The sequence below is a fragment of the Phascolarctos cinereus genome, unplaced genomic scaffold, assembly GCF_003287225.1.
Source record: "Phascolarctos cinereus isolate Bilbo 61053 unplaced genomic scaffold, phaCin_HiC Scaffold_9;HRSCAF=440, whole genome shotgun sequence".
NCBI lineage: Eukaryota > Metazoa > Chordata > Mammalia > Diprotodontia > Phascolarctidae > Phascolarctos > Phascolarctos cinereus.
In genome coordinates, this window is record NW_027556402.1 from 255,817,594 (window position 1) to 255,938,739 (window position 121,146).

General features: G+C 54.3%; 14 protein-coding genes and 2 long non-coding RNA genes across 24 annotated transcripts; 7 read left to right on the forward strand and 9 right to left on the reverse strand.

Annotated features, from left to right (window-relative positions):
* The first annotated feature begins 3,845 nt into the window (after window positions 1–3,845).
* ARL2 (ARF like GTPase 2) lies at window positions 3,846–6,750 on the forward strand. 2 transcript variants are annotated; one of them, XM_020968042.2, is made up of 5 exons: window positions 3,846–3,973; window positions 4,823–4,933; window positions 5,039–5,201; window positions 6,060–6,140; window positions 6,229–6,750. In XM_020968042.2, exons 1-5 carry the CDS (start codon window positions 3,909–3,911, stop codon window positions 6,361–6,363), a joined length of 555 nt encoding a protein of 184 aa, XP_020823701.1. In that variant the 5' UTR covers window positions 3,846–3,908; the 3' UTR covers window positions 6,364–6,750. The 2 variants fall into 2 exon arrangements, with proteins under 2 accessions (XP_020823701.1, XP_020823702.1); XM_020968043.2 differs by lacking the exon at window positions 3,846–3,973 and adding an exon at window positions 4,253–4,472.
* Window positions 6,751–8,260: 1,510 nt separating this feature from the next.
* SNX15 (sorting nexin 15) lies at window positions 8,261–14,040 on the forward strand. Its single transcript, XM_020968027.2, is given in 9 exon segments — window positions 8,261–8,468; window positions 9,615–9,650; window positions 9,892–9,966; window positions 9,968–10,013; window positions 10,551–10,666; window positions 10,869–11,025; window positions 11,483–11,626; window positions 12,287–12,559; window positions 13,383–14,040. Coding segments are annotated over 9 exon segments (1,044 nt in total). The 5' UTR covers window positions 8,261–8,369; the 3' UTR covers window positions 13,481–14,040.
* A 406-nt stretch (window positions 14,041–14,446) lies between these two features.
* On the forward strand, window positions 14,447–16,173 carry SAC3D1 (SAC3 domain containing 1). Its single transcript, XM_020968026.2, has 2 exons — window positions 14,447–15,404; window positions 15,597–16,173. The coding sequence occupies exons 1-2, from the start codon at window positions 14,849–14,851 to the stop codon at window positions 16,097–16,099; spliced, it is 1,059 nt and encodes a 352-aa protein (XP_020823685.1). The 5' UTR covers window positions 14,447–14,848; the 3' UTR covers window positions 16,100–16,173.
* A 479-nt stretch (window positions 16,174–16,652) lies between these two features.
* NAALADL1 (N-acetylated alpha-linked acidic dipeptidase like 1) lies at window positions 16,653–24,542 on the reverse strand. The gene is given in 18 exon segments (XM_020968010.2): window positions 16,653–16,860; window positions 17,111–17,203; window positions 19,177–19,264; window positions 19,348–19,521; window positions 19,599–19,680; window positions 20,020–20,110; window positions 20,315–20,406; window positions 20,517–20,584; window positions 20,720–20,783; window positions 20,862–20,947; window positions 21,282–21,401; window positions 21,516–21,601; window positions 21,874–21,978; window positions 22,239–22,522; window positions 23,083–23,205; window positions 23,661–23,782; window positions 23,999–24,171; window positions 24,337–24,542. Coding segments are annotated over 18 exon segments (2,244 nt in total). The 3' UTR covers window positions 16,653–16,673.
* A 2,890-nt stretch (window positions 24,543–27,432) lies between these two features.
* Window positions 27,433–29,704, reverse strand: LOC110195331 (uncharacterized). The gene is made up of 5 exons (XM_020968035.2): window positions 29,370–29,704; window positions 29,225–29,295; window positions 28,695–28,802; window positions 27,786–27,852; window positions 27,433–27,683 (listed from the first exon to the last, which is right to left on the reverse strand). The coding sequence occupies exons 1-5, from the start codon at window positions 29,697–29,699 to the stop codon at window positions 27,561–27,563; spliced, it is 699 nt and encodes a 232-aa protein (XP_020823694.1). The 5' UTR covers window positions 29,700–29,704; the 3' UTR covers window positions 27,433–27,560.
* Window positions 29,705–32,005: 2,301 nt separating this feature from the next.
* CDCA5 (cell division cycle associated 5) lies at window positions 32,006–38,719 on the reverse strand. Of its 3 annotated transcripts, XM_020968024.2 has the most exons (8): window positions 38,582–38,719; window positions 38,394–38,476; window positions 38,215–38,277; window positions 38,080–38,142; window positions 37,931–37,993; window positions 37,314–37,481; window positions 35,259–35,708; window positions 32,006–33,083 (listed from the first exon to the last, which is right to left on the reverse strand). In XM_020968024.2, exons 1-8 carry the CDS (start codon window positions 38,631–38,633, stop codon window positions 33,003–33,005), a joined length of 1,023 nt encoding a protein of 340 aa, XP_020823683.1. In that variant the 5' UTR covers window positions 38,634–38,719; the 3' UTR covers window positions 32,006–33,002. The 3 variants fall into 3 exon arrangements, with proteins under 3 accessions (XP_020823683.1, XP_020823681.1, XP_020823682.1); XM_020968022.2 differs by lacking the exon at window positions 32,006–33,083 and having other exon boundaries at window positions 34,354–35,708; XM_020968023.2 differs by lacking the exons at window positions 32,006–33,083; window positions 38,215–38,277 and having other exon boundaries at window positions 34,354–35,708.
* A 103-nt stretch (window positions 38,720–38,822) lies between these two features.
* ZFPL1 (zinc finger protein like 1) lies at window positions 38,823–41,994 on the forward strand. The gene is made up of 8 exons (XM_020968028.2): window positions 38,823–38,930; window positions 39,153–39,272; window positions 39,384–39,495; window positions 40,336–40,529; window positions 40,618–40,687; window positions 40,772–40,915; window positions 41,205–41,328; window positions 41,488–41,994. The coding sequence occupies exons 2-8, from the start codon at window positions 39,171–39,173 to the stop codon at window positions 41,672–41,674; spliced, it is 933 nt and encodes a 310-aa protein (XP_020823687.1). The 5' UTR covers window positions 38,823–38,930; window positions 39,153–39,170; the 3' UTR covers window positions 41,675–41,994.
* A 43-nt stretch (window positions 41,995–42,037) lies between these two features.
* Window positions 42,038–43,768, reverse strand: CATSPERH (catsper channel auxiliary subunit eta). 2 transcript variants are annotated; one of them, XM_020968045.2, is made up of 3 exons: window positions 42,489–43,229; window positions 42,305–42,404; window positions 42,038–42,126 (listed from the first exon to the last, which is right to left on the reverse strand). In XM_020968045.2, exons 1-3 carry the CDS (start codon window positions 42,660–42,662, stop codon window positions 42,050–42,052), a joined length of 351 nt encoding a protein of 116 aa, XP_020823704.1. In that variant the 5' UTR covers window positions 42,663–43,229; the 3' UTR covers window positions 42,038–42,049. The 2 variants fall into 2 exon arrangements, with proteins under 2 accessions (XP_020823704.1, XP_078004571.1); XM_078148445.1 differs by having other exon boundaries at window positions 42,305–43,768.
* A 2,067-nt stretch (window positions 43,769–45,835) lies between these two features.
* Window positions 45,836–50,934, forward strand: VPS51 (VPS51 subunit of GARP complex). The gene is made up of 10 exons (XM_020968009.2): window positions 45,836–46,110; window positions 46,228–46,357; window positions 46,559–46,705; window positions 46,841–47,060; window positions 47,188–47,905; window positions 48,248–48,463; window positions 49,564–49,782; window positions 49,978–50,099; window positions 50,184–50,271; window positions 50,530–50,934. The coding sequence occupies exons 1-10, from the start codon at window positions 45,901–45,903 to the stop codon at window positions 50,788–50,790; spliced, it is 2,331 nt and encodes a 776-aa protein (XP_020823668.1). The 5' UTR covers window positions 45,836–45,900; the 3' UTR covers window positions 50,791–50,934.
* Window positions 50,935–54,052: 3,118 nt separating this feature from the next.
* TM7SF2 (transmembrane 7 superfamily member 2) lies at window positions 54,053–59,387 on the forward strand. 4 transcript variants are annotated; one of them, XM_020968021.2, is made up of 12 exons: window positions 54,053–54,204; window positions 54,289–54,421; window positions 55,061–55,134; window positions 55,520–55,716; window positions 55,805–55,859; window positions 56,318–56,512; window positions 56,620–56,723; window positions 57,537–57,659; window positions 57,906–58,074; window positions 58,377–58,457; window positions 58,544–58,666; window positions 58,908–59,387. In XM_020968021.2, the coding sequence occupies exons 3-12, from the start codon at window positions 55,077–55,079 to the stop codon at window positions 59,066–59,068; spliced, it is 1,266 nt and encodes a 421-aa protein (XP_020823680.1). In that variant the 5' UTR covers window positions 54,053–54,204; window positions 54,289–54,421; window positions 55,061–55,076; the 3' UTR covers window positions 59,069–59,387. The 4 variants fall into 4 exon arrangements, with proteins under 4 accessions (XP_020823680.1, XP_020823679.1, XP_078004553.1 ...); XM_020968020.2 differs by having other exon boundaries at window positions 54,054–54,204; window positions 55,035–55,134; XM_078148427.1 differs by lacking the exon at window positions 54,053–54,204 and having other exon boundaries at window positions 54,283–54,421.
* An 87-nt stretch (window positions 59,388–59,474) lies between these two features.
* Window positions 59,475–60,674, reverse strand: ZNHIT2 (zinc finger HIT-type containing 2). Its single transcript, XM_020968025.2, has one exon. It carries the CDS (start codon window positions 60,672–60,674, stop codon window positions 59,526–59,528), a length of 1,149 nt encoding a protein of 382 aa, XP_020823684.1. The 3' UTR covers window positions 59,475–59,525.
* MRPL49 (mitochondrial ribosomal protein L49) lies at window positions 60,673–69,082 on the forward strand. 2 transcript variants are annotated; one of them, XM_020968038.2, is made up of 4 exons: window positions 60,673–60,825; window positions 67,069–67,219; window positions 68,214–68,338; window positions 68,442–69,082. In XM_020968038.2, the coding sequence occupies exons 1-4, from the start codon at window positions 60,673–60,675 to the stop codon at window positions 68,586–68,588; spliced, it is 576 nt and encodes a 191-aa protein (XP_020823697.1). In that variant the 3' UTR covers window positions 68,589–69,082. The 2 variants fall into 2 exon arrangements, with proteins under 2 accessions (XP_020823697.1, XP_020823698.1); XM_020968039.2 differs by lacking the exon at window positions 60,673–60,825 and adding an exon at window positions 65,528–65,668.
* On the reverse strand, window positions 62,456–65,350 carry FAU (FAU ubiquitin like and ribosomal protein S30 fusion). Its single transcript, XM_020968044.2, has 5 exons — window positions 65,239–65,350; window positions 64,955–65,037; window positions 64,690–64,834; window positions 63,063–63,118; window positions 62,456–62,628 (listed from the first exon to the last, which is right to left on the reverse strand). The coding sequence occupies exons 2-5, from the start codon at window positions 65,027–65,029 to the stop codon at window positions 62,503–62,505; spliced, it is 402 nt and encodes a 133-aa protein (XP_020823703.1). The 5' UTR covers window positions 65,030–65,037; window positions 65,239–65,350; the 3' UTR covers window positions 62,456–62,502.
* SYVN1 (synoviolin 1) lies at window positions 68,954–74,858 on the reverse strand. Its single transcript, XM_020968011.2, is given in 17 exon segments — window positions 68,954–70,253; window positions 70,359–70,516; window positions 70,619–70,805; window positions 70,900–71,001; window positions 71,217–71,342; window positions 71,500–71,548; window positions 71,550–71,664; window positions 71,759–71,875; window positions 71,962–72,027; window positions 72,366–72,465; window positions 72,556–72,682; window positions 72,790–72,893; window positions 73,381–73,429; window positions 73,576–73,728; window positions 73,956–74,048; window positions 74,152–74,300; window positions 74,467–74,858. Coding segments are annotated over 16 exon segments (1,785 nt in total). The 5' UTR covers window positions 74,284–74,300; window positions 74,467–74,858; the 3' UTR covers window positions 68,954–70,146.
* Window positions 74,859–101,636: 26,778 nt separating this feature from the next.
* On the reverse strand, window positions 101,637–112,185 carry LOC144455283 (uncharacterized). Its single transcript, XR_013484012.1, has 4 exons — window positions 111,984–112,185; window positions 105,444–105,526; window positions 103,034–103,170; window positions 101,637–102,807 (listed from the first exon to the last, which is right to left on the reverse strand). It is a non-coding gene; the product is annotated as an uncharacterized LOC144455283 (long non-coding RNA).
* Window positions 108,197–111,977, reverse strand: LOC144455286 (uncharacterized). The gene is made up of 2 exons (XR_013484014.1): window positions 111,331–111,977; window positions 108,197–109,181 (listed from the first exon to the last, which is right to left on the reverse strand). It is a non-coding gene; the product is annotated as an uncharacterized LOC144455286 (long non-coding RNA).
* Window positions 112,186–121,146: the final 8,961 nt, after the last annotated feature.

The following is a 121,146-nucleotide window of genomic DNA, read 5'->3' on the forward strand; positions in this document are numbered from 1 at the left end:
TTCCCATCATGTAATTTAACCTTGTCTGTCTCCTCCTTTCCTTTTCTCTCAGTACATTTTCTTATTTAGATCAGATTAATCCACTTACTTGGATCCATTTAACCCACTTAGATTTTTTTCCTCATTACATCAAAGTCAATTTATACTCACCCCCTTTATGTATACCCTTTTTAACATGGTATAATAACAATACAGCTCTCAAGAGTTATAAGTATCATCTTCCCTTGCAGGGATGTAAACAGTTTGCCCTTATTTTTTTTGGGGGGGGGCAACAGGGGTTAAGTGACTTGCCCAGGGTTACACAGGTAGTAAGTGTTATGTGTCTGGGGCCAGATTTAAACTCAGGTCCTCCTGAATCCAGGGCCAGTGCTCTATCCACTGTCCCACCTCGCTGCCCTCTCAGTTTGTCCTTATTAATAACATGTTGTTTCTTTCTGACCCATTTACCTTTTTATGTCTTTCTTGAGTCTTGTACTTGAAGATCAAATTTTTGGTTGAGCTCTGGTCTTTTTATCAGGAAGTTTTGGAAGTCCCCTATTTCGTTGAATATCCATCTCCTCGCCTGAAAGATCATGCTCATTTTCACTGGGTAGTTGATCCTTGGTTGTAATCCAAGCTCCTTTGCCTTACGGAATAACATATTCCATGACCTATGGTCTTTTAATGTAGAAGCTGCAAGGTCCTGTAATCCTAACTGTGGTTCCATGATATTTAAATTGTTTCTTTCTGGCTGCTTGCAGTAATTTCTCTGACTCGGTAATTTTGAAATTTGGCTACTACATTCCTTGGTGTTTTCAATTTGGGATTTCTTTTAGGAGGTGATTGGCGGATTCTTTCTATGGCTATTTTACCCTCTGGTTCTAGGACCTCAGGGCAGTTTTCCTTGATAATTTCCTGAAGGATACTGTTCAGGCTCTTTTTTTCATCATGATTTTCAGGTAAACCAATAATTTTTAATTGTCTCTCCTGGATTGATTTTCCAGGTCAGTTGTTTTACTAATGAGAGATTTTACATTTTCATCTATTTTTTCATTCTTTTGTTTTTTGTTTGACTGATTCTTGCTCTTTCATAGAGTCATTAACTTCCATTTGCCCAATTCTAATTTTTAACAAATTGTTTTCTTCTATTAGATTTTGTACCTCCTTCCCCATTTGCCCAATTGTATTTTTTAGGGATTTGTTTTCTTCAGTGTACTGTTTTCCCAGTTGGCCAACTGTATTTTTTAAGGACTTGTTTTCCACAGTTAATTTTTGTCCTTCCTTTTCCAAGCTACTGACTCTCTCTTGCATACCTCTCATTTCTTTTCTCATTTTTCTTCTACTTCTCTCATTTGACTTAAAATCCTTCTTGAACTCTTCTAAGAAGGCTTTTTAGGCTTCAGACCAGTTCATATTCCCTTTTGAGGTTCCAGATGTGGGTTTGTTTACAGTGTTGTCCTCTTCAGAATTCCTGCCTTGATCTTCACTCTTCCCATAATAAAAATCTATCAAACGTTTCTTTTTGCTCATGGTGTTGCTTATTTCCTGGCCTTTAAGGAGACTGAGCTCTCCTGCTGGGGAGCAGAGGGCACCGACCCAAGCTTCTTGTGTTGAGAGACTAGGACCTGGTCACTGGCTTTGTGTGTTGGGGCCTCTGATGCTGGCAGTTGGATGCCTTAGGGTTCTGGCAGCTTACCTGGTGTTGGGCTGGAATGAGCAACACTGGAACTCTAGGGGTAGGATTGGATAGGGTAGAGATTTCCTGCTCACTTGGGCCTTTCCTTTCTTTCCCTTTCTTCAGCTCCTTTCAGACGGATGTTGCAGGGTGTTTATCTGCCTGGGGCCCCTTGGAGTGCTGCTTCCCTTAGTTTTGCTAAGCCACTGGGAGACCCAGTGGCTGCAGAAGGCCAAGGCACCTGGTAGTTTTCTAAGCTGGTTTCCACCGGTTCCCCTGCCCTCACGCAGGCACTTGGAGATCCAGGTGTTGGTGTTTGCCTGCTCCACCACCTGGGTTTCAGGATCTCCTGCTGGCATGCTGAGGTGGGCCTTTCCGCTACCTTGCTGGGATGCCTCCCATTCTGTACTACTCCCCTTTCCTCAGGGCAAGAGGGGCCTTTCCCATTAATCTCTCAAGCTACCTGGGCTACAGGACTGCTGCACCTCATCTTTCTTCTGGTTCAGCTGTTCTAGGGTTTTTCCTGGGGTGACATTCTCTGGGCTTTCAGAAGTTAATAAGGGAGAGTAAGCATATTTGATGACTTTTTTTAAATCAACATAAATAATGAGATCAAGCCCTTAAACCACTAGCTATGTCTCCTCCTTCCTCTCAGCTCCACCCAATGTACAATAAGAAGGCTTACAGGCTCACTAGTGAGATGCCAGCTAGCAGATCTGAATTTAGAAAGGCCAAGGTCATCCACTGCATCCTGGGCCATGCCAGCTGTCTCTGTCTTTATCCTGCCACTAGACTCTGACGACTGTGGAGAAGACAGTGAGGCTGGTGACTTTGTGCCAGTAAGGAGCTCCTCACCATTGCCTGAAGGAGCACTATATCCAAGGAAGGGCTATAGGAGCTGAGACAGACTGTAGGAAGCAAGGAGCAGCAATGGGACAGCGGAAATGGTGATGGAGAGGGCAGTGCTGATTGTGACCACCACGGGTTGAGATCAGAGCCTTTAGGCATGACAGCCTGACAAATGGGTTGGCACCACCAGACTGCGGTAACCATGCAGGAGTTTTCATTTTGTGGGTCCTCCTTCCTGCCCCCCACTCCAAGGAAAAAGTTAACACTGAATCCAGGAGATCGTATCTCATTAGCAGAAAGTGGCTTTCTCAGTATAACCACCTGGCTCTGGGAGCCTGGTATTCCTAACACCTGTTGTTCTGGTTCTCCTATGATGGAATGGTCCTAGGTAAGCCGCTCAGGTTACCCACCCCACCCCCACCTGCATTTGTATTGGGATGAGCGTCTAAGAGGGGTTAGCCTTCCAGCACCGTCGCTACCCCCCTCCCCCCAGTTTTCTTACACTTGACGCCCCCTGAGGACCCTGTTAAGGTTCTCCATCTCCTAACTCTGGGAATCCTCTGTGGCCGTCCCCACACCTGGATTGCTCTCCCTGCAGCCCGGCTTCCTTCTAGTCCTACGGGGGACCTTCCCCAGACCCTCTGGACCTGGTGCCTTCCCTGTTAATTGCTTCCTATCTGTCCCGTACAGAGCTCGCCTTGCACGTTGTCTTCCATGTTAGACTGTAAGCTCCTTGAGGGCAGGAACCGTCTTCTGCCTATCTGTACGCCCAGAGCTCAGTTCTCGGCACACACGTGCCAGATGGCCGCCACCCCGTGACCTGACACGCAGCCTTCTGGGAAATGTAGTCCAAACTCTTTGCATGTTTCCCTCTCCCGAGTCCGGGACCCCGCGGTAGGAAAGCTCGCAGCCGTCTGAGGCCAGAGGGGAAGCCCACGCGCCGGGCCTCGAGCACTAGGCCGATCCCCGCCCAGGACAGGTTAGCCCCGCGATGCCCGTCTTCCAAACCAGGGAAGTGCCGGTCTGGGCCCGCCCTTGAACCCCGTTCTGCCCCGACCCCCTTCCACGGCCCCACCGCTGTGTAAATGTGCACAGTGTGAATCTGGGGGGCCGACCACTCCGGGGCTCCCTCCCGTCCCGAGGCTCGGCTTCGGCGCGGGCCGGTACACGAGGGGTTAAACGGCGGAGGCAGGCTAACTTGGGCCCAGCCGCCCTCTGTAGCTCCGACCCCGCCCGCTCCGGCAGGGCGGTGCCTTCCCCAGCCGCCGGCTCCCGGCGACAAGGGGCGGGCCCAAACAAGGGCCGGGCCAATCGGGTTGCTGCTGGACGGCGCGCTAGCCAATGAGAGCAGGGAGCGGGGTCCCGGACTAGAAAGGCGCAGCGGCGGGGAGGGGAGGCTGGGACCATGGGGCTCCTGACCATCCTGAAGAAGATGAAGCAGAAGGAGCGGGAGCTGCGGCTCCTCATGCTGTATCCTCGAGCTCACAGAGCCCTCGGGGTCCGGGGGCGAGGGAGAGGCGCGGGCGGGTGCTACCATGCGCTCCTACTGGGTGGGGGGAGGGAGGACGCGCCGCTCTGGGCCGGGCCGGGACGTACCAACTGCCCTGCGTGGGTTACGTAGCCGGGAGCAACCAATAGCCTTTGGAGGGGGTGGGGTGGGGATTGGTCCGTACTATCCAGGCCCAAAACGGGGGAGGGCTGCCTGTAGGGACTTAAACCAAATGTCCCCAAGCAGAGGGGGGTGCAGGGAGAAAAGTGGAATGGACCACCTGCTCGGGGGGCACGGGAGGGAGCGCGTGGAGGTGGGAGATGGCAGGTGGAGGACTCAGAACAGGGAGTGAGTGGAGCAGTCCGGCCGAATCCTAGCGTGGCTGTCGCCTGGGAGGGTCTCGGGAGCCCTGCCGGGCCGGATTGTCCGCATGTGGGCTCTCGCTAGACTGGCAGCTCCCGGAGGACAGCCTGGCACACAGTAGGCACTTCATGAATGCATGTTGCCTTCCCTCCCAGAGCCCTTTCTTGTAACCCTTCCCTCAAGCTTAACTTTGTGCCAGTCTAGTTCTGTCAGTAGACTAGAAACTGCCTGAGGGCAGGGCCTGCGTGCCTTTTAAAAATTATTTATCTTGGCACCCTAGTGCTGAGCACACAGTACGTGCTCAACTTATGTTTGTAGAATTGATGGGATCCTTTCATTTCTGCACTAGACGCTCTAGTCCTGTTTCTGTATGACCTTGGGTAAGTCACTTCCCTCCTTTGGGAGGATTGGAAGGCTTCCTTCCCAGAGGTTGAATGGGTCACTGTCTCCTTAACCCCACCCCCCAGCGGTCTGGACAATGCGGGGAAGACCACCATCCTGAAGAAGTTCAACGGGGAAGACATCGACACCATCTCACCCACCCTGGGCTTCAACATCAAGACCCTGGAACACCGAGGGTGAGGGAGACCCCGAGGCCCACTCGCTCACGCCCCCGCGTTCACGATCCGCGGCACGGCCTGACCCATCCATCTCTCTGTGCTTTCCCCCTCTTCCTCCACCAGGTTCAAGCTGAACATCTGGGATGTGGGTGGCCAGAAGTCCCTCCGCTCCTATTGGCGGAACTACTTCGAGAGCACGGATGGCCTCATCTGGGTGGTGGACAGTGCTGACCAGCAGCGCATGCAGGACTGCCGGCGGGAGCTGGAGAGCCTGCTCGTGGAGGAGGTAGGCGACGCCTGGGGCTGGGGGGCCAGGAAGAACGGGGGCACAGCCTGTCCCTGTCCGAGTGGGGAAGGAAGACCACTCTAGGGCAGAGCACACTGAGCCCTGCCTTCTTGGGACACTGAGGCACAGAAAAATAAGCTCCTTGAGGGCAGGGACTCTTGCTTTTGTCTTTGCATGCCCAGCACCTAGCAGAATGCCGAGCACATAGTGGGTACTTAATGAATGCTTGCTTGGTTGAAAAAAAGATCACAGATCAATGTTAATTTGAATCAACACACATTCATTTCCTGCTGTGTGCTAGGTACCGTGCTAGGCACTGGGGAGTAACAAAGATATAAGCACACAATCAGAGAGTGTACCGGAGGACGTGACAATTACACAGGCAGGACACAAAGCAAAGATTCTGACACGAGGTTACGGAGGGAAGAGGCCAGATGGCCAGCAGAAGAAAGTGGATTGGGGAACCCAGGAAGGGAGTCACATGACAAAGCTGGAGAAGGAGACGGGAACTGGGATGCCAGGCAGCCAGTGAGGAGCCATGGCAGCGAGGTGCCCTCCCCCCCACAGATGCTGAGTCCAGCTCTTCACCCAGAGACCAGGCAGCTGCTTCCTGTGGAGTGTTTTTGGTCATCACGTCTCACTGTTTGCTACACAGATGCACACGTTGTGCACATACACGTACACGTTATGCATACACGTAGAGCATACAAGTGTCCACTGATTCCATTCGTGTCCCTTTCCCCCACCTCCCTCATGCTGCCCTGGCAGCTGTGCCTAGAGTGGCTCACAGTGGGCTGACCAGCTCAGAGCTCCCTGGGTCCCTTCTTGGCCCTACCGCCACCTTTCTTTCCCTCTTAGCGCCTGGCAGGAGCCACTCTCCTGATCTTTGCCAACAAGCAGGACCTCCCTGGGGCTCTGTCCTCTAATGCCATTCGAGAGGTGAGTTGAGGCCTCAAGGGCCCTCGAGGGGCTGGCTGGGATGGAGGGTTGGGGGGCTGCTTTCTGAGGGTTGCTGTCCCTCCTTCAGATCCTGGAGCTAGACGCCATCCGCAGTCACCACTGGTGCATCCAGGGCTGCAGTGCAGTGACGGGAGAAAACCTGCTTCTGGGGGTTGACTGGCTACTGGACGACATCTCCAGCCGCATCTTCACTTCAGAGTGACCCCCCCCCCCAGCTCCTGGACTGACCCTGAAGGGCGGCCCCTCGACGCATCCCTGGCTCCTGCAGACCATCCCTCTGTCCTGATCCTGTCTGGCCCAGGGCCCCGCAGGGAGCCAGGACTGGAGGGGGACAGAAGCCCACAGGACCCCCACTAATGCCTCCTTCCCCATGTCATAACCAGATGCTGCTCGCGCTGTTTAACAGGAGAGACCCTGCTGCTCTGTGGGAGCACCTTCCTCCCTGGGGAGGAGCGGCCCCCATCCCCTAACCCTTGTCCCTCCTGCAGCGCTTTGTCTGTGGATTGGTGGAGGAACGGGAAGAGCTGCCCTGCCTCTCCAGGGCCCTTCCTCAGCTCGGCTGTCAGAATAAAAGCCCTCTGTGCCCCTGGCTCCTGTGGTCTCCTTCCTCCCCGGGTCCCCTGCTGCCAAGGGCTGAGGCTTCCACACACTGTCTCCCCTTTGTGCCCAGAGAGAGGCGTGGCCACGAACAGAGCACCCCCAAAGGCTGGAGGAATCAGCGACATTCTTCCAGAGAAGGACGTGGCCACCCCCTGCCAGCAGTTGGGGGATAGCAGGAAAGGCCACCTCCAGAAGGCAGCTCTAGAACTGTCTGGGAGGATGCTGGAAACTCGTAAGAGGACGAGCGTTTCACACGTGGGCCTCTGTGGCCAGCGGAGGGTGTGGGTGAGGAACAGGAAGAGGCTGTTGGCCAGGGCTGACCAGGCTTCCCTAGATGACTGCTGAGCTCCTGGGATACTGCCCTCTGGGCCCTGACCTGCCCCTCCAGCTTTTACACTAATTTTTCTGGAAAATGATCTGGTTTTCACTTAGACGTGAAATATTGGAGATGGGAGTAAACTTGGAACCTAGGATGTCAGAGATGGGGTGGGGAGGTGATGAGACTTTAGAACAGGGAATGTCAGGTGGGGAAGGCATGAGAGCCTCTTTTCCGTCAGGAAAGGGTCATCTTCACACTGACCAGGGCAGAAGAAATGGGCTTAGGAGAGAATTGAAGCTGAAGAGAGATGAGGAGATGGCAAAGGCATCTGGGAGCTTGCAGCAGCGGGAGCCCCCGGGCCTGAGTAATTATGTCCAAAGCTGCAGGCTGTGCTAGAGCCGAGGCCGACGCCTCGATGATTCAGTTAGGTAAGAAGGCGCCAATCCCCTGCTCCAGGCACAAGGTATGGGTGCCGCCCAGAGCAGCACTCGGACTCCTCTACAAGGAGAAGAAAGGATGCTCCCAAGTGTAGCTCCCGAGAAGGTCATCTGTTGGTCCGGCCGCAGCAAAGGTCGGTTCGTGAGCCTCCGACACTAACAGCGAGCGCTTAACCGGCGGTCATTTTGTCCTCGTGACAACCCTGGGCCTGCTATGGTCTCCGTTTTACAGAGGGGGACACTGAGGCACAGCCAGGCGCAGGAAGCACCTGGGGCGGCACTTGAATTCCGGGCTTGCATTTAGGAGCTGTCCAGCCCTAACCTAGGACTGTGCCTAGATCACTGCCTTTGAGCAGTTTACATGGGTTGGGAGCCCTCGGCACTAGCAGAAGAAGGGAGGCTCATCACCGGGACCCGCCCACTTGGGCTACCTGGGGGCCGGGCTGAGCTGCTTGCTGTCTGACGGACAGACCTTCCTTGGACTGATCGTTTCAGCTCGGAGTCCTGTGAATTGCTTGGCTCAGTGCCTGGCACGTAGTAGGTGCTTCATAAACGTTTGTTGCCTGGAGTCCGAGGCACTGATGGCCTTCCCCAGGCTCCAGGGCCACTATCGAGTGGCTCATTCTAAGCCTTTCCGAAGAACACAGAGTTTTAGGACCGTCCCTACATTCAGCATCTCCTGGAGGGTGGGGTGGGGTGGGGTTCAGCGGGAGAAGCCTAGCAGAGTCTTGCGCACGCGCAGAAGAGGCGGTGCCTGTCGGAGGCTGGACGGGAGGGGAGGGGACGGCTTGGAGGAGGAGGCCCGCGGCCAGGCCGAGGCGCCGGGGTCCGCTGGGCTCCGGCTCCTCAAGGATGTCCCTCAAAGCAAAGGACGACTTCCGGCGGCTGTATACAGTGTCGGACACGCGGACCCATCCCAAGGGCTACACCGAGTACAAAGTGACCGCCCAGGTGAATGAGGCACAAGGCTCCTTTAAGAGGAGGGGGCCTTTTAAGTGGGCGGATCCGGAGTGTCAGGTGGGGGTGGAGCCTCTGCGGGAATTTAGGACTACACTAATTTACGGGAAAGGGAGGGAAACGTCGTCTGGGTTCCTTTAACGGTGACGCGAGGGGGCGGGGCCAGGGTGGGCGGGGCCCCAGCTCCAGAGTTGTTTGGGGTTGCCCTTACTTTATGTAATCCGCCTTATAAAAAGCTAGGCGCTGCTGCCTCTCTTTGCGAAATGACTCTCCTTGCAGCCCCCAGAGCACGGCGGGTGGCTGGGGGGGGGGAGCCGCTGGGAAAGCCTCAGTTTCCTCGTCTGTGAAATGGGCTCCTCCCTCACAGCGGGATTGAGTTGAGACAGCAGAGGTCGCGGACAGTGAAAGCTCCCCCAGAGTTACGCGCCCCGGTTAGCGTCCCTGGCACATAGTAAAACTTCACCTCGCTGGTTCCTGGCCAGTGTTACTCCTTCTTTCTACGTAATTAATGGCGCAGGCGGGGGTCGTTTGCTGGGTTTTCTCCCCCAAACCGGACGTTCAAGGGTGGAAGAGGCTCCGTCTCCCGCCCCCCAAATCTACCCACTGCTCTGGGGGTGACTGCTGCGCCCCCTTCCTCCTCCCTTCCGTCTTGGGAGGGGCTGTTACAGCATTTTACAGATGTGGAAACTGAGGCTTGGAAAGGTTTAAGCCACTTGCCCAAGGTCACACAGCTGGAACCCTTGTCTTCCTGACTGCAAGTCTATTAAGCACCTCTATTAATAGTAATAACTATAACCACATTGCCATCATTGCGCTTTAAGATTTGCCTCGGTTTACCTGCTTTCTCATTTGATACTCATAACATCTTGGGGTGGGGGAAATGTTGTTGTCCCCATTTTACAGTGGAGGAAACTGAGGCAGCCAGAGGTTAAATGACTTGCCCAAGGTCTCAGGCTAGAGTTGAATTCAGGTCTTCCCAAATCTAGGATCCAACTCTCCCCTGACTGCAGTGTTCTCTTCTCCCCAGTTACCGCAGAGACGAGGGAAGCTTTGTCCTTCCAAGTGGGTGGGCTGGGGGGGGCCGGGCAGGGGACCAGGCCTGGATAGCCCCTTACCTTCCCTGGCTTTCTTCTCTCTCAGTTCATCTCCAAGACTAACCAAGAGGATGTCAAGGAGGTAACTCTTGAGAAGGGCCCCTCCCATTGTGACTGGATACTCCCCGTGGGGGAAGCTGTTTCCTGAAGGCAGCCCCCTTGTCTAAGTCCCGGGTGGTAGGAGGGGGCTGCCTGGGCCCAGCCCTGAGGGTGGAAGGACCACCTCTTAGACAAGTCCTGTCCCCTCTCGGGGCCTCAACGGGTCTGAGGCCCCTGCGGCTCTCGGTGCCAGGCCGTGACTTTTGGTCCCCTCTCTGGCCCAGGTGGTCATCTGGAAACGCTATAGTGACTTCCGCCGCCTGCACGGGGATCTGGCCTACACCCACCGAAACCTTTTCCCGCCGCCTGGAGGAATTCCCGGCCTTTCCCCGGGCACAGGTCTTTGGTGAGTGTCCTCTGCAGGGGGCCGGAGGTGGGGAGCCCAGAAGTCCCAGACTCCCCTGGACTGTGGGCCCCCCACAGGGGCAGGCAGTGGGGAGCCCTGGGCCACCCCAGGAGGTTCCCTGACCCTCAGCCAGAACCGCCTCTCCCTGCCTCCCCCTGCTCCTGCTTTTGTCTTTGGGGGCCCAGCAGGACACCAAATCCCCTCCTGCATGACAGCTACCGCTGAGCCCACACATCCATTACAAGCAGGAGGGATGAAAGGCTACAAGGGGTGATTAAGAAAAACAAGTTTTAATTGAGAACAGGACGTTGGTGGGTAGGTTCGTTTGAGATGGGGGCGTGCTGATGGCACACCTGTGCAGGCCCCACGGAGGCCCCCTCCTCCCGTCCGTCTGGCTCAGAGACCTCAGATCTTCGGCCGGCTGCCAGACCTTGTCCCAGTGACGCTGGGTGTTTTCTCCGCGGCCACTTAAGAGGGCCGTCGGGGCACTCTGTAGGGGAGGGATGCCTCAAGGCTCTCTCGGATCCTTGGTCACAGGCCGTTTCGAAGCCTCCGTGATTGAGGAGCGGAGGAAGGCAGCGGAGGCCATGCTGCGCTTCACCGTCAACATTCCTGCCCTCAACAACAGCCCCCAGCTCAAGGAATTCTTCCGCGTACGTGTCTCCCCCGATCCCGGGCCCCCAGGGGCACCCCCACCCATGGCAGGAGCATCGCCCTGTCCAGACTCATAAGACCCCTTGGGAGCGGCCTTGTGCCTGTCTCTTCTGCCTCAGGCTCCCCCTCGGGTGGGATTCAGGGATCGCTAAGCTCCGGCTCCTGGATCTGATGACCCCTCCAAACTTTCTCCTCATGTAGGGTGGGGACGTGACCCGGCCCTTAGAGCCCAGTGACCTGCACATCCTGCCGCCGCCCCTGGTGCCCACCCCACCCCCGGAAGAGGCCCGCCTCCCCCAGCCTCTGCCAGCAGAGCGGCTGGGCCGGGAGGAGCTTGGGGATGAGAATGAGAAGCCAGGTACTGGAGCAGGCCCGTGGGCTGCTTCGCCCTGAGCGTGCCCCCCGAGGGCCAGCCCCTTCCTCACCCCCCCACTCCTGATGAGTGCTGTCCCGGCTCTCAGTTGTTACCCTCTTCCTCAGTGGCCTTTACGTTTATTTTTGGGGGCACGTACCTCTTGGAGAGGCAGTGTGGCACAGTGACTGGAGCACTGGGCTTGGACTCAGGAGGACCTGAGTTCAAATCCTCCCTCTGACACTTAGCTATGTGACACTGGGACGGTGGAGCTGGGCCTCTGTTTCCTCTGTAAAAGGAGGGTTGGGCAGAGGGCCCAAGGTCCTTCCCAGCTCCCTGGCATACAGCAGGCATCCAGTAAATGCTCAGTGACTTGCTGCCTTGGTCCTACCGTGAGGGGAGAAAAGGCAGCTCCTGGGGCAGCTCTACACAGGTGCAGACCCCTTGTGGCTTCTTTCCACAGGGGACCAGCCTCCCTCCAGCCCTGCCCAGGAGGCCCTCGATCTTCTGTTTGACTGTGGGGCTCCCGAGGAAGAGACAGGCCCCGTGGCCCGAGGGCCACTCACCGAGGCTGAGCTGGCGCTCTTTGACCCGTTCTCCAAAGAAGGTTGCGTAGTGGGGGGCCAGCAGGAAGAAGTGGGGTGTGGGGGACTCCCCTGGGAGGTGATGAGTATTTGAATGAAAGCCAGGTCATTCCTTGGGGAGCATATACTGGGAGGGCCCTCCCCGCCCAGATAATGGCCGGCAGTCACCACTGGCCAGCATGGGGGATGGGGGACGGGGGAGTCCTTGCCCAGCCTTGTGGCTTTCCACCCAGGGAGCGAAAACTTATTTTAGCCAGAGGAGACCTGGCTTTGACCCTTAGTAGGGGTAACGCAGCCTGAGGCTCTTCACCCATGACAGCGAAGGCCGAGGGTCCTGGTGGAGCCAACTCGAAGCTGGCAGCGGTCCAAGGAGGAGGCAGAAGGATTTCCATCTTCATTGTATAGAAAGGGAAACTGAGGCTCCATGGGGGAACACACTGAGTAAGCCTGAGATGGGATTTGAACCCAGGGCTTCCTGCTGCCTGTCCCCCGACCTTGTGGTCAGTGGAGCGGGGCTCAGCCTCATCTGTTTGAAGCTCTCCCCTGCTAGGCCTACCGACAGGATCAGCCATGGGGACGTGTCCGGTCACCGGTGGCCCCAAACTTGGGAGATTCTGAAGAGTGGTGGGTGGGGCGGGGAGGCGAGGGCTGGTGGCCCTGAGCCCCTCTTCTCTGGGCTGCAGAAGGGGCCGGACCCAGACCCAGCCCCACTCACGTAGCTGACCTGGCAGCCTTGGGGGCAGAGCCCCAGACCCTCGGCCAGTCGCCCTGGGAGCCGGGAGGGGGCGAAGAGGAGGAGGAGGAGGAAGAGGAGGAGGAGGGCCCACGCCCAGCCTACCTGACCCGCGCTACAGAGCTCATCACCCAGGCCCTGAAGGACGAGCGAGCAGGGGCCTACGCTGCGGCCCTGCAGGGGTACCGGGACGGAGTGGACCTCCTCCTCCAGGGGGTGCCGGGTGAGCTGGGACCCTCAGGGTTCTCTAGGAGGGGCTGGTGGGGACACCCTGAGGCTCCTTCGTGGCGGCCCTTGGGGTCAGAGCCCCAGCAGGACACGCTCAGGTCAGGCTGAGCCCGCCCGCTAACAGTGCAGAAGAGCCCCACCAGACCCTGTCCTCGAGGGGCACATATTGTAGCAGGGAAGGAGGCAGAGACATGCCCCAGTGACTGGGAAACGCAGGAGGAGGAGAGAAGACACCCGGGGTGGGGGGTGGAGGCAGAAACAAGGCGGCCTAGACTCTGGTTTTTGGAAGGCCCTGATAATAATCACTACTGGCATTTATAGAACGCCAACTGTGTGCCAGTTATCCCCTTCCTATTGATGAGGAAACTGAAGCGGACGTGAAGGTCCCAGGACCCCACAGCTATCAAATGTCAAAGGCTGGATTTGAATTCAGGGCTTCCTGACTCCAAGCCCAGCCTAGCAACTGAGCCCTGGTGGAACAGAGATGTGAGGTAGGGCCTGATCTCAGGGGGCTGAGCGAGCCTACCAGGAGCCCCTTGAGAGCAGGCACACATGGTTTGAAGGAAGGGACCCTGGCTTTGGAGTCAGAGGCTCTGAGTTCAGATTCAAGCTCTCTGCTCCTGTCTTCCTGAGTGATGGTGGACAAGTCTATTTTCTTTTTTGGCCCTCAGTTTCCCTCTCTGTAAGAAGAAAGGGTGGGATTGTTCCTTCTTTCTGAATTATCTGTGCCCAGGTATTAGGGGTGGGGGAGATGAGCTCAGAGGGGCCCCTGAGGCCAGCCAGACCAGAAGCCTGAGGCCCTGGACTGCTCCCCACAGGTGACCCCAACTGTGCCCGCCAAGAAGGGGTGAAGAGGAAGGTGGCAGAGTACTTGCAGCGGGCTGAAGAGATCCTGCGTCTCCACCTGCAGCCATGAGCCTGCCTTCCTACCCAGATGCTGCTGGCCGGCCCATCCGAGAGACCTTGGAGACCTGGCCTCAGTTTCCCCATCTGTCAGATGGGGGTCAGCATACTTGCACTGCCCCCCCAAAGGGATGTCATGAGGACAGTGCTTGGGGGTCTCACAGAGGTGCTGAAAAAGTGGGGGTCTCAGAGGAGGAGTCTTTCCCTCTTCTCCAATGTCCAGCGATCTGGGGTAACTGACCAGCCCCTCCCCCAAGCTGGGGTCCACACAACTGCCAATTCGACATTCCCTAAGTGCCCTTCAGACCACTGCACTGCCCGGCCCCAATGACCCCGCCCTCCCTCACCACTCTGACCACACACTGGCAATCTCCCACCTTCATGCCTTTGCCCGGGCCATTCCCCATGCCAGGAATGCCTTCCCTCCTCACTGTCTGGCCTGGAGTGAATGAATGAATGGCTAATCTGTGTACACGTGGTTCCCCGAGGAAGGCAGGGGCTTCTGTCTCTCTATTCCGGTGCCCAGCGCATCTCGGGCACTTAATAAATGCTTGCTGAATGCATTGGAAAGAACGGAAGCCTCTTCTGGCAGCCTGGACTACAACGCGAAGCATTCTGGGAAAGCTAGACCTAGGCTTACGGCGAGGGGCACTAGGGGAGGAGACCTGGTGGTCCATTGCCACTTTACGGGCTCACGCGTCATCAACGGGCACCACGCGGTGCATTATGGAACTGGGCCAAGCCTCTATCACTGCTCAGGTGTGTCCTGGCAGGCGGAAGCCGGAAGTAGCGAGTAGGAGGGCAGGGCCATGATTGGGTGGGTGGGGCCAAGTAAGGCAGCCTGTTGAGGCTTGTTCCTCAGCATAGAGGGAGGCCGGTAGGGGCGTGGCTAGGAAAATGGTAGCTGTGATTGGGGGAGAGGCGGGGCTAAGCAAAGCAGACAATGCTGTGATTGGACAGCATCGTGAAGGCGGTCGCTTCAGCCCTGGGGGGCGTGGCCGGGGTACGGGGCCCACTGACGGGGGCGTAGCCGACAAGTCGGATAAGACGTGAAGGATTCGGTCTGGCGGCTGCTCAGGAAACTGGTGGGGTGAGACGTTGGGATCCTGGAGATGGCGCCAAGTCCCACGGCTGTGAAAGGCTGAACAGCGGGGCCGAGACAGGGCCGAGGCCAGCGTCACGTGGGGAGGGCTTGGGGGCCCCGCCCAAAAGCGGGAAGTGCGGCGGGGGGGGAAGGGAAGGAAGGGGGGTAGAGCTGAAGAGGAGCGAGGGCTGAGGAGGAGGTGTTGGGGGCCGGGCCTGGACGAGCCAGCCCTGAGCCTCCTCCCCTCTTTCCCTTCCTCCGCCGGCGCACGCGTTCTCGCGCGCTCCGAGACCCAGGATGCCTCAGGGCGGCGCGCTCCCGCTGGGCACGTGCCCGGACCTGTGCCCCGAGGCGGAGCGCGCGGCGCGTGAACGGCAGCGGCGGCTGCACCGGCTGGAGGCGGCCCCTGCGCGCGCCGTCAAGGAGTACGCGCGGCCGGCGGCGGGCAAGGCGCGCCCGCTCCCGAGCCAGCTGCGGCCGCCGCGCGTGCTGCTCGCCACCGTGCGCTACCTGGCGGCCGAGGTGGCCGGCCGCGCCGACGTGCCCCCGCCCGACGTGGCCGCCTTCGTGTGGGACCGGCTGCGCGCCGTGCGCCTCGACCTGCTCCTGCAGCCCTCGGCGCCCCCGCGGGACGCCGCCGCCGTGCTCGAGGCCGCACTCGCCTGCCAGCTCTGCGTGCCCGGACCGCCTGGCGGCCACCCCGGCAAGGGCTCTGGCGCGGGGCTGGACCCGCAGCTGCTGCACACGCAGATGCAGGAGGCCTTCGGCTCCCTGCGCCGCTGCTACGCCGACAGCGCCGAGGTGCACCCGCGCCAGGGCTTCTTCCAGAGTCTCTTTCTGCTTTACAACCTGGGTGAGTGCCCGGGGGCAGGCCCCTTGTGCAGATGGGGAGACTGAGGCCCAGAGGGCCGAAGAGCTCGGGCGCCAAGGCCTGGCTTGTGACCCCACGCACCAGGCACCCCCCCTAGTCCGGCCCCGGGGCGGGGAGGGGAGAGGAGGCCGGGCGCTGTCCGCGGTGCTGATCCCTGGCTCCTTGCTCCGCCAGGCTCCGTGGAAGCCCTGCACCAGGTCCTGCTGCTGCCCCCCGGCCTGCGCTCCTGCCCGGCCCTGCGCCGAGCCCTAGCCGTGGACGCTGCCTTCCGAGAGGACAACGCCGTCCGCCTCTTCCGCCTGCTCGGCGCCCTGCCCTACCTGCCCAGCCGGGCCGCCCAGCGTCACGTGGGACCGGCCCGCCGCAGGGCACTGGCCGCCCTGGCCCGGGCGCTGGGCACCCCCCGAGGTCAGGCCTACCCGCTGCGCCTCCTGGCCCGCCTCCTGGCCATGGACAGCCTGGCCGAGACCGGGGCCCTGTGCCGGGCACACGGGCTGGCCGTGGAGGGGGAGGCCGGGGACGAGAAGGCCATTTTCGTCCGGGGCCACTACACGGACACCGGGCCCCTCCCGGCCCTATCCTGCGCCCTGCTGGTGGAGAGCAAGCTGAGGGGGTGCAGTCTGGAGCAGGTGGTGATGGGGGAGGAGGGGGAGGCCCTCCCTAGGACACCCCCGTGAAGCCACGCCGCTCCCCCACGCACCAAAGACCCCTCCCCGTCCTGACTCCTTGCCAGTAAAATTGGCTTTTTAAATGCCTGGCCCTGAGGATAATTCGGAGTGGGAGAGGGAAAGGTGGGCTGGGCACCTGCAGGTTAACCAGAGAATAGATATGCCTTTCATCCTGCCCACCCCCCAAATGCTGAGTTGTGCCAGTGTCTTTTCTGTCACCACCCACCTTCTAAGAGCCAGTGGGATTGGAACCCAGAGTTCAAGGTGTATATGGGGTGGGGGGAGAGCCACGTGGCAGGCGTTGATTACTTGGTATATCCTCCTCCACCTGCTGAGGTGGCAGGAGAGGGGTATGCTCTGGGCCCCAGGCCCTCAGGGGCTGAAGATAAAGAGAAAGAGGGGAACAAGGATGTTCTTTCAGTCTTTTTGCACAGTTAGGCTTGCCAGAGAAAAGATCATAGGGGAAGGAAACAGTCACAGACATGGGGTGAGGGAATCTCAGGGGAAGCTGTCACAGATGGGGTGAGGGGATCTCGGAAGGAGCAGTCACAGACACGGGGGGGGTATTTGCGGGGAGGCTGGGTCAGAAGTCGGCCACAGGCTCCAGGGTGGCTGCTGCACCTTCCACGGCCATCACGGCAATGCTGAGCTGCTTCTTGACCTTGGCCCAGGTGCTGGGGTCGTTTGGTGTCTTTACGGCCTCGTCATAGGCATTGGCCAGGCCGGGGAATGTCATCACGTTGGACGTTCAAGGGGCCCAGAGCACGTGACTGTAGGGAGAGAGGAGGAGGCTGTAAAGTTTGGGGGTGGGAAGAAGTTGGGGTTCAGAGCAGGTGCAAGTTGAACCCAGAAGGCTTGGGCAGCCTGGTGCTGCTTTTGGGCCTTCCTGGCCTTCCAGGCTAGCGTTGACTTTGTAGCTCCCCCAGAGAAAGCATTAGCCTTGGAGGCTAGGTGGGGCCAAGGCCACTAGTAGGAATGGGGTGTGGGGTATACCAGGGCCAAAGGTCAGGGCTTTATCACCTGTAGTAGTATTCTTCGGGGAAGGCATGAGTGTTCAGGAAGGCTCGTTCCAGGAGCATGAGCTGGTCATTCACCATCCGTACCTTTAGGGGGCTGGGACAGAAAGGGGGGGTAGTCAGAGTAGACTCTATTCAGGTTGTTCAGTCCTGTCTGACTCTTCATGACCCCAATGCCATTTGGTATTTTCTTGGCAAAGATACCGGAGTAGTTTGCTGTTCTCTTCTCCAGCTCATTTTACAGATGAGGAAACTGAGGCACACATGGTGAAGTGACTTGCCCAGGGTCATACAGCTAGTAAGTGTCGGAGGCTAGATTTGAACTCTGGGAGATGAGTCTTCTTAACTCCAGGCCCGGCCTTCTGCACTGTGGAGGCACCTGGCTGGCCCTAATTAGTCATTTCCCTAGCATTTATTAAGCGCTTCTATTCCAGGCTTGTGCAGAGCCCTAGAGATAAGATGAGGAAACTGAGACAAACAGGTTTGAGTAACTTGTCCAGGGTCACACAGCTAACAAATGTCTGAGGCTGGATTTGAATTTATTTTCTTGGCACTAACCTAACTGCCCCCCACCCCCCATTCAAGTTAGCAAACTTATATTAAGCCCCAAGTATGTGCCAGGCCACGTACTAGACCCTGGAGATACAAATGGGACAGTGAACAGGTCCTGCCCTCAGCGTGCTTATGGGGGAGACAAGGAGAGTGATGAAGGCACGTCCAGTGCCTTCAGGAAAGGCCTCGAGGTTGCTGCCCTCAGCTGAGCTTGGAAGGATGCCTCCAAGGAGGGGGGCGGGGCACACAGGATGAGACACCAGAGGGGCAGGCCTGGGACAGACAGTCTGCCGTCAATTCCAGCTGCTCTCCTGACCTCCAGCTAGCCCAGCTGCCTGTTGGCTTTCCTGTAGACATCTCAGACTCAACAGTGTCCCAGCCTGAGCTCGTCTTCTTCCCCTCCCCTTCCTAAAATGCAGGTCCAACCATGTCCATCTGTCTGTCACACACACACACACACACACACACACACACACACACACACACACACGCACACACGCGCGCGCGCGCGCTGCTGCTTGCTGCCTCCACCCCCGTTCACCTCCAGGGTGAAATACAGAATCCTCTGGTACTCCAAGCCCTTCCTAGCCAGCACCCTCCTTCCCCTCCCCCCAACTTTCTGTTATCCAGCAACACTGGCCTTTCTGTTCCTCTCCCCAGCCTGACTCCTGACTCCATGCTGAAAATGCCATCCCTCCTAACTCCATCTGTGGCTCGGATGCCACTGTCTACCCATGCCCCCCAAACAGTGAGGACCTTCCCTTGAGAATACTCCCCATTTATACTGTATATATATATATATATATATATATATATATGCCACATATAAATATATGTGTGTATATTATCTATATCTCTATATCTTAGGTGGCTCAGTGGATAGAGTCCTGGACCTGGAGTCAGGCAGACTCATCTCCCTGAGTTCAAATCCAGCCTTAGACACTTCCTAGCTGTGTGACCCTGGGCAAGTCACTTAACCCACTGCCTCAGTTTCCTCATCTGTAAAATGAGCTGGAGAAGGGAATGGCAAACCACTCCAGTATCTCTGCCAAGAAAACCCCAAAAGGGGTCATGAAGAGTCAGATGTGACTGAACAGGAACAACGTATGCCTCAGGTATATCATTGTTGGCATGTTGTCTCTCCCATTGGACCATGAACTCTGTGAGGGCAGGGACCATGATTTTGTCTGTGTTCCCTGGGACTTAGCACAGTGCCTGGAACGTGGTGAGCTGTTGCTAAAAGTGCTTGTGGACAGCCAAGGCAGGAAGGTGGGCGACATAGTGAGCGGCATGTTCAGGGAATGGCAAACAGGCCGAAATGTTAAGTTTGCGAAGGGGAATAAAAAGGTCGGCTGGCCCCAGACCGGGAAGGGCTTTAAACCCCAGGAGAAGAGCCTGGGTCGGATCCTAGAGGCACTGGGGGCTGGGAGAGCTTTGGAGCTGGAGTGTGGACTCCCTCGGCTCCCTCCCGGGGCCCTGGCTGAGAGCCCCTCTCCTTCCTTGGATCCAGGGACTCACTCAGACAGGTTCTCCTTGAGGGTTTCAATGCGCTGATCCAGGGCAGCTGCTGCCTGTTCAAACCTCTCAACAGCTGACACCAGAGGCCCTGTGGCAAGAGGGGGGGAGAGGCCACAGCTCAGCCCAGGGAGGGCACAGCCCAGGCACCCAGTGCTGCACTGTGGACAGTACCCAGATCGATGCTTTGCTGTCCCAGCAGGGGCCCCAGCTCATCCTGGGCACCCTGGAGGAAGCTCCAGAGGGTCTCGCTGTAGTCACTGACATTGAGGGGCAGCAGAAGGCTGTCACTGAAATGCAGCAGGACGGTGACAACTGTCTGGGCCACTGCATGGTGGCTGGTGAAGCCTGTGCAGAAAGAGGCACCTGGTAGGATCGGCCCAGCTTCCCGACTCCCCGCCCGCTTCCCTGCTCCTCTTACTCACCAGGGTCAAGAAACGTCTCCACATACTGGAAGGTGTTGAAGGCAGTGGGGTAGGTGGGGTAGGTCCGGGCTGAAGTTTTGCTCTGGGGGAGCGAGGGGTTCGGTTCGGCCACAGTGTCTCAGTGCAGGGAGTTTCCTGCAGGGGGCGCTGGGGAGGCCTGAGCCAGGAGAAGGGAACGCCAAGCCCTTGAGCCGGTATGAGGACCCTCAGGCCCTCCAAGGACACATAGGCCCCGCTCCTGGTCCGGTGGCCAACGTCTAAGCAAGGGATGGTGCAAGAGGCTCTCCCAGCTTTGGGGGCCCTCAAGTAGACACACCAGGGGAAGGGTCTTAGGAGAAGAGGGCAGGGGAGATAGGGCCCTGGGGCTAGGGGCCCCTCCCCATGTGTGTGCCCTGGGACAAGGCCCCAGAGACTCACTCACCGGGTCATAGGTGTAGGCAGTGTCCATGGAGGTGATTCCCAGGAAGTGGATGAAGGCGGCATAGTCACTGCCGGAGGCCAAGGAGCCCAGGCTGCAGGGGTAGGGCAGCTCCTAAGTTTGTGTTTATTTACTGTATGCAGATTTTGTGCTCCCCAGTAGAATATAAGCTCACTGAGGTTAGGAGCAGCAGCCCCAACACCTGGCACAGTGTCTGGAGTGTAGTAGACAGATGCTTAGTACATGTTTGCTGACTGTTTGGCCCAATGGTCTCCTCAGATCCCAGGCTCTTCCTCACCTGGGTATGATGCCGTGAACTGGGCTGCTTCGATTGTTATATTGGAGCCAATTGTCATAAACTGTCAGCCCACTCTTCCCTGGTGCTGGGACCTGGCCAGGTGGGCATGGAGTAAGCAAGGCGGCCACTTGCCCCCCCCTTCCCACCCAGACTCTCTGGAGGACTCTCCCCCGCATCCCTCTCCCTCCCTCTCTCCTTGCACCTGTTTTGCTGCAGTGAAGATAACACTCTGGGCAGGGGGGGTCCCCTGTACCCTCAGGGTAGCATTGGCTGACAAAGGAGGAACGAACATGAGTCAGTCTCCGTCTTCTGTGCACAGAGCCCTGGGGTCCTGGCCCATCAATCTCACCCTAGGACCCCAACTCACAGAACCCCCAGGTTTCTTGGCCTCAACCTTTACCTTACCAAATACAGCGATGTCCACATTGATATAAGCCACTGCCCGCTCCTGCAGCTTGGTGAAGAACTCCTGGGGGTCAGAGGCCAAAGGTTAGCAGGTCAACCTCCCCCCCACCCTCCCACCTGCCCCACCTGTGCGGTCACTCACTTCTGTGAACTCAGTGGAGCCTATGAGGCCAAACTCTTCAGCCCCCCAGCTTCCAAACACAATTGACCGGCGGGGTCGCCACTTTCCTGGAGGAGACAAGAGTCGGAAGACAGAGCTGTTTGGGTTCCAGGAGGGTGGTGCACTGGCGGGACAAGGAAGGGGGAGCCATGGTCTGTGTTGGGAGAATCGAGTTCATCAGCCCATCCTCAGATTGAGAACCACTAGGACCTCCGAGGCCCCCAATCCCACCCAGCCCCTCATGTCACTGCGGCCTTGATGGTCTGTGCCCGTGCTGTAAGGTTGGGAGGAGGGAAGTGAATGTGGACTTGGGCAGTGGGGTGGGAGGAAGCGAGGAGGAGAGCCCTGCGTCACGGGAAGGGAGCTTGGGGGGCCCTGGGGGGAGGGGCGTCGCAGCCTCACCAGCCTTCACCAGGGTCCCCAGCACCCTGGAGATCTCCAAGAGCACAGCGGTGCTACTGCTGGGGTCAACAGCCCCATGGACCCAGCTGTCCCGATAATTCCCGTACAGAACATAGCGGTCTGGGGCACAGGAGGGAAGAGGATCAGATATGGGGAGGGGCAGGCTTGGTGGAGCAGAGGGTCAGAAGGGGCGGCTGGGCACGGGGTGGCAGGTTGACCGAGGGGCTTCCTCACCAGGCTCCACGGCCCCCCGGATGATTCCCAGGACGTTGGAGGAGTTCCTGAGTTCCAGCTGGTTGTGAACAGTGACATTCACCTCACTTTGGGGGAGAGAGAGAGGGGTGCAGAGAGGTGAAGAGATGGCCAATGAAAAGTAGAGAAATAAGGGGCGAGGGGTAGCAAGAGAGAGGGCTCAGCAGAGGCTGGACAGGCCCTGGTTGCTCCCTAGAGGCCATCCCTGCACTGACTGGGAGGAGGGACTAGATGCCCCAGGGATCCATTCCAGCTCTGGGATTCTGGGGAGGAGGGAAGAGGGGCCAAAGGCACCACAGGGAGGGGGTGGGTACCCTCGGGAATAAAGGGATGTCTTCACCTGTCCTGGAAAAAATTCCCGTTGTCCAGGAAACCTGGTCCCAGGCTGTAGTCACATCCCAGGGCCCCCTGCCAGGAATCAGGGGCTATGAGCCCTTTGAGGTTACTGGGAAGGAGACAAAGGGTTAGGGTCATAGAAGTCAAACCTGGAAGTACCCTGAGAGAATACTCCAACTCCCTCGTTTTACAGGTGGAGAGACCTGGGGGAGGGGAAGGGACAGGCCCAAGAAGCCCTTCTCGTGTCACAGCCTGGCCAAGGGGGCTGGGGCCCTGAGGAGGAAAGATGGTACTCCCTGGGGGTGAAAAGGAAGGTACCATGCCTCCCCACCACCACCCTAAAAAAACTGGATGGGAAGGGAAACTCACCAGAGCAGTAGCTGGGCATCCTCAAAGCTAATAGGCTGGGTGGGAATTGGGGGGAAACCCTGGATGTCAGCATTCTCCAGGCGGAAGGCAGAAGGGGTAGCAGGAAAGTAGGGTGTTTTGGGGTCCCCAAAATGCTCATAATAAGAACCACGTTCCACCCCTGAAGGAGGCAGTGCCCAGGAGTGGGGAAAAGTCTCATTGGGGAATCTCAGGTTGTCATTGATGTCCCCGGGGTCAGTGTAGACCAGAAGCCCAATCACTCTATGTTTGGCTCCATTCACAGCCTGCAAGGGACAGAGGACAGGGGCGGCCTTCTGGCTCTGGGCTCCTTCCCTCCCTACCCTCTGGCTCTGGGGTCAGGGGACACCAATAAGGTTCACTAATCTCATAAATGGAGTCCCAATTCCACCGAGTCGACCCTGTCATACAGAAAGCCTGGTGCCCAACTGCAGTTAACATCCCCAGGCCCCTGTCAGGACCTGGGAGCGAGTACCAGGTCTACTGAGATTACTGGGAAGGAGACAAAGCATTCAGATCATAGAATTCAAACCTGGAAATAATGTCAGAGATCATGTCAACGCCCTCGTGTTACAGGTGGGAAAACAAGCCCAGAGAGGGGTCCAAGAAGGTTGCCTCATGCCCGGCTGGCCTGAAAGGCGGTATACCTCCCCCAGTGGGCGAAGGACTCAGCGGCATTTAATGGCAGAGCCCAGATTTGGACCCAGCCTGTAGTTAAAAGAAGTCTCCTGACTTCCATGTCATACCCCTACTGTCCTTCCTGTTCCCTCTGTTCTCTGTGGTCCAGCTTCTGTTCCCTCCCTCCAGGCATCTGATGCGTGCTCACCTTGGCTCCTCGCCCCACCCCACCGTAGCGGGTCAGGGCTATGGTGCCAGTGAGGTTGATGCCCTGGTCCTTCAGGTAGGCATAATCACTCTCCGAGCCCGTGTTGGCGTAGACCAGAAGACCCTGAGCCCAAGGAACAAGAAATCAGAGAGGAGACGGTTCTTTCACAGCAAGACTGATGTGGAAATATGTCCAAGAGGATTGGACGATGCAGAGCCTTTATCAGCTTACGTGCCATGTTGGGGAGGGAGGAAAACATGGGGAACTCAAAATCTTATAAAAGTGAATGTTGGAAAAATATAAAATGCTATTGAGTGAGGGAGGAAAGAAATTAGAGGAGAGTCTGGGAGAGATGGGAGACGAGGTGGGGGGGTTCCGGCAGGAAGAGCAGTGTGCAGTTCTGTGAGCCCTCCAAGCTTCTAACTGCAGCACCTCCTTTACAGAGTGGGAGATAGAGACCCCCCAGAAGGGAAGGGACTTGGCCAGCTGGTCAGTGGCCAAGATTCTGCCTGGTCTCCTAACTCCAAATCCAGGGAGAGACCTGCCCAGTTCCCTTATGGGAAGTGGAAGGTGCATACCTGAGGGGTCCCTGCTGGGGCATAGGCAGCATAGGGTTGCACCACCTCTGGGTGTCCTTGCTCTCCAGTAAGGTTTTCCTCACTGTGCTGGGCAGTGAAGAGAGTGGTTCCATCGGGACTCACTGAGGGGAAAAGGGAAGACGAAAACCCAGGGTCACAGCAAGAGAGGGTCTGAGGCAGCACTTAACCTCTGACCCCATATCCAGTATTCTCGGTGCAACAGACCACTGCCCCCACTGGAGCCAGGCCACGCCTGCCCCCTCACCCTCTGGGGAGGTGAGACACATTGCTGCCACCCCGCTGCTTGTGATCACCATACTGGCAGAACCCAGCCTTACCCACTCGGACCGTATTGGGCTGCTCGCGATGAGGCAAGGACAGTAGCACCTCGTATATCCCTTCCTCAGCAGCGTCCAGCCCCGACTCAGGGTTCTGCCATCTCTGCAGAAGGAGCTGGACGAGATCTTCATCCCTTAAGGTGGTGGCCATATGGGGCTCCAAGGACAGCTCCCTGCCGGGAGGAGAGATGAGACTGGGTCAGTGTGGGAGACATGGGGGCAGGGGTGGCATCGGGCCTGAGTCATCGTGAGGACATTGTGGGTAGGAAGGGGGCCTCGGTCAGTGTCAGAACACCTTGGTGGAGAGGTGGGGCCTGGGTCAATGTGGAGGTGCTCACCTGAGGTTCTCCCGGATTCTGCTGGCATCCAGTTGACCCACGACAGCCTTCAGCAGTTCCTGATCCAGGTCCTGGGAGGCACTGACTGGGCCAGTCGAGTCAGGCTGGTCAGCCTTCCTGGGAATGGCGAAGTGTCCCAGGATGATGCCCAAACTGAAGAGGGCAGCGAGCCCCACCAAGCTCAGGATCACTTTCCACCACTGCATGGTACAAGGAAAGTCCCCCCACTCCAAGCTGGAGACTTCTTATAGATGGGGTGTCCATGTCCCTGGTTAACCATTACCCTGGGGGACCTGCACTTTGCACCTGCCTGGGGTGGAGAGAAATAGGGGGTGCCATGACTCCAGGGAACCAGCTTTCCCCATATAGGGGGAACCTTGCTGGGGAGAGACCCATCTGTCCTTTGAATCTGCCAGCTTTGCGGCTCCAGTCAACCTCGACCATTCAGCGCTTCTCCCAGTGGGTTAATTTGCTTCCACAGTAGCTCTCATCTTGACACCCCCAGCTCATCACCTCCTGTGGACAACCATCCAGTTGGAGGCTGGGCTCCAGCCTTTCTCCCTGCTCTGTCCAGCTGCCAAAATAACCTTATTAAGGCTCCACTCTAGGGACATTGCCCTGCTCAAGAACTTTCCAGGGAAGAAGGGAGGGAATAAGAAGGATTAAGAGCCTACTGTGTGCCAAGCGCTTTCCAGCTATTATCTTATTTGATCCTCACAACAGCCCTGTGAGGTAGGTGATATTACCCCCATTTTGTTATTTTTGTTCATATCTGACTCTCGGTAACCCCATTTGGGCTTTTCTTGGCAAAGATACTGGACCGGTTTGCCATTTTTTTCTCCAGCTCATTTTACAGATAAGGAAACTAAAGCACACAGTTAAGTGACTTACCCAGGGTCATGCAGCTAGTCAGTGTCTGAGGCCGGATTTGAACTCAAGGAGATGAGTCTTCCTGACTCTGGGACTGGTGCTCTGTCCATTGCACCACCTAGCCACTCTACCCCCATTTTAGAGAGGAGGAAACTGAGGCAGACAGTGTCTGAAAGTCAGATCTTCCTGACTACAGGCTCGGAGCTTAGTCCACTGTGCCACCTTGAGTGGCTCCCCGTTGCCTCTAGGACAGAATCAAACACGTTCCCTAACAGTCTGAGTCCTGTCCACTTTCCAGATATTTTCTGTTCCTCCTCTTCAGACAACCTACATTCCAGCCAAGCTGACTTCTTGGCTGTTCCTAAACTCAACCTCCCATTTCCCATCTCTGTAGCTTTGCACAGGGTTTCCCTAATGCCTGGAATGCCCTCCCTCCCCTCTCTCTGCCTGCTAAAATCCTTCTTGTCTTTCGAGGCCCAGCTCAGGTGCCAGCTTCTCCATGAGGTCTTCCTGATGGCTGTAGCTTCAAGTGTCTTCATGCCCCTCCTTTGTCCTCGAGCACTGTGCCTGCTTCTCTCTTTTGCCTCCATCACTCTTGCTAGTAGGGAATTCATAAGGGAGGTCAGTGTGGAACGGTCTTGCTGGGCCTCACTTTCCTTATCTGTCCAAGAAGGGAGGTAGACCAGAGGGCCTCCTCAGCCCCTTCCAGCTCTGAGTCTGTGATCCTTTGCTTAGAATGAATTGTGTCCCCTGGCTGACAAACAAGGGAGAACCCATCAGTGGGGGCTCATGAGCAATGGTTTTTGGTGGATCCAGACTCTCAGAACACCTTGAACCTGGGGTGGCCTTGTAGGTAGACTTACTGTGTGTGTGTGTGGGGGGGGAGACTGTGTGTCTCCAGGTGCTATACGCTTCTTTGTATTCACACCACCAATCCTCCAAATATAAAGTTTCTCCAGGTAGTTTTTCATCTTTACAGCCTCAAGGCTCAGTATGGCCCCTTGAAAACAGTAGGTGCTTCTTGATAAATACTACTCTTAAATTCCATAATTTCCTAGACTAAGGGTAGAGATAGGAAAAATGCAGCTACCTGTCCCAGTCCCCCACCCTGTGAACCCAGTGTCCCCCACTTCTCACCTGAAGAACCCACCCTCACCTCACCATTTCACAAAGGGAGAAACTGAGGTATCGTGCATTGAAGATGGTCTGCCACGGTCCCAGAGGTAGGGAGGGACAGAGCTGGAAAATGGGTCTCACTCCCCCATGCCCGTGTCTGCCCTCTTGTTGCTCTGGGGCTCCTGGTGTGTGGTCTCGTCAAATGCTGGGCTCCTCTGGGCTGAGCCCAGGCCACAGCTCCCACTTCAGTGTGCGTAGGTTGGCAAAGTGTTCCTGTAATGTCAACTTGCCTCCCCTTCTCTGGCCACAGCCTGCACCCCTCATCCCAGGGGACATTTTCCAAACGGGGAGGGGGTAAGGGAGGAAGTGGTTGGTCCTGCATAGGCCCAGGCAGCGTGGGGTGGGGTTTGGAGTCAGAGGACAGGACGTGTGACCTTGGAAGAGTCCTTCCCCTCAGTTTCTGTAACACAAAGGGCCTTCCACCTAAGGAAGCAACTGCCAGTGGATGAAGGCCTCATTCCCTCCCCCTCCCCCAGACAAAGCACCTTCCTCCCCTCCTCCCTGCACACCCACAGCACCCCCACCTGGCCAGGCCTTTTCCTCCACTTTAAGGCTGGCCAAGGTCAGGTCTTGAGAGATGAGTCCTCCTCCTCTGGACAGCCTGGTGGCCTGACCCCCTAAGGCCCAGCCAGAGCTCTAAATGGCTGCCCTGGACCAAAGCAATGACAGGACCACCGAGCAGCAGCTGGAAGAGACCTCCCACCCCTTTGTTTTACAGATGGGGAAACCGAGGCCCAGAGAGAGGAAGTGATTCTCCCACCCCCACACAGGTAGGGTCAGAAGTGGGCCGACTCTTTCTGCTGCCAAGGGGAGCCCCCAAATCCCAGGAGCTGGGGGCAGAGGCTCGGAGGCACTTCATTCTTTAGACTATGAATCACTTCTTTGTCTGCTGGGATGAGACAGAGCCTTATCTCTTCCAGAGGGGAGCCAGCCTCTCCCAGGTGCTTATCTCTTCCATCTCACTGGGCTCTCCTGCCCTTGAACCATCTCTGCAGGATGGGTGGGGCTGACCCCTCTGTACAAGGCACCCCTTACCTTCTGATACACACACACAGCAGGTGTGGGGGTGGCTAGGGCTTTATTGCTGACATTAAGAAGGGTGGAGCAGGGGAGCCTGAGGTGCAGTCCCCTCACGGGGATGGAGATCTTCCCCCATGGTTGAACCCAGAACCCCCACACTACCCCCCCTCCCTCAACTCTGGGCTCGCCCAGGGCATGGAGGAGTCCAAGGAGCAGCTGGGAGCCTCGTTCAGGAGAAGGAACACAGGGGGTCCCGGGGGGCTGGAGGCCAACCTAGACACCTGGAGTAGAAGGAGACAGGGCATGAGCCTGGAATGGGAGCTGGGGCTAGCTGCCCCCCCACCTCTGCCCTCCTCAGGACCGGCCCCAGCCCCGAGACACACCAGGCTTTGCAGCTTCTCCTCCAGCACTTGGTGGGCCCTGCGGGTGCTGGCCAGGTCCTCCTGCAGCCTGGGGTGGGGAGAGAAGAAGCGCTTCAGAGCCCACCTTGCCCACAGACACTCCTGGACAGCTCTGCGGTCTGTGAACCAGGCTGTCCGAGTGCAGCTGGACCTTGGATACTGACTGTTTGGGGAAGGAAGGCTCCACAGTGGAACGTCCCCAAGGAGTGCTCCTTCGGGGATCTCCCAGCTCCCCAGACTGCCTGCTCCCTTCTGACCTGACACCACATGCCCCTTCCGTCCTCCCAGCCCCCAGGCTTCTCTTCTTTGGCTGAAGCCCTTGGCCAGCCGGCTGACCTCTCAACCGGATCCCCCCCCCCGGTCTCCCCTGAAGCCCTGAAGCGAAGGGGCGCAGCTGGCCTATAGCAGGAGGCCGGATGTGCCCAGGGGGGCAGCCCCCCCCCACGCTTGGGGATGCCATGAAAACTTGGGGGGTAGAGAGCCAAGAAGACGGCTGTGCTTCTTGCTAAGGGCCCTTTTCTCCCAGCTCTGGAAGGTAAGTCCCTTTTTATACCTGGGATGGGGAAACTGAGGCCCACACAAGGACTGTGGGATTTGGAGCCAGAAGAGACCTTAGAGTCGAAATCTTTCATTTCACAAATAATAAAACCAAACCCAACCCATGGCCTAGAGACAGAAAGGGATTTGCCACCATCACACAGAGCCAAGCTTCGAACTCAGGGCTTTTGACTTCCCCATCCTTCAGCACTGCTTCTAGGGTCACACTCCTGCTCAGAGGACTTCTGGTGCTTAATCCAGGGCTCCCCCACCCCAGGCTACTTCCCAATAGCTGAGTAATGGACTCAGCTGGGGGACTGGGAGGACCCCCAATTTCTCCAGCCCCTGCCTCACCTCAGGAACTGTTCCTTCAAGGTCATCAGCTCCTCCCACACCTGCTCCAGGTCGAACTTGGGGTCCCCATCTCCATCTTCCCCTGTAGATCTTGTGTCCAAGGAGCCCCTGAGGGGAGACAGGAGAACTGAGGGAAGGCTAGGGGCATGGAGTTCTAATGAAATAAAACGTGGACCACTCCAGGAAGCGTTCTGTGATTCCCCCATCAGTAAAGCCCTCACACAGCACTGAGGTTTGCCCTCCCCTGCCTCACTTAGCACATCTCAGAGTTAGCCCTATTTGTGTCCCAGTCTAGCAGACTATGAACTGGGTCCCCTCCAAACTCAGGACAGGGCTCTGCACGTGGAATGTGCTCAGTAAATGTTTGTTGAATGAATGAATGAATGAATGAATGAATGAATGAAGTGGACTTCTGCAGGGAGAGGGCAGGATCAGATTGGAGGGGTGGTGGTGGAAGGAGGAGCCTGGGAAAGAGACCAAGGAAGAGCTGGAGCTGGCCTCAGCTTCGGGGCTCCCACCCCTTCACTCACCCTCGGGGCTCCACTGACTCTGGCTGCGTCTGTGTCTGTGTCTCAGAGAGCTGGTCCTCGGGAAACACCAGCTAGGAGACAAACAGGGGTTGGAGCAGGGGGGCTGGGGGTGGAGGCAAGGTTCTTTCCCTTCCCCTTCTCTTACCTGGCTTCCTGGGGGAGGAGAGTGTCTACGTTGGTCCAGGGCACCCCTCCATCCCAGAGCCCGGAGCTGGGCAGGACTCAGCACCCTCTGTGTCACCTCATCTAGGAAGGCGGAAAACCTCAGCCTCTCCCCCGGGCCCCGGCCGCCGATCACCGGCCCCCTGCCCAGCTGGGGGAGGTGGCCTGAGGAGGCGGGGGAGGGGGACGCTGAGCTCCATGAGGACGCCTGTTCCCAGGCCCAAGGAGGCTGAAAGAACTTCTCCAGGACCTCTAGCTTGCCCTCAGCCATTCCCGGAGGCCCTCTGGCCCAGGACCCCGGTCTCTGCCTCATGCCAAGTGTGGACGGCCGAGGCGGTCGTCCTCTGAGCTCCAACCTCCCCTGGCTCCACCGGCTGGCAGAGGAGAGCAGCCTTGTCAATGTTCTCTTGAACGCTTGCCAGAGTGGGGAATAGGCTTGGTTATGTCAATACCTCCGCTGACATCTACTGAGGGCTGCTGGGCCGGCCTCCATCCTCGCCTTCTGACCTTGGAGCAAAGGCTCACGTTGGCTGCCTGATCTTCCCATTCAGCTCCTGACTCTTTAAGAGTCTGGTGAGCCTTGCTCCACTCTCACAGAGGACCAGGGAAGCTCTGAGATGGCTTCTGGAGAGCGGCCTGGCATATACCAGGTGCTTAATAAATGCTTATTAACTCACGGGCCATGGCCCGTGTCTTCCATGACTTTGTACCAGGTGTCACTCCCTCACTCAACAGTCTTCACTGGCTCCCAGTGACCTTCAAGGTCAGAGGGGCCCTGGGCACTTAAGGCCTTCCACAGCTGGTCTGGCCCTCATGTTTATACTTATCTCCTCAGGGCGGCCAGACTCACACCCAACACTCCTTGTCTGCAGGCCTGCGTCCTCCCTACCTGGGCCTCACGCTCCTCACTCCTTAAGACCTCTAGCTCCCTCCAAAGCTCAGCTGTCTTTTTTCTGAGGTCTTCTCATCCTGCAGCCGCCAGCACTGCTCCCCCACCCCTGCCCTCCAGTGGAACGTAAGCTGCTTGGGGGCAGGCACTATGCCGGAAAAGCCTGTCAGTCGACGGTAGCTACTACCCTTTGTTGAGTCGCTCGCCATATTGAACTGACTTCAGCAGGCGCATGAGCCTAGGCTCCTCCATGAAAGCAGAAGTGAAGTAAGCAGTTTAATCAGCTTGTAGAACAAAACCTCCACCTTCGGCCAACAGTGGGCCCCTGCTGGGGAAGAGGGAAAGCCTTTCTTATCGCTGGGCACTCTCTAAAAGACGCTCGCAGCCTGTGGCCCGGGCGCTCAGGGTTTGCATCTCTGTGTTCAACGGTTCCATCTGTGAGCCAGTGACGTATGACCTGGGTCCCAGCTCCTCGGTCTCTCCCAATCCCAAGCCTTTGTGTATACTTCATCACCTGCCAAGGTGCACGTGGAGGCTGGCCTTACTGAACCCCAAGCTAAATGAGCGTTTTTGCACTGCTAGAGAGGGTCGGGGGGAAGCTGCAGCTGAGGCTCAGCCGGGGGCTGGGGCCCAGACACGGCTTTCATAAAGACTTGTGCATGCCAAGCCTCACACAGCCAGAGGCTAGGAGAGAATGACCAGATGAGCCGGGCCTATGGGCCAGCTAGAAACTCAGCCTCAGTGCCTCGGGCTGTCCTGGGAAGCAGTGCTGCAGTCCAGCCTTGTCCCCTAACCCAACCTCAGGGCATCCTTCCCTTGGTCTGAAGCTGGATTTTGGCCAGAGATGTCATACTTTGGGTCAAGAAACTGTGTGTGCATAAACCAGATTAAAATGTAATTGAGATTGGCCAAAATGACAAAAGAAAATGATCAATGTTGGAGATGCAGGACAATCAGAACACTAATGGTGTTGGTGGAGTTGTGAACTGATCCAACCGTCCTGGAGAGTAATTGGGAACTCTGCCCAAAGGGCTATAAAAATGTGCTTACCCTTTGACCCAGCAATAGCACTTCTAGGGCTGTATCCCAAAGAGATCATACAAATGGCGAAAGGACCCACACATACAAAAATGTTCACAGCAGCTCTTTTTGTGGTGGCCAAGAATTGGACACTGAGAGGATGCCCAACCATTGGGGAATGGCTGAACAAACTGTGGTAGATGAATGTGATGGAGTCCTATTGTGCTATGAGAAATGAGCTGTAGATTTCAGAAAAACCTGGAAAGACTTGCGTGGTCTGATGCTGAGTGAAGTAGTTCTCACTGCAGGAGAATGTTGTACACGGTAACAGCCACATTGTGCAATGACTAACTTTGTTAGACTTAGCCCTTCTCAGCAATGTAGGGATCTAAGACAATTCCAAAGGTCTCAAGATGGAAAATGCTCTCCACATCCCAAGAAAGAACTATGGAGTTTCAATGCAGATCGAAGCATACCATTTGCTATTTTTTTTCCTTCTGTTTTGTTTCCTCTTTCTTGTGGTTCCTCTTATTGATTCTAATTCTTACTTACAACATCAGTAATGTGAAAATATGTTTAATAGGAATGTAAATGTAGAGCCTCTATCAGATTGTGCATGGAGGGAGGGAGGGAGGAAGGAGGAGAAAAATTTTAAACTCAAAACCATGTGGAAGTGATTGTTGATAAATCAAAATAAATTAATAAAAAAATAAAATTTAAAAATGTAATTGAGAAATAGTTAACAAAATATAACATCAACAACATTCATTTGGGCCTCTTTCCATTTGTTTGACCCCACTGGCTTAGGCAGAGCCTGCAGTAAGGTCACTGGGCATTGCAACCTGGGAGTCAGCTGGAGAACTTTCACCCCGTTGGGCACCAGACAGACCACAGGCCAGGAAGCTTGGCAGTCTCCCTTGTGTTTCTGGGGTGTACAGCTGTGGCCTGGGAGCTGGCCATCCAGTCGTGTGTCCCTTCCTCTGGGAAGGTCATCTGAGAGGGGGTGATTCACCTTGACCCAATTCTGTCCCATCAGTTTACCAACTGCCTCTCCAGAAGGAACTAGCAAGGGCTGGGCCTCTGGGGGAGCACAAAGCCGCACCCTCACAAAGAGGGTGCCTGCAGACCTCAGCAGCCCGGGTGCCCTGGGGGAGGGAGCTCAGGCTGAAGCCAATCTGCTAGGTTCCTACCTCCCAGGAGCAACGGCAAGGCCTTCCCCACCCCCAGGAAAACCGGTGTGGACGAGAGTAGGGAAGGAGATGCCGAACGATGACGCGCCAGCGGTAGGGCCCTGCTCCCCCCACAGCCAGCTCTCTTCCCAGACAGCCTGCTTCCTAACATTTCCATGGGTTCCAACTGCCACCTTTATTCTTCCTGATTAAAACCTGGGAAAGGGGAAACGAAGCACCGCAGGACACAGCGGGATGAACCCAAGTGCTGTCTACAGGGCAGCTCCTGGACGGGGAGCTAAGAAAAGCGGGCAGTAACGAGGCAGTTCTCAGCAATGCCCCCACCAGCGTCCACGAGGTAGAGGGACGGCACAAAGGGCAAGTGCCAGCCCCCCAGAGAAGGAGCGCATCTCCAAGGACAAAGGGGACAGCTACCGATGGCAGCCGAGGCTCCCAGCAGGGACGAAGAAATGACGAACGCTGCGTATGGGAGGAGGGGGCGGTCCAGCCCAGTCCAGCGATCCCCTCTTCATCTGCCTCACTCCACCAGGAGGTCAAACTTCTCGGCGGCCTCGAACTGGGCGTTCATGGCAGCCGCCCATTCATCCAGCTCTGATTTCTGCAGGGACGAGAGCAGGGGGCACCCAAGTGAGCCCCCCTACCCAGCCCCCGGCTGGACGCACAGGCCCCCCGACCCAGCCCCGGCTGGACGCACGGGCCCCACCACACTGGAGTGGTGGCCCGGGCCCTCCAGCACTTCAGGGAGGGCCCCGATCCAGAAAAGCAGAGACCTCAGCTTCTGGACACCACCCACAGCGATCAGCTCGGTGAAGAGGGGGATCGCTGAGACGCTGTGGAACGTAACTGCTGGCAATGGGAGAAGAGAAGGGAGAATCTCACTGCAAAGGGCATTGGTGCCCCATGCAGAGAGTACAGCCCAGCAGAAGCCACAAACAGGAGGCTGGGGTAGGGGAGCCTGGTGGGAGTGTTTGGAGGCGGTCAAGGGCAAGAGAAGGAAACGAAGGAGCGCCAGGGCACCACGCGTCAGTCTGCGAGGGGCAGCAGAAACGATGCAAGAACCGCTCTGACCAGAGAAGGGGAAGGAATGCCGCCCCCCCCCCCCCCAAGAGCTTGCTTCGTGGCTGGTGCCTCCTCCTTCAAGTCTGAGATGTGGGAAGACTGGGTGTGAGCCGCGACAGCCAGACTCCCTTCAGGATCCAAGAGGCTGAGCCAGAAGACACTTCCAAGGTCACTTGCACACAAGGACACTGAGGCCAGGCAGGCAAGAGGCAGGGTAAGATCTGAACCCAGGTTCCCCGATGCCACCCTTCCAAGGAAAGGACCAAATTCCCCAAAGGCAGTCATCCAAAGTCAATGATGGATGTCACCCACGAATCCAACGAGGAAGATATGGGGGAGCTACCTAAGAACTCATTGACTGGCTGAGGTTTCAAAGACATGGACAGGAAAGGGACCGGAGATCTAGCATCCCGAGAGAAGAGCCCAGAGAGCCATATCTCAAGATGAGCTGAGGTGGCTGGAGGGGAGAGAAACCCCAGAGGGAAGGGATGAACCATGGCCTAGGTGGGTGGTCTGATGATAAAAGGAGGGAAGACTGGACTCCACAGAGAATGACCTTCAGGATGGAAAAGAACAAGAATGGTTATGGGAATGGAAACGGGACCACCCACCTGCCCCCTGTGAAACTGAGACCCATGGGCCAGAGTGCCGTAAGACGTGGAGAACATGATGGCTCTGAGGCTGGTGCAAGGGGGTGACAGGACACATTTCCTTCCTCTCGGGAGAGGCAGGGGCCGCAGGGAGAGAATGGCGCAGGGGCCCGGCCTGGTCACAGTGATTTTTCTACATCAAACCATATCTAGACAGGCTTGACTTTCCTTCCTGACAAAATGCTAGGATGTATTATTAAAGGGATGGTTCAAGGGCATTTGGAAAGGGAAGCAGTGACCACAAAGAGCCGGCATGGCTTCACCAAGAAGCCACGCCGGATGGAGCTCTCTGCCCTTGCCAGAATGACGAGGCTGCTGCATCAGGTCAGGGCCTGAAGCGCAGAATGCCGAGAGAGGGGCACGAGAAGGTCTTTCATGGGGACCGGACAACAACAGTTAGGTGAATTCTGGTCCGGCTCAATGACCAAGAGTCACCTCATCCTCAAAGGGTCATCTGCTAGAAGACAATCTCAGGATGGCATCTTCCGAGTCATATGTTTATCAGCAAGAGCCAACAGGTGTAGCAGATGTGAAGACGGGTTAGTGGGAGAAATGGCTAACAGGACAGATGCCAGAAGTGGGATCTGCAAAGGCTCACGCGGGCTGGCTGCATGAGATGAATGTCATCCAAAAATGTAAAACCTCAACTGGGGTCAGATCTGGGGCTGGGTGAACCATGAGCTCAGTGGGGAGACGTGGCAGCCAGAATGCTGCTCCCAGAGAGGTTCATGATCCAGAATGAGGGAGGAGAGATTCTGACTGTCCTCTGCTCGGATCCGAACTCCTCCCAAGTCCGGGGGTCAGTGCTGAGTCCACACTTTAAGGACGCCGGCCAAGTGGACGCTCCCTCCAGGAGGGCATCCGGGATAGTGAGAAGAGTGGAGACGCCAGCCTCTGTGAGCGCTGACAGAAGGGACAGAGAAGGCAGGAGGAGGAGCAGCTGTGACATGGACAAAGTCTGGACCTGGCTCCACAGAGAAGCAGCAGCTGCCTCCAGAGAAGGCCTGACGACCACCCAGGGAGATGGGGGACTGCTTCCTGGCCAGGGGGGCCGGCACGCTCACCAAGATCTCAGGTGCCCTCCTCTTCCGGCGCTTTTCCTTGGTCACGGTGATGCCAGGCAGGGTGAAGTCTGGCCCCGAAGGCTCAGTGGCAGGGGCGACTGCTTGGCTTTTTGGCTCCTTCTCCACCACAGGGGAGATGTTCTCCAGCTCCTCTCCCGAGAGCAGCATTTCGAAGCCAAAGAAGGAACGGCGCCGGTAGCTGGGTGTCGAGGTGGAGCTGGAGCCCAAGCCCAGGTCATCCAGGCGGCTGTAGGAACGTCGGACTTTCCTGGACATCTCCAGGTCTCTGGCATCCAGGAGACCTGGCCTGGTGTCAGCGTCAGGGGTCAGAGGGCCTAGCACTGCGCTGGTCACTTCCGGAGCGGGGCCTGTGGTGACAGGAGAGCTGCCTTTATCGAGGGGGGTGCTTTCCTGTACAGGGGGATGGTTCTCCTTCTCCACAACTGCTACCTGTAGGGGGAAGTCAGAGACGAAGGTGAAAGAAAAGGAAAAAGCACGGGAGGGGGCTCTACAGACAGCGGCCCTTCCCCTCCCTCGGCTCCAGGGACAACATCAGCTCCTAGTTCTCCCACCACTCATCCTCACACGTGGTTCTTCCCTCGCCGTGACCCTGGCTTCCGTGGTCAAACCTGAATAGAGGACCCACCACCAAACGTCCCTGTTTCCGAATGTATCCCGGCTCCCTCTGCCTGGATGTGCTGCTTGCACCGAATACAAGGCGGGTGTCTCAGCCCCCCACCCGACACCAGCACTCTTCCCGTTCCGAGGCTGATGACTACGCCCATACATGGTCAGAGTGTAAACAGAATGAAATCTCAGAGGGGAGGTTGGGAAAAGGCCTAGGGCAGGTAGGAGGAAGAGAGGAGAGCCAGGGCGAGAGCACAGAGCCTGGAGACAGGAGTCCATCACAGAGGACGCGGAGCAGAGCCAAGTGCAGGAAAACTAAGCAGGAATAACTACGTGATGGCCCTGCAGCTCACCTCGCAGGGGGCCAGGTGACCCATCCCCCTCTGCACCGGGGCTGCCTGGGCCTCAGTCTCTACCTCCGTAAAAGCCTGCTGCATTTCCCTGATTCTACCAGTCTACTCATAAACCTTCGCTTCCTCCCTGCTGCCCCCCAGATAACATACATGTAGTTAGTCACGGCATCTGTACCTTTTACTACCCACCTTCAACTGCCACCATCTCCTCCTACTTCTCCCAGGTGGTCCATCCTCTGGCCCAACTGGATAGGAGCCCTCCTACTTCCTGTTCTCAGCCTGCCCAACTTCAGTGTGGACCACCAGCCCGTTGTTGGGGAAGTCCCCCTTCCCTGCAAGGCCCAGGTCAGATGCCGCGTTCTCAACACACCCTTCAAGTGACAATGATTGCTCCTGCCCTCAGATTCCCTGTGGCAATCCTCCAGAGCTCTCCTGTGTACCTAACCCTTTCCCTCACAAACCAAGCTCTTTGGGAAAAGGGCCTAGCCGTGTGCCCTGAGGAGAAGTGCAGGAAAACAGAGCTTAACAAGTCTTTGCTTGTTAATTGACAATTGTCTCTCAGGTGGCCCTGCCCCTAGTTCCCCTTTCTGTCCCACATGGGACACTCTATGAATAGCTGATGAGTGTCTGTAGGGGAAGCTTGGCTCCTGGCCTCATAGGACTCACAGTCTAGCTGTGGGACGAGACACAAACGTGGTGATGATAACGGAACCTATCACAAATGCAACCAAAAAGTCAGACAAAAACGTGGAGGCTCTTCTGACCGACATCAGAGGCTTCCTGGAGTAGGCGGCATTTGTGTGAGGCTAAAGGTGAACGGGAGAGAAGGCATCCCAGACAGAGAACATTGGGAAGGCCGAGATGGAGGCAAGAGAGCACACGCAAAGTGTAGGGGCCAGACAAGAATCTGGTTTAGCTAGAACACAGGAGACTTGGACAGAAGTTCCGTAACATAAAGCACTTGCCCTGGACTTTCTCTGAGATATAAAGAAACCATGACAAAGTAGTAAATCTGTCATTTTCCCAGACTGGGCTTCTCTCTTCAGACCCAGTACTCTTCCTCCCCAAGCCTTACCTCTGCAGACGGCGACACGTTCTTCTTGGCTGCAGACTTGTGGCCCTGGGAGGTGGGAGCTGGCCATGGCTGCAGGGATGTGGGGGTGGGAGAGTCGGGGCTCGCCTCTGGGGACGGGGACATAGTCTCCTTTAAGGAGACTGCTTCGTGGGCTGCAGGAGAAACAGCCTGTAAAGAAGAACTTAGCTCAAATAAAATGGAAGAGCGTTGAGATCAAGAGCTCATCTCTGTTCTGGTCTTTGGATGCCCTCCAGCAGCTAGAATGCAACTTAACAAAAGCTCGCTGACTTAAGTTACAGCCAGCGTTTCAAGGTTTGCGAGATACTTTCTGAACGTGATGTCACTTTGTCTTTGTCATAGCACCAAGGTAACTGCTGTTATTATCCCCATTTTACGGGTGAAGAAACTGAGGCAGACAAAGTTTAAGTGATTCGCCTAGGGTCACACAGCTAGTAAGTATCTGAGGCTGGACTCCAACCCAGAGCTTTATCGTGCCACGTAACCACCTATCGTTATGGTCGAGGGGAATGGAGAACGGGGCTTGTCCAGTGGGGATGAGGGCAGAGCTGCGGCCTGGAAGAGATGAGCAGGGCCCGGATCAGAGACAGGGGGCTCACCTCCGTGGTCCTGGCCACCGGCTTCTTCACTGTGATGGGCTTTCTGGCTACAGGGGGGAAAGCCTGAGAGAGAAAAGAGACAGGGAGTCAGTCCTGGGGAGCAGAAGTGAGGCTGAGGGAAGGAGGCAGGGACAGGAAACGAAGCTCACCTCGGGGGTCTGGGGCCCGATCTTCTTCACTGTGATGGACTTCTGGGCTCCGGGGGAGGTGGCCTAGACAACAGAAAAATGAGGAGTGGGCTCTGCGGGGAAGAGCCTGGGTGCGGGGTGTGGACACTGGCTCACCTCTGCAGCCTGGGGCACGATCTTCTTCAGGGTGATGGCCGTCCTGGGGGCTGGGGTGGAAGGCTAGGAAGCAGAAAGGGTCGGTGGGTGAAGGGAGAGCAGGGGAGGGATGGGAGGGTCATCAGGTCGGGGGGCAGAGGAGCCTGGGGGTGGGAGGGTGGCCGGGGGGAGCGGCTTACCTGGGGAGGGGCTTCGGGAGCAGACCCTGATTTCCGCTGGGACCTCCGCAGTGCGGGAGCAGGAGAGGGCGGGGATTCGGGCACTGCGGAGAGAAAGCGGAGGTGGGAGTGGGGTGTGAGGCCAAGCGCGAAGTCCGAATGGGCCGCCCCGCCCCTTCCCCCCCTCCCCGCCCCGGGCCCTCGCTCACCAGAGCGCCTGGCCCCGGAGCGGCTGCGGCTCCGGCTCCGTCTCGCCGACATCTAGACCAGATCGCGCGCCGACAGAAAACCGCGCTCGCCGAGAAGAGCGCGGAACGTTCAAATAACCCGCCAAGCAGGAAGTGACGCAGAGGAAGGATCCGGAAGAAGCGGCGGGGTCGCAGGATTCGGTTACGCCTCCCCTCAGTGCGCACGCGCGCGTCTCGGGGCCCCGGAAGGAGGGGAGAGCGCGAGGGCGCGCGGCCGCGGTGGCGTCATCAGTGTGCGCCGCACCCGGAAGAGACGTGGCAGCAAAAAGAGTAACAGGAGCCGCAGGAGGGACTGAAGCGACGGCTCCCGGTGAGCTCCTCCCCCCCCCTCCGACACTACACAGACAGAGCCCCGGGCCCGAGGGCGCCTCGCCCCGGAAGGGCCCCCGCGCATGGGCTCGGGGGGGGGGGAGGGTCGGGGTCCCCGAGGGGGCGGGGCGCCTGGCGGGCGGGGCCTCGTTGGGGCGGGGCTCTCACCTGCCCAGGGGGCGGGAGCGCCACTCCCAGGTGACCCTCCCTTTCCCCTGCCCAGGGCAGCTCCCGGGAGACCATGGGGCTCTGCAAGTGCCCCAAGAGGAAGGTGACCAACCTATTCTGCTTCGAGCACCGGGTCAACGTGTGCGAGCACTGCCTGGTGGCCAACCACGCCAAGGTGGGCGCCGGGGGCGGGGGCTTCGGGAAGGCGGGAATGAGCCTGGCGCCGTAAGAGGGGAGAAGCCCCGTTCCTGCTCTGACCCCCGTCTCTTCCCCCTCCCCTCCTCAGTGCATTGTGCAGTCCTACCTGCAGTGGCTCCAGGACAGTGACTACAACCCCAACTGCCGGCTCTGCAGCACCCTGCTGTCCACGCGGGAGACCACCCGCCTCGTCTGCTACGGTGAGGCCGGGTCCTGCAGACCTTGAGCTTCCGAGCGTGAGATGAGATTTTTAGCGTGGGGTTTATGACAAGAGAGCTGTGCAGGACGACCCCTGACTGATCTACCCAGGCAGGCGACCCTGGGCGGGTCACCTCTCAGACCAGGCTGCCGAGAAGGTGCCAGCCTGTGTTGGTAGAGGGAACCTTATCTGAGTGCCCCATCCAGCCCCTCCCCGTGGCATACAACAAACTAGGAATCTTAGAGCTTCAGGTTTTGGAAGGTGTTTTATGCCTCAGTTCCCATCGAGTCCTGCATCTCTGCAGGGTTGGTGAAGGAGGTATCCTCGTTCCCATTTTGGAGATGAAACTTGCCCATTGCGGTATAGCTTGTAAGCAGCTGAGGCTGAATTTGATCCTGGAGTCTTTCTGACTCCAAATCTCATCTCCATTAAGCCATGCTGCCTCTCTGAGTAGGGGATCTGCCGGTTACGGAGGATTAGGGAAAGCTTCACAGAGGAGGAAGTACTGGAATTGAGCTTTACCTTTAAAGCTTTACCTTTAAAGTTCAGAAGTTGCGTAGGTGACAAGACGGATGTGTTTTCACAGCTCGCTCCTCAGCTATTTAGATCACCATAAGAATTCAAGGTAATTGGGAGAGTTCTGGATCTCTGGTTCTGCGTGTGTAGGCTTCCTGGGCTAGGGAGTCTAAAGTTTCCCACCCCAGAGGGAGGCAGTGGGCGTGGTCTCAAGTCTTGGGAAAGCTGGAAAGTTCAGCGTTAGGGAGATAAGTGGGGAAGGGCTCCTCGAGTATTTGTCTGAATGTCTCTTCTCTTGCCTTTCCCACCCTCTCTGGCCTGGAAGATCTGTTCCACTGGTCATGCCTTAATGAACGAGCTGCCCAGCTGCCTCGAAATACAGCACCCGCTGGCTACCAGTGCCCTAGCTGTAGTGGCCCCATCTTTCCCCCTGCCAACCTCGCGGGCCCTGTGGCCACTGCCTTGCGGGAGAAGCTAGCTACTGTCAACTGGGCCCGAGCTGGGCTGGGCCTCCCACTGGTGAGGGCTTGGGGCAGGAGGGTGGAGGAAGTGATGGGGCCCCACAGAAACGGTGAGCGCTTAGTGGTCTTCGCTCTTCCTGCTCCAGATTGATGAAGTGACGCCAGCCCCTGAGGTCCTTGAGACTTCTGGCTTCTCTGATTGGTCCGACTTCAATAGTGAGTAACAGTGGCATTTACATCCCCGCTCCCACACCCCAAGGACCTTTTGTTCCCCTCCTCATGGTTTTTTTCTGTCTTCAGCAAGTAGCCCCTCAGGGCTGGAAGAGCAAATCCCCACCTCGGTCACTGCAGCCTTCTACAGCACTCCCTCGAGGCCTCCCCCTTCCCCTGGCCGGCCTGAGCAGCACGCCGTTATCCACATGGGCAGCCCTGAGCCCCTGACAGGTGAGGCCTGGGGACAGGATCTGGAGGGGCTTCATTAGAAACCACTGCTGTGTCCCAAGACGGGGGGTCCCCGGCGTATCCTTCTTCTATCCTGACAGGGATTGAGATGGAGCTGAGGGAAGAGGAAGGGGAGGAAAAGGCACCCCTTCTCTGCCCCTTGGCCTGATGGGGCTGGGGGTGATTGCCAGAGTCTGGCTCCTGCTTGCTGGCTTAGTGCCAGGAAAGGATGGGGGGAGTAGCCAAAGGAGATCCCCCGTCTTATGCACCCCTCTCTGCTTCCTATCAATAGCCTCTGCTCCTCGAAAAGTATACGATACCCGGGCAGGGGGTCGGGCCGCGGGCCCCCATGGGGACTGTGATGATGACAAGTACCGACGAAGGCCTGCCCTGGGCTGGTTAGCCCAGCTGCTCAGGTGTGAGGGGGACGGGGGCCCCAAGACGGGCCGGGAATTTAGGGAGCTTGGGGAGGAAACATGGGGGGACATCTGGCTCAGGAGCCTGGCAGGTGATGGAAAGGGCGGGGCTTGACCACGGCGAGGAAGAGAGCCCCTCACTCAGTTTCTCTTCCTTAGGAGCCGAGCAGGGTCCCGAAAACGGCCCCTGTCCCTGCTGCAGAGGGCGGGGCTGCTGCTTCTGCTGGGAGCCCTGGCTTTCCTGGCCCTCTTGATTCTCATGTCCCGCCTGGGCCGGGCTGCAGCCGACAGCGACCCCAATCTAGACCCCCTCATGAACCCTCACATCCGCGTGGGCCCAGCCTGAGCCCCAACTCTCTCTTCCTCACTTCTGGTGGGCATCCCACCTAGCTGGGAGCAGAGTCATGGGCAAGGGGTGCTGACTCCCCGTCCCTCTCCTCTCCACTCCAGTCTCCTGAGACACTACAGCCCCAGGGATGTGAGGGGGCGAGGGCCCTTCGCCTGTGGCTGCTGTGCTCCTGGGGCTCACTTAGGGCCGAGTTCTGTCCCCTGACCTGCTTTTCCTTGGAAGTGTCCCCAGAGCAGCAGCCCACACCCACTCCCTCCACACTTTCTCTCCCTCAGGAAAAGCTGTGGTGTTGAAAATAAACAACAGACTTTATTAAAGCCGAGCCCAGGCCTTTCCTTCCACCGGGGCTCGAGCCTGGCCCCTCTCCAGTGCTCAGTGCTTCTCCTCCCGGTATGTGATGGTTAGGAACTCCAGGGCCAGGCGGTTGATAAACATGGCTGCGTTGAGCACTGGGGTGACAAGAGGGGCTGGACGTGGCCCACAGTCCCCCCCCCCGCTTCGTGGAGCCCAGGATTGTGCTCTCCAGGGTTCAGCTCACCCTGGTTCCCGGCCCCTCCCAGCATAGGTATTCCCTCCTCCCCCAGCCTCCCTTTCTGCTACCCCCACTTTCAGACTCCCCATACTTACTCAGAATGGTCAGGGCAAAACATCTCAGAATCTTGTCCTCGATCAGCTCTGCAAAGAGTGACCCCAGGGAGGCCCACCAGATGCTCATCACCTGTGAGAACTGGAGCCCCGCGAGGCATAGAAAGGGAGGGTCACTACTGTTGCTGCGGTCCACCCTGGTGCCCCGTGCCCCTCCGTGGCTCACCAGGACAATGACGGTGCTGCGGAAGCTCATCAGATTGAATTGGCGGGTGATACAGAAGTGGTACACGTCGTTGGCGAAGATGCTGATGTGCAGGATTAAGAGCATCATCGCCGCCAGTGTCAGCACCACCCCCGGTGGGAAGAAGAGCACGGTGATCCTGTCACGCCAGCGCATGGTGGCAGAGCCAGACCAGATAGCTCACTGGCGGCAGGCCATTCTAGAACCTGGGGGAGCAGGAACAGAGGCACCAGAATGGCCAGGGGGCTCTAGAACTGAGAGGTGATTGGAAAGATCGAGGACGGGAACTGGGGGGGTGGGGGAGCTCCCTTTGTGCTGTTGTCCCTGCTTGAAAAGACCCCGCCCTGTTGTTGGGAAGAGTCCCCCAAGGGTGATAGTCTACGCTTCCTGGGAGAATCCACAAGGGGGTCCCCATTTCTCACTCTGATTCCACAAACATGAAGGCTGTGTCCTGTAGACCCTGAGCCAGGGGTGGAGAGCACCGGGCTGAGCATGACTCAGGCGTCTTTGTGGAAATTTCTAGCGGGAGGGCCAGGAACACATTCACAGAAACAAGCAGTGCCATGGGTGGAGAGGGTGAGGAAGGAACCAGAGCACTGGGAGAGCCGCGAGGCCCTCAAGCGGAAGGGCATGGAGATCAGGAGGGGCCTTCAGAGGACCAGACTGAGGATCAGTTCAGAGCTGGGGGCCTCGGAGGCCACTCTGAGGGGTCGCCTGGTTGGGAGAACTGAGAAGACTGCTGCTCTGTTGGGGACAGCGCTAAGGCTTAGCCAGGGCTGGACTCACAGCAGTCTGGGGAGGTGGGGGGGTTGGGATGTAGAGGGGAGCTGCCGACCTGACTGCGTCTGGGTCCTGCTGCTCTGGTCTCCCCGGTTGCCCAGCACTTAGCAGTCCTATGCACAGAGTGGAGATTCCATGAGCCAATTAACCCCGTATGTCCACCCCGCCTCATTTCCCACCTTCTCCCATCAGGCACACCCTGTTCATTGCTGCCTGGGTCGTCTGCCGCATTTTGGTGCTCTTCCCCTTCTCCCCTCCTTGACTTCCGGGGCCATACCTCCAAGAAGCAGGCATTGGCCAGCCCATGACAATTTCTCCCAGTTCTCAATCTCGAGGCAGAATGGCAGAGGTGGGAAAGACCCGAGTGGTCCTCTGATCCAAACAAGTCAGAACTGTATCTAGGACAGCTCCGTAGGGCTGGGGACGGCACTCCCGAGGCTGGGCCTGCCCATCCTACTTGTCTGACGTCCAGCCCAAGTATGCCTCTGCACTTCTCACCCATTCGGATGCCTCTTTGAGTACTTGAAGACGTATTTTGACCCAAGGGCCACCACCCCATCTTCTCTTTTCCAGGCAAAAGGTCACCATCTGACAGATGCCCCTAGGTCATGGTCTCAAGGCCTTTTACCATCCTGGCTGTCCTCTCCTGGACACCCCAGCTTATCAGCATCCTTACAGGCAATGCATTAAACTCCCCAGATGGGGGGTGGGGTGGGGATTGTTTAGCTATTCCTCCTCTTCCTTAGACTCCAAAATTCCTGGGTGGACGGGTCATAGACCCTCCCACCTCCTCCACCAGAGGGACCACGGGGCTGAGCACACACCAGGCACCTATTGAAGCTGGGGCCTGATGTCAGTAGGATGTGCCCTCCAAAAAACTAGGAGAGGCCAAGGTCGGGGTGAGAAAAGGAGTGAGCTTGATCACAAAATTCATCATGGGAGAGATGCTTTATGCTTTTGGCTGGGGTGGGAACGGCAGCTTCATTGAGCCCATGGCGATTTGTAAGGAACGAACGATTGAGTGCATTTCTGAAGCTCAGCCGTGCCACGCACTATAGATAGATATGAAGACGGGGCTTCTCCTCTGAGGAGGAGAGAGCACCCTCAGGGGACGGGGGCCAGGGCGGTAGAACACTGACATCCTTTCTGAAGACAAGGGTCAGATTAATTTGAAGCAACTTGTGTCTCTGGCCCAGGAGCTAGAGGGAAACAGACCATCCTCATGGGGTTTGAAGACAAGCCCCCCAAATCCCCAGCCTTGGCATCTCAGAGTTTCCAGTATGTTTATGCTGGGAAATCCATCCTCATTTTATCCATGAAATGACTGAGTCAGAGCAGCAGTCCAAACCTTGGTCTTCTGACTCCACATCTGGGGGTTTCCCATACTGTGTTAACTTCATGCCTCAGGTTAAAACACTGGGTCAAAACGAAATGTTTTTTAGCATGGCATTCAAGGCCTTTCTGGCCTTGCCTTCCTTGCATAATCACCGTTTCATCCAGGCTGGTCTGCTTTGCCATTCTCCTCTGAAAGGAAAACATTTACTCCCACCCTGGGCATCTGCTATTGAAGATTCCTATCTGGAAATAACCCACGGAGCTAAGGGCTACAGGCGCTCCTTCAGGTCTCCCCTCCTCCAGGAAGCCCCGACTGGAAGTTAGAACAGTGCAGTCGTCTAGAACGTCCTTATCTCCCACCTTGGGCAGTTCTGGTCGGTGTGGCTGTGAGGGCAGGCAGGGCCATCCGGGCCTCACTAGAGGATTGGCACCGGCCAATCACTTCAAATCAGCTTAACTGCAAACACCGACGAAGCCCTTACCCGTGCCAGGCTCCAGGGCTCTGTGCCCTGGAGGAACTGACAGTCCAGGGGGGGGAGGGGAGGGGAATGGGGAGAGTGGCTTTGCTGTGCTTTGGGCCCTAGGTGGGGGAGAGGGGCTAGGGGGTGGCACGCTGGAGGGCTGCATGTCTACAGGGCCCTCTCATCCATCTGGCCAGCTTAGCATCAGGGTGGAGAATGATTTCACAATGACCTGTCGTGTCCATTAGGAAACATTCTGATATTCCAGCTGAACTGGTCACCCCAGTGGTAGAATCAGAGTTGACCCGAGCTATGAGATTGGACTCTGCGTCTTTTTCTACCTCCCCACACCCCGCCCCTACAGCTGGGCCTACTTTGTGCCAGCCATTGGGCTGGGCACTTCACACTTGTCTTATTTGACCCTCCCAACCATGTTATTATCTCCATTTTACAGTTGAGGAAACTGAGGCAAACAAGATTAAGTGACTTGCCCAGGCTCACACTGCTAGCAAATGTGTGGCTAGATTTGAACTCCAGTCTTTCTGACTCTCCCACAGGCACCCTATCTACACCTCCACCCACTGCCTCTCTCCCCCGGCCTTGCGGGGAGAGCACACCTAGCCTCACTTTGCGCCTGCGCAGCTGCGGTCGCTAAGGGCGCCGGAACCATTGTAGCGTTCAGGCGTTTCAGGGGGGAGCCTTTTCCAGACGGATCGCGCACTACTGGGGGAACCCACTTCCAGCCGGACCACCTCCCACAGCCGGAAGTGACCGGCTGCGCTCTGGTGGGGCTGCTTGACGGGCCGGGCAGGGCAGGGATGGAGGCAGCGGTGGGGCTGGGTTCGGGGCCGGGGGCGTCCCCGGAGGAGCCCGAGGCCCCCGAGCGGCGACGGAAGGCGCATGGGATGCTGAAGTTGTATTACGGCCTCCCCGAGGCCGAGGCCGCGGCCCCGGGGGCGACCCCCGACCCGCGGGACCCCACGGACCTCAACGGCGCGCACTTCGACCCGGAGGTGTTCCTGGACAAGGTGGGGCCGGGCGCCCCCCCCGGGGTGCCTCCGTGATCTCGCGCTTCCTTGTGACACCCCCCCCAGCGCCCCACTGCGCCCCCGGCGCTGACGGCCCGTTTCTGCCCTCCCCCCCAGCTGAGGAAGGAGTGTCCCCTGGCCCAGCTGATGGACAGTGAGACGGACATGGTCCGGCAGATCCGCGCCCTGGACAGTGACATGCAGACGCTGGTCTACGAGAACTACAACAAGTTCATCTGCGCCACGGGTGAGGGGGGCCCGCCCCCAGACACCCCCCCCTCCCCGGCACGACCAGGGTTCTTGGCCCCCTTTTACACCCGAGGAGGCGGACGGGCTGGAGAGGGCAGCGGCCGGCCCAGGCGCAGCTCAGGCCGTGCCCCTCCCCCCCCGGGGGCTCGGGCAGGCGGGAGGGCACCGCAGACTGAGGGCGGGCCGGGGGTCTCCGCAGACACCATCCGCAAGATGAAGAATGATTTTCGGAAGATGGAGGACGAGATGGACCGCCTGGCGACCACCATGGCGGTCATCACGGATTTCAGCGCCCGCATCAGCGCCACGCTGCAGGACCGGCACGAGCGCATCACCAAGCTGGCAGGTGCGGCGGGGCCGGGGTGGGGGGAGTGCCAGGCGCAAGGGGGGTGGGGGTGGGCAGGTGCAGGGGGGCGGGGCATGCGGAGGTAGGCGCTGGGGGCGGCCTGCCCCCAGGCGCCCTCTCGCTCCTCTTTTGCAGGGGTCCACGCCTTGCTGAGGAAGCTGCAGTTCCTCTTTGAGCTGCCCTCGCGCCTCACCAGGTGCGTGGAGCTGGGGGCCTACGGGCAGGCGGTGCGCTACCAGGGCCGGGCGCGGGCCGTGCTGCAGCAGTACCAGCACCTGCCCTCCTTCCGGGCCATCCAGGATGACTGCCAGCTCATCACTGCCCGCCTGGCCCAGCAGCTGCGCCACAAGTTCAGGTAGGGGCGCCTGGGCTTCCCAGCACCCCCTGCTGCCTGGCCCTCGCCAGCTTGTGCGCTGGTGCAGCCCTCTCCCTCCCGGCCCCCTGCCTCAGCCAGCGCTCACCTCTGTCTCCCCCACACACAGGGATGGTGGGGCGGGGGCCCCAGAGCTGGCCGAGTGTGTGGAGTTGCTGCTGGCGCTGGGAGAGCCCGCGGAGGAGCTGTGTGATGAGTTCTTGGCCCACGCCCAGGGGCGTCTTGAAGGCGAGCTGGGCAGCCTGGAGGCTGAGCTGGGCCCGTCGCCCCCAGCCCCCGACGTGCTGGAGTTCACTGACCGAGGTGGCAGCGGCTTTGTGAGCGGGCTTTGCCAAGTGGTGGCATCCTACCAGGAACTCTTTTCTGCCCAGGGACCGGCGGGTGTGGAGAAGCTGGTGGCCTTTGCTCGGGAGCTGGGCAGCCGCTACTTTGCTCTCGTGGAGAGGCGGCTGGCGCAAGAGCAGGGAAGCGGGGACAATTCGCTCCTGGTACGGGCCCTGGATCGTTTCCACCGGCGCTTGCGGGCCCCAGGCACGATGCTGCCCGCGGCTGGGCTGACAGAGGGGGCCACCGAGATTGTGGAGCAAGCTGCGCGGGAGCGGCTGGGCCAACACCTGCAGGGCCTGTGTGCCGCCTTCTCGGGCTGCCTGACGGATGTTCGCCAGGCCTTGGCTGCCCCCCGGCTGGCGGGCAAGGAGGGCCCTGGCCTGGGGGAGCTCCTGGCCTCGGTGTCCGGGGCCATCCTGGGCCACATCAAGGCCTCCTTGGCTGCCGTGCACCTCTTCACTGCCAAGGATGTGTCCTTCTCCAACAAGGCCTACTTCAGGGTGAGGGGCCAGCCCTTCCCCTATTCCTAGGGGAGGGACCGGCCTCCAGGGAAGCCATTTCAGAACATGTGGGGCGTGGGGTGGGTGAGCCCAGGGTCAGCAGCTGGGTTGCATGGGGGCCAGAGAGCCCACAGGGTGGGGTTGAATCCTGCCTGGGTCTGGGCAGGCCGCTGCTCATGGGGCCTGAGGTCTCTCCAGATCTGTCACAGGCAATGCTTCTCTGTCCCCGTTCTTGCCTCCTCTCCTCCCTGGCGGGGACTCCCTTCTCTCCTGCCTGGCCCTACGCCTGCCCCTGCTTCCTCCAGGTGACTCACCCCACCGTCTCCCGCTGTCTCCTTCCAGGGCGAGTTTTGCAGCCAGGGCGTTCGCGAGGGCCTCATTGTGGGCTTCATCCGCTCCATGTGCCGGACGGCGAGAGGCTTCTGCGACAGCCCCAGCGAGAAGGGAGGGGCCACGCCCCCAGCCCTGCTCCTGCTTCTCTCTCGCCTCTGCCTGGACTATGAGACCTCCACCATCTCCTACATCCTCACGCTCACTGACGAACAGTTTCTCGGGCAGGTGATGATCTACGAGTCTCTTCTGCTCTGATGTTCTGTGTAGCCACCATCACGACACCCAGTCAAGGGTCGCTGACCCCGTTGATACTTGAGGACACCAAGGCTGAGGAGGAGAAGGCACTTCCTAGGAAGTGTCAGAGCCAGGATTTGAATCTGGGTCCCCTGGATGGGTGGGCTCTGCCTTTGACCTCTTCTCTCCCCCTCCCAGGGATAGGTGGGGGACATTTGTATCAGTCTGTCGAATGGGCCTCAGGTCGACATCATAGGATGGGGCTAGATGGGGCCTCAGAGGTCATCTGCTGCAGCCCCCTTGTTTGAGTCAGAGGAAACTGGGGCCTAGTAAGGTGTTACGGGCTGCAGCACTTATAATTACAAATGATTTAATAACGGCAACAGTCATAAACATACACTCACATAAATGTGATTACATATGATTGTACAATCTCAGAAGCAAAGACAGAAAGATAGAGAAAGAGAGAAGGAATGCGTCACCAATCCAAGGAAGCATCAACTCCTGAACAGCTGGCTGGGGATGTCCCGTCTGCCAGCTGTCACGGCCGTCAGGCCCCTACGGCAGAGCGTCCTCTCCCGAGGGAGGCTCCCAAAGCCCCTCTCCCACAAGAGGCCCTCTTTATCGTCCTTACCCAAAGAAGGCAGGGAGCCAAGGAACAGGTGATTGATCTTAAGGACCCGAGAGTTTTGGGCGAAACTCTCCCACCTCAAGAACAATCTTTGTTATGTCAGAAATGTCTCGGGTCAATACCCAGGAACTGGCCAAGTCCCTGGATGTTTACCTCAAGACCTGTTTCTAAGGAATGATTCCCCAAGGTGGGTCTGGGTTGGAACAAGTCCCAGAACGCCACGTTAGGGAAGTTCCTCGTCCCTTGGCTTAGGCTGTGGATAGGGCAGACCCTGTACATTAACCCTTCAGGCAGCCAGGGGCTTAATCAGCATTTGAACCCAGATCTTAACTCCAGGCTCATGCTCTTGCCATGCCATAGGCTGCCTTGGGCACCCTGAGGCCCAGCAGACTCCTGCCCTCCTCCCCAGCCCCAGGGTATTCTGAAGGACCCCTTCTCTCTGCTCCGTGTCCCTCCCCAGGACCATTCCCCTGTGACCCCAGTGAGCACCCTGTGTGCAGAGGCGAGAGAGACTGCGCGGAGGCTGCTGACCCACTATGTGAAGGTGCAGGGACTGGTGGTGTCCCAGATGCTGCGCAAGAGTGTGGAGACCCGCGACTGGCTCACCACGCTGGAGCCCCGCAACGTACGAGCCGTCATGAAGCGCGTGGTGGAGGACACGACTGCCATCGATGTGCAGGTGCTGGGCGGGGGATTCACAGAGGAGTCACTGAGGCATTACGGGGGGCGGGGGGCGGCAGACGCAGCTCGCCCACTGTTTGCACACCAGGGCATCGGTGGCTTCTGTCCCTGACTGGCGCTTCACCTGCCCTCCGGCAGCCCCTGGTGCTGCCTGGGGGTGGGAGGCCCCCAGCCAGCCCTCTCCGTCTGACAGGTGGGGCTTCTGTACGAGGAGGGCGTTCGCAAAGCCCAGAGCAGTGACTCCAGTAAAAGGACCTTCTCCGTCTACAGCAGCTCCCGGCAGCAGGGCCGCTATGCCCCCAGCTACACCCCCAGGTGAGAGCCTGTGAGGTCCAGGGGTGGGGGGTTCCTTGGGCCCCAGAACCGCCCCGGCTGACTCCTCCTGCCCTCTCCGCCTAGTGCCCCGATGGACACCAATCTTTTGAGTAACATCCAGAAGCTGTTCTCAGAGCGCATTGATGTCTTCAGCCCGGTGGAATTCAACAAGGTCTGAGAGGACCCCCTGCCCCCCTTCCCCTGCCCCTTCCACTGTCTCCCATCTGCCCCTGTCTGGACTTGTGTCTGTCCACCTTCCTGCCCCTGGTGACCTCGAGGATCAGCCCAGAGAGCCCTCTGCTTAACAGTCTGTCCTCCCCTCTCAGAAGTGTGTATTGACAGTGTCCACACTGACTCTGTCTGCACCATCCCTGCCCCCTGCAGGTGTCCACACTGACCTCATCCATGCCATCCCTTTCCCCTCCCCCAGGTGTCTGTCCTCACGGGCATCATCAAGATAAGCTTGAAGACCTTGCTGGAGTGTGTACGGCTGCGCACCTTTGGCCGCTATGGCCTCCAGCAGGTCCAGGTGGACTGCCACTTTCTCCAGCTTTACCTGTGGCGCTTTGTGGCTGACGAGGAGCTGGTCCACCTGCTGCTGGACGAGGTGGTGGCCTCTGCTGCCCTGCGCTGCCTCGACCCTGTGCCCATGGAGCCCAGTGTGGTGGAGGTCATCTGCGAGCGGGGCTAGCTTCAGGCTTCCCACCCAGTCCAGGGCTGGTTGCCTCCCCTGGCCAGGCCCTGGGGGTTTGCTCTCCCCGTTACCCTCTCTCTCTCTCAGAGTATCTGTCCACCTTCCCACCTTCCCCCATCAAATAAAAAAAAGTATTCTCCAGTCTGTCCCCTGGGTTTCTTTGGAGGCAGAGAGGAGAAGCAGAGGGGACATAGGCCATAGGCCTGGCCGCTCTCTGGGGCTGCCCTGAGGGTCTGCACGGGACCCATCTGTCTTCCGTCCTTGGGTCCACCACTCCCCTGCAGAGCAGCTGGCTCGCTCTCCACGACACCCTTTGACCTCCCACCTTTGACTGATCCCTTGGGGTACGTGGTGCTTCCAGATCCATAGCTGAGGAACATCCCAGGAAAATCAGGGTGGCGGGCTGTATCATGAGCGTTCGTTTTGGGAAGGAGGTTAGGATTGTGGAAAGTGCTGGATGCTTCCTCAAAGGCAACCCAGCCTGGCTCTGGGTCCAGCTGCCAGGCTCAGCAGCCTCTGTCAGTAAGGAGCATTTATGAAGCACCTATTGTGTTCTGGGTACTGGGCTAAATACTGGCAATAAGAAGAAGGGCAATGACAGCTCTGCCCTCACGGGGCTCACAGTCTAGTGGGTGAGACAGTATACAAACCCTGGTGCAGACAGCACATGCCGGGTGAGTTGGGATAACCTCAGGGGGAAGACCCCAGCATTAAGGGAGCCTGGGATTTCATCTTTGATGTCCCCAGGATGGTCTGGCTCGCTTGGGGCCCCTGGCAAGCTTTCTGCTCGCTTTACTACGCTCTGCTGGTTTGTGAGGCCATTTTGGCCGCCTCCTCTCTCTGCTTGGAAAGGAGATCAAGTGGTTTCTGGGCAGTTTGTGTTTCCTCATTGTGGTGTTTGCTTTGCATTGATTCAGCTCGGTGAGGGAAGGAACAACCATGTAGGTGTCTTTTCCTTTATCTATTTTCAATGTTTTGCCCGTTACTGTGACTGAGCAGGTCAGTCTGGCACCATCATTATGCTACACCATGCCGTCTTTCCAACCCTAATTGAACCACATCTCTAACATCTGTAGTCCTTCTGTCTTTTCATTTTGACCTTTGCTTTAACAAGTCAATGGCGCTGCCCCAGTGAGAAAGCTAATCCAGGAAAGATGCTTCTGGGGCGGCTAGGTGGTGCAATGGATAGAGCTCTGGCCTCGGAGTCAGGAGGACCCGAGTCCAAATCTGGCCTCAGACACTTCATACTTTACTAGCTGTGTGACCCTGGGCAAGTCACTTAACCCCAATTGCCTTGCCAGAAAAAAGGAAAGATGCCTCAATGTCCATTTACCTCCTGTCCGTTAATCCCTGTGTGAGTGTGTGTGTGTGCGCGCGCACGCAAGCGTGAGGTCAGTGCATGGAGTGCCCTGTGCCTGTGGCGACTGTGCTAAGTCCTGGTAATAGTGAAATAGTTTCTGCCCTCAAGGAGTTTAAAGTCTAAAGGAAGAAAAATCTAATTAAATAGACAAGGAGTACCACAGTTGTGGGAGAGAGGGTGTGTGCTGCTGCCGCAGGGTGCCTCGGATAAGGCTCCATGTGGGAAGCGCTGCCAGAGCTACGGTTGGGAGTGGGTGATGGGATGTCTACATGTGGGCATTGAGAATCGTTTCCTTGCCTTTCTGTTGGGAGCCGAGTCCTTATGGAAAATCTCTAAGTCCTTATAGACTTAAGGGGTCAGTCCATATAGAGGCTTGCCTCGGGATAAACGCTCCCTTGACTCTTGCCCCAATTCCACTTGTTACAGTTTATGGATTCCAAGTTCTCACTCATAACCAGCCTTGAGGCCAGGTGGCTGATGCAGGCAGATAATACTAAGAATTGGGCAGGGAAACAATGGATATGAATTTTGGCCTGAAAACTACTTTCTCATGAGAAAAGGAGGATCTTTAGCTGCTTAGTTTGTGTATGTTATTAATTAGTGCTTGTGGATCATTTCTCATGATACAAAGCTGTTTTTCTATGGGTATATAATCAGAAAACTCCTGAAATAAACTAGTCTTGAGCATTAACCTGTAAGACTCGCCTAGCCCAACTTTTCTTTCTCCAGTTCCCTTCCCCATTTTCCTCACCACTCTGTCCTGCACCGTGCCAGCTGCTGGCACCTTTCTGTTTTCAGTGGTGTCTTCAGGGGAGAAAAGAGCACCAGCTCCTGGACCCTGGCAGCATCCAGTTCAATCGGGGTGGCTGGCCAGCTTGTTGGAATACAGAGGAGGACTGGGAATAGAAACGGTCTGAATTAATGTTGGTGACGATGCTTCTTTTGAGGTCAGAAAGGGCAGCCTTTAAGTCAACAAATTTAGGCACTAAGTCAACAAGCATTTATTAAGCCCCTACTGAGTTCTGGGCACAGTGCTAGTGACATTGATTCTCCAGCCAAATAAAAAAGGGAGACAAACCACTTACGCTAAGAATCCACCCAGGGCCTCACTATGGGGAGGTGTTGACGCGGTTCTTGAAGGCTGTGTGGGCAGAGCCCACGCTCTGGGAGGCTCTACCAGGCTCTCACCACGGGCTGGGATAGGGGCAAGAACCAAACACTTCCTGCTCCTGAGATGAGAAAACTGAGGCTCGGACAGAGCAGGTGACTCCCCCAGGGTCACACAGCTAGTACCAGAGCTATGATTCCAACCCGGTTCTTACCGAACTCTCAAGTCCAATAGTCAACAATTGTAAACCTTCCTATAGCACTTTGATCTTACAACCTATTCAAGGAAGACGCTTTGCAAACCTTCAAGCCGTATGAAAATGCCAGCTATTCTTTGTAGTATGACCTTGTGAAGTCAATATTATTATGCCCATTTTAATCAGTTAATAAACATTTATTAAGTGCCTACTGTGTGCCAGGTACTATGCTAAGCACTGGCAATACAAAAGACAGTCCCTACCTTCAAGGAGTTCCCAAGGTAGTGGGAGAGAAAATATGCAAATGACTATATGTGACGCAAACCATACAGATGATAAATGGGGAGATAATTAACGAAGGAAGGCACTGGAATGAAGAGGGGTTGGGGAAGGCTTCCTGTAGAAGGTGGAATTTTAGCTGGGCCTCAAAGGAAGCCATGGAGGGAGAGAGCCGTCCAGGTCCGGGGACAGCCAGAGTGACTGTTCAGAAAGCCAAGGGTCTTGTTTGTGGAACTGCCAGGAGGCCGGAGTCCCTGAGTGAAAGAGTCCCTGCCTGGCAGTGAGGAGGAGGAGCCTCGGTTGGGAAGGGCTTTCAATGCCAAGCAGAGAGTTTTGCATTTGACCCTGGAGACAACAGGGCTAGAGCTGAGAGCGACGTGATCAGACCTCCGAGACTTTAGAAATATCCCTTTGGTGGCTGGGAGGACAGACCGGAATGGGAAGGGGCTGGAGGCAGGCACGCTCCCCGTAAGCTACGGCAATAATCCCGATTATTCTTCATTTGATCCTCACAACCCTGGGAGGGAGGTGCTTGATTATCCCATTTTACAGATAAGGAAACTGGGGCGGAGGTGAGGCGACTTGCCCCGTGTCACACAGCAAGTAACTGCCTGGGGCCAGATTTCAACTCAGCTCTTCTTGACTCCCGGCCCAGCGCTCTATGGACCAAGCCGCCATGTCATAGGTAAGCAAGCTGAGCTAGGGAGAGGGCAGGGAAACCGGTTTGCTGGATGCCAAGGGTCTAGGGTCAAATGTCGGCAGTAGGATTCGAAATCAACTCCTTCCCGCGTCCCAGGCCGCTCTGTCCTAGCCCGGCTGCCTTTCCAGCCTGGGGACGGAGGAGCTTGGCTTGGCTCAGCTCCGGCCAGGATGGACGGGCTGGACGGCCGACCTGGACAGGCCAGAGGGCGCACGCAGGTAGGGTGGCCCCGCGCAGGGAAGGAGCCGAGGACGGGCAGGAGCAGGTGCGGGGCGGGTCTGGGGGCGGAGGCGCTGTCCATGCCTACCAATCCAAGCCGGATGGCGAGGCTGGCAGGTCCAGAGCCCGGCTCTGCCTCCGCCCCCACCGCACAAGGATTGGCTGACGGGTGACCAGGGCTCCGAGGATTGGAGCCTGGGATGTGGGAGGAGGATGGCCAGGCAGGGATGATCGGGGGGCTGGGACGGCGAGATTGGGAGGTGCGGAGGAACCCCGGCCCCGGCCCCTGCCGCTGCCCAGAAGCCTCTGGTCAGCTCTCCTGCGGGCTGTCTGTCAACTGTCCTCCGCCTGCCCCGTCCGCGCCCTCTGGCTCCCCCAGCCAGGGGCCCTTTGTCTTTCTCTCAGGCTCGGATTCAGAACCATGGCTCATCAGCAGACTTCCCCGCGCTCTGACGAACTCGAATTTGGGGGGCCACTGGGTAAACATCGGACGGTTTGGGGGAGCAGGGCTTGGCTCAGCCGCTGGACTTTTAGGGGGGTGGGTCCCTCGGTAAGGAGTCGGGCCAGCTGACGGGAGCGGGTGGATCTCCTGGGCAGGGCAAGATTTCTGCAGCTGGAGTTTCGGCGGGGGCCTGGGGGGTGGGGTTGGGATCGGATGGCTGGGGGAGCAGGGCTGGGCTCTGCAGCTGGAGTTTTGGAGGTGGGTCCCTCGGTAAAGCAGCAGGCCAGCTCATGGGGCGGATGGGTCTCCTGGGCAGGGATCTATTGCTGGAGCTGCAGTTCGGCGGCCCCCCGGGTAGGGCACTGCGGTGGCAAGAGAGGGTGGTATGGGTGGGAAGCTGCTGGAGCTGCTTCTCCCTGCAGGGACGGCTGCCATGCTGCTGCTACTCCCTGTGGTCCTCTTCCACCTGCTCCTCACCTGCCACTCGGGCCCCTGTAGCCTGCTCAGCCTGCCCTCTGAGCTGCCCCCAGCCTCTGCCTTCTGGAGTCCTTGGGCTCTGCTGCTGCTTCTGCTCTGGCTGGGGCTGCAGGCTACACTGTACCTGCTGCCCATGGGCAAGGTGAGGGGCAGAGCCCTGGAGGGGAGGAGTCAGGCAGATGGGGAAGGGGGAAGGCAGGGTTCTCAGAGCTGCTTTCTGTCCTCTGCAGGTATCTGAGGGCAGGATGCTGAGAGACAAGAGCCACCTGCGATATCCAATTAATGGTGCTAATCTACCCCCTACCTAGACTCCCATCCCATGTCACCTAGGCTGGACCACTGTCTGTGCTAGGGAAAGGGGGTTGGAAGGGAGTATAGGTCCAGACTTCCTGGCCTCCATTGCTCCCCCTGTAAGGTGGGCTTCTAACTCCTAGACGAGGAGGGGAAACTGATCCTTGGAAAGTGGCCTGAACCCCAGCATGGTATTGCGCCCCCCCCATAGGTGCAGCTTGTGTCTGAGACGCTGCTGCCCCACACATTGCCCTTCTCCTCAGCCTTAGGTACCTTGCCTAGGCCCCCAAAAGCAGTGAGTGGCAGTCCTGGGGACTTCCACAATGGCTTAGGGGAGGCTCTCCCGAGGCCAGGGCCCTGGATTTGGGGTGGGAGGGGAGGAGCTGGGCACAGGCTTCCCGAATGGAATAGGCTCTTGTCCTGAGACTGAGCACCCAGGTTTTCTCTTCCAGGGTTTCGGTGCCTGGGCCTGACGGCTCTGCTGGTGGGGCTGGGGCTGGCAGGGGGTCTGCCCCTCGGGAGCCTCCCAGAGCTGCTCCTGCCGTTGGCTTCAGCAGCCGCAGCTATAGCCTTCATCCTCAGCCTCCTCCTCTACCTCAAGTCCTTTACAGTGCCGCCTTCAGCCCTCGCCCCTGGGGGGAATTCAGGTGAGACCCACGTGGTTTCCAGGCACATGGAGAGCACAGAGGCTGAGCTAGACCCTCAGCGGGATCTGGAACAGGTGCTGAGTAAACACCTCATCTTCTTGCCCTAGGTAACATCGTCTATGACTTCTTCCTTGGCCGAGAACTGAATCCCCGATTCGGATCCTTTGACCTCAAGTATTTTTGTGAGCTTCGTCCAGGGATGATTGGCTGGGTAAGGGCTAGCTCCTGACCAGGGGCTGAGCAGATTCCTGGTAAAGAAGGCTCAGGCAGACACGGAGGATTTAAAACATGCAAATAAACTTGGCCATCTTCTAGGGCTGAGGCCTTTTCACTGGGTCCACTAGGCGGCACTGCAGTGGGTAAAATGCCAGGCTTGGAGCCGGGGAGGCCCATCTTCCTGGGTGACCCTGGGCAAGCCACAAAATTGTTACAGGAATCTCTGCCATGTGGCCTCTACCCTAGATTTCCCAATTTGTTATTTGTGCTTCTGACTTGACAAAAGTTCACATGTCCTGTCCTGCCAAGATTGGATTTGGGGGGAGGAAAGTAGAGGGAGATTAACAGAGGTGGGGGACAGGAGGGAGGGAGAAACTGTCTGTCAAAAAGGAGATAAAAAGCCTGAGAAAAGCAGCTTAGCTTGGGACCAGGGGCTGGCACTTGCTAACAAAACAACATCCCCAATAATACCGGCTAACATTTACTTAGGCCTGCTCTGTGCCAGGCACTGTACTGAGTGCCTTACAAATACTCTTGATTCTCACAACCACCCTGGGAGGTAGGTGCTGTTATTATATCCACTTTACAGTTCAGGAAGCTGAGGCAGCCAAAGGTTGTGTGACTTGCCCTGGGTCATAGCTTCTCAGTAGCTGAGGTTGGATTTGAACTCGGGTCTTCCTGACTCTGGCCCTTGTCTGCCAGAGTCCAGGTTGCTCCAAGCAGGTTCTCAGGGTCCACAGAAGTGTAGGCTGGGCAGGGATAGTTCCCACCCCAGCTAAGCCTCCCCCCTCCCCCATTCTCTGCTTAGGCCCTGATCAACCTGGCTGTGTTGCTGCGGGAGGCTGAGCGCCATGGGGGTCGGCCTTCCTTGGCCATGGGGCTGGTCAATGCCTTCCAGCTTGTCTACGTCGTGGACGCTCTTTGGAATGAGGTGAGGACCATGGAGACAGGGCCGTCTGCACTCTGGGCTCCGAGGGTAGGGAGTCAAGGGCAGAAATGATATAATCAATAATCATATCCCATTTGATTCTCATAACAATCCTGGGAGATGGGTGGGAAACCACTATTGGGGAGGGAGGTGGGGGAGCATGAGTTAGAAAAGGAGGTACAGGGGATGTGGGGATGGAGGGCGAGAAAGGGAATTGTTCTCTCAGGCTCTGATGACCACTCCTAACAGGAGGCAATTCTAACTACCATGGACATCATCCATGATGGCTTTGGCTTCATGCTGGCTTTCGGGGACCTGGCCTGGGTCCCCTTCACCTACAGTCTTCAAGCCCAGTTCCTTCTGAATCATCCCCAGTCTTTGGAGTTGCCTGTGGCTGGGGCCATTTGTCTGCTGTTTGGTGAGTTGATGGGGAAGGGGCTAGAGGAACTGGAAGAGCCGGCTTCTAGTCCCAATGCTGCTGACTATGGGGGCTCGGTCAATTACTTCTCTCTGGGCCTTAGTGTCCTCATCTGGATGACGAAGGGGTTGGAAATGTCTCAGGCTCCTTCCAACCCTGACGTCTCATAGTCTAGTTGGGGATCGGCAAGGGACAGGGCATAGAACAGGTGACATAATAGTGCCTTGCAGAGTGCTGGGCCAGGAGTAAGGAAGACTCATCTTCTCAGACCTGTTCAAATCTGGCCCTTCTTTCTCCCACAGCGATTGGCTACTTTATCTTTCGTGGGGCCAACACACAGAAAAATACCTTCCGGAGGAACCCTTCTGACCCCAGTGTGGCTGGTGAGCTGGGACCTAGGGACATGAGGAATGTGCCAGGACAGCTTAGGCTTCTCCATTTGATTTTTGGTTCCCTTCGTCTACTCCAGGCCTTGAGACCATCCCCACAGCTACTGGGCGGCGCCTGCTGGTATCAGGGTGGTGGGGTATGGTCCGTCATCCCAACTACCTTGGAGACCTAATCATGGCTCTGGCCTGGTCCCTGCCCTGCGGTGAGCTGGCTGTTTTGAGAAGAAAGGTTTGGCTGCCAGGGGTCAGGGGGAGAGGCCTCAGGCTCTTGATTCCAGATGGCAATTGAGGAAGGGGGGTAGGAGGGGCTGGGTCACTGAATGGGGTGAGGATGGAGGTAATCTAGCCCTAAGGAAGGGACCTGGACAGGGTTTGACAGGGTGACCTCCGATGGGAGACTGACTTCTTGTCCAGAAGCTGAAGTCATCCCCCCTCCTCTGGCAGGGGTGACACACCTGCTTCCCTACTTCTACGTTGTCTACTTTACCATTTTACTGGTGCATCGGGAGGACCGAGATGAGCGCCAGTGTCTCCAGAAGTATGGCCTGGCCTGGCGGGAATACTGCACAAGGGTGCCCTACCGTATAGTACCCTACATCTACTGAGCCCACCTGCCCCATCAAGGAACAAAGCTGGGGGCGCCCTGCCCTCTGCTCCCCTTCCCAGGCAGCACGCCCTGTTTCGATCATCTGGAAGAAATGACATCTGCAGCTTGCCCCTTCCATCCTGGTGATCTCTAGAGGCCAGATGCCGCTGCCTCTGGCATTCGATGTCCCCTTGGGCTAGCCGGACACCCACTCTGAGCCTCAGTTTCCTTCTCTGAGGAAGGAGGGGCTGTATGTACTCGTGAATGATTCTGAAGTTGTCCCCAGGAGACAGAGAAAGGAAGCTGGGGAAGCCTCTGAATAGAGCTCAGCTGATGGACCTGTCTGAATCCGGTGGTCATTCCCTGCGCCCAGGGTGGGGGGGAGGAGGCAGCACAGACAGACACACACAGCCCGGGAGGCGGGGTCAGTCTCGAGGCGGCTTTATTGAGGGGTGGGGTGGGGGGCCCAGCTGCCCTCAGGCCAGCTCCTGGATCAGGGTCCTTGGGGCAGGGGGGCGCGGGCCCCCCCACAGGCGCTCCAGCTCCCCGCTCAAGGCCTCCACTTGGCCAGCCTCCTCCTCCTCTGCGCGGTACTCCTGCGCACAGTCCAAGGCGAGCGGCGTGAGCGCGTCCTCGTGCTCGTTGGTCCAGGACAGCAGATACTGGCACTTCTTGCGCGCTCGGTAGAGGCGCTCTCGCTGCCGGCCCGCGGGCACGAGGCTGCGCGCGCGCCCAAATGCGCGCGCCAGTTGCGCCAGCGCGGCCAGGGAGTAGCCCTTCTGCACTCCGGGCTGAGGGTTCTCGCCCAGCAGGAGGCGCGCGGCCTCGCGCATAGCGCCCCGCGCGCCCAGCGGCCCTGGCGGGTGCGCGCCGGCCCTCAGCGCGTGCGCGGCGGCATGCAGCGCCTCGCGCGTGGAGCGGAAGACCTGGCGGGCACCAAGCGCCCCGGCCACGCCCAGCACTGTGGAGCACTGGTCCAGCAGCAGCTCGGGATCGTCGTCCAGGCCGCCATGGTAGAGGCCCTGCGCGTGCGCGTAGGCGAAAAGCACGTTGGGCAGCTGGAAGCACAGCAGGGGCGAAGGCGCGCGGCCTCCGCTGAGCTGCGCCAAGGCGCGGATGGTATCGGGCACGGGCGGCGGCGCGGCCGCGGGGTCGAGCACGTTCTGGGGGGCGGGGGCGGGCTCAGGCGCCTCCTCGCCTTCCTCGCGCACGCGCAGCTCCTCCAGCAGCGGCGCCGGCGCCCCGCCGCTCCACCACCAGGGCCGCCAGGGCGGCAGCAGGCGCCCGGCCTCACCCCGGCTCAGCAGCCGCTCGAAGGCCGCCTTCTCGGCGGGCTGCAGTCGCTCCCACAGGCCTCCCAGACCCTCCAGGTCCTGACCGTCCTGTGGCGCCTCGGCCTCGCGCTGCTGCCGCAGCCGGCGCAGGGCGCCCGCCAGGCGGCTGGGTGAGGCGGTGCGGCCGCGGAGCTCGCCCAGCACCTGGTCCCGGTAGAAGGCCTCGGCGCACGCCCCGTGCGCCCGGTAGCAGGGCAGCGAGCAATAGGGCACGTTGCAGCGGGGACAGGTGTAGCGCGCCGGCTTCGCCTCGCCTGGGGGACAGTGCCCACACGGCCCCGCTGGCTCCATGGCAACGGCCTTCGCGGGGCCCGGAAGTGCCGCGCGCCGCTTTCCGTCTGGTGTCCAGGCACTTCCGCTGGCGCCTCTCTTAGTCTCCAAGTTTCCGCTGCGCGCCGATTGGCTCTCGAAGCTTGGTGGGCGGGATCGAGCAGAATCCCAGGTACTGTGAGCATGGGTAGCTCCTGGCTTCTATTTCCTGCAGAAGTTTTAGCGAAATCCCCTCCAACCTGCCTCTTCCCACGGGTTTGAGACCCTTGTGGGGCGGGAAACACCTTTACTTTAGGAAAGAAGGCCACGCCTCCCGTGTCCACCCTCGAGGCTGCCGAAAGTAATTCTAATCCCCCTTCCTAGCCAAGCGTGCAGACGTTCCTCGCCCCCTCCCCCATCCCGGGAGCGTTCGCTTGTAACTAACACGAAAGAAACTGACTCGTAGTCTGGGGGCGCCGGCAACTCCCCCGTACTCCCAGGAGGGGGCAGCTCGTCCGGGCCTACTTCCGGGCGCCTACTATTCCGCTTATGTAGCCAGAATCACAGAATTACTGCGTTCCTGACTCGTCAGGCTTCCTTCCTTAGGATTTTTAGATTCATTTAACGGGCACTAGGTGGCGCAGTGGATAGAGTGCTGGGCTTGGAGTCCGACCTTAGTTCACATAGGACCTAAGCGTTTACTAGCTATGACCCTGGACAAGTCACTTAACTCTGCCTCAGGTTTCCTCATTTGTAAAACGAGCTGGAGAAGGAAATGGCAAACCACTCAAGTAACTCTGCCAAGAAAACCACAGACAGGTCACGAAGAGTTGGACACGAACGAAAACACGAATATAACAACTGAGCAGCTGCCGCCTCCATGGGCACCAACTATTTCCACTTCTTTGCTACCGCAGTGCAGCTATTTGGGGCATATCTGGGCGTCATCGTAATCTCCAGCCTCCTGGTAGCCTGTTAATTTGTCCTTCCTAAACTGGGGGATCCAGAGCTGAACTGAAGGGCCACAGGGTGTCTGGCAGAGCACAGTGGGATGGAAGGCTTGCTGGCCGACACTGAGCTTTCTTGGTGGCCATTATCAGTGACGATTCCACATCGCTTGCAGGCCATTAAAACTCCCATTTTTCAGGTGACGACAGCTCCCCCACCCTACTGCACTTGCTTATTTTTATAGCCTTTGAAGGGTCTATTCCTGTCCACCTTCTGCTCTGCTGAGGTGTGGTGCCAAGAGCCCAGGATTTGGGTCCTTGCTGGCACAGCAGTACAGGATGAGGATTCAAACTCCTTCAACCAAAGCCAGAGAGTAGATGAAATCGTCCCAACATCCTTTCGTGAAACTCCCTCAAAGTCAAACCAGCCCCTTTCTGAATACCGAGGGAGCAAAGGCAGAGCTTCGCGACCTTTTTCCCCCGTCCAGATGAAAGAGCCAAACCTAATCCCACCCATCTCACCACCGACCCAACTGCATACGAACAGTTTCTCCCATTTCCCCAAAACACCTTTTCCAGGGCTGGAGTCGGTAAAAATCCTGAACTAGTGCTTTAGACGGTAGAGAGCTCAGGGGGCAGCACCTGATACAGGGCTCCAGGTCCTGTCTTTTCATAGTTTCAACTAAGGTCAAAACTGGCAGAGGCTGAGTGCAGAAATACAGGTATCAGCAAATAACCCAACTCAGAGGGAAAGCTTAGGGCAGCTTTCTCCGCCAGCTCCTCCCCGTATGGTTTGCTGGTCCCCTAGTTTTTCTGTTCTTTCCCCCCTTCAAGGACTGTAAACACCCATTCCTCAGAAAATCAGTTGAGTCTCAGTAGAGTCGTAGCGGCTTTATTGGGGACAGACAGAAAGTACCAGGGGATTAGGAGTTGGCATTGGGGCCCTTCTTCTTGCCAAAGGTGGGCACTACGTTGACAAAGCGTCGGTTGTACTGCATCCTCCTCTTAGCACGCCCGGTCTTCTTCTTCTTCTTCTCCTGCTTGGCCACCTACGGATAAGACGAGTTAGGGAGACTCCAGGCACTTAAATACTTGCTCTGTGTACATGTGGGAGGCAGGGGCAATAGCAGACCCAGGTCATTACTTTACATGGGGTTGTGAGGTTCGAATGAGAATATATTTACGTGATGTGTGTTTACTTTACACCACTGGCATGTGAGCCGGAGAGCAGAGGCTGTCTGACTATTTATATCCATCATGCTTTGTATAAAGTAAGCAGTAAAGACTCCATCCATTCACCATATGGTTAAGATCTCGTCCCTGCTCCCCCAAAGCAGGGTCTCGTTCAGACAGAAAACAGGACACAGGAGAGGTACGAGGCACATTAAAAGGGAGCGGTCCTGGACCGCTACCTCCCCATCCCACCAAGGGCACCAGCAGGTTGACTGAAATCCAAATAGCACCGCCCAGACCCTGGGCTCACCTTGGGAGTCTGACCCCTCACTTTTCCAGCTCGGGCCAAAGAGCCATGGACTTTACCTGAGGGAGAAAATGAGACAAATATAAGTTGTGAGAATTACGTACACATACTTTTAAGCTTTCCCAGGGTCAACGGGCAGATCAATGCCAAAACTGCAGAATCTGAACATCAACTAGCCTTTAGCTCAAAGCTCCAAAAAAGTACCTGTTTTCCATCCTTGTTTTTGAGACCTCCAAAGAGAAAAAAGCCACTGAAATCCACGGACTTAGGATCTGAGTGTTGAAGACCCTTCAACTGAGTTCACGGGAATTGTTTACCTGGTTAAGTCAGTGCCGCTAACCACTACACAATAAACTGATCGAGGGAAGAAAAGTCCTGAAAAGGCAGCAAGCACTAACTGGTCTAGGGGCATAAACATTGCCATATTAAGGACTTGCAAGCTCCAAAGATGAACAACTGCTGGGATTAAGTATTCATAGTGTTTGCTTGAAGATTCCATCAAGATAAGGTACAAACAGTATCTGCCTTAGAAACAAAGGTAGTCAGAAACAAATGTGAGGAAGGAGACAAACTACCTTTAGGAAAGAGTCATGACCGAATAAGGCATAAACAGGATAAGAGAAGGTAGAATGAACAGCTCTGATTACAAAAATTAAAGTTTTTGCACAAACATCCAATACAGCAAAGATGAGAGAGGAAGCAGTTAACTAGGGAGAAAAATCTGCAGACAGTTTCACTAACAGAGGCTTTACTATCAAGCTATATAAGGAACTGATCCAAATTCAGAACACTAAGAACCATTCCCCAATTGATAAATCATCAAAAGATACGGGCACACAGATCTCAAGGAATTCAAACTAAAAAGTGTCCCACAATCACTTAATAATGAGAAATGCAAAGTAATGCAACTCTGCATTCTTCAGAGGGGCAAAACTGAAAGGCGAGGGGAGAAGAGGCACAATGCAGGTGACCCTGTGAGTTGGTCCAGCCAAAGTGGTAAGCAATTTAGAGTTAGGGTTATGCCCCCAAAGTACAAACCTACCAATGTAAGCCCTTTGGCCCAATGAGATCAATACTATGTCTAGATGCAGAGATGTCACAAAGAAAAGACTTATATGTACCGAAATCACCTAAAGCGCCTTTTTGTGACAGCAGGGCCCCAGAAACCGAGGAACAGCTAAACAAATCCACTGCGTGTGAATGTGACGGAATACTACTATGCTTTGAGCAATTAACCGTGGATTCGGAACTTAGGCAGAACTGAGTGAGATAAACAAGACCTGAACAACAACTTATGCTGTAACTGGATTGGTAAAAAGTAACCACTCTAAACTTTGATCGGTGCGAAGATCAATCACCAGTCGAGAAGGTGGTTCAGTGTATACAGTGATGGCACGAGAGGTCAGGGAAAGTCCACGTTCAAATCCTGATTACTAGCGATATGACTGTGGACTGACGCCCGCCATCTGTGCCTCAATTTCCTCACCCATAAAATGGAGCAATACTACCTCCCTCCCAGGGTGGATAAAAAAAGCTTGATACTACTTTGATGAAAATGACCACTGCCCACATCGGCACAAAGATGTGAGAAACCAAACACGTAGAAGGGGATGGACACGGCGTCCCTTACCTCCCAGCATCCGAGCAGCCACTTCCAGAGTGGCCAGAGGCTCCACCCCACACTGCCCCAAGATGGCTTCATCCTCCAGCGGGCAGCCACCTAGAAGCAGGACCTGGTCCTCGGGAGCGATGCCCTCCAGGGATGCCACGTGGGCCTGTAAAGCAGGGAGGCAGCGAGCTCGGGGGCTGCCCCAGATGCAGCGGCCTGGGGAGCTCCGTCCCTCCCCCTCTGCAGCGCCCCGGCGGGGGTCTGCCCCACGGGAGGCCTCGCTTACCTTGATCTGGGCGACGGTCTCCCGCCCGGTCACCTCGAGGGTGTGCAGAGCCTGCGCGCGGACAAACAGCTGCATGGTGGCGACTGCGGGGACACGGAAGCGGCGGCTGAGGCCCGGGGCCGGGGGAGGGGACAGGGCCGGGGCGGGGAAGGGGCGAGCGGGGCTCGGAGCAGCAAAGGCCCGGGGAACGAGAGAGGGCTGAGGCCGGGCGGGGAAGGGCCGGCCCAGGTGACGGCCTCGTGCCTCGGCTGCCCCTCTCCCCCGGCCTCGGGCCGCGCACTTACCTCGGACACGTTAGGCTCGCTTCCGCCGCGGCGAAGATGGAGACCAGAAAGAGAGAGAGAGAGATAGAGAGAGAGAGAAAGAGAGAGAGAGGCGGCGGGGGCGCGCACGTTCGTCTCACCACGCCGCCTGCGTGATTGCGCAGACCGACGCGCACGTCCCCGCCAGCCAATCGGAGCGAATGCAAGCCGTAGGGAAGGAAGTCGCTCGTTCGAGCCGCCGATGACTCGAGGGAAGGGGAGGCGGGGCCGGGCTCCTCGTGTGTCGGCGCCTGCGCGAGGCGGGTAGGGCGGGGTTGAGGGGGAGGCGGAAGTCCTCGCACGCAGGGAACGGGGCTGCAGAATGGCGGTGCCTGTTGTGGCGTCCGCCCTCCGCGCCGGGCTGAGGGCTTGCGGGCGGCCGGGACGCCCGGCCTGTGGGCTCCGCTGGCAGGTGAACGCGGCCTCGCCTCTGTCTGGGGCTGGGTTGGGGGGGGGAAGGGAACCGTCTCGAAGAGTCTGATCTCTAAGCGTCGTTTACGGCCTCAAACGTCAGAGCCTCTTCTCCGGGCCCTACGTGTGTAAACGGGGAAACTGAGGCCCGGAGAAGCCCGGGCCTACTGACCTTTAGCGTGTCGGCGCTGGAAAGGACCTCCGAGGTCACAGTACCCCCCACCTCCATTTTACAGAAGGCGACTGAGACCCACAAAGGCCAAGGTCACGGCGGGGACCCGCGATGTAGCCGCATTTGAACCCGGGTCCGGGCCTCTTTCCGGCATGCCCGGCGCGCAGTAAGCGCCTAATAAATGCTGCCGGGCCGCGGCTGACTTTGGGGGTCCAGGACCCGGATGTCGGGGGCGACTTTGCCCTCCTCCGGGCCTCAGTTTCCTCCTTTGTAAAACAAGGGGCTCAGAAACACCTCCCGACGGACCTCCCCTCCCCCAGTGTGGGGGGTGGGCGCCCTTCCACGGCCTCCCCTCCCCCCGGGGTCTCGCGTGGAGTCTCCCGGCCAGGATGGGTCGGAGGAAGGGAGGGAGGAAGGACACACACGTGTGTGTGTGTGTGCGCGCGCGCGCACACGCACCCCCCCCCCCCCCGTGTCGGTGCCCCTGCCCCCATGTAGCTTCCAGTGACAGGGAGAGGAAAAGGTCCCCACCTGGGGTAGGACTGAGAACCCAGCTCCGAGGGGGAGGAAGGTGAGCATGGGGTGCGGGTGCTGACCGTGACAAAGGGCCGTACAGGTGGGTAGATCTTCCAGGGGCAGGGCCTGGAGAGGAATGAAGGCAAGAATTTGGCAGGTGAGGAGCCGAGCCCAGCACTGAGCACTGGCCAGCCCGTGGGGTCCCACTGCCGGCTGCGCCTGGCCCTTTGCCCCGTGGGCACTGAAATTGATCTTTGGATCTCCTCTGGAGCCCAGCCTGCCTGCTGCATGCAGCAGGTGCTTACGGGTGCTTACGCCTGAGTGCCTAGGCCCCAGTTCAGTTCTTTCTCCAAGGCAGTCTCAGGCACTGGAATTGGAGGGAGGTGAAGGCCTTCTGGGCAGGTAGAAGGCGCACCCACGTCGGACTCTTCATAGAAGTATAGATTTGGGGCTGGAAGGGATGGTGGGGGCCAGCCAGTCTGATCTTCCCACTTTACAGATGAGGAGAGTGAGCCCCTGAGAGTATATCCTAGGGAGGGAGGAGAAATGATTGGCCTAGTTTCCTTAGATGAGATGGGAAAAGTCAGTTGGAAGCCAATTGTGGAGGCTTCGGGTCCCCAGCTGCGGAGTTCATACTTTGTGACCTTGCTGCCTTCGAGTCACTGAGGTGGGCATCAAGTGGGCACTGAGGAAGACCGATGTCTCTGTCTCAGAGCCAGACCCAGGAGCCGTCTGCTTACCCTGGAATCGTGGAGTCCACAGAAGAATACAAATTTGTGGAGCGCCTTATCCCTCCTGCCAGCATCCCAGAGCCCCCCAGACACCAGAGTTACCCCACCCCGAGTGGCTGGCAGCCTCCAAAAGGTGAGCAAGCAGAGAATTGAACTGTGGGGCTTGCTTCTTGGGAGAAGTGCCTGCAGGAAAAAAGTTGGGGTTTTGGTGCAAGAGAGTCCAGGAACAATCTTGGCCCGTCCTGTCCCTTCATTTCCAAGACAAAGAAGGGAAACCTGCAGGCTTGTCCCAGGGTCACACAGGTAGCAGGAGCCAGGATTTGAATCCAGTGCTCTTCCCAGTCAGCCTCAGAACTGTGAGCCAAAGCCCACAGTAAAGATCAGCCTCATTTTTGAGCTTCTGTATCCCTGGAGGAGAGACATCCTCCAGGCCCAAGGATTTCCCATGTCCTTCTGGCCTCATGAGCACTCCTTGGTAGAGAAGACATGGGGTGGGGATCAGAGAACAGGTTCTTGTCTTTTTAGGAGTCCCAGATCCCTTGGATGGTCTGGTGAACCCTGGTAACTTAGGAAAATGTTTTTAAATGCACAAGGTAAAATACACAGGATTACTAAGGAAGTCAGGTAGATTGAAATCAAGCTCCCAAGGAAATTCTAGGACCTCTGGAAATCCATCTCTGGGTGCCCAGGGAAGAAGCCCTGGATTGCTATGTGTTCCGATGACCCTACAGAGCCTGCCTACTCCTCCCTGCGTGGTTGTCAGACAAGCCCAGGAAATTCGTCTAAATCCAGGAGATTGAATCAAGGGAGTGGGGGAGCAGCAGGGGAGGGCCCCCTTTGTGCCACAGAGTTCTTGATGCCCCAGGTTTTGTCTCTGAAGATGGGGGGCTGGGGGTGGAATGTCTTCTCCTGGTGCTTAGCACAGTGCCTGGCACCTTTATCAGTAAATGCTTGGCTGACTGCCTGAGCCCCGATGTGAAGGCTTGGGCACACTCGGCTCTGCTCTAGGGAAGACTTTCCTTAAAGCAGGACCCAGGATAGCCCTCTCTCACCTTTGTGATAGGCAGTCAGGCACTAAGGTCTAGGGACTGGGGAACCAGCTAAGTGCATGCTGGTTTCTGTCACAGACCCCCCACCAAACCTCCCCTACTTCATCCGTCGCTCCCGGATGCACAATGTACCTGTCTACACCGAGCTCACACATGGCAACCGGCAAATGACTCTGATCCGAAAGGTGGAAGGGGACATTTGGGTAAGTAGGAGGGGCTCGGGCCAAGGGGTAGGAAACATGGGATATGGAGCGATGGCTGGCACGGGCGAGCACCGGACCCGATTGGTTTCTTTGTCCCCCCTAGGCCCTGCAGAAAGATGTGGAAGAATTCCTGACTCTGCTGATGGGGAAGACACCTGTGACACAGGTCAATGAGGTGACTGGGACCCTGCGTATCAAGGGTTACTTTGATCAACAGCTCAAGGCCTGGCTGCTGGAGAAGGGCTTCTGAGGGTCATAGGGCAAACCAGGTCCCGTAGGCTTGCCCCCATCCGCATCTGGGTGCTGAGACAGACTTGTCCGGAAGTCCTGGCGGCCCCCCACTGCTCCCCATTTGTGGCTGGAATGTCTCCAAGGGGACTCAGAACAGAAGGGGTTTGTCAAGATGACCCTAATAACTAACTCCCCACCCCCGTAGTGCGGAATCTTTCAGGGAAATTTCCCTGCGATGAAAAATATTGTGTAGCCAGTGTTAAGAGGTGGCAGAGGCCCTAGTGAAGGGGGTGGCTGCCTCCACAAGTGAGAAACCGGATCCAGACCCAGCCGCGTCAGGAAGACAAGCAGGGCTTGAGGCAAAGAAGACAAAACATCCATGAATGCCCAGGGGGAGGGGTACCATGGTACAACCTGGCACCAACTTTAATGCAAGTTTTTATTTTGGCCGTATATACAATTGAAGCTATTAAAATTTGTACAATATTTACAAATTAAATAATCTGAAACGGTCTCCAGCAACTTTTTTAACACACAAAACAAAGGGGGAACAAAGGAGAGAGGGGAGCATGGGTGAGGCTAGGCCTAGTCCTGGCTTTATTCCCCCACCCCCTACTGCAGAACCACATCTAACCTGGAGAAACCATGAGCAATTTTCCCTCCCCTCCCTGCTGGGCTGGGTGCTGTTTTTTTTTTACATTTGAAATAAGCTCTGAGGTTGGGTTTTAACCAAAAGACAGCAACAAGAAATTTCCCCCCCAAATTGAGAAGGCTCAGAAGGCTTCCCTGCACGGGACTGAGAGGCTGGCCTCCTTCTGTCCCAGCCCGGGGAGGAGAAAAATGAGCTTTTGGCCACAGACAGGCTCAGCCTCATTACACCAGAGAACCAGGTGCCTCCAACCTCCCATCACGGAAGGGAGAAGTGCCAAGGAGCTGCCCACCAGCCACAGCGGGCTACCCCCACCCACCCCTTCCCTGTCACTCACTTTCCTGAGATGTGGTCACCTGTAAGACACGGACGGGAGTGCGACGGGGCAATGGGGGGCTACTGACACTACAAAGGGACTGCTGGAGGTGGGGGCCATCAAAGGCCAGCTCACCTCGTGCCCCCAGGAGCTAGAGTTAATACTGTTGGGAACAAGGGAGACTCCCTCTATCTTGAGCTGGCCTTTCCAGCCCCTGAGGGAGTGTGTCTTCAGAGTGTCTGCCCTTTTCCTGGGCCCCCCCCCCCAAATGGAGGAGCAGTAAAAAGGGCAGGAAACTGGGTTCTCAACGATCTCGACAGCCCCAACTCTGCCTGGAGTTAAGGGAGGCTGCAGGGGGTGAGTGAAGGGTCAGGAAGGAGACTGACCCACCAGGCCTCCAGCCCACTCCAGTGGGCAAGGAAACAGCCCAAGCCACATGACTTGGATTCAGGAGCTCCCAAGTGGCCTGAGTGGGGGTCCGAACCTTACGTTCTTTTCCAAAGCCTGGTGAGAGGGGAGATGGCACTTGGCGGTGGGATCCACTTCTCACCCGCGCACAAGGGCACCACAGTCAAAACACGAGATTGGGGAGCGGGATGAGGTTGGGCAGTGTCAATGACAAGCAGGGGACCCCAGCTTCTGCAGGCGGCGGCGGCGGAGCTCCACCGCATCGGGCTCCGCGTCTTCCGACAGGTCCTCGGCCCCAACAGACTCAGCAGCTGGGAGAGGGGAGCGGTCAAAGGTCATGAATAAAGGTCAAGCTCAAACAAGGTACTCCTGTGCCCCTCCCCCCACCTTCTCCCCCCCCAAGGGAGATTTCTTACATGAACCTGGCTGCTGCTGCACGGGCTCGGGGGGAAGTGGAGAGGCTCCCGGTGAGGGGGGTGTCGCCTCCGAACTGGGAATGCTGCTGGAAGAGGAGGCCGCAGCAGCGGGTGTAGATGCCGCAGGGGGACTGGCAGGGGCAGGAGGTCGGGGAGGGCTGAGGAAGGAAGCAGAGGAGGCTGGGTGTGGGGCCGGGCCCTGATGCTGCTCAGGACCTGCCCCGCCCTGCCCAGCCGGGTCCGGGTCCAGGGGGCCTTACCCCAGGGAGGCCAGCACAGTGAGGTACTGGTTGATCTGCAACATGGCAGCATCCAGCAGGGTGTGGATGTTCCGAAGGCTTTGGAGCCGAGCTTCCAGATGGTGCCGCTCGTGGCCCTCCAGGGCCTGCAGCTCCTCGGCAGTCAGGCCTGCAAATCCTGCTGGGGGCACTGGCATGGGGGGGAATCCTGCAGAGCGAGAAGAAGGTGTGAACCCAAGCACTCTCGTCCCTGTAAACCTCAGCCCAGTTGCTTCAGGATAGCCACGGGGGCCTGGACTTACCAAATGGCGGGGGCAGGGGCATGCCCATCCAGGGAGGAGGGAAGGGAAAACCAGGAGACGGGGTGGGCTCAGGGACAGAGCCAGTGGACCGAGAGGCATTGGCTGTAACGAACAGGTGTAAGCGGGCCATTAGAGGCAGATTCAGATCTTAGCTCTCCTCCCATTCCCCTCACCACCGGGGCCATCTGCCCTTTCAGGCCCAGGGCTAAGGAACTCAGGCTCCCTTCTCCCCTCCAGCACAGGCCCACGTCAACACCCATCACAGCCAGAGACTCTCTAGGAGTCAGTACTGCTTTCTGACACTCAACCAGACTCACCTGAGGTGGAAGGGGAGACAGGCGGGACATCGGCATTGCTGGGGGGTGGCATGGGGGGAAAGGGGCCCATGGGAGGCCACAGAGGGAACATCCCCGGAGGAAATGGAGGCAGGAGGCCTTGGGGAACTGCAATGAGAAGGACAGAGTATGAAGCAGAAGAGGACGGGGGCCTAGAAACTCCAGTGCTCCAGGTAGAAGGGATGAGAGGCAACGTGTGGGGTGCACGGACAGGCTCCCTGGAGTAGCGGGAAGCTGGGGGTCTGTGGAGGCCTGGGGTACTTACAGTTGGGGGGCTGGGGAAGGATGGGGGGCTGGTGGGGGGCAGGTGGGGGGGCCCTGCTCAGGAGGTTCCGGGGCGGCTGGGGACTGGGCGGGAAGCGAGGCGCGCAGGACGTCCATTCGGCACGTGGGGCAGGTCTGCTGTCGCTGGAACCAGGAGCGCAGGCAGCTGGAAAAGCGGAATCTAAGGCAGTAAGAACACTTAGGCCCGGCACCTGCCTCCTCCCCTGGCTCGGGAAGCCAGCGCCAGCCTCCCATCTCACCTGGTGTGGAAGATATGGTTGCAGGGAAGCCGCTTGGCGCCGGTCACCATCTCCTCCCTGCAGATGATGCAGACGTTGTCCATGGCCTGGAGCTCCTCGGCCGTGGCGTCTGGGTACCTGAGGAAGGACCGGTCCGGGTGAGCCAGGGCCTTTGGGGCCCAGGGTGCACACGGGAGGAGCCTGTACCCAAGGGGAGTACTCACAGCGTGTTCATGTTGCGGATGGCTCGGCGAGACATGATAGCGTCGGTCACCGCCTTCTTAAACTGCCTGCAAGACAGGAGGGGCCCGTCGGGCCTCTGAAGCGCCTCCCAGCCCTCCCCCAGGGCCAAGCCTCTGCGCCAGGCCGAGCTGCAGGGAGCCTCCTCTAACTCCTGCATCCACTCAGGCCCCCAGCACTTCCTCCCCAGCTGACTTCCCAGCCTTCTTCCACCCAGGTCTCTCTGCCACCCTCAACACAGATCTTCCTCAAGTACAGGCCTGGGCAGGGGATGGCTCCTTACTATGAAGTCCCTGCACTCAAGGAGCCCCCTGTCTAATGGGGAAGATCTCACAGGGGCAGACCCAGCCCGCCTCAGAGCCAGCAGTGTGGGCTGTGAGAGGCCTACCTCATGGCCAGGTACATGGGCCGGATGGCAAAGAGCGGGAACGTGTGCACCTTGATCATGATCGTCATGAAGGCCATGTAAAGCAGAACTTTGATGAAGCCTGAGGGGAAGGAGGGGTGCACCTGGAGGCGCTGAGAGTGCTGGGAGGTCCCCCCCACCAAGAGGAGCAGGAGGTGTTGGGGGAGCTTACCTGTGAACAACTCTGTGTAAAGCATGTAGACGGCCTTGTTGTCCCAGGGGTTCTCGTTCTGGAGATCGACTGAGTGCAGAACGTATTTGATGAAGATGGTGAGGACCATGGTCATCAGGATGGCGTACTGAGAAGGAAAGGAGGACGGCAGGGTCAGGGAGGACCCTCAGGCACCCCTGTCTCTTCCCTTCCCCTTGTCCCTCCCCTGCCTCCGCCCCTCAGCCCCATCAGTACCTCAAAGCCAAAGACCAGCTGCACAGAGGCCCCCCGGGTCAGGATGCTGTGATAGGCATGATTGACAAAGAGGAAGTCCAGGGCACCCAGGAGGAGCATGAGGGCTGCAGGGGATTGAGGGAAGCCATAAGATCGGGGCAGGCATCAGCTGGGGCTGGTTTCCTTTTCTAAGACATTTCGGCCCTGGGGTTAATGTTAGGGGGAGGTGGGAGCCCCAGGTGCCCTCTGGGAACTCCCAGCCTACCCTGGAGGGGAACAGCAACAGCCCAGACTCCTGGGTAAGCAGGCAGAACATGAGGAAGTCTCTTTGGGACTTAAGGCAGTTGAAGTGCCCTGGAGTGGAACAGGGCAGGGAGAAAGAATGCAAATGAACTTCTCAAATTAGCTTTGTGGTCCAGCTGTACTTCTCAGGAACAGGCAGAGGCCCAGTCCCGTTCTCAGTGCCACTCACAGGCAGGGGGGAGATAAACAGATAGATGGGGATGGCCTCTGCTCCCCTCCCCACTTCCACAGGGCAACAAACCCGCCAGCATCCCCCCCCCGCCCTGCCAGCACAGGTTCACCCAATTCTTGCGTCCAGGGGCCACTCACAGACAATGCGGCAGTGAAACAGCCAGGAGATGTTGGGGCTCCGCTCCATCTGGGCAAGAACAGCAAAGTGGCATAAGGGAAGCCATTCCCTTCTCTCCAGGCTCTGCCCAGAATTCCCATTTCTCCACCTCCACATCCTCCCCTTCCAAATCCCCGGTCCCCCTCTCTGCTACTGCTTTTTCCTGCCTCACTCACAAAGTCAACCCGGTCCTCAGCCAGCCAGTGGAAACACTTGAGGAAGAGAAGGAGGGTGAAGAGCGCCACAAACCGCGGGCTGAAGTCATCCCGGAAGACCGTGAAGGCCAGGCAGGTCTCAGTCACTGCATACCAGGAGCGCTCCAGGAGGTGCTGGGTGGGGATGGGAGGAGACCCTCATGGACTGGAACAGCTGGTGCCCCAACACCTGGACACCAGATCTTCTTGCACCCTGACACCTGGTCTCCCACAGCTGGGCAGCAGGTCCCTCCAGCACCCCCACACCTGGTCCCCAGCACCCTGACACGGGGTCCCTCCAACACCCTGACATCTGGTCCCCAGCACCCCGACACCGGGTCCCTCCGGCACCCCCGTCTCACCTCCATCTCGGCAGCTCTCAGCTGGCCGAAGAACACCTTGCCCATCACCTTGCCCAGCAGAAAGACGAGCACGAAGGCCTGGATGTAGAGGACCTGGGGGCGGGCGGAGGGGCGGGGCGGGGTGAGGGGCGCCCGGGGGGCCGCGCCCTCCCCGCCCTCCCCCCCCGCCCGCCGCCCGCCCGGGGCCCGCACTCACGGCCATGCTGGGGCTGGACTTGGTCAGGTAGACCACAGTAGGGTAGAACTGGTGCTTGAGGTAGTAGGCGTGGGCCACCACGGCCCCGGTCAGCGCCAGGCTGGCGGCCATCATCACGGCCGTGCGGAACATGGCCCCGGCCGGGAGACCTGGGGGGTACCGGGGGGGGCGCGTGAGCGGCCTTCGCCCCCCACGTGTCCGCGAGAGGCGCCGGGGGCGGCGGGCCCCCGAGCTCCGGGGCCCGCGGCACGGGAGGGCGCCCGGTCCCCCACCCCGGCGCCCCCGCCGCTCCTCCCCCGCCCCGCCCCCACTCACCGGGAGCTCGGGGCTCCCGAGCCCGCTGGCCCCGCGGCGGCGGCGGAGATAACACGGGCAGCGGCGGGGAAACGCAGAAGGCGACCGTGACGGGGGCGGCGGCGGCGGCTCCACCAGTTAACAACACTCCCCACCTCCTCCGGGCCGGAAGTGCGAGCCGCAGACACCTCACTTCCGGCCGCTCGGGCGGCGGGGTGGGACGTACCAAGTGCACCGCCCCTTGCCCCGCCGCGGTCACTAAGGAGCCCTTTCCGGATCTGAGCTTAACCTGCACTTAGAGGGGCCGCGGGAAGTGGGGAAGGGGAGCGAAGGGCACCTCCTCGAGGGACGCAAGCTCTCGGGGAGTCGAGTGTCCCCCGCCTCCTGGGTCACACATGGTATCTCCTGGACGACCAAGAGGAGGATTTTACCCTTCGTTGCCAGGAGGGGGAGAGGCTCCTCTCCCAGCGCGCAGTCCGAGGACTGAACCATTCTCGGGGGAGGGACAGCCAAGAAGGCTGAGATGGGAGACCCCAGGGGAGGGGAAGGAAGAAGAGAGAACGAGTCGGGCAAGACCTCGAAGAATGCAAAAAAACCTGTGGAAAGCGCGTGACCTCTGGGAAACGGAGCAGCATCTTCCCGCTAGGAAAATATCTGTATCTCGAACTCCCCTCCCTTAGGTCTGTGGAGTGAGATGGGTCGCCGTGGCCACATTTGATTGGTCAGATCAGAGGCACGCGGACCAATAAAAAAATGTAAATCTGCTTACCAATAGGAAAGCAGGCCTCGTACGGCTGTTGCTAAGAGGAACGACCCTGGAAGCCAAGCCGACTGTCAAAAGGAGAGGAAGACTCGGAGGGTGGGGGCGTGGCCTCGCGGCCAAGACTTGAGGGGGCTGGAGAGGCGCAAAGGCGCGGAATTAGGAAATATGAACATCGTGAAGTGCTCTAGAATCCTGGGCTGCGTAGGGTGGCGGGTCCATTAGTACATATGGGCCATAGGCTAGCCGAGCCGGAGGCTCGCACCTGGCCTGACTCGCTTTGTGACCTTGGGCTGAGAGAGCATCCTTTCCCCTCTGGCCCAGATCTGGCGGGGCGTGTCTCTTTCCCTGTTTCTGCCTCTTACCTCCCCCCAAAGTCCTTACCGCTGGGAGACGGGAGGAAGAGAGGCCTGGACATCTCTGTCAATTACTGAGGACCTACTACGTGTTAGCAAACCTAAGTGAGACAGTCTGCCCGCTGGGACCTTCCATTCTAGTGGAGACCCTGCATATCCGGCCCAAGACTGCAGGGAAACAATGTAACCTCTGAGGGAAAAGTTTTGGTTTGTTACTTTCTGCTGCCCTCCTGGGGGAGGGGTCCTTCCCCTCCAGCTTTTGGGGGGTCCCTCATACCCCAAGAACCTTACATGCGATGTAACATGGATAATTTTGATTACATCCTTTTTTTTGTGCAAACAAAACCAATGTAGCCAAGATTAGAAGGAAAGCAGGGAACAAGGAACACAATGTTTACAACAAGCTTACCAGATAAAGGCCTCACTTCTCAAATACATAGAGAACCAAGTTAAATTTATAAAAATGAGGCATTCCCCAGTGGATAAACGGTCAAAAGAGATGAACAGGCAGTTTTCAGAAGACATCAAAGCTATCTAAAGTCATATAAAAATGCTCTAAATCACTACTGACTAGAGAAATGCAAATTAAAACAACTCTGAGGTACCAGCTCATGCCTATCAAATTAGTTAATATGACAGAAAAGGAAAACAAATGCAGGAGGGGATGTAGGAAAATCGGGACACTAATACACTGTTGGTGGCGTTGTAAAATGGTCCCACAGTTCTGGAGAACAATTTGGAACTGTGCCTAAAGAGTTATTAAGGGGCAGCTAGGTGGTGCAGTGGATAGAGCACCGGCCCTGGATTCAGGAGGACCTGAGTTCAAATCTGGCCCCAGAGACATAACACTAGCTGTGTGACCCTGGGCAAGTCACTTAACCCCATTGCCTAACCAAAAAAAAAAAGAGTTATTAAACTGTGCATACTCTTTGACCCATCCATACCACTAATAGGTCTGTATCCCAAAGAGATCAAAGAAAAAGGAAAAGGAGCTTATATGCAAAAATATTTATAGCAGTTCTTTTTGTGGTAGCAAATAACTGGAACTTGAAGGGGAAGCCCATCCATTGGGGAATGGCTGAACAAGTTGTGGTAGATGATTGTGATGGAGTATTATTGTGCTCCAAGAAATGATGAGCTGGACGCTTTCAGAAAAACCTGGGAAGACTTACATGAAGTGATGACAAGTGAAGTAAGCAGAACCAGGAGAACACTGTACATAGTAATAGCAACATTGTAAGATGATCAACTGTGAATGACCTAGCTATTCTCAGCAATAGACAATTCTGAAGGACTTTTTGTTTTAAATTTGGGACTATTTAATTTTATTTTCTCCCCACTTAGTAGTGTTTTATTTTTTCCAATTATATGTAAAGATAGTTTTCAATATTCACTTTTGTAAGATTTTGAGTTCCAAATTTTTTTCCCTCCCCAAGTTGGCAAGCAATCTGATTACAGGCTATACATATACAATCATGTTAAACATATATCCATATTAGTCATGTTGTGAAAGAAGGATCAGAACAAAAGGGAAAAACCATGAGAAAGAAAAAACAAGAAAAGAAAAAACAAGAAAAGAAAAAACAATATGCCCAAAGTTAACTTATGATGAAAAATGCTATCTACCTCCAGAGAAATGATGAAGTCTAAATGCAGATTGAAGCGTACTTTTTTTATTCTTGTTTTCTTTTTTCTTTTGGTTTGTGTTTTCTTTTGCAACATGGCTAATGTGGGAAATGTTTGCATGACTGCACATGTATAATCTATATCAAATTGCTTGCTTTCCCAAGGAGGTGGGAGGGAGGGCAGGAGGGAGAGAATTTGGAACTCAAAATAAAAAAGAAACAAATGTTAAAAATTTTTTGTTTACATGTAATTGAGAAAAAAAAAATTAAAAACCACAAAAAGCAGCATTTGGAAAGCCCAAGGAAGAGAAGTAGCCCAGGTCATCCTGAAGCAGATGAAGAAAGGGAAGGCACAGTGCCCACAGCACCTGAGATTACATCTGGTAAACCTTTTAAGGAGGTGAGAGGGTTGCTATTGGGAGCATGTGCCTGTAGCTTCTCACTGCCCTGAAATAGGTGGGTGCCTGGGCTGACCAGCTAATGTGGAGGCTGAAGAAGAAAGGAGCAGTAGCCCTAGAACAGGACCAAGTTAAAGTGAAGTGAGTGCACAAGGGTAGGTGATGCAGGACAAGACGATGAAGATGCTCCCATTTCATCTCATGTACAAAGAGGAAGCTGTGGGTTACACAGCCTTCTTAAACACAATAGTAAAGCTGGAGTCTCATAAATGGGATGAAAGGAGCCCCTTTTAACCTGCCAGGCCTCCATGAGCTGTACCCCACAACACGCACCCCCACCTCCTGGCCAGCCTGGGGACAAGACCAGCTCTCAGCTCTGGGCATTCTCTCTGGCTGCCCCCTAGGCCTGGGGTGCTCTCCTTCCTTGGGTCCAACCACGGGCCTCCCTGGATCCCTTGAAATCCACACTAAAATCCTACCTTCTCCAGGAAGCTTCTCTAACCCCACTACCTTCCAATGCCTTCCCTCTATCAATTACTTCCTCTTTATCTTGTAGGCCATGCTTTGCTTAGATTTGTCAGCTCTTAAGATCATAAACTCCTTGAGGGCAGGGGCTGTCCTTACACTGTTTGTATAGCTAGCACTTGGTACTGGGTCTGGCACGTTATTAATTAATGTAGGCACTTAATATTTATTGATTTTTGTGAAACAAAGGATGTGTCTCACTTTTTTAATTTTAGGAAGTGACCTTTTGTTTGGGTGTGGGGACTGATTTGTTTTCCAAGGAGACAGGCTGTACTTACCAAAAAATGAACACTTCTATGGAACTGTTTCTAGGGTTGCTAGGTAGCACAGTGGATAGAGCACGGGCCTTGGAATCACAAGGACTTGTCTTCTGGAGTTCAAATCCAGCCTCAGACCTTACTAGCTATGTGACTCCAAGCAAGTCACTTTACCCTGTTGGCCTCAGTTTCCTCATCTAGAGCTAGAGAAGATGGCAAACCACTCCAGTATCTCTGCCAAGAAAAGTCTGACTCAACTGAACAACAGAGGAACAGGTGAAACCTACCAGACCTTCCATATTGCTTGAGTTCTGTTTTCTAAATTGAAAACCTTCAACTACTTACCTGTTGTTTTATGCTGCTATGGATTTTTTTTTTTTTGGTCTCTAGAATTCTTTAAATTCAGAAAGTAGCTTGGGCAAAATTGTCTTTCTTTGAAAGGCTAGCCTTCTGGAGTTTTCGGCCTGCAAGCAGAGGAAGACTTTTTGACAGATCTTTTAGACAAAATGAGGAGTCCTGAGTGTTTCTTCCACATGATCAATAGTCAAATTAAAGGTTATGGAGGATACAAAAACTTTGGCATTTTTAGCACTGGCAGCTTCCTGTTCACACCATTCAGTTTCAGCCCCTAAGAAGCCACCAGCCTCCTCCCAATTTTCCCCTTTGTGGGGAGGGTGTGGTCATGCTTCCTGCAGGTCAGGTTTCTCACTCTTATCTTCCCGATCCCTGGCCGCCATATCCTCTGAGTTTCCAAGTCAGTCAATAAACAAGCATGTATTAAAGGCCTAGTTATGTGCCAGGCACGGAAATGCAAAAAGACAAAAGCAAAACCTCCCTAAACCTCAAGGAACTTATGTTCTAGTGGAGGAGACAGGATCAAATTTAAGTATCTGAGTGTTCACAGAATCAAGGAATATAGAGTTGGAAAGCACCTCCGTGGCCGTCTTGTCTAAACCATTCACAAAAGGAATCCTCCGTGTACAAACTTAACAAGTGGTCGTCTGGTCTTAACTGAAGACCCTCCAGCAGGGGGACTCATGAGGAAGCCCCTTCTGTTCTGGTGGGGGGCTCGTTATTGGCCAGTTTGTCCCGACATAGAACTGCTTCTTTGCAGCTTCCTTCCCCCCACTGCTCCTGACCTCTAAGACCAAACCAAAGTCTAGACTTTCTTTGACAGCCTTTCAGCTACTCGAAGACAGCCTCCTGTCCCAGATGACAATCTCCTCCTGGCTAAACGTGGCCATTTCACACACATGGACCCAAGGCCCTGCACCACCTTCATTGCAAACCCTCTATTCTCTACGGTGACCAGCCTGAACATAACAGTGTAGGTGAGGTCCGATGAGAGTTGAATTCAGTGGTATTCCCCCCTCCCCCACCTGGAAGCTCTGCTCCCCTTCTGCAAATGCCTAAGATGGCCCTCGAGTTTTTGGCCACCACCTCACTCATTAAACTTGCATTGCATGAAAACCTCCAGAGCATTTTCTTAACTGCTGTCTGTCTGCACCTGCCTCCCTCGTTTGTATACTTGGCAACCAGGTGTTTTTCTGCCCAAAGGCAAGATCACGCTCACCTCTACTGAATTTCATTTTCTTAGCTTCATCCCAGTGCTTAAGCCTGCCAATACCTTTTCGGATCCCGATTCTGTCATTCACTGGTAACTACCCCTTCCAGCTCTGCGTCAGCTAAAAATGAGATGAATATGTCATTTGTACCTTTATCCAAGTCACTGATAAAAATGTGAAACAACCCAGAGCCAAGTACAGATTCCTGGGGCACTCCAGCCATGCTGACATTGAAGTGGTAACAAACACAGACCCCCAAGGAGACATCTGACAAGGCTCCAAGATAGGAGGACACATAAGGGTGGAACACTGCACATAGTATCAGATGTTTTCAATGTATTGATCAGTTGTTTTGGCTAATTTTTTTCTCTTCCTCTTTTTTTTTTGAAAAAAAACTGTTACATAGGATAATTGTCTAGGAGGAGGGAAAAGGATTCAGGGAGAAATTTAGGCAATGTAAAAACCAAGCATATCAACAAAAACACTTAAAAATCACAACAGCTAGCACTCTTTGGGGCCAATCATCTGACTAGTTCTGAGCACATGACTGTGGTATCCTCTAATCCATCTCATTTTTTCTACAAGAATCCTGAGATAATATATATCAAAAGCTGTGCTCGGGTCTGGGCAGGCTTTATTAATAGCGCCTCTCTCATCTGATAGCTTCGTATTCCAGTCAAAAAAGGAGCTCAAGTCAGTCTGACGTGACGTGTGACCTGAGGGACGCATGATGGCTCTTGGTAAGAATCACTTCTTTCGAGGCCATCAGTAACGAGCCCCTCGGTGACCCAGTCTAGAATGTTGCCGGAATAGAAGTGAAGTTCCCTGCCTAGGTTTCAGGCTCTGTTCTGTATCTGTCCTTGAAACAGACTGTGCTCTTGTCCCATCTTGTGGACATTCTGCCACTGCCCACAGTCCCTTACCTGTCACACTGCCAGGGCTTCTCTAGGCTAGGAGGCGTGACTTCTTCCAGGGTCACTAGAAGCTGTTACACCCTCCTGCCACCTGTCTCTGATACTAACTCCCTGACAGACACCACTGATTTGTCATCTGCCATGTCGACGTCACTCTCCTTTGCAGAAAAACACACGAAAACATGAAGTGAGCAGCTTTGCCTTCTCTGTTGTCAGTCTAATATTTGCTAAGTGCCTCCTTTGTGCCAGGCTCTGGGCATCCAACAAAGAAAGGCATAAGGCAGCTCTGGAGCTCACAAGATGCAAACAAATACATACAAACACTCATGCACAGGCTACACTGAACATAACTAACAGAGGAAAGGCCCCCGTGAAGGGGTCAGGAAAGGCTTCCTGCAGAAGCTGGGAACTGGGAGATATGAATGTCTTATTTGAGTAACAGCCAGGAGGTCAATGTCACTGGGTCAAAGATGGGGGATATAAAGTGTAAGAAGACTACAAAGGTGTACTCGTGCACGCACGCACGAGACTTCCTCAACCAGAAGATTTTATATTTGATTGGGAGGCAACAAGGAGCTTCTGGAATTTATCGAGCAGGGGGTGATGTGGCCAGACCTACACCTCAGGAAAATCACTTTGGTGGCTGAATGGAGGAGAGGCAGGAGTGGGGAGAGACTGGAGGCAGGCACACCTACCAACAGACTGCTGGAATAATCCAGGTGGGAGGTGACGAGGGTCTGCACTAGAGGCGAGGCAGTGTCAGAGGTGAGAAGATGCTGCAGAGGTGAAATTGACAGGCCCTGGCAACAGCTCAGATGCAGAGAGTGAGAGAGGGAGGAGCCGGGCCTAGGTTGCATGCCTAGGGGGTGTTGCCCTACAATAATACGGAAGGTAGAAGGAGGGAGGTTTTAGGTGGGAGATGTCCCAGAGGCAGCTACAGACAGGACTGGAAGTCAGCAGGGAGGGTGGGCTGCAGTCAGCTACCCCACTCACCTCATTTCTCTTTGATCCTCTTTTTCTCCCAGTGTAGCTAGACAACCCAGATTCTTTCCGTTCCTTAGCTTCCCTCCCTAGCTGCTGCTCCTTCTGGGGCTTTGCATTCCTGACCCCATTTTTCCAGGTCTGTGCCCTTGGCTTCTCTTCATTCAGCCTTGCTCTCATCATCCAGTTGTGAGGCTGACAAAGAGTTGCTTCAACCCTGAACAGGGAATCAATCCCCAGTCACCACTCCCCTCCTCCCTCTGCTGCTTTCTGTGGCTTGGTCACATCCTTCTGGGGAGGACTTCCTTCTCAGAGCATCCCGCTCTCTCCACTTTAGGAGGCTTCAATTTGTTCTGAAGCTCTAAAGGTACAAGTGCCCCTTTTCTTCCCTTTCATCTCTCTCATCTCACTCTCACGAAGGTACAATCTTCCATCTCCTACCTTAGGGAACCTCCCCTCTCCCCCACTTGTGTTTCTTTTAGGAATCCTTCATCCCCCCTAAAAACCTGGAGTGTGGAGAGGCAGCCTTCAAATCCTCTGCCATCTCCTCTAGGAGGGAATTCAGCCTACGTGTGGAACAGAGAGAAGCACTGGACTGTGGCAGAAAAGCGAACATCGCACACTTAGTCCAAGGTACTGCACAAATTTTCCTGTTCTCCATAATGGCTGAGGTTTTCAGCAGCCTTTCTCAGAATCCCTTGTGGTGTTTACTCCGAAACACTAAGCAGCTGCTTAAAACCACAGATGGCCAATTATTCCTTTCAAAAGTTAAGACATTCACGATCAAGTTGTCCCGCCCGCCAATCCGCACTACCAATTTCCTTACTTTTTGTCTGCTCCACTAGCATTTCTTCCTTATCTTTCGAACACCTCCTTTTGCAGTCACCCCCCTCAGGCCGTGCTCCTGAACCCCTTCACACACCTCCAGCTTTGCTCGTTCTTATCTTGTTTCTGTAATACACTAGTTGTCCTCTGGCTCAGCGTGTCTCAACGTTGTTCCCTTCAAGATGTCCTCAATTTCTACCCCATTGCGCCAAACCTCACCTCTGCTCTTCTGAATCAGCTCCACGATGACCTTCCCCTTCCTCCTGTCACTCCAGCGTTGGGTGGATGATGGAGGTCAGCGTGGGGGGGAGAGTGTGGCAGGCAGAGAGGGCAAAGGGGCACAAAGGAAAAGAAACACTGGGCCAAAGGAGGGTTACGTTGGGGTCCGGTGTGTATCTGGGTGTGCGCTAAAGGAGGTTTTATGCAGAGCCCTGGGAGCAGCTTCTGAAGAGAGGAGAGGAATCTCTCAGGATATGCAGACCCAGCCCTATTGCCCAGAGGGGAAACACCCTGGCCCTGGAGGTGATCAGAGCTCACCTCCCTGTCCTCTCCACTGGAGTCCATGCTGGTACCTGGCAGGCTGCCCAAGGTCAAAGCTCAGCCCAGAGCTAAGGAGGAAAACCTCTCTGCTGGGACATTCCTTCTAGGGATTTGGGCAGCATTTGGTGGGAAGTCATTGGTGGGTCTGTAGATTTCCTTCAAAGGTCTGTTCTCAGTGGAAGGCAGGAGCTGGCTGCCTGTAGCACATCTCCAACTAGGTGAACCCACAAATGCCTCATACTCATCCTGTCCCCAAGCGAGCTCCTTAGTAGTAATCAATGAATCTGCATCTCATCTGACTTTGTGACCCTGCCATGCCCCATCTGCAACCTGAAAAGTCTAGATTTTACAGCTGATAGGCACCTTGGAGACCATCACATCTAACCCTCCTCATTTTATGAGGAAACTTAGGCCCAGAGAAAGCAAGCGGCCAGGTCTGTCCAAGGTCAGAGCAAGGAAGAGCAGGGCTGGTCTCTGATTCCAAGGCTGGGCTGCCGCCCCCCCCCCCCCCCCCGCCGGGCCCCAGTGTTCCTTGGCTCTTCCTCCTCCTGGACCACCTCTTCATCCTGCAGATTCCATGTTTGCAACATCTCCCCCATCCATCCCCTCCTCCCTGCATCCACAGCCACACACTAACAGACTCATGACTACCTGGCCAGATTACTCCAACAGCAGCTCCACTGGTGGCTTCCTACAGGTCTGTTTTCTATTCTCTCCTCCCAACAACCCCCCGTATAATCTTCCTTCTGTGGAGATCTGGCCAGGCCATGGCACAGGCTCCCTCCTGTACCCCGAGTTCTAACTCCTCTGCAGGGCAACCTGGCACCAACTGTCCTTCCTCTCCAGTATGGCTGGACTGCCTCCTCTCATTCCCCTCCATGTGCTCGATGAGCCAGGTAAACCACACCATTCCTCCCCTTGATCAGTCAGTCATCTCCATTTTGTTCCTGCACCTTATTTTAATTGTCTGGTGGGCCTGGAGTTAGCAAGATAGTAGCTCAAATTCAGGATCAGACACTAAGCTCTGTGACCTTGGGAAAGTCACTTACCCTGTTGGCCTTGGTTTCATCTGTAAAATGTGGATAATAGTATCTACCTCCCTGTGTCGTTCTGAGGATCAAAAAAGATATTTGTAAAGCACCCAGCACATGCTTGGCACATAGCAGGCACTATATAAATGCTAGCTATTAAGTGTTGCTTTGAAACAACAAGCATTAGGTTGTTTTCTCAATCGCTTTGCTACCCCTTCCATTTTGTGGATGAGTTCATCCCATTCGTTTTCACAGGTATGACGGTTAATTGTGTACTACTTCCAAATGATTTCCTAAAAATGTTCCTTCTTTTTGTTTTCCAATCTCTTTATGAAGAAGGTGCTGCTGAGCCAAGAAGTTCAGCCCTCGCACTCACTAGGTTTAGTGCAATCAGCTCCCATCCCTGTCCCTCTGCTTTCTTTTACCCACAGCCCAGTAAGTCTTTTTGTTTTCAGCCCCTCTTCAAAATCTAACATTTGTTTTGCCTAAGACTAATTCTTCCCTTAACCTCATTCCCTTTTATCCCCCCTTTCCCTTTCCTTCCTATTTCTCAGTAGAGCGAAATGTATTTTCATACCCATCGCCCATGGATTCTTCTCTCCTCTGACCAGTCTGGAGGAGTGAGGTTCCTCTGGCCTATTCCCTACTCCTCCCAACTCATTCTTCCTAGTTTCTACAGACAACAAATTCCAATCATGAGAGATAATTTTCCCCATCTTTCTGCTCCACCCTCCTTTCCACTGTATATTCTTCTCCCTTTCCTTTTTTTTTTTTCCAGGCAGTTGGGGTCAAGTGACTTGCCCAAGGTCACACAGCTAGTAAGTGTCAAGTGTTTGGTCTGAGGCTGGTTTTGAACTCAAGTCCTCCTGACTTCAGGACCGGTGCTGTATCCACTGGACCACCTAGCTTCCCCCCCTTTCCATTTTTTTTTAAAGATCATCAGGACATAACAGTCATTCCTCAGCCCTCTAATTAGACTTCCTCAAGTTCCCCGATAGTTCTGGGGACAAGTTTCATCTCTCCATGAGGAGGTAAATGTTTATCTGTTTAGTCTCTTATGATTGCTCACTCACATTTACATTTTTATGTTTTTCATGGCTCTGCTTATATTTCAAAGTTCCTTCTTGGCTCTGGTCTTTCCACCAGAAATGTTTGGAAGTCCTTCATTTCATTAAAGACCCATTTCCTCCTGTAATATTATACTCAGTTTTGCTGGGTAAGTTATTCCTAGTTCTAAGTCTACAGACTTTGCTTTCTGGAATATCATTTTCCATGCTCTCTGTGCCTGAAAAGCTATGGTCGCCAAATCTTATGTGGCCCTAGCTGCCTCCTTGATACTTGAAGTCATCCTTTCTGGCTACTTAGGTGATCTTTCCTTGACCTGGAAGCTGTGGATTTTAGCTATAATATCCTTAGGAATTCTCAACTTGGGGTTTCTTATAGGAATTAGCTATGGATTCTTTCTATGTCTACTTTGTCCTCATGTTCTAAGAGATCTGGGAAGCTTTCATAATTCTTGGAAACTGCATGTATACATTTATAATTTTAGTCAGGGCTTTAAATGATCTCTTGTCAATCTGTTTTCCAGGTCAAATTGGAAATGCAAAAGGTAAAATTTACCCAGTGGATGAAGACCATCTATTGTCTAAAACATCCTCTTGTCGGCAAAGAAAACAAGCCAGAGTTCAATAGTTCTGCTTTTTCTCTGCGGTCAATTTTAATCATCTCGCCCACCCTCAGTAGCCATCACCTGACCTCTTCTATTCTCCTATGTTCCCCAATACAGCTGAAAAACAATCCTTCAATTCTCCTTCATTTTCCTTTGTGGGCTCTGTTCTTACCACTCTGGACAATATCTGTGCAGGATTTCACTCCTCCTCTAATACCTCCAATGACTCCCATCTTCTGTACAGGATTTCACTCCTCCTCTAATACCTCCCATGGCTCCCATCTTCTGTGCAGGAGTTTTTAAAACCGGACTTGGCTGGTAAGTTGACCTCATAATTTCAGTTGTGAGACCTTCTCATCCCTTTGCCTGCCCACCCTTGTGGGATCTTGAAGAGGATCCCACCTGGCCTTTGGGAAATAGTGAAGCACTGGAAATGAAACCAACCTGCTCCCTGACCACAAGTCCGCATCATCTCTGTCTTCACTCAGTCCCCATCCCTACCATCCTTTTCATGATGTTACACAGCTGCACATCATGGCACATCACACTATCCACGGAAGCAGGTGACCAAAGGCGAGAGCAGACTCTGGTGGCTGGAAGTGGGCAGCCACATGAGTTGCTCAAGCTCAGTGTGTTTAGGGAAGCGAAAGGGCTGGTCACATTGCTCTGGCTCCACGGATGGCTCTGAGGGATCTGATGCAAACAGCCAGGCAGAGATGATGCAGAGATGAAAATGGTCCATACGAAGTGGATGGTGGAAGACAGGCAAACAAAACACACTGAGAGTGGGGCGGTGCCTTGGTCCAACTGCTCTGGATCTCAATTTGGAATAATACTTTAAAAAGTCATGAAATGGCATGTACCTTTTTTTTTAAGGCAATTGAGGTTAAGTGACTTGCCCAGGGTCACACAGCTAGTAAGTGTCAAGTGTTTGGTCTGAGGCCGTATGTGAACTCAGGTCTCCTTGACTTCAGGACTGGTGCTGTATCCACTGCACCACCTAGCTTCCCCCAGCATGTACCTTTTGACTCCAAGTCCAAAGACAGTGAAAGATTTACATATATAAGAAGATACTGATAGTAGCACTTTTAGTAGGAACAAAAACCTGGAAGGTAAGTGGGTGACCAATGAATGGAGAATGGCAGAACAGTGTTCATGTAGTGGACATCTTCCTGGGCTCTAAGATGGGATGACTATAAAGAGTTCTGAGACACTTACGAAGACTTGTTTCTACCGATAACGAGGAAAGCTGGGGGGACACTCACACAATGACCACAGTAATCTTGGAGTGCGGAGATGGGCTTTAATCTGCAGCCACGGACCCATGGAATTACAGATGTCAGTCCTTAAACAGCAATAATACTGTCAGTCAGCAGACTGTCTTGGACCACTAACAAATTTTAGTGATCCCAAACTTCTTTCAGCCCTAGCAAAACCTATTTCTGTTAATACTCGGACTCTTGAGGGTGATGCAGGTGATGGGATGCCAAGAACTCAGAGGACTCAGAATGATACATGTCCCAAAAGGAAAAGAGGCCTCCAAATGGGCCCCCGGGCTATCCTTACAGGACACTCCATCTTCCACCTCCACGTCTTTGTCCTGGCTGTGCCTCTGCCTAGAGTTCTTTCTCTCTTTACCTCTGCCCACAGCAACTCCAGCTTCTCTTCAGGCCTTTTTTTTTTGTGAGGCAATTGGGGTTAAGTGATTTGCCCAGGGTCACACAGCTGGCATCAAGTGTCCGCTCTGAGACTGGATTTGAACTCAGGTCCTCCTGAATCCACGGCCAGCTTTCTATCCACTGTGCCACCTAGCTGCCCCTCCTCTTCAAGTCTTAGTTCAAGGGCAGCCTCTTACAGAGCTCTTTCCAAATGGCCCCAGCTACCAGTGCCCTCTCATGAAAAATTACTTTTTTGGGGGCAGCTAGGTGGCACAGTGGATAGAGTGCCGGCCCTGAAGTCAGGAGGACCCGAGTTCAAATCTGGCCTCAGACCAAACACTTGACACTTACTAGCTGTGTGACCCTGGGCAAGTCACTTAACCCCAATTGCCTAAAACAAAACAAACAAAAAAAGTACTTTTTTACTTACCTGTCCTGTGTTCACCTTGTCTCCCCCCAACAACCTCCAAGAATGCAGAGTCCTTAAGGTCAGAGGTTTTTCACTTATTATTTTTTTTGGTTTCAATCAATTGGCATGTACTAACTGTCTAAGACAAGAGATAACCAGTCCCTGCCTCACAGAAGCCTGCATTCCAATGGAGAAACAACATCGATCAGTGGACATGGAGAACATATACAAAAGGAACATGGGGGATTTTAGGAAGGAGGGCATTGGCAGCTGGGGAATCAGGAAAGGTTCTGTGTACAAGGTGAGGCTCCAGCTGTAATTGGAAGGAAACTGAGGATCCTAAGAAAGGCCTTGACACAATGCCTGGCAGCTGGGAAGCCCTTGGTAGAGACTTGTGGAACTGCTCCCCTCTCCAAGCCCACAGACCCTCCCCTGGGACAAAGAAAAGCAGTTCAGCAAACCCAAGGGCCACCATTCTGCCTCTGTAGCCCGCCACCCTTCCCGGGGGGGGGGAGGTCGTGTGCTTCCTCATTTGTCCTTCATGTCCAAGGCTGGTCACTGAAATAAGTCTGGGTCTGACTCTGCCTTCACAGAGGAAAAGAGAATGTTCTGCAGAGACAGGATCACAGCACCCCGTGGAGGGCAGTGGGGCACAGAGGAAGGGACTGAACACCAGGGAGAGCAAGAATTTGTCCCAAGCTCCTGGGGTTGGGGACAGGGTCAGGGTGTACTAGACCCCAGATCTCTGTCTGCCCTCCCTGTCCAGGGCACCTTCTTCTCACTGCTTTTTGTAGCTGCTGGTGCCCCCAGGGCTCTAGCACAGCAGCCGTGATGAGGTGAACTGAACTACAAGAAGAGGAGGAAGGCCCCAGGAACTTCTCCTAGAGAGGGAATCCCCATCAGTCTATGCCTCGTGGCATGGCACTGGACCAGGCACTTCCTAGAGGCACAGCTGATATCAGGAGGAGTGTCCTGAGTAAAGTAGGAATGAATTTTGGGCGGGTGGCAAGGAGCTGGGCATTACCCACAAATCTAGGTTACACAGAATTCCCCATAGCCCACTTTTCTGGCGAGCTTAGCCAACCTCAAGACCAGAAACATTCAATAAGGTCCAAATAAACTAAGGCAAAGGCCAAGAACTGAATAAGAGAGCACTTTTCCTGATTTTTAGCAGAGTGAATGGCCAGTCAAATCCCAACAAGGTACCAACCACCCTCAAACCCACTGTAAAGACCCCACGGATTGAGAGGTGGAAGGGACCTCAGAAATCACCCAGCCCAACCCCTTTATTCTGGGGGGTGGTGTGTGTAAAAATATTTTTATTGACATCTTTTGTTTTTACATCATCTTCATTTCTGAACATATATATCCCTCCCCTCTCCTGTTCTCCTGTACTCAGTGAGCTATACCCTCAAAACAAACATTTCAGTCCAGTAAACCAGCTACCACACCAATAGCGCGAGTGATATTTCAGAGCCGTTTTCCTGAACCTCTTCAAATAAAGGAGGGAGCTCATTTTCTCAACTCTCCTATGGGGTGGTCCCTGTAATTATATAGCATCCAGTTCCTTTTTGGAGGGTCTTTCTATGAATGTCTGTAGCCATTCCTGACTAACATTCTGTTTTATACCAGGCACCGAGCTAAGTCCTGAGTATGCAAAGACAGATAAAAGAAAAACACTCTGTGCTCCCGTGTAAGGACCTTACATTCTACTGCCACATGTCCAGCGCCCCCACTTTAGGCCCAGATCAGCCCAAGCTTGCCTAGGGTCACATAGCTATTATGTGTCTTAGGCGGCGTCTGAGCCCAAGTCTCCTGATTCGGCTTTTGGGAATTCCAAGGTCAACACTCTACGCACAGTCAAGTGCTAGAAAGTGGGAAAACAAAGACAAAAAGTCCCAACACTGGCTGCCGTCCAGGAGCTTCCATTCCACTGGGAAGTGATACCCCATCCGCACAGATGAGGGAACGTAAGGTACATAGAAGATGACACAAGGGCAGGACGTAGAGCTGGCCAGCTAGTGAGCCCAGAAGAAGCTGGGAATGGACAAAGCCCAGATGCTATCGTCTGCAAAGCGTCGTTCACCCAGCCCTGCCCCCACGCCTCACCTCGAGGGATTCTCACGGCAGCCTGCGCCACTCTGGGACCGCTTCCTCCCACTGTTCCCTATGCTGCCTCCTGTGATGGAGCAGGCCCAGGTGAACCCCTTTCCCCGAAAGCCCCTGAGGCTCTTCTTCTCCCAGCTAAATACCCCTAGTTCCTTCAACCAGTCTCGGCAGATCCTGTGCAGATCTTCTGGCTCTAATGACGTGGGTAGGAAGTCATTCTTGGCTAACACCACTACCTCCCTGTAGCAGCTGCCACCATAGGGAAGGTGAGCCAAAGAAGGGACTGGAGGGAGGGTGGTCCACGGCCCTACTGAATCACGGCCAAGTCAAAGTCACCAGAGTGAAGCTGGCTGGGGCCCTCCTTCGGCACCTTGTTAGCGGGTGGCACCATTTCACTTAATCTGGCTGTAGACTTCTCAGATGGGCTGCAGCTTACCTTTCCTCTTTCCATGATGGGCTATGCTCCCTCCTCCCATCACCAGGGTGTCCCTATATTCTGCCCCCTTCTAGATGAGTCAGGGAAAGAAGGGGCAGTCTAGACATTCCCCTTGGGATTTGAACCCTTGTCCTCTGGCTCCAGATCTAGGGAGCAAATGTCATCAAGCAGCCAACATGACAAAACAGGACAATAATAAATGTTGGAGAAGATGTGGGGAAAACTGGAACGCTAATACATTGTTGGTGGAGTTGCAAAATGATCCAACCGTCCCGGAGCGCAATCTGGAATTATGCCCAAAGGGCTATAGAAATGTGTATATCCTTTGACCCAGCAATAGCACTTCTAGGGCTGTATCCCAAAGAGATCATACAAATGGGAAAAGCACCCACATGTACAAAAATAGTTATAGTGGCTCTTTTTGTGCCGGCCAAGAATTGGAAATTGAGGGTATGCCCATCAACTGGGGAATGGCTGAACAAGTTGTGGTCTATGAATGTGATGGAATACTATTGTGCTACAAGAAATGAAGAGACGGACTTCAGAAAAACCTGGAAAGACTAGTATGGACTGATGCTGAGTGAAGTGAGCAGAACCAGGAGAACGTTGTACACGGTAACAGTCACTTTGTGCGATGACTAATGTTGATAGACTTAACCCTTCTCAGCAATGCAAGGCTCTAAGATGTCTCCAAAAGACTCACGATGGAAAATGCCATCCACAAAGAAGAAGGAACTATGGAGTTTGAATGCAGATCGAAGCAGACTATTGGCTATTTTTTTTCTCCTAGTGTGTTTTGTTTCCTCTTTGTGGTGGTTCCTCCTATTGGTTCTAATTCTTACTTACAACATGACTAATGTGAAAATATGTTTAATAGGAATGTATATGTAGAACCTATATCAGATTGCGTGCCATATTGGGGAGGGAAGAGGAGAAAAATTTAACACTCAAAAGCTTATGGAAGTGATTGTTGATAATTCAAAATAAATTAATGAAAAATTTAAAAAAAAAAGAAAAAACATGAAAAAAAGTAATCCGTCAAAGGAGTTGGTGATGTTGCTTCCCAGGACACGGCAAATGTAGGAGCTGGGGGCACAGTGGGCTGGGGTTGGTCAGGGGATGAGCAGCCAGGGAAGGGAAGAAAGGAAGGAGGAGGAAAATTGAGGATGAATGACAGAAGGGAAGAGGAAATAAAGGGGAGGGAAAGGAGAGAAATAAGGCAAGGAGGGAAGAAAAAATAAAAGGAGGGAGGGAAAAGAGAAGGGAAGTAGGGAAGGAAGAGAAAGAAAAAAGGAGAAAGGGAAAGAGGTTAGAAGGGTGAGAGATAAGAAGGGCAAGGGGAAAGAGAAAGAATCAGAAGGAAAAGAAGGAGGAAAGAGGAAAAACAGGAGAATAGGAAAGTGGGAGGAGGAAAATGAGGATGAGGAGGAGAGAAGGAAGGAGGGAAAAACACAGGAGGAAAAGGGAAGATGGAAGAAAGGAGGGGAAATAAGAGAAGAAAAAATTAGGGGAAAAAGAAAAGAGGGAAAAAGGGAAGAAAAGGAGGGAAGAGGAAAAGCAAAAGAGAAACAAGGAGGGACAGAGTGAAGGAGGAGGAAAAGGAGGGAGGGAGGATGGAGTGGAGGAGGTCAGGACAAGCGAGGAAGGGCCAGGACGCGGGCAGGCAGGCCCCCCGCCGAGCCCCCGCACTCACCCGCAGTCCGGGCCCCCCGAGCTCGTGCGGCTCCCGCTCGGCGGCGGCTCCAGCGCCGGCTCCTCCGCCAGCTCATTGAGCCGTACTCCCTCCACGCCGGAAATGCGGGGGGGGGGACACGTCACTTCCAGACCCAGGGCTTCCCCCCACGAGCGTACCACGTGGGGAAGTTGTCCGTCGTCAGCCCTGCCCCCATTGTCTGCGGAGTGAGACTGCCCGAGAGCTCCCTTGGTTGGCTGCATAGAGCTACGCGGACCAATCAAAAGCCACGGATCACCCAACCAATGGCGAGAGCTGGCCTCGGCAGCTGTTGCCACGGCGACGGGACTCTGCCGCGGGGATGCGGGGATGGGAGGGGTGGGGGGGGTGAGCAGTGGTGCTGAGGTTTAGCAAAGGCCGGGGATTGGAGAATAATTAAGGACCGCCGGGTCCTAGGCTATCTGGGCCAAAGGGTCAATTTAGTTAGTACAGGTCCTGCGGGAAAAGGCTGCGGTCAGGACGCCCCCATCCTCACAGCCCCTCAGGCCGAGTCATCCTGGATCCCTCACCATGTCGCCCTCCCCCGCATCCAAGCTGTTGCCAAGGCCTGTCAATTTCACCTTTGCAGCATCTCTCACATAGGCCCCCTTCTCTCCCCTGGCACTGCCTCCACCTTGCTGTGGGCACTCATCACCTCAAGGTGACTGACTAGGTTGCTGGGGGCAACCTCCCTCCACTCCACTCTGTATTCAGCCACCAAAGTGATTTTCCTATCCGGATCCTGTCCCCCCCACTCCTCCATAAACTCCAAGGGCTCCCTATTGCCTATAGGATCAAAAGAAAATGCTGTTTGGCATTCAAAACCCCTCATAACCTAGCCCCCTCTCATCTTACACCTCACTCCCCTCCACACTCCCATTCAGCGACACTGGCCTCCTGGCTGTTCCAAGAAGAAGATACTCCATTTCCCAACTCTGGGCATTTTCTCTGGTTGTATCATATGAAAGGAATGATCTTGGCTCCAAATACTGACCTCCCTAGCTTTCTTTGAGTCCAGGCTAAAATCCAAGCTTCTACAGGAAGCCTTTCCCAATCTGCATTAGGAAGAGATTTTTCTCCTTTCCCGATCTCCAATTTATCTTGTCTACATCTTGTTTACATTAGCACTTTGCTCAGTGTCTTTTCCATTAGAATCTAAGCTCCTTGCAAGCAGGGACTTTCTTTGGACAGTTTTCATATCAGTGGTATCAACACAATGCCTGGCACAGAGTAGACACTTAAATGTTTGTTGACTGATACCTGGCTTGGAGTCTCATTCTGCCCCTAACATATGCTGTGCAGCCTTGGGTTAGGAGCACACTTTCCCTGGGTCGCAGGCTTCCAGACCCGTGCAGTCCAGAGGTGCTCCTCTTTCCTTGTCTCTGCCTTTGCCCATCTCCCCACCGACTCATCTAATAGGAGAGGGAACCAAGACCAGGTAGAGGATGGCACATTTCAATCGGTTATTAAGCATCTATACCACCAACCTGGGGCCATGTTAAAGGCCCAGGAGAGACAGTCTATGACCTCAAACCTACATTCTAATGGCAGCTGAGTAAGTACAAGTAAATACCAGAACAGACAAGGAAACAATATAACCTTGGAGGGAAAGGCCTTCCTTGTTACTTTCAGCTGCCCCCACCCTCCTCATTCCCCTCCAGCTCCTGGGCCATCCCTCCCTCCTGACCTGATCTTGATCCCCCCAGGCTGCCCAATGCTAGCAACAGGATCCTGCCCAGGGCTGTCTAGTGGATGCTGGTTACACTCTGGATTAGGGTTAGGATTCACTGCTCCCCCCCTGCAGGGCTCACTTCCTCTGTCCGGACCCCCCCCCAGGTGTAGCAATAAGGCTACTGAAAAACCATGGAAAGGGGCACTGAGGAGGTGGGGAAGACACGAGGCGGTTGCCACCAGGTGCAAAGGAGGCAGCCCCACCCACTTAGTATCTTGTGAGTTGGCATGAACACTTGACATTCGAAAGCTCCTGGTGACATCAGAGTTGGGAGAGGGTACCTGGACCAGATGCTGCCCTGCTGAGGAGTTATCTATCCCTCAAGCGGTTAGAAGCCTGAATGCTCAGAGAACAACAGGAAAGGTTTGCTCAAGTGTGAACAGCAGTTAGTGCTGCTGGGGCCTTCCCCCACAGGTGTGGCAGTGCCCTGACTTGAGGATCTTCTGGGGACAGCCTCCCCTCCCCCCAGGGAAGAAGGGCTTGACTTCTGGACTGATTATATCACTGAAGCCTGTAGTTCTGGCCACCAACTGATCTAGATTCTGAATGGTGGAGCTTATAGGGAACCTTAGAGACCCAATATTTCATTTCTCCTGGACCTGACAGGAAAATCCGTAATGCAAAGGATGAGATTGGCACAAAGTACAGCCTGTCTTTGGATGGACACTGAGTGACCTGACACCATTCCCTATCTCATCTGGGTGAAGGATCCAGCTGAGGAGGGGCACTGCAGCTGCAGGAAGTGAGGAAGTCCAGGTCAGACTGCAGCAAGGGAGCAAAAGAAGGTGTGTCTGCAGTGGCAGCTGGTTAGGCTTACAGTGGAGGCTAGTAAGGGAGCTGAAACAGAAAAGAGCAATACAACCAGAGGAAGAGAACCAGGTCAGAGTAGACCTCATATAGAAGGGTAAATGATACATGATGAGGCCTCGAGGATGTCCTTATTCAGCTTATAATCAAAAAGGAATTTGAGGATTAGACTACCTTTCTAGCCAATGATAAACCTGGAGTCTCAGCTATGAAATGAAGAGGGCTATCTGGTGCAATATGGTACATCTCAGTACATAGCACATCTTTCCATTTAGCTCCACTAAGTCTTTCTTGGTCTTATTTATAGCAAGAATGTCAAGACTGATGCGGTTCAAGGCCTCCAGCAATATGTCCACCCCTTGGTCAATGGAAAAAGATTCCATGTTCAGAGTACCAAAAGTCAAATTAAAAGTCCCTTACCAGTCTAGAAACTGCCTCCACCCCCCTCCCCTTTGGCATCGTCCCCTGCTTGCCCACGACGCTCCTAGAAACTAGTAGGACCATGCAAATAGTTACCCTTACGAAGCCACACTGGCAGCAGAAGCAAAGCTGGCGACCTTGGCTCGTGACCAACACCTGTCTCTCTTCCTTGACCTAACCACTATGGTGAGGCAGCTCAGCGGCACAGTGGCTAGGACACCAGGTTTACTGTCAGAAAGACCTCCAGACAACTATAAGCTGTGTGACTGGGGCAAGACACGGAACCTCTGCTTGCCTCAGTTTCCTCATCTGTAAAAAGGGATAAAAATAGCACCGACCTCCCGGGGTAGTTGTGAGGATTGAATCAGATGTTGGTAAAGAGGCTGCAAATGTAGAAATACTATGTAAGTGCTAGCTACTGTCATAATTATAATGACGATGGTGACAATGATCTCAAGGCCCTTCCTCATCTAGGCTGCCTTTTCCTGGACACTTCCAGTTAGTCAATGTCATCATTTTAAAAAAAAAGTTTTATTGATGCTCGTCTTTACACAAAGCTGACCCTTAGCAAAGATCCTCCCTCCTCCTCTCCCTTCCCCAAGGACAATTCAATGTGTCTGAACAGTGTGAAGATGTAGGACACATATGCATGCATGCTTCATCTCACCACGGCAGAAGCACGCTTCCTCATTGGTCACTGCTTTCAAGGCCTCCACAATGTGGAGCCCAACATGGCTAGATGCAGGGCACAGAGCGAGCCACCCTCTCCCTCACCCTGGATGTCGCTTCTCAATGACCGACTTGTCTCCTGGGTTATGTTGCAATCTCCGCTACAATCACATCACTATTTGTCTTGCAGGGCACTTAACTCCCCAGTTCTGTTCTTTTCTTTTCCTCTTTCTTTCTTTCTTTCTTTCTTTCTTTCTTTCTTTCTTTCTTTCTTTCTTTCTCTCTCTCTCTCTCTCTCTCTCTCTCTCTCTCTCTCTCTCTCTCTCTCCCTCCCTCCCTCCTTCCTTCCTTCCTTCCTTTCTTTCCTTCCTTCCTTCCTTTCCTTCTTCCTCTCTCTCTCTCTCTCTCTCTCTCTCTCTCTCTCTCTCTCTCTCTTTTCCTCTTTTTTTTTTGGGGGGGGTAAGGTGATCAGGGTTAAGTGACTTGCCCAGGGTCAGACAACTAGTGTCAAGTGTTTGGCCTGAGGCCAGATTTGAATTCAGGTCCTCCTGACTCCAAGGCCGGAGCTCTACCCACTCCGCCACCTAGCTGCCCCCCCACCCCAGTTTTTTCCAGAAGCACCATGGTAATGCTATAAAGCCTTTGCCCATGACGTACATGTGACATTCTACACTGATCTTTATTACACTTGATTCAATCCAACGCTCACCTGTCGGTCACTTTTCCCAGCTGCCAGTCATAGGCCTATTCTTCCTCCCTGCTTCGTGGATCCACTGAACCTTCATTTATTTAGCAAATATCAGTGGACCACCTACTCTGTGTCCAGAGTCACAGTGGAATCTTGGGGACATAAGAGGAAGTGCAGTGGAGTGGTGACAAAGAATGTCAGTAGGAAGAGATCTTAGGACATAGAATGTCAGAGAAGGGAAGTCCTGAGTTCAAACCCAGCCTCAGACACTTATTAGCTGTCTGACCCTGGGCAAGTCACTTTACTCTATTGGCCTCAATTTTCTCATCTGTAAAATGGGCCGGAGAAGGAAGTGGCAAGTGACTACAGTATCTTTGCCATGAAACCCCCAAATGGGGTCGTGAAGAGTCGGACAGTACCAAAAAGACTGAACAAAGTGCCTCAGTTTCCTCATCTATAAAACAGGGACAAATAATGGCACCCACCTCCTAGCATTCTGAGGACAAAAAGAGTACTCTGCAACTTCAGAGTAATATAAATATTAGAAACTGTTATTATTGTCATCATCATTATTGTTGTCATTATTTAAGCTGGGGTTCTTTGAGTTAAGAAACTCAAGTCTTACCACGGAGACAAAACGTCCTCATGAATCAGTTTTAACTGAAGCTAACGTTTCCAAGGAACCGCACAGAGCAGTAGGCAGGCAAATGCAACAGGGCCACGCGCAGAACTGGCAAGCGGGTAGGATGGCAGACGTGGGGATTCCAACAGGAAGCTCACACTGCCTCAGTCTACCTATCAGAGTTATGCCACTGGCGGAACATCTTTTGGGGGGTTTGAAACCGATTTTGTTGGTCTTGGGAGCTGCCCCAAAGTAAAAACTATTCTGTCCTTTATGTTGTTATGTCTTGGGGGCCAGTATCCAAATATGTTCCTCCCGAGGCCAAGGCAAGCATTCTCCTTAGGGACAGGCCTACCACTGTCTCCTAGTGGGACAGTTTACTCAACAAAAGCTTACCTAAGGTGTGTGTGGCCACTGCCATGTTGGGGCCTGCTTCGTAGCACACATGTGGAGCTGAATCCCAGGGTACCAGAACCATCGCAGCAACAATCAGCTCACAATGGCTACAGATGCTGGGAGCACAGGGTTCCACCCATACACAGACAAGGGCAGTGGCACATGCCAGTCTGGGGCAAGTCCCTCTAGGGTGCCTCTAGAAGCTCCCCCGAAGGCCAGCACAGAAGGGGGACACAAGACACAGCTCAGCCTGCTCTCATGGGTAACTCTAGTATCTCCCCCTCCTGCTCCGAGCAAAGTTGGCTGAGCTACCCCGCTTCTCTGATGACGGTTCTACCACTGGCTTCTCGGGAGAACTGGGGGAATCTCTTTCTAGGCTGGAGTTTCCTCCCAAAGCCATAGGGATGAATTCAATGAGATGATCTCAAAGGCCCCTCCCAGGTCTGACATCCCCCGTTCTAAGGCCCCTCCCACCTCTGAGGGACTTCCCTCCTCTCAATTTTCCCATCTAATTTCCAAGGTCTCCTTACTCACATTCTATGGTTCCAAGTCCCCTCTGAGCGCTGACATCTTAGTATTTTGAGCTCATTTTTTCCTGCCCTCAGGCCCCAGGTCATGGAACAACAGGAGAGGCCAAGAAGCTAGCTTCAGCTAGAATACCAAGGATTCTCTCACTGAAAGCCCTGGAGGAAATCGGACCTGAGGGCCAACTCCTAGACCAAGGGTGGGGATCCTTTGGCCCTCAGGTCCTCAAGTGCGGCCCTTTCACTGAATCTAGACTTCACAGAGCACCCAAGGGACCTCAGAAACCATCACATCTAACCCTCCTCATTTTATGAGGAAACTTAGGCCCAGAGAAAGCAAGCGGCCAGGTCTGTCCAAGGTCAGAGCAAGGAAGAGCAGGGCTGGTCTCTGATTCCAAGGCTGGGCTGCCGCCCCCCCCCCCCCCGCCCCGGGCCCCAGTGTTCCTTGGCTCTTCCTCCTCCTGGACCACCTCTTCATCCTGCAGATTCCATGTTTGCAACATCTCCCCCATCCATCCCCTCCTCCCTGCATCCACAGCCACACACTAACAGACTCATGACTACCTGGCCAGATTACTCCAACAGCAGCTCCACTGGTGGCTTCCTACAGGTCTGTTTTCTATTCTCTCCTCCCAACAACCCCCCGTATAATCTTCCTTCTGTGGAGATCTGGCCAGGCCATGGCACAGGCTCCCTCCTGTACCCCGAGTTCTAACTCCTCTGCAGGGTAACCTGGCACCAACTGTTCTTCCTCTCCAGTATGGCTGGACTGCCTCCTCTCATTCCTCTCCATGTGCTCGATGAGCCAGGTAAACCACTCTTCCCTTCAACACTGGCCACTTCCAACCTCCAGGCCTTTAGGGCTCGCTGGTCCCTCCGCCAAGCATGTCATTCCTCTCTTGCTTCCCCTACTGAATTCCTCCTCACCCATTAAAGCCATTTTCTCCAAGAAAGCCTTCCCACCACCCTTCAGACCGCCCTATGGGCTTTCTGTGGGTCATTCGAATGCACTCATCTGCAGGTACATAGGATGGTGCGAATTCCAGCCATCAAAGTGCACAGGGACTGGGGCCAGGCCTGAGCAGCCTAGACTGAGGCTGAGCTCCCCTGTTTCACCTGGGAGGAAAAAAAGCATACATCTGGGTGCCTCCCATTTTAATGAATTATTCTGGCTCATCAGGTGCTAAGCTCAGCTGTTTCTAACCTGCTGAAGGGCAGTCACCCTCTCTGTTTACTCAGCCTGGGTCCAAGTCCCATTGGCCACACCCTCATTACGTCTCTGCTAACTAGAAATGGCGGGGGCCTCCCCATTAGATTAGAAGCTCCCGGGGGAGGGGGGGCATTCCTCTAGCCTGGGCTCTGCACACAGTAGGTGCTTAACAGAAATGGAATCGAACAGGCCTGGAGAGCCTTTGTCTAGGCTCGGTCCCTTCCTACCTCGGAGCCTCAGCGTCTTTCTCTGAAATGGGAAGGATGACCTTTCTGTTGTCCCCTGCACAGAGCTGGTGGGACGAAGCCCCACACAAATGGGAAGTATTCTGCTCAGTGGCCAGATCAGGAGCACAGAAAACCCCCGCCACCTCAGCTGATGGTGGGCAAGGGATGGGGACTGAAGGCGCTCCCAAAAGAGTCTGCTCTCATCATTGTTGGGAGCCGTTCAGGAAGAGATATAAGCAGTGTGTATGTGTGTGTGTGTGTGTGTGTGTGTGTGTGTGTGTAGTGTGTGTGTGTGTGTGTGCATGTGTGTGGTGTGTATTTGTATGTGTGATACGTGTGTGGTATGTTTATGTGTGTGGCATGTGTATGCGTGCCTGTGTGTGGTACGTATATGTGTGTGGTATGTGTGTGTGTAATATATGCGGTGTGTGTATGTGCGTGTGTTTGTAAGTGTGATATGTGTATACCGTGTGCATGTGTGGTATGTATATGTGTGCCTGTGTGTGGTATGTATGGGTGTGTGTGTGTATGTGCATGTGTGTATAATATGTGCGGTGTGTGTGGTGTGTATGGGTGTGCTCCTCACGTAGACCAGTTCCAGGAGAATCTGCTTCTTTCCCTCTCATTCGTCTGGCTCATCCTTGCCCTCCTGGCCATCCGATAAGGGGATGCAGAGGAAGTTCCCAGAGCCAAAGGTGACAGAAAATGTGAACTGTCGCAAACCCTTTCAAGTCAGACTGGAGCACTTAGTGGGGCTTGACCACCCAGAGGCAGAGTCAGGGGCCAGGGCAGCAGGCGGCAGGCCCACAAGTCAGCTCCTCCTCCTACCAGCCGGGCTCACGGGGCCAGCAAAACGTAAGTGGCTCAGCAGATTCCCAGTGTCTGTCTGGTAGCTGATGGTGCCTGAAGAGAAATGTCTGCATCTGAGGACTCACAACTGCCTGGGCTGCCCTTCCACACTCCTTCCCTCCTGGAACTGCTCCAAGGCCTGCCTAACTGCTCCTTTTCTGTGTCTCGTGTCAACAAACAGAAGGAAACTTGACTGACCATATGAATACACACACACAACCCTCAGAGTTCAGGCTCTTGTCATCTCTCCCTTGGACTGTTGCGATAGCAATGACAGTAGTTAACACTTACAATGTACTAGAAAAATATTATCTCACCCTGCCAAGACAGACACAGGAACTACATGAACATAAACTTAAAACACTCTTTATACAGATAAAGTCAGATGTAAACAACTGGAAAAATATTCATTGTTCATGGGCAGGTAAAGCCAACATAATAAAAAAAAACGACAACCTAACTAAACTGTTTGTTCAATGCCATCCTAATTAAATTACTAAAATTGTTTTATTAAATTAGAAAAAAAACAACAAAATTCACTTGAAAGGACAAAAGGTCAAGAATTTCAAAGAAACTAGGGAAAAATGTAAAAGGAGACACAGCAGTACCAGACTTTACAGCCTCGAGGCCACATGTGGCTTTCTAGGTCCTTGAGTGCCACCTTTTGACTGAGGCCAAGTTTTACAGAACAAATCTTTTATTAAGGGAATTTGTTCTATGAAGTTTGTATTCAGTCAAAGGGCAGCACTTGAGGACCTAGAGGGCCACATGTGGCCTTGAGGATACAGATTCCCCATCCCTGCACTTAAACTGTATTATAAGGAGAGAACACTGCTGAAGTGCAAAATGGATAATTTTTATTATATTAAATTAAAAATTTCTTGTATAAATAAAACCAATGTAGCCAAGATTAGAAGGAAAGCAGAAAATTGGGAAAAAACTTTCATCTCACAATTCTCTTGGCCACGATATGGCTGTAATGGAATACTGCCGTGATATAAGAAATGATGAGCTGGCTGATATAGAAAACACGCAAAGCCTTGGGACTACGAGGGAAGATGCTGTCCACCTTCAGAGAAAGAACCGACCAACAGAAACTTGCACGTGCGGTCGTGCGCCTGCTTATCGATGTGTATGTGAGTGTGCATGTGTGTTCCCATTTAATCGTGGCCTTCTCTGAGGCAGGGACGGACGGCAGGGGGGAGCAGGGAAGGAGGAAAACAAAGGACACGGCAGAGAACACGAGAAGACCAAGAAGGACGCACAGAAAAGCTGGGCTGCTGTGAAAACAACGTGTCAGATTTATTCCATAGGGTTTTGAGAAATGGAAATTTACTGTTTTATACTGAATCCTGTCTTAAGTTCCGCTGTGAACATGGAAATCTTTTTTTTCTTCTCATTTTGTAGGTTAAGTTTAAAATGAATAAAAATACAACGAAAACATTATCTCATCTGATCCTCACTAGAACCCTGCCGGGTAGGTGCTACTATTATCCCCATTTCACAGAAGAGGAAACTGAAGTAAATAGAGGTTTAAGTGACTTGCTCAGGATCAAAGCACTATATGAGGTAGGATTCAAGCTCAGCTCTTCCTGACTACAGGCTCTATGCTCTGGCCACAGCGCCACCTAGCTGCCTCTAGCTGCAATGGCCTCCTAGTAGTTCTGGCCCAGGTCACATCTCCTGGTAATCTGACCCAAACTCTAACTGGATGTCAAATGTACTCAGGCACTAACACTCAGGTCTGAATCGAACAAAAACTCCTCCGGCACCGGCAGTTTTATCTAAGCCGGCCGGTCCTTCCTATCTGTCCCGTCTTTACACCTACGGCCCTCCATGAATTCTATGGACCAGCCACACTAAGCTCCCTGGTACTTCTCCCCCACAACGCTCATCTCTCACCTCCAGACCTTTGCACCGATGTCTCCCATGCCTGGAAGGCTCTCCTTTGGGAGGCCTGGCTTTCTTCAGGTGGGGGCTCAAAAGCTCCCTTCTGCAGGGGGACTATTCTAGCCCTTCCAGCCGCTAGGTCTTCTTCCTCTAAGGTTAGCACAATACAGCAGGGTCTGCACTGGAGCGCAGACCATGCTGCCTTCTCCCTAAAACGCAGGCAGGGCAGGGGCTCAGGGTCCCAGGCACTGCCGTGATGAACTTCTGCATCACCCAGGCCAGCCTTTTGGACTCAGGAATCTACTCTTAACAACGAGAGAGTTCCCCAAAGAGCTTCTGTTCACGTGGGCTGCACCCCACAGATTACTGAGCCAGAACCACTAGACATCCCAGACTCGGGCTTGGCTCCCGACAGCTGGTGTTCATCAGCAGGACCGGATCAGGGACCACCTGGTTACTGCGGCTGAAGCAGGAGTGCAGTGATGTGGAACAGCCACTGAACAAGAAGGCTGTCTGGGGCAGCCGATGTCCTGGTTATGGGGCCCTTGGGGGTGCCTGTCTGTGGGAGCAAATGTAATGGGGTTCAGTTGGTTCAATGGAGGCACCAAGGATGTCTCCAGAAATGAGCCAAATTGGGGTGCAGATACTGAGGATGACAAGCTTGTGCTAATGATCCTAGAAAAGAGGGACAATCAGCCTAAGAAAGATGAAAGGATCTTGTGCCATCTGGTGCCCACGGACAGAGCTCTTGTCTTCTGAGGCCTGGGTTTCAAAGGCAGACTTACTCATGAACTTAGGAACATGTCACCCAAGTAAAAAGAGCCATGCTGATGGGGGCGTGGACTGACAGTCTTCGGATGGAAGAATGGTCTCCAACCCAGAGGTCTGGATGGGAAACGTGTTGAATCCGCTGAGATCAAGGCTATAACAGAAGAGAATGGAGCAGGAGTGAGGAGAACTGGGCACAGGCCACGGAGATACGCAAACCTTGGGCCCATTCTTTTCCTGCCCTCTGGAGGGCAGGTGGAGCCCCAGGGGATTTGCCCCCAAGAAACCAGGGAAGCTGAAGAATTTCAATTAACCACCGGACAGGCACTAGAACACAGGTCACTGAAGGCAAGGTCTGACGGGAGCAATACAGATTCCTCCAGGCTCTTGAGGACCGTAGGCCAGTTAAAGCAACAGAAGCTCCAGAGAGGGACTGCCCTTTGTCCCTTTTCAGGTGGTTAAGATGGCTAACTCTAGTACTTGGCACTGTAAAGGTTAATTCCTTCTGAAGCTACCTCCTAATGGACGGACAGCCACAAAAAGGGGTAAGATTCCTAAGAGATGGATCTGGTTGACTGTTCCTCTCCCACCTCCAGTCAGGGGCAATAAGATTCTACTTTCTGGGTGAAGCCCCCGCTGTGGGGGAATGAAGGAGGCTGAGTGGGAGATCTGCCAGTAACACTGACATCCAGGCTGGTGGAAGAAGGTACTGCACCCACTTGCTCTTCTGGGTGAGCAGAGAGCACCAGGGCCCATAATGAGCTTCCTGATGCCTAAACCACGGGTCCCTAAGCAGACAGGTGATCAGACGATGGAAGCACTACCATAATGGTGACTGGGTAGTTAAGGGCCTTTCAGCCCCACCCAAGCCTATGGCCTCACCTAAGGCCCCGCCTGGGACATCACACCAATGACAGGCTCCCTGAGGATTTGGGGGCAGACCATGGAGGGATGAGGCATCATGAGCTCTCTATGTCAGTCACTGCAGGCAGGGTCAAATGGAAACCCTTGGAGTTGCCTGAGACATCCCAAGTAGTTAACACCAAAGAAACCCAGGTCCCAGGAAGAGGAACTACTGGAGATGAGGTGCCATGGGACTCTGCCATGCCAGTTCATCTTACAAGACCCCGCATGGCCCTTCCTGACCTTATCTGTTGTGCTCTAGTATTGTCAACCAAGCTAAGGTCCATCCACAAAAACGATGGCCCGGGAAAGTTGGGGGCAGAATCTAGAACACTGCTGCCGTCCTTTCCCAGGACCACCGGGAGCCACGGTCTCATAGGGCAGTGGTTTCCAAGGGTGACATTGATGGTTACCACTATACAAATGACCTACAGATGACCACATGAGACCAGAGGGGCAGAGGCCCTGGTGAAAACCCCAGGGGCTAATCTATTCAGCTACACAGGAGATGAGGAGAGCCAGAAGGAGTCCAGAAGCTACAGGAAGCACTGGCAGGAGATCCCAGCGGCTGCACGCGCCTCTGCAGTGGGCAGTACCATGGGCACTGGCTGTGGGTGGCATTATTGGTACCGTCAATAAGCAGGTCGTGATTCCAGAGGCTGAGACCTCAAGCCCAGAGAGGGGCCCTCCACCTCTGCCAGCCCAGTGAGTCCTGACCCAACACTGGTGGGTCCACAGAGAGACAGAAGTGGAAGAGCCCTGGGTGATGGGATGTCCTGCCAGGCACTGCCAGTGGCCAGCACATGACAGAGCTTGGAGGGATCAGGCACGCAAGACCTTTATTTATACTGATTTCACAGGTCTGGCTGAGTGGTGTGGCCTGGACGGAACAAGATTGGAAGACCAATGGAGGAATTTCTCCGTCTTCTCCTACATCAAGTTGTTGCCAGGGCACACCAGTATCTGAGACACCAGGTGCTCCTGGTCGTCCTGAACAACCAGCTGGATGCCCTTGAGAGTGTGTGCCCACTGCCAACATGGAAACAGAATCCACGATGCCATGCTGTAGCAGGATGGGATCCTGTGATCCCACTAAGCATAAGAGAGCCACTTCTACCCAACAGGACTCCTCATGCCAATGACAAAACCCAGCATGCCGTGATCTTGTAATGGCAGCTTCTTCACTGTGCCCTGGCCACCAAGGGCAGGTGCCCCACCTCCGAGAAGCCATGTCTATGATAAATCAGTGCCTCCTTCATAGGAAGACTTCCCTGATAAGGACACAGTGGCAGCAGACCCTCTCAACCCTTATTTCATCCCCTGCTTAGCTTGCCCAGGCCTCGAAATCTCTGCCCCTCTCAGGGGGCTCCATCCCCTCTGGGGAAATGGATCTATCAGGAGGTCTCCCTTTCCACAGGATGGTTCAGACAACTCCTTTCCAAAAAGGACCTGGAGGACCACAGGATGGAACTGTTGTGAAAGGGGTGAGATGTCTCTGTATAATTATGGTGAACATGAAATTACCTGCACCAAAGGGGACCTCTTGGATGACTCGATGGCAGGCCCGAGTCCCTGGATGAAGGTGAGGAAGAATCCTCTTCCAGGCCCTGGAGAAAAAGACAGCCCCTCAGCAGAGGTCTCTAAAGGAGCAAAGGTTTGATGACGTCCTTCAACAGGGCTCCCAGGGACCAAGAATTCAAGGCTGCTGGGCAGCGAAACATGAGTGGGTCTCAGTATGGTCCCTGGCGTCAGGACATACTGCCCTCAGGCGTGCAGTGACCTCTCAGCTACGTTCCTTAAGAGGACTCTGACCAAGAGGAGGCCTAGTGACTGTCCTGGAAGTGTCCTCACAAGCTGCGACTCCGAGGTCCCTGGGGCTACAATTGCTTACTGTCACCTCTCTGCACTGTGAAGGTGGCCCTTACTGTGACCCAGCACACGGGAGATCCGGGGAGGCCAAGCCTGGGATTTCTGACCCGTCCCATCCTGAACTTCTGAACATTCTGCATTTGCCTCTTTGCAGGACTTTCTGTTTTCAATTTTCTTTTTCCTCCACTAAATCACTTCTCCTGGGCCACCTCTGCCAGGCTTTTCCTATCCCTGAGGGGAGAAACCTGTAATGATGGCCCTAAAGGTCATGGGTCCCCCAGGAGATCCAGAGACTCACAATGAGAGTGATGCCTACTAGGGCTGGGCCACCCCAATGGGCTAGTTTTTCCTTAAAAGGCAAGGAAATGGGGGGGGCGGCACAGCTAGATGGCCCAGTGGATAGAGCACCAGCCCTGGAATCAAGAGGACCTGAGTTCAGATCTGGTCTCAGACACTTGACACGTACTAGCTGTGTGACCCTGGGCAAGTCACTTAACCCTGACTACCTCGCCAAAAAAGGCAAAAACAGAAGGCAAGGAAATGGTCTGGAGGCTTAATTTTGGCTTCCATATCAAGTAGGGAATATGGAGCCCTCAAAGAGGCAGGGCCACTCAGAGGAGGCATCACTCCCTGCTACAGATGTCCCCACTTTTCTTAAAGAACTGTCTTCCATAGGTCATCACAAACTCCAATGGATCAACGCTGCAGGTGACTTCAGGCAAAGAGCAGAACCGTAGTGGAAGGAAGTGGGCTGCTCCAAGATACCAAGGGTGACCTGCCAGACGGGCAGAACACAAGGTATCCATGTCTAATTAGAAATTATGGAGCTCTGATTACAAGAAAGCTGTCAGGCACGGTGGTCCATCAGCATCACAAGAGAGGAAACGCTCAATGTTGAGGCCGATGTGAGAAGACAGGCAAACTAGTACATTGTTGGTGGAGCTGTGACTGACCTAATTCTTACAAAACTTCAGTGAGAATTCCATTCTAAAAGTCACTAAATGGTATGTGCTCTTGTAGAATCAAAGACTTGAGCTCGAAGGGACCTTAGAGGCCATCTAGTTCGCTTCCCTGATAAGTGCACTTACCAGGACTTTGAGATAAGTGATTTGCATAGGGTCACACAGCTCATAGGTGTCTGTGTTAGAATCTGAACTCAAGCCTTCCTGACTCTAAGCCCCAGTGTTCTATTCACTGCACTACCTAGCTGACTGTCACTACTGGGCATCTCCCCCAAGGAGCTCAAAGACAAAGGGTACGATAATTTTTTGTAGGAGCAAAGACCCGGAAGGAATGTAGGTGCTCACCGATTAGGGGGATGACTGAATGAATTGTGGCATAGGAATGGAATGAGATATTACTGTATGGGAAAGAATGAACTGGAATAATTCAGAGAACCTCCAGAAAAGTTGTCTGCACTGATGCACAGCAAAGTAGGCGGAACCAGGAGAACATTTACATAAGGACCACAATAACCTAAGTAAAAGAAAACAATACTGAGAAGACTTCAGAATTCTGATCAAGGCAGTGCCCAACCATGACTGCTGGGGATGGATGCTGGCCCATGCTCACGGGTGTGTTACAAGTGTGAAAGGAGGCACGACTTTCCAGGTGTGGCCAGCGTGTTGAGGTTTTCCTCGCCTGTACTTGTCTGTTACAATGGAGTTTCTATTGGTCTTGGGGGGTGGGGGTGGAGGGTACCATTGGGAAGTGAAAGTTAAGTTAAAAACATCCTTAAAATATGAAAAAAAACCCTAAAGGATAATAGATGAATAGGGAATGTTGGAAGACCTGGAGGAAAGTCTCCAGCTCCTCTGAGAAATTCCTGGGAAGAGTCAGAGATGCTTAGGAATGAGAATCACATGGAATGAGAAGCTGGGGGTGGGGGAAGAATCGGTGTGAGCTGCTTTGCATAGGGCAGAGTCCAGATGATGCTCTGCAGGGGACAGCAGGAAACCAAGCTGGATCTCACCAAGGTGGATCTCTAGCAGCACCTTCAGAGATCTCAACCTGCTCCCTGCCCACACAAGCCCAAGTCTTCAACACCCATACTCCTAAAGGAGATGTTCAAGTGCTGTCAATCAAAGGACATGAAGCACTCAGAAGAGCCCCAATGGCAAAAGTCCCAAAGGGAAGTAAAGAGACCTCCAAGTCGGCCTCCATGCTGTTCCTTATACAGGATGTTCCAACTGCCATGGACCTCATCAACTCGCCTTTGCACCAGCTGTGCCCCCCGCCTAGCACGCCATCTCTCCCCAGCTCTGCTTCTTAGAATGTCCAATCTGCTTCAAAGCTCAGCTCAAGCGTCACCTCGGACAAGAGCTGTCCTCGGTACCAGTGCCCTCCCTGGGAAATCTGCCTGTACAATCCTTCTGCCAACAACCTCCAAGAAAGCAGAGTCCTCAAGGTCAGGGGTTTTTCACTTTTTCCTTTGTTTTCAATCAATCAATTGGCATTTACTGTCTAAGGCAAGAGATAACAAGCCCCTGCCTCACAGAAACCTGCATTCCAATGGAGAAACAACATCGATCAGTGGACATAGAGAATATATACAAAAGGAACATGGGGGAGTTTAGGAAGGAGGGCATTGGCAGCTGGGGGATCAGGAAAGGTTCTGTGTACAAGGTGAGGCTCCAGCTGTAATTGGAAGGAAACTGAGGATCCTAAGAAAGGCCTTGACATAATGCCTGGCAGCTGGGAAGCCCTTGGTAGAGACTTGTGGAACTGCTCCCCTCTCCAAGCCCACAGACCCTCTCCTGGGACAAAGAAAAGCAGTTCAGCAAACCCAAGGGCCACCATTCTGCCTCTGTAGCCCGCCACCCTTCCGGGGGGGTGGTGGTCCTGTGCTTTCTTATTTGTCCTTCAGGTCCAAGGCTGGTCACTGAAATAAGTCTGGGTCTGACTCTGCCTTCACAGAGGAAAAGAGAATGTTCTGCAGAGACAGGATCACAGCACCCCGTGGAGGGCAGTGGGGCACAGAGGAAGGGACTGAACACCAGGGGAGAGCAAGAATTTGCCCCAAGCTCCTGGGGTTGGTCACAGGTCAGGGTGCAGTAGACCCCAGATCTCTGTCTGGACTCCCTGTCCAGGGCACCTTCTTCTCACTGCTTTTTGTAGCTGCCGGTGCCCCCAGGGCTCTAGCACAGCAGCCGTGATGAGGTGAACTGAACTACAAGAAGAGGAGGAAGGCCCCAGGAACTTCTCCCAGGTAGAGGATTCTGTGTCTGAAGTGCCAGCTAGCAGCAGAGCTGGAGCCCTTTGGAGCCCCAGCTTGGGGGAGAGTGAGCAGGTCCCAGGTGCAGAGCAGAGTGCAGCTTCAGAAAGGATCTTCTGAGGAAAGTGAGTGAACATTGGGAGGAGGGAGCTCACGGGAACACACAAAGCCAGGCTCTTCTAGAAGAAAAGCACTCTAATGAGATTTCTGTGCTCATCCTCCTCCCTCCCAAGTCCAGAAGGGAAAATTTTCTAGCATTCAATAAAAGAACCAGTTCATCTCTTGGGCCTTTTATGAACATTTCTGTAGACAATCAGCAACGAGCATTTCTGAGGGGCCCGCTACTGCCAGGAAGGAGGGAACACAAAGAAAACCAGAGAGACAATCAGTGCTTGAAAGGCGCTTACAATGCTGCTCCCGGGCCCACTCTTCATTTACAGACAGGAAAACCAGGCGGGGCAGAAATAAGCCCAGGGCCAGAGGTGGCAGGGAGCCCAAGTGTCCAGAGTCAAGCTTCTGGGATTCCCAGGTCAGCACTCTCCCCATGACATCATGTTAGCAGATGAGCAAACCAAGGCAGACAGTCCCAAAGCCTGGCTGCTCTGGTGGGAAGGCTTGCCCAGGGGGAAATGTCTACAGCTCAGCCCCTAGGCATAGCTGGGAGAGAGGGTGAAAGGTTGGAGGCTTGGGGGGAGCCCAAGGGCCACCCCTCCAGCCAGTTTTCACCTAGCTCCCTCCTTTCTTCCTCAGGGCAGCCCAGGCCCCTCTGGGAACAGCTCTAAAGGTTAAGAAGGTTTTCTAGACCTTCTGCCTGAAGTACTGGCAGCTTCCTGCTACTGCTCCTGATCCTCCTTCTGGAGCAAAGAGAAGAAGGGTATTTTAGTTTTTGGATGACTGCCCTTCAAATCCTTGAAGACAGCTTCTACTCCTCAATCTCCCTGTCTCCTCGAGGCCAAAACATTCTCAGTTCCTTCAATCAGTCCTCACAGACCCTCTCTAGTCCCTTCACCCTCTGGCTCTACCAAGCTGGGTGATTTTGGGGACATCACTCTTTGAAGCTCACTCTCCCTATCCAAAAAATGGGGGAACTGAAGGTTCTTCCATTTCTAAGACCCTCAGGCTGACACTGATGCTACCCAGTGATGCCCCAATCCCACCCAACCAAACATTCACTTAAAAACCAGACACCGGAGGGCAGAGTTCACTTCTCCCTCAGCACCCCCCATCAGGTCTCTCCCACTACACAGAGGGCCTGGTGGCCTAGGCACTGACTCTGGGATCTAGCCTGGATCTGAACCCCTGCCCAGCAACTTTGCACCCATGAGACTGTCCCCTCCTCCCCCAGTGCTCAGAACTCGTCCAGGCCAAGGCATATGTTGGGGTGGGGGGGGGGCTCATCCCTCAAAGTCTAAGACTTTGTGATTCATCTTCGGTGGCAACTGGGAGGGGGAAAAGAAAGGGAGGGAGGAGCAGAGAGAGGCGAAGACGAGAGGAGGGAGGGAGGAGAGTGGAGGGAAAGGAGGGAGAAGAGAGAGAAGGAGAGAAAAGTAAAGTATCTGTCAAAGAGAAGCTACAACAGTTATGTTGGCAATGTTCAAGACAACTTTTTGGTCAAAAAACCAAAAGATGTACATTTTCAAATATTTCTTGATGGTTTTAATGAGATGGAGGAAGGAGAGGGAAGAAAGGAAGAGGGAAAGGGGACAGGAAAGGAGGAAAAGAGGAAGGAAGGGGATGAGAAGGGAGAGGAGAAGGGAGAAAAACGGGAGAGGAAGAGAGAATAGAAAGAGAAAGGAGGAGGATGGAGAGGAAAAGGAGGAAGAGGAAGGCAGACAAGAGGACAGAGAGGAGGAAGAGGAGAGAGAACAAGAGAAGTGAAAGGGGAAGAGGCAGGAGGAAGAGAGAAAAAAGAGGAGGAAGGAGAGGGAGGAAAAAGAGAGAAAAAGGATGGAGAGGAAAGGAGAAGGGAGAGAAAAGAGAAAGAGGAGGGAGAGGGACGAAAGAAAAAAAGAAAGGAAGAAGAGAATGGAGAGGAAAAGGGGAGGGGGGACAGGGGAAGAGGAGGAAGGCAGAGACAAGGAGGAGGGATGGAGAGGGACGCAAGGGAAAGGAGGAAGAGGAAAAGGGGAGAAAAAAAGAAGGAAAGAGGAGGGAAAGAAGAAAACTTCGGAAGCCGCCCCCCCCCCCCGCCGCGGCCGGGTCCCCTCCCCGCACCGCCCTCCTCCCCCGCGGCCGGGCCCTCTCCCCGCACCGCCTCCCCTCTCCCCGGTGACCTGGCATCCCGCTCCGGCAGGGCTGGGCGCCCACGGCTCGACCACAGCAGCTTACCTCGGCGACAGCCCGCGGAAAACCCAGGCCCGGGCCGCCCTCAATCCCGGGCCGCCCAGAGAGGATGCAAACACACCAGCAGACGCTGCCGCCTGGTAACCAACCTCCCCGCCCCTTTCCGGACGGAAGTGCAAACTGAAGACTCTCCACTTCCGGCCGGGCGGGGGCGGGGGGGGAGAGAAGCGCTGGCGACCCGGGACGTACCAACCGCGTCTCCGGACCCCGGCCGTCTCCACGCAGGTCACCTCTACGCAGGCGACCGGCGAATTCTTTAGGACCTTACTGGGAGCGTGTTGCCATGAGGAATTTGGGAAATCAGAAGTTTGTTGTGGAAGAAAGCTCTGGCTCTGTGGGCGCGGGCTCCCCCGTTTTTCGGTCAAATATGGTATATTCCCAACGCCCCCTCCGGCCTAGAGAGCTCCGGCCCCGCCCGCCTCCTACACTTTGGCCTGTACCATTGGTGGGGGTGAGAGATCAAAGAGATCGATTTTAGAGGGCCGAGGGGACTAAATCTAGGAGAGACACAGCAAGGAGCCACACCCCTAGAAACACCAACACAAACCCTGAGCACCACATGACGTCCGAGGGACACCTTGGCCCCTGGCGCTGAGAATTAAGTTCTTGATCAGAAGCACCCCTGCTCTAGTCCGTACCGAAAGAGATCCTCGTGGCTCCCTCTGATTCGTCAGCTGGAAGGCACGCCGACCTACAGGAAAAGCGCTCATTGCTGCTAAGCGGACTGGATCCTTACAGCCAACCGGGCTGCGGAGGGCGGGGAGAAGGGTGTGACTTTAGTTTAGGCTCTTCTGGCTGAGCCTCTGTGGGGTGTGGCGGGAGACCTGGAAAGTAAAGAAGGCGCGGAATTGCGAAACGCTAATTGAAGAAGTGGCCATTAATCCGGGCCTGCGTCAGGGGGCGGGTCTGTTAGCTTTGATGAGCCCTCCAGGAAAGCACTGCTCTAGGCTAGGAGGTTAGGACGCAGGTCAAGGTGCATGGGTGCCGCTATCCCAGCACTCCTGCTTGCTGAGACCTTGCACCTCTCTTTGTGCCCAGGCCCTCCGCGGCGTGTTTCTTTCCCTGTCTCTGCCTCTTACCTCCCCAAAGTCCTTCCCGCTGGGAGACGGGAGGTAGAGAGGCTGGGACATCTGTCAATTACTGAGGACCTACTACGTGTTACCAAACCCAAGTGAGACAGTCTACCCCCTGGGACCTTCCATTCTAGTGGGGGAGACGCTGCATATCCGGCCCAAGATTGCAGGAAAGCAATGTAACCTCGGAGGGAAAAGCTTTAGTTTGTTACTTTCTGCGGCCCTCCTCCCCGGGGGTCCTTCCCCTCCAGCTCTTGGGCAGTCCCTCCCTCCTGACCCGACCCTGACCTCCCTGGCTGCCCAGTGCTAGCAGCGGGATCCTGCCCAGGGCTATCGAGTGGATGCTGGTTACAAGCTGGATTCACTGCTCCCCCCCTGCAGGGCTCACCTTCTCTGTCTGGATCCCCGCTGCTCGGGTGTAGCAATAAGGCTACCGTGAAACCATGGAAAGGGGCACTGGGAGAGGTGGGGAAGACTGAGGCGGCTGCTGCCTGGTGCAAAGCGGGAAGCCCCATTCACTTAGTGTCTTGTGAGTTGGCACAAACACTTGACATTCAAAAGCTCCTGGTGACATCAGAGTTGGGAGAGGGTACCTGGACCAGATGTTGCCCTGCAGAGGCTTTATCTATCCCTCAAGCAATTAGAAGCCTGAATGCTCGGAGAACAAAGGGAAAGGTTTGCTCAAGTATGAACAGCAGGCTCAGATAGTGCTGTTGGGCCTTCCCCCCCAGGTGTGGCAGTGCCCTGACTTGGGGATCTTCTGGATACGCACCCCCCTCCCAAGGGAAGAAGGGCTTGACATCTGGACTGATTATATCACTGAAGCCTGTGGTTCTGGCCAGCAAGTGATCTAGGTTCTGAATGGTGGGAGCTTATAGAAGCTGTATGGGACAGCTACCCCAACCCAAATTAAACTCAGAGACTTCTCAAGGTGGAAAGCAAAGGTTACCTTTATTACAATCTCCCGAGGTGGCTGTTTGCTCCTCCTATACACTGGAGAGAGAGAGACCAAGTAACAGGGGCCGCCTTATGAAAGCAAATCTCCGCCCACCACGAAAACAAGCCTCCACCCACAAGTTTCCACCCACCACTATCCCTTACCTGCTTAACTGGGGGTGGGCTTACATTCTAAGCTTGAAAGTTTCTTCCTATCCTCTTAACTGGGAGGTGAGGCTTACATTCCAGGCCTGAAATTCAAAGACAAGGAAAGAGGCCAGAAGCTCAGGTTGGGGGTGGGGCAGGGCTTATTCTTTCTGTTAAGTGCTTAAAAACAGGGTCTGAGTGGGGGAGGATTTTGAAAGTAATAATCAAGAATTATATTTGACCCTTTGAGGAGCCTTCACTTCTGAGAGTTCATTTCTCACACTACCTTCTGAACTCATTACCTTAATTACACTGAGAAGTCTTCACTGGGACATCCCATTCAGTGTAAACCAACTTGCTCCCTCCCCAAACCATCTTGAGACTCCATCACCTGAAAAAGCCACAAACCCTGGATTGGCCAATCAGGAGAAAGACATTTTGGCCCACTCTGAGCTTAACCTACCATAATGCTTTGCATGCTCTGGCATAACAGACATGTTTTGCTTTCTGAGTGAACCCAAGCTCTCCTGCTGGATTTTGCTGACTGGGAACATTCTTCTGCTAAGGACAAGGCACCTTGAACCAGACAGTCTTGAATAATGAGACTTTTCTTATCTTGGTATTTATGGACAGTTATATTATATCTAGTTATGACACCCATGTTTTATAAATCTATCCTATTAAGAAGTTCCTTTCTCATATTATGGTTAACAAATATGGAGACTATAATTTTAGCTGACACTGGCATCCTGAGCCAGGAAGAGAAGGAGAAGGAAACACTTCCTTACTCTAAGGATATGTCTCCAACTGGCCTTTCCTTGAGCTCATTTTTCCCAGTAAACTCCCATGCATATCTCTATATGCATGTTCAGCAGCTTTGAGAGAAATAAACATGCACATGCATCCTAATCTTGCTTGTTTTTCTTAGAACGAACTCTCTAAAGATTGCAATAGGCAATCTTAGGGACCCAATGATTTCATTTGTGCTGGACCTAAGAGAATAAAGTCCTTAATGGGAAGGATGAGATTGGCACAAAGCAGAGCCTGTTTTTGGACAGACACTGAGTGACGTGACACCATTCCCTATCTCATCTGGGTGGAGGATCTAGCTGAGGAGGGGCAGTGCAGCTGTAGGAAGTGAGGAAGTCCAGGTCAGACTGCAGCAAGGGAGCAAAAGAAGGTGTGTCTGCAGTGACAGCTGGTTAGGCTTACAGTGAAGGCAAGATGATTGTTACCAGGGCACATTTTTGTAGTTTCCCAATACCATTCAACAAGAAGGTGAAAGAGTCATTACTCATATCCCTTGGGCTGACCGTCTACTAAGGAGACTGAAGAAGAAAGGAGCAATAAAACCAGAGGGAGAGGATTAGGTCATAGTGGACCACGTGGATGATACTATTATAAACAACAGTCTGGCCCTAAGAAGTTTCCTACTTACTCTTCTGTGCAGAGAGAAATGGGTGGATTCTGTGACCTTGCTAGATAAGATAAAAAAAGTTGGAGTCCTTAACAAGGGAAAAGATAACTGCCTACAGTACTTGTGAGCCATCTTTCCATATACTATAACTTCTGTCCTTTTTCTGGCTTCATTTATAGCAATTTGATTCAGTTCCTTCAGCAATGTGACCACTCATCGACTCCTTATCACCTCCAGGATCAAATTCAAACCCTCTATTTGATTTTTAAAGTGCTTCATAGCTTAGCCCCCTACTACCTTTCTAGTCTTAGCCCTTACCCCACCCGGTGTACTCTTCCATCCAGTTACACGGGACTTGTGGTTGTTTCTCCATCTCCTGACTCAACATCTTCTCTGGCTGTCCCCCGTTTGTGGAATGCTCTCCATCATTTCCACCTCCCAAGTCCCTTGGCTTCCTTCACATCCCAAATAAAAGCCCACCTTCTGCAAGAAGCCTCTTCAAATCTCCTTATTTTTTGTGCCTTCCCTTGGTTGGTTATTTCCATTTTATCCAGAATCATATTTACATGTGCTTGTTGGCATGTTGTTTCCTCTTTTAGACTATGAGCTCCTTGAGGGCAGAGACTGTCTTTTGCCTTTGTATCCTCAGTGCCTGGCACATAGTAGGTGATTAATAGATATTTCTTGACTCACTGAATGAGGGATCTTGAATTAAAGTTAGTGAATCATCTAAAACAGTGACTCTGCACCTTCTTTCTTTTTTTATGTTATTAATTTATTTCATTTTAGTTTTCAACATTCACTTCCACAGGATTGAGTTCCAAATTTTCTCCCCATCTCATCCCTCCTACCGCTGCAAGATGGCATGCATTCTGAATACCCCTTCCCCTAATCTGCCCTCCCTCCTATCTCTCCCCCTCCTTCTCTTATCCCCTTCTCCTTCAATTTTCCTGTAGGGCAGGATAGATTTCTATACCCCATTTTCTGTATATCTTATTTCCCAGTTGCATGTGAAAACACATTTTTTAACATTTGTTTTTAAAACTTTGGGTACCAAATTTTTCTCCCTTCCTCCTTCCCCACCCACCCTCGCTGATAAGGCAAGCAACTCGATACATGTTATACATGTGTAGTCATGCAACACACTTCCATGCTAGTCATGTTGTAGAAAAACTAAGTATATTTCCCTTAATCCTATCCTGCCCTCCATTTTTCTATTCTCTCTTTTGACTCTGTCCCTTCTTAGAAGTGTTTTCTTCTGATTACCCCCTCCCCTCTATCATCCCTGTACTTTCTTGTCCCCTTCCCCCTCTATTTTCCTGTAGGGTAAGATCTATTTCCATACTCAATTGAGTGTGTATGTTATTCCTTCCTTAAGCCAAATCCTATGAGAAAAAGATTCACTCATTCCCCCTCACCTTCCCGGTTTCCCTTCCAATTTTTCTTGTCTGTTTTATGTGAGATAATTTACCCCATTCTGCCTCTCCCTTTCTCCTTCTCTCGGTATAATCCTCTCTCACTCCTTATTTTTATTCTCCAGAAATCACCCCTTCATCTTCAACTCACCCTGTGCCCTCTATCTCTATATACATACATATAATTTTTCCCTCCAATTACCCTAATACTAACGAAGGTCTCATGAGTTGCAAATATCATCTTTCGGTCTGCACCCTCTTTCTACTGTCACCAAAGGAGTGGGAGAAGCTTGACAGGGCTTAGGACATTGAAGAATTTTGCTTCATGGATTGCTATAACCAGTTTCCTGGAGCTGTGCCTGGCCATACTCATGAGGGTTGGTTCCCAGGAAACTGGATCAGTTTGCAGGCAAATAACTGGAAGCCCATTCAATGCCCTTCAGTTGATGAGCAGTTGTGGTCAGTGAATGTCATGGAATATTACTGTGCCATAAGGAATAATGCATAGGAAGAATGCAGAAAATTGTGAGAAGACCCACATGAACTGATGTAGTAAAAGCAAGCAGAACCAAGAACATCATACACACAGGGACTAATTGGGCGTTAATGGAAAGAACTACCCTGAACTTCCCCTGCCACAGTGAACGCTTGTCATGATCGAAGGAAAAAGAAACTTACACGTGCAAAAATATTTCAAGCAGCTCTTTTTGTGGTGGCAAAGAATTGGAAAGTGAAAGGATGCCCGTCAATTGGAGGAATGGATGCACAAGTTACAGTAGGTGAATTTGATGGAATACTAGTGTGCTATAAGAAATGATGAAAGGGATGGTTTCAGAGAAACCTGAGAAGACTTATATGACCTGATGCAATGTGAAATGAGCAGAAACAGGAAAACATTGTATGCAGCAATAGTAATATTATACGATGATCAATATGAATGACTCAGCTATTCTCAGCAATACAATGATCCAAGACAATTCTCAAGGACTTATGATGAAAAAGGCTATCCATCTCCAGAGAAATAACTGATGGAATCTGAATGCAGATTGAAACATGCTTTTAAAACTTTTTTTTGGTTTCTGTTTTCTTTTGCAACATGACTAATATGGAAACACGTTTTGTAGGACTTCACATGTATAATCTACATCAAATTGCTTGCTTTCTCAAGGAGGTGGGAGGGGAAGAGAGGGAAGGATAGAATTTGGAACTCAAAATTTTAATAAATGAATTTAAAATTTTTACTGTAATTGAGAAAAAATAAAATGAAATGAGGGGGAAAATTTTAAAAATAAACAAAATGGACAGAATAACCCTCCTATTGCCTCCTTTGCAGAGCTGTTGGGACGACAGTGTTTTACAAAGTCCTACAAAAATGAGCAGTTAGGTGGCATAATGGATAGAGTGTCAGGCCTGGAGTCCGGAAGACTCATCTTCCTAAGTTCAAATCTGACTTCAGACACTTCCTAACTGTGTGACCCTTGGCGAGTTACTTAACCCTGTCCTCCTCAGTTTCCTTGTCCTTAAAATGAGCTGGAGAAGAGAATGGCAAACCACTCCAATGTCTTTGCCCCAAATGGGGCCATGATGGGTTGGACACCACTGAAAAGATTTAACAATAACAATGACAAAACAAAAATGGGAACTATTATCCTCAATGACCAGCTCTGGAGGATCGCTAGGCCTTTGGCTGCCTTGGCTAAATAGTGGCCAAGGGATGGGGACTGAAGGTACTTTCTGAGATTCATCAGCAGGGATCCCCCATTTCTGCCACATCAGCCAACCATGGATAAGTACATTGAGTAGCATATCCCCACTCCCAGTGGCTCATTCCTCTCAATGACTATACTCAGAGATTCCAAAGCAACAAACAACAAACATTTATTAAGCACCTACTATGTGGCACTCACTGTCCTGGGGATATAAGAAAGACAGTCTTCTCTAAGGAGCTCCCATTCTATGGGGAAGATGACATGCAAACTCCTACATACAAACATGCTCCATACAGGACAAATAGGAGATCGTTAAAAGAGCAAAGGCAATGGAATTGAGAGGGGTTGGAAAGGCTTCCTGTAAGAAGTGGGATTTCAGCTGAGACTCGAAGGAAGCCAAGGAAGCCAGTTGGCCGAGTTGAGGAGAGAGCATTCCAAGTAGGGATAGCCCCTCAAAATGACCGAGTTGGGAGATGGAGTGTCTTGTTTGAGGAATGATCAGGAAGCCAGTGTCACTGCATTGAAGGGAAGGGGGGGGGAGAGGGCTTTGAACATCAAACAGAGGATTTTATGTTTGGTCCTTGAGGTAATGAGGAGCCCCTGGAGTTTATCGAGTAGAGGGGTGACATGGTCAAACCTTCTTTTTAGGAAAATCACTTTGGTGGTTGAATGGAGGATAGATCAGAATGGGGAGAGGCTTGAGGCAGGCAGACCCTCTAGCGGGCTCTGACGACAGTCTAGGTGTGAGGTGAGGAGGGCCTGCGTGGTGACAGTGTCCGAGGACAGAAGGGGGTGTTTTCAAGAGATTTCCCAAATGTGGAATCGGTGGACCTCTGGCAACAGATTGTATGTGGGGGGTGAGAGATAGTGGGGAGTTACGAATGACTCAGCCTGGGTAACTGGGAGGATAGTATAGGTTTAGGGGGAAAGAAAATGGGTTCAGTTTTGGGACACATGAGCTTAACGTTTCTGTCACACATCCGTTTCTGATATCTGAAAGGCAGTAGGAGATGTGTGACTGCAGATGAGAAGAGAAGAGAGATCAGGTCAGGAGAAGAAGCTCTGAGAATCATCAGCACAGAGATGGTAATTCTGTCCATGGGAGCTGACGACATCCCCAAGGGAAGTAGAGTGGAGGGAGAGGAAAGGGTGCAGGACAGAGGCCTGTGACACACCGCAGTCAGCGTGGTTGTTACCTGGCCACAGATCCAGCCAAGGGGTCTAGGAAGGAGGAGAACCAGGAGGGACGGTGTTCTGAAAACCCAGAGAGGACAGAATCTACCGGTGATGCCAACGGCTGCAGAGAAGTCAAGGACAACGAAGGCTGAGGATGGGCCACTGGATTTGGCGCCCGAGGAGCTCTCAACAGAGGCAGTAGCAGGTGGCACCTCGCTGCCCACCAAGCAGTAGTGTGAAATCCCTGGACAGGAATGAGCGTCACTAACACACACCAGAGAAGGGGCTTTCCCCAGACAAAAAGGGAACGCCAGGAAGCCATTTCTGGAGTTGCCGTGTCACTGCCCAATGTGGGCACCTTCATCACCCCAATCTGGATGCAAGTTTGGAAGCCTGTGTCATCTTGCTCCCATCTCTAGAATATGTTCTTTAATAAATTTTGTGCGTGTGTTTTTCCCTCTCTCCCTTCCCTAGTGCAGACTCTGGGGTACCACTCGGCTGGAGAAATTGAAATGAGTAAGACAAACTGATTGAGTCTCCTAAATGTTAAATTCCTTAAATTCAGAGAGCTCCCATTCCAATTGCCTGCATCTACTTTACTGATAGAAGGTTCATTCTCTCTCTCTCTCTCTCTTCCCCTCTCCTTCTCTCCCCACCCTCCACTCCTGTCTCTCTTTTTCTCTGAGCTCCGGGTTGGTGGCCACATCTGTTTGCTAGAGTTCAGCCAAGGTAGGAGTGGGGATGACATCGCTTTTTGCTGAGTGGAAATCCCAAGATTGAAGCCACTTCTGGTTAAAGTCCTCAGAAGTACCAATGAGGTAGGTAGGCACAATGAGACAGTATCCACCCATGCCATGACTGGAAAATTGGAAGGCAGAACAGGAATGGGAGCTGTCCTTGGGCAAAGTCTTCTGGGAATGTTCCTCCTCTTGGGAAGTTCAGATGTGTGAACTCATCGGAGAGCAAGGCCTTGGGATGGGTATGGAGATGCTTGACCTCTTAAGAGAATTGGCACCTTTCTCTTGCAAAGTCTCTAAAACAGAGGTGTCAAACTCTCCCTGAGTGGGACTGAACCAGGTAAATTGCAATTGGGAAATATCTAACAAAATAAATAAAAACACAATAAATAATGTGAATTTGTGGTTTTCTAAATCAATGCATGGCCACAGGGATCCCTTTCTCCTTGAGTTTGACACTATTGGACCACAAGATGTTTCATCTGCTTTCTCTTTCAAGTAATGATGAATTAAGCCATAACATGAGTGTTTGCTGGTAGGCCAAGCAGAGACAAGGAGATAAATATCTTCCTGAGAAAATGAGACCTGAGCTCATCAAAATTAGGAAGTTTTCCTGGTAGAAATTCCAAGTGGGTGCAAAATATGAGTCAAATTTATACTAAGCTGAAGAAATAATATCTGTAATGTTTCTTTTGCATTTAATAAAGTCCATCTTGAGCCTACCAGAGCACGGGCCAAGGTAGGGGTCAAGCTATCTGCTGCAGAACCGTCTGTCCTAGACACTCCACCCTCCCAAACTGTTTCTACACATGGGAAACATGCCTGTCTTCACACTGGTCAGTCTACAAACATTGATTAAACACCTACTTTGTGCCAGGTCCTATGCTAAACATTGGGATTACAAAGAAAGGTGAAAACATGGTTCCTGCCCTCATGGAACTCCAAGTCTAATTGCGGGGGGGGGGGGGGCACTTGCAAACATCAAGGTACAAAAAAGATAGATACAGGTTGGACTGGACAGACTACAGAGGGAAATCACTAGCACAGAGGGACCAGGAAAGCCAGCCGATGAACAATGCCTGTTGTCCAGAATGTCCTTTCCAGCTCAAAGACCATTCTCAAAAGTGAAGCGATTGTGCCTTGTCTCTTTGTACAATTGCTTCCTATCCTACGCAGCCACCCAGCCACCGT

Bases quoted from the DNA above. Each gene is read 5' to 3' on its own strand.
- ARL2 (XM_020968042.2), top strand. From the start codon at position 3,909: ATGGGGCTCCTGACCATCCTGAAGAAGATGAAGCAGAAGGAGCGGGAG. The intron at 4,934-5,038 runs GTGAGGGAGACC...TTCCTCCACCAG, and splicing joins AAGACCCTGGAACACCGAGG to GTTCAAGCTGAACATCTGGG. The intron at 6,141-6,228 runs GTGAGTTGAGGC...TCCCTCCTTCAG, and splicing joins CCTCTAATGCCATTCGAGAG to ATCCTGGAGCTAGACGCCAT.
- SAC3D1 (XM_020968026.2), top strand. From the start codon at position 14,849: ATGCCTCAGGGCGGCGCGCTCCCGCTGGGCACGTGCCCGGACCTGTGC. The intron at 15,405-15,596 runs GTGAGTGCCCGG...TTGCTCCGCCAG, and splicing joins CTTTCTGCTTTACAACCTGG to GCTCCGTGGAAGCCCTGCAC.
- LOC110195331 (XM_020968035.2), bottom strand. From the start codon at position 29,699: ATGAGGCAGAGACCGGGGTCCTGGGCCAGAGGGCCTCCGGGAATGGCT. The intron at 29,296-29,369 runs GTAAGAGAAGGG...TTTGTCTCCTAG, and splicing joins CTCCTCCCCCAGGAAGCCAG to CTGGTGTTTCCCGAGGACCA. The intron at 28,803-29,224 runs GTGAGTGAAGGG...GTCTCCCCTCAG, and splicing joins GAGTCAGTGGAGCCCCGAGG to GGGCTCCTTGGACACAAGAT.
- CDCA5 (XM_020968022.2), bottom strand. From the start codon at position 38,633: ATGTCGGCGAGACGGAGCCGGAGCCGCAGCCGCTCCGGGGCCAGGCGC. The intron at 38,477-38,581 runs GTGAGCGAGGGC...TTCTCTCCGCAG, and splicing joins CTCCGGGGCCAGGCGCTCTG to TGCCCGAATCCCCGCCCTCT. The intron at 37,482-37,930 runs GTGAGCCCCCTG...TCTTCTTTACAG, and splicing joins CGGTGGCCAGGACCACGGAG to GCTGTTTCTCCTGCAGCCCA.
- ZFPL1 (XM_020968028.2), top strand. From the start codon at position 39,171: ATGGGGCTCTGCAAGTGCCCCAAGAGGAAGGTGACCAACCTATTCTGC. The intron at 39,496-40,335 runs GTGAGGCCGGGT...CTGGCCTGGAAG, and splicing joins CACCCGCCTCGTCTGCTACG to ATCTGTTCCACTGGTCATGC. The intron at 40,530-40,617 runs GTGAGGGCTTGG...TTCCTGCTCCAG, and splicing joins CTGGGCTGGGCCTCCCACTG to ATTGATGAAGTGACGCCAGC.
- CATSPERH (XM_078148445.1), bottom strand. From the start codon at position 42,662: ATGCGCTGGCGTGACAGGATCACCGTGCTCTTCTTCCCACCGGGGGTG. The intron at 42,127-42,304 runs GTAAGTATGGGG...TTGTCACCCCAG, and splicing joins TTTTGCCCTGACCATTCTGA to TGCTCAACGCAGCCATGTTT.
- VPS51 (XM_020968009.2), top strand. From the start codon at position 45,901: ATGGAGGCAGCGGTGGGGCTGGGTTCGGGGCCGGGGGCGTCCCCGGAG. The intron at 47,061-47,187 runs GTAGGGGCGCCT...CCCCACACACAG, and splicing joins CAGCTGCGCCACAAGTTCAG to GGATGGTGGGGCGGGGGCCC. The intron at 48,464-49,563 runs GTGATGATCTAC...GTCCCTCCCCAG, and splicing joins ACGAACAGTTTCTCGGGCAG to GACCATTCCCCTGTGACCCC.
- TM7SF2 (XM_020968019.2), top strand. From the start codon at position 54,856: ATGTGGGAGGAGGATGGCCAGGCAGGGATGATCGGGGGGCTGGGACGG. The intron at 57,660-57,905 runs GTGAGGACCATG...CACTCCTAACAG, and splicing joins TGGACGCTCTTTGGAATGAG to GAGGCAATTCTAACTACCAT. The intron at 58,458-58,543 runs GTGAGCTGGGAC...CGTCTACTCCAG, and splicing joins TTCTGACCCCAGTGTGGCTG to GCCTTGAGACCATCCCCACA.
- MRPL49 (XM_020968038.2), top strand. From the start codon at position 60,673: ATGGCAACGGCCTTCGCGGGGCCCGGAAGTGCCGCGCGCCGCTTTCCG. The intron at 60,826-67,068 runs GTACTGTGAGCA...TCTCTGTCTCAG, and splicing joins GGGATCGAGCAGAATCCCAG to AGCCAGACCCAGGAGCCGTC. The intron at 68,339-68,441 runs GTAAGTAGGAGG...TGTCCCCCCTAG, and splicing joins AGGTGGAAGGGGACATTTGG to GCCCTGCAGAAAGATGTGGA.
- ZNHIT2 (XM_020968025.2), bottom strand. From the start codon at position 60,674: ATGGAGCCAGCGGGGCCGTGTGGGCACTGTCCCCCAGGCGAGGCGAAG.
- FAU (XM_020968044.2), bottom strand. From the start codon at position 65,029: ATGCAGCTGTTTGTCCGCGCGCAGGCTCTGCACACCCTCGAGGTGACC. The intron at 63,119-64,689 runs GTAAGGGACGCC...TTTCTCCCTCAG, and splicing joins GGCTGCTCGGATGCTGGGAG to GTAAAGTCCATGGCTCTTTG. The intron at 62,629-63,062 runs GTGAGCCCAGGG...TCTTATCCGTAG, and splicing joins TGAGGGGTCAGACTCCCAAG to GTGGCCAAGCAGGAGAAGAA.